A 135,791-nucleotide genomic window follows, 5' to 3' on the forward strand; every position below is an offset into this window, starting at 1 on the left:
TTATTTTTTTTAAATGTGGCTAAACAAATAAAATACACTTTTAACACAAAAAAATTATAAAAAGATATTTTTAGTATCTTCGTTTGAATGTATCTTCTTAACATCTTCATTTGAATATATATATATATATATATATATATATATATATATATATATATATATATAATTTTATAAAAAGATATTTTTAGTATCTTCGTTTAAATGTACCTTCTACTAACATGCTAACAGCAGTTTAGGTAAGCCAGGGGCTAAGGATAGATTTGATTAACTGCATTATATCTGAACTTAACACTATTGGTTCAAGCATAGTCAAAAGACTTTCTTTATTAATTTTAAATAGAGAGTGTAACATGTTAATTTTGTAAAGTCTAGAAACAGGTATCTTTATCCACGATAAAATATGTGCAAAATATGAACTAGGATACTGATTATATCCAAAGGATAAGGAATGAGGAATATTAAGAGATATCAATCTACTATTAAGCAAGTGCCCAAAGCATCTTCATTTGAATGTAGGTGCATATATATATATATATATATATATATATATATATATCTTTTAACACCTAAGCTTTTGCAATTTTTTCTTTATATATATATATATATATATATATATATATATCTTTTAACACCTAAGCTTTTGCAATTTTTTCTTATATTTTGTTGAATAATGTTAAGGAGAATCTTCTTTAGTTTCAAATGTTAACAATCGTATCTGTACCGTACGTACTACTCTAGGTTTGGTATATATTTTTTTTATTAAAATTAATAAGGACTTAAGGAGAATTATAAATGTGCATTTAAAAAATACATTTTAAAATATATAAAAAATGATACAAATATCATCTCTCTTAAATAGTTGAATGGATAATGGATCCATACTTGACTGCATCAAGGCCTAACATCTTTACTGATTTACTGGCGAAGTAGGTATGTAAAAAGATATATACAACCAGAGACGGTAACAGTTAACAAGAAAGACATAGAAAGTAAAGAAATGCAGATCAGAATACAACAAGGTATAGGATGGTCGTGCCAGCAATTACTAGCATGTAGCATTGAGCTTGGTTCTTAGAGTTAGTTACACACTAGTATATATAACATGAACTGAGCATGTAGCTTAGCTTGAACCAATGTGGTAATTAGCAGCAATAACAACTAGTCACCAGAAGTAGTGCAATAAGAAACACTTGTGAAAGGAATAACTTCATCATTCTATATAAAGATGCCACTATATACAGGACGAATCGAATGAATATTTATATTGAACCCGTGACGGTACAGTGTTTGATAATACTCACCAACTATTACAGATCTAGAGAGCTGTCAAGTAAAGCCGTTGAAGCATTCATGTGTGTAGTGATATTAGTGTAATGCTAATACATCTAAATTTTTTTATAAATCAAGTCCAACCAAATTAAAAAATAAGATTTGAAATAATGTTATTGATAACTAATTTTTGTTAATGTTAAATTAATTTAATTAATTTTGATTAATAAAAACACTTAGATGTGTAACATTATTCATAATAAAGATTGTTACCTAGTGTAATTTTAGGTAAGAGTAATGTTATATGTATAATTTTGTATATTTTTATTTTTAGTATTAAAAATGATTGATAAAAAATAAAAATAAAAATGTTTTCTATACTGTGAAAAACATACAAAAAAAATGTACATAAAAAATAGTACAAACGCGATTTCTCTTATTGGTGTTATATATATAAATCATGAACACAAATTGACAAGACCACAGGAATATTTCTTTCTTTTCTGTTGGAGAAGGGTTGTTGTTATTGGTAAATGTAAGCCAGAATTATGATTACATGATTCAAACGTATTACTGAGAATAAAACAGAAGATGAAAAATCAACAAAGTATCAATATCCCATAATGCACAAGTGAAGAATACACATTTAACATATAGAATTCGAAGGTATTATAGTGAGAACAGAATATTATAGTAAAGATATATATTCATGATGATCTGCATTGGTTGTAGGGATTGCAATGACTTGATCCCCCGGCTGGGTTTTTGGGCGAAGAGCCATAGTAGTAAAGGCCGCTCTTGGAAGCTTTAAAGGCAGCGTTCTTGGGATTGAATGTTTGCTGAGTCTTGGATTGGACTTGTGCCAGCACTCTGCGCTGGAAGTGGGTGCTTATTATGGTGCCATTATTATTATTAGCTGAGGTAGCAATGGCGGCAATACTAAGATGTGCGAGTACAAGAATAATGATGATCATCATCATCCCCACCCCACTTCTTGGTGATGATTTTCCTTGCTTCTTCATTATCACTATTTGCTACAAAAAGAAATTCAAGTAATTAATAAGATAAATACTTTTGGCTCAAAAGTTGAGTATATAGTGAACAAGATCAACATCCACCCCTGCTATATATATATATATATATATATATATATATATATATATATATATATATATATATATATATATATATAACACCGACTATGCCTTATAATGTATATATGTGTCCTGTACAAATATTATATTACTTTTGGTGGTTGCCACATTAGTTTGTATCAATTTTTGTAGCATGCTCATCACAAAACATGGTTAGAATTAGTTTATCTCTAGCTCTTGATGACCTTTTTATATATTATATTTTTTAATACTTAATTAATTATATAATGACAATTCAATGAGCTTTTATGAATAGATTGTGCCGGAAAATATTTGTTGCAGAAATTAGGGTGCGTTTGTTTTTGATAAAACATTGAGAACTAGACATAAAGAATAGAGACACAGAATTTGGTGTTTTTATATTTTGTTTGACGATAAAATAGAATAAATTATGAAAATTTGATTATTTTTATTTTTTTTATTTAAAAAATTTGAAAAAAATATAACAATAAAAAATATAATTATAAAAAATATAATTATAAAAAATTAATAAGAATAATAAAAAAAATAAAAAATATATTGTGTTCCTTGTTAGTGTTTTTATGTCCTTCTTGGATGAATACAAAATACACTAATTCAATATTTTTAGATACAATGTTTCTATTATTCATGTCTCATTTATCAAACACGATTGTGTATCTCAGTATTTTATTTTTATAAACAAACACAGCCTTAATTTTGGAAAGATGTTTTTTTTTTTAATTTCTAGTTTCCTTTTCTTTTAAGTGTTTTAGATAAAAAGAAGGATATTATGTATCAACGTTGCCACCCACCTTTTCAACTTTTCTAGATCCGTTCCTACCAAGACCACCAATCCACCATCAGCATAATAGATTATTAGTTGAGTTAGGGTTTGAGAAAGAACAATTTTTATCAAAGAAATTTGATTAATGCAATTATATATCATCGGTTTTGTTTGATTTTTGAAAATCTTTAAATAAATGTAAAGTAATTTTGCACATACATGGTGTGATAATATTAGGTAGACAAGTTACAAAATGATCTGCTTTTTATTTTTATTTTTATTTTTTTTATTGGATTACAATTTGTATTTACACCACGACATACACCCATGTATGCTTATCCATTCTCCACTGTATAACAAGTTGTTTTTCTATGTTTTCTTATAGCTCTTCGTTCCAAATAGAAGTGTTCTTTATAACTTTTTATTTACCCTTATAATTACAGTAATTACATAAAAATTTGATCTGAAAATTGGGTGTAATATTTAAACTTAAAATTATAATATAAGAGAATCCTAAACAACTAACACTTTCAGTAAAAAATAAGTGAAGAGTTAACTAGTGATGAACTGATATCTTTTATGTAATATTATTATATATAAAACCTCTTTTGGCCAGTGAAAACAAATGCTTAATCATTATCACCTTACCGGTCGTATATACGCTTCAATTGAGGGCGAAGCTAGGTTAAAGTTGAAGGAGAGGTAAAAATTAATCTTGTAATAAAAAAAAGAATGAAATAAAATTTTTAAGAGAGGCTAAAATAAAATTTATACACAATTATAAAGAAAATTTGAAGTTTAAGAAGGGCCATTGTCCCGTTTTGTTATATGTAGCTCTGCCCTGCTTCAATTATTGGATTTTTTTTTTAAAAAATGATATATTATCTTGTTTTTGTTTATCTACCCTACCTTCTATTTTAAAGAAGTTAAATAAAAAGCGAAAAGGAAAAAAAAAAAAGGTATTTTTGAATTTTGAAAAATACAAATAGAACAAAAGTGGTATAAACTTACGTCCATAATTCATTATTCACTAAAAAGAGACTTGTTTTTATAATTTCCAATTGCAAGCCAATAATTAAAAGGTAGTGAACCTTGTTGATGAATGATGAGACTCGTTAAGCTTCGCCAACAGCAAATCATAGAGATGTGAGGCGGCAACACGACAAACGCATATAGCTATTAGCTAGGAGCCTATTAAACAAGTTATTAAAAAATAATTTATATTAGTTAGATTTGAAATTTTTTATGCAAAATTCCTTTCAATTTTCATGCATGTGACCCTTTAATTATTAGTGAAGAAGTATATTTTGTAATTTGTAACCATTAATTAGTCATTAATAGTATTTTTAATGATATAAAATTATATTTAATAATATAAAATTACTCATTTTTTTTGTTGGTTAAATACTGACCAAATTTTAATAAAAGTGTTAGTTCCTAAATTTTTTCAAATATTATTATTATTATCATTATTATTATTATTATTATTATTATTATTGGATTAATGAACTAATTGGTCTAGTGAAGAAAACATCAACAACACAACGCCTACCGATGGAATAACAAGACGTCGTTAATTAATTTCATGAACAAATATTCAATATGGCAGCGAACATTCACATCCATACGACTCCAAATAAGGATGATGTTCTTCCTGCCCAACAAACTTCTTTCAATTTTCGTAAACACTGCATATGTCTCATTAAGTCATAGTCCAAAGACATACCAATTTACACAAGTAAAGTCACAACATAAAAATGTTCTAGAGCTATTTCTTCTCCTTAAGAATAGTTATTTATTGGTTTCTTCTGTCATACCCTTTGGGTGGTGGCCTTGGACCTTGGTGGAGTTGGGTGATCCCCGTTTTGTATGATTCCTTTGGGCATCTGTTACTTTTGATAGAGATTGGAAAAAAAAAAACACACACACATATAATAGGTTGTCCACATAAAAAAAAGGAAAAGTATAGGGTACTAACATATTCTCTGCCAATTTCTGCCAACTCTTATTTATATTTGTGTTTCATGAAAGTGTATTCGTAGATGTGTTTAATAATTAATATATTTTAAATACATATATAAAGAGACACATCCAGAAAATATATCTATAAAGACACTTCTATTTAAACATAGTTATAAAAAAGACATTTTTATTAAACACATCCACGAACACACTTTCATGAAACACAATTATAAATAAAAATCGGCAGAAATTGACAGATATGCTGTTGATAACATAGCGGAACCGTAAAAAAAAATACTAAGTAATCAACAAAATTTATTAGCTTTTAGTTAATACTTAATGAATACTCTAAATTTCAAATATTAAATTTTAGATTCTAAATTTTAAATTGTAAATTCTAATAGTATATAAATAAGATGTTGACTAGATATTGACTAATACTAATAAAAAATGTTGGCCTCTAATATTTTTTTTAGAGATGTTATAAATAATAAGTATCCTACATATATACTAAAATCACTCATTAAATTAATCAATAGTACAAAATTAAATATATTTAAAAATAATTGACAACATATATATTTTTATATAAATTTATAGTAATTAATTTTTGGTGTGCATATAATTTTTTTCTAAAACTAATATGTTATAATAGAAAATATAATATACATTTTTTAAATTTTGTATACATTGATATGATCACTAAAGTTTCTTATTTTTGTTTTCTTATCTAGTGTATTTACTATTTGGGCATTCATTAATTAATTTCTATACATTTAATTGGAAGTTCCTAACTACTATTAGGTCAATAAGGCTAAAGCTTCAAAAAATAATTGAAATAATTTTCATGAATTAGCGTTTACTATGCATGGTAACATTTATATATTCGCAGTAACATTTATTTATTCTCTAATCGAAAGAAAAAATTGAGCTTTTTTATTTTATTTTAAAAAAATCTACATAGATTACTTTTATGTATATTTTTGCAGCCTTTCCTTTTTTTATATTACAAATAATTGATAAAAAAATTAAAAAATTATCTTTCATTGTATAAAAAATTATAACAAAAAGTGTGATGTGAAAAAAACATAAGTTTTTAAATTATCTTCCATTTTTTTTCCTTTGATTGTGTACACCTTCATGCCTCTGTTTTACCTATTGCCAATCAATATTTTATTAAATAATAATAACTTTAATATATATTTTTAAAAATATATATTAAAGTTATTATTATTTAATAAAATATTTTAATTTTTTATTTCAATAAATATATTAAAAATTTCAATTTATATATTTTTAAAAAATTAATTGTTAAGAGCATTAATTAAACTTTTATAATAATTTTGAACTGAACAAAAGTACAATAATGCTTGTTAAATAAAAGAATAATCCCATCATCATCATTACAACAAACAAAAACTATAGTAATCTATATATGTAGACCAAAAAGAAAAGATTATAGTCATCAGACAGTTTTATTTTTAATCTTAAATTCCCTTTCATCATCAACCTGTTATTTACAAATAAAGAAAAAAAAGTCACCAACTAACGATTATTATAAGAAAGCTTTATCCCGTAGTAGCTAGAAATGAAATGAAATGAAATTTTCTCATATTGCATACAATAATACAAAGATGTCAGATATATATGGATGATATTTTAACAACTGAAAATCGTCTAAGAATTGTAAATTGAATTAATAAATATGTAGATTGTTTTGCGAGGAAATATATAAAATTCACACAAAATATTTGAGATCCATACTTTTATTAATTCAACTTAAAAAATCATATTATATACCACTACTAGTCATACAAAAAGAAACAATAATGACACAAGCATAATGTGTGGACTTATTGTGCATGGCAATTACAATTAAATACGGAGTAACAACCAAATTAATCTTTAGAAAATCCTTTACAACATGCTTTAAATTTTCAACAAAATTTTAGTTGTTACCTGATTTTTTTAAGTAAAATTTATAATTTCGAATAAAATAAAAAATAGAGACTGAATTAATAATAAAAATTTGTGGAAAGTGAAAATGTACAACACTAAATATTTCTTAGTAGGGTGATTAAATTAGCCTAAAAAAGAAAAAAAGATCAATTCTATTATTCTTTGTTAATGTTTGATCAATATTTTAAATTTTAATACTAATAATATTTAAATAAAAAATTAATTTAAAATATTAACTAATATTAATAAAAAAAACATACTTCTATTCCAAGAAAAAAAAAATTTTTGTTAGGTAGACAATGACTTATATAAGTAATATGATTAATAGATTCTAAAATTGATCCAATAAAATAAAAAAAATACTTTCTAAATCTTAACATTAAAATAATCATCTACACAATTAATGAATTAAACATCTAGCTATTATTAAAAAATAAAAATAATCATCCAATTAAAATTAATATATAAATATAATTATCTACGTACATCCTATATATATATTCATACTATTTAATATTCTCATCTATATTTTTAAAAAAGAAAAGACTTGACTTGTATGTGTCCATTAGATAGACATGAACGATTGGTTTCCCAAAAACAACAAACATCGATCATAAGTTCACAACCAAACAAGTAAAACAGATCGTGTATATGATGAGTGCATTATTAACCCAACTTAATCTTCAACCAAGCTAAGTTTTGCCATATACATGTCTAAATTCTAATACTTGGGTATACATACATGACCACCACACGGCGGCGGGTTGGTTTAAGGACCACCAGCACCCCTGATCTCTTCCTCCTTTTTACATGCCTCCCTTTTTTCGTTATCATCATAGCAGCAGACCAAATTTACAACCCTACTGATGTGTATAGCATCAGTTGTGGCTCCTCCAACAACTTCACCTTCGATGGTCGCAACTGGACTTCAGACATCAACACCAAACTCTTGCTAGAAACCCAAAACAAGACAACATCATCATCATCGTCGGTTGCTGTTAACGCACTCATACCAACCATCATTCAGGGCCCTTACACCTCAGCGCGCGTCTCGTATTCCCAGTTCACATACTCATTCCCTGTCGCCACCCCAGGCCAAAAGTTCATCCGCCTCTTCTTCAACCCAACTTCCTACCAAAACTTTGACCCTACCAAAGCCTACTTCTCAGTCAAATCAGGTGATTACACACTCCTCAAAGACTTCAATGCCTCCCTCTACGCTGATGCTGATGATGACCAAGCTTCCGATACCTTCTTCAGAGAGTACTCCGTCTATGTCCAAGACGGTGATCACACACTCAACCTGAGCTTCATTCCAAGCACACCTATCAACGCCACTACATACTATGCTTTCATCAACGGAATCGAAGTGGTTTCAATGCCGCCTTATCTCTACCACACTAACCCTAACGATGACGACAACAAAGCGTTGCGGCTTCTTGGGTCCACAACCCCGTACCGCCTAGAGAACAACTCAGCACTTGAGACCAAGTACCGGTTCAACGTCGGAGATAGGATAATATCACCTTCCGGTGACACTGGCATGTTGAGATCATGGGTGGTAGATGAAGACTACAAAACTTCGCCAGGCGAAGTTGCCTCTGAATTCGGGGAAATTACAAAGCTCAACTTCAGTTTGATCCCTAATTACACAGCACCCGACCTTGTCTACCGAACTCTACGGCACATGATGAGGGAAAACACCACAGTCAACTGGAGCTTCAATCTCACATGGGAGCTTCCAGTTGATTCTGGCTTCACCTACATGCTCAGGCTTCACTTCTGTGAGCTTGATCCCGTGATTCAAATCCCCGGTGACAGGGTATTCTACATCTATATACAGGATCAGATGGCTGATGATCACGCTGATGTTCTCATGTGGACTAATGGACAAAGAGGTGTGCCTATTGTCAAAGATTATGCAGTCATTGTTCCTTCAGATAATCAGAAAAACGCCAATATCTCACTGAAAATGCATCCTAGTCCACGTACTGGTTACGTTGATGCAGTTCTTAACGGACTCGAACTCTTCAAAATCAACGACTCGTACGGTAACCTGGCAGGACCTAACCCTGATCCACCTCCCAAAGCACCTTCCGGCAAACCAGAGGTTTTCAGCAGCAAGAATAATACCCCTACTGCAGCTGTGGCAGGTGCAGTTTCAGGTGCTGTTTTGCTGTTAGTTATAGTCGTTTCGGTTTTCTTCCTCATGAAACGCTGGAGGAGGAAAAGCGGCTAGGGTGATTATTACAATAGTTCGAAGCACAAATCAGAGGGATCTTCTCAGCTTCCCACGAATCTCTGCCGCCACTTCTCGATTGAAGAAATCAGAACCGCCACCAACAACTTCGACGAACTCTTCGTGATCGGTGCCGGAGGGTTCGGGAACGTGTACAAAGGGTACATCGACGACGGTGCAACACCCGTGGCCATCAAGAGGCTCAAACCTGGTTCTCAGCAAGGTGTAAACGAGTTCCTCAACGAGATCGAGATGCTCTCTCAGCTTCGCCATCTTCACCTGGTGTCCCTCATTGGCTACTGCTGCGAGAGAAACGAGATGATCCTGGTCTACGATTTCATGACACGTGGCACCTTGCGGGATCATCTGTACAACACCAGCGATAATCCTTCGCTTTCTTGGAAGCAGAGACTTGAGATATGCATAGGAGCTGCGCGTGGGTTGCATTACCTCCATACAGGCGCGAAGCACATGATCATTCACCGCGACGTCAAGAGTACTAACATCTTGTTGGATGAGAGGTGGGTTGCCAAGGTTTCCGATTTCGGGTTATCGAGAGTTGGTCCTACGGGTACAACCGCAACACACGTCAGCACGCTAGTCAAAGGGAGTGTGGGGTATTTAGACCCCGAGTATTATAAACGACAGCGTTTGACAGAGAAGTCTGACGTGTACTCTTTTGGCGTGGTGCTGTTAGAGGTGCTGTGTGGGAGGGCGCCGTTGCTGCGTAACGTGGAGAAGGAACAGGTGTCGCTTGTTGATTGGGCGAGGCGGTGCTATGATGCGGGCAGCCTTGGTAAGATTGTGGACCCTAAATTGAAGCGTGAGATTTCATCTGAGTGCTTGAAAAAGTTTGGTGATCTTGCCATGAGTTGTTTGCGTGATGATGGGACTCAAAGGCCTTCAATGAACGACGTCGTTGGGGTGCTTGAGTTTGTTCTGCAGCTTCAAGAGAATTCATCCATTGGAGGTGGGAGTTCTGAGGTGTTTAGTAGTAGCAGCATAAGTGATGGAGGTCATGCTTGGGATAATAATAGTAAGAATAGTGGAGTGAACATGACAACAACTACCACAATTACTAGCACTGAGAGTAGTAGGGAAACACAATGGTTAATGTCTGAGAATGTTTTCTCTGAGATTGGGAACCCTAAAGGACGGTGATTAGGATTTAAGATATTAATGCAGGTTAAAGAGAAATGTAATGTGCAGGCTTGAGCTAGATATCAATGTATTAATAAGATCTTAATAAATCGCTACACATTTATCTTCTCTTAATTTCAACTGCTTGAATGGACATTAATGTATATGTTTGAATCTCATATATATATATATATATATATATATATATATATATATATATATATATATAGCGTTATTCTATAATTAATCAAAAGTATTCAGCAAAGCCCTTTAGATTGCAGAATGATTGTATCGGTATCCAATAATTTTCTCATCATTGGTAGCCCTGCCTTAATATATATATTAACTGTGTATCTATATTCATATTAGTGCTTCCAGTTGCAATTTATGGGTCTGGGAACTCAGCTTAACACCATTATTTGTCTAAAGGTGAATTGCAAGCAATAATAATGGTTTCAAATTAATTGACTGTAAATTGACAACAATCATTGCCCTTGATTGGCATTCTGATTTCTATGATGATGAACAAGCAAAGGTGTGAAGTGGCTCTAGCCTATAACCCTTCTCCCTCACTCCACTGCATAATAACCTTATTAACCATTACTACTACTATTCTCATGCATGATGCTTGATTGATGCTATATAGTATATATAGCGCACAATAAATTTAACAAGGAAGAGATTAAATTTGACATATAGAAATCAACAGCAATAAAATTAGCCAACTATGAAAAGGACCAAAACGTTAGAAATTGAGTTCGAATCCCTCACCCCTTGGAAAAATAACCCTATTCACAGCCATCAGGTTGTGATGATTTTTATTAATATTTGTGCAAATTATAATATTTATACATATGTTTTATCAAATAATTTACTTCTACCTAATTTATTTTAAATTTAGTTATAAACTCACTTATTCTTAAATTAATTATATTTTATTTAAAAATAATTATAAATTTATTTATTTTTTTATAATTATATAATATCTATTAATATTATTTTTTAATAAATACTTGTAGTATATAATAATATAATAGATATAAACTAATTAATAAATTATTGAAATTTAAAAATAATAATTATTTTAATATAAAAACAAAATAAAAATATTTATGATAGAGTAAAAATAACAAAATACTTATTGTTTCTGGTCCATATTATTTTAGAATAGCTTGATATTCTTAAAATATTAGTAAAAATATATATTTTAAATTATAATTTTAAATTTCACTATTTTTATTTTTTATTTACATAGTATCGAGTCAACTGGTTGAACCAATAACTCACCAGTTAAACTAGTAACCCAATTATCCTTGACCGGTTCGATTATCAGTTCGATTCTGACAACTATAATACCATGTACTTATTTAAAAAAATAATCTAGCTAACAATTATATATGTTAAGCAACGACTTCCCCAAGTCTTTTCTCCATGCTTTCCATGCGCATAATACATTTTTTAAGATATGTTTTGAATATTTTTTTAACAATGCAAGTAATTATTTTACATTTTTGCACATATAAGAACCATGAATATTTTTCTTTAGCAATGTAATTTAACTTAATCTTATCATTCAACAACATATTTAATTTAAAAATATAAAAAAATTAAGAATTAATTTGAATATAATATGAATACTAAAAATTATACAAATATTTTGACTCATATTTAAGGTGTAATAACTCAACTAACTGGTGTCCAGATGGCTAATGTGGTTCCTGCTGGAGTTTTGACTCGTATCCTCAAACCGCACTCAAAGCTCTTGAAGAGATATGGGTCGCGGAAATGCAGCAATGAATTAGAGATGTTATGTTACACAGTTTGATTGACATTAGTAATTGAAAATTTTACACCCTAATTTTATACCATGGGAAATTACTCCATTGTTACAAATTAACTCTATATATTGTTAGTGTTTGGTGCTGCCCAAAAATTGTTAATACACTTCTAACTCCCACTATAAAAAATATTATAACAAGTAAACATACATCTACAATTGATTAAAAAAATAATCTAAGTAACAATTATATATGTTAGGCAAGGACTTTTCCAAGTCTTTTCCCCATACCTTTTATGTGCATAATACATTTTTTAAGATTTTTTTTGTATATTTTTTTAATAAACAGGGGCGGAGCTAGATAAAATATTAGAGGGGGGCCAAAAATATTTATCCAATAAACTAAGACTAAAATAAAATTTTAAGGGGGGGCTAAACTAAAATTTACATATAATTTACATGTAAAAAATTAAAATTAGGGGGGGTCATCGCCCCCCTTTCCCACCACCTAGCTTCGCCCATGTTAATAAGTAAATATTTTACATTTTTGCACATATATAGGAACCATGAATATTTTTCTTTAGCAATGTAATTTAACTTAATCTTATCATTCAACAACATATTTAAAATTTAAAAATATAAAAAATTAAGAATTAATTTGAATGTAATATAAATACAAAAAATTATACAAATATTTTTAATTAATTATCATACTAAAATGTCCAATTAAATTATCCATTAGCTATTGCTTTTAAAAGGTTTATAATTAAATTAAACTAACTAGAGTTATTCAAGTAATTATTTCATTCGTTTATTTAATTAATAGAAATTTTAATTTCACTTCATGTATATAATAATTTATAAAATAATAATAATTTTTTAAGTAAAATTTAAATTTTTGGTAAATTAATTTTTAATTTATCCAGTTAAAAAAATACTGTAACATAACAACTAAAAAAAGTTTTTATAACTAAAATAGTAGCTGGATAAAGGTGAAAAATTCTTTTAAACGAGTCATAAGTTATTTGAAGTAGGGTGTACATGGTCCGGCCAGTCCGGCCTGAAAATCTGGTCCGACTTCGAACATTTTAGGAGCTAATTTAGTGTGATTTTATCGGGTCTAGAGATAGGTAAATGTCTCAAAAATAAACTCAGTCATTATTTTGGGTCGGATCCGGGCCATAGCTCGAGTCACCCGAACTCGGTCCGATGATCGATCATCATACACAATTAATATTTTGTGTTATTAGTGATGGATGATGACTATTTTTATGTGAAATTTAAATATTGTAAACTTTAATATTTTATATTATTAGTCTTATAAGTTAGTGTTTTATGTTTAAAATGCATAAGACTTTAGACTAATGCAAAATATTGTGTTATTTGTATTGATTTAAATATTTGGTGTTATTAGACAATATTAGTACTGATTATGGTTATGCTTTAATTTTAGAAAAGGGTTGGTTCTTGTTATATTTTTTAAAGTGAATTTTACTATGTGAATTGTGAAATCATGATTAGAGATTAAGTGATTTTTACATGCTAAAGATCCGATTTTTATACGGTTTTCATCCGATTTTCACCCGGCCTAAAGGTGTATAGGTTTTATCGAATTTAAAATCGGATTAGGGTCTAAAAATTAGGTCCGATCTATATTTCAGATTGGGTCTAAGTTAAGCCAAACCCGATTTAACTCGACCCATGTACATTGCTAATTTGAAATATCCCGAATTATCCTGTTAAAGATGTATAATCTTCTTTTTTCCCTTCAATTTATTTGTTTGTTCCGCTCTGATCCTGAGCGTTATTTGAATTTTGAAGAGACTGTATTTAAGGTGTATAGAAAGCTATGACCGAAGTGGTACGAGACATACTTGCATTCTAACGAAATGGACCAGGGAGAGTGAAAAAAAAAAACGGTGTGGTCTTCTTTCATTTGTTTGGGTGCTTTTTGAGGTTGTACTTTTTTTAGCCTTTTCGCTCCTATGCGTTATTTGAAGATGTTAAGAATTATTAAATAATTTAATATATTTAATTAAATTATTATTTAATAATTTTTACTGATTAATTTTATATGAAAATAACCGTGCAGGAGTTTTTATCTTTTAGTATTCACAATTATTTAAAAAATAAAAAAATATGAAACAGTGAAGCACCTCATTTTTGAATCACAAAATGGAAAATCCAACACAATTCAATGAAAGTGATGTTTTGGAGCTTTACGCTTGTTTTTCTAATTTCTACGTTGAATCCTCCGGTGCTCTTATTACCCCCTCAGGTTATTCTAAGTTTTTGTCTCCCTGGAACGAAGTTGTCGTTGTTGTTTGTTAAGATAAACGACGAAACTCCTTCCTGAAACGTTAATTAATGGGCAAAATAATTTTTTTTCTCTTACTCATAAATTTAATTTGAAAAGAAAATTTCTAGTTTAACAAGGGAAACAACGATCACGTACTTTCATACATGACTTCATTTTAATAAGTAGGGCCTGTGATTAATAAGCATAACAGTTCATGATCTTCCACACAGAACTCTGAAATTTATATAAATTTGGTGATATAATACTACTCAACTTCTGTCATGCATCACCTTGGGAGACATATGGTTGGTTATATGTTACACACACTTACACTGACATTTCTTAGAAGAAAAGGTCTGGTGTGAAGTGTGAACGGTGGAAAATGTTCCATGCTTTGGAATATTATACATTGAAATAGTCGCATTAAACATACACGGCAATAATAGTAGTACAAACCAGTAACCGTTGATCGTTGGTTGATGTCACCGTTACCTTTCTTACGTGTTCTGCATGTTGTCGTCTTGCCATAAATACAATACAATGATTAAATTTTTCTGCATTTTTGTTGGTGTACTACTCAATAATCATGAACTATTTTTTCATCCATTTCCATGTTTATAAATCATCAAACATGATATTATTGTTATTCTTATTAGTTCTTCACCAACAATACTATTTCATCAAACCTATATACTCCTACTCTCGTATAGAAGATTTAGCAATCAACTGTGGCTCTTCCTCTGAATCATCAAATTTTATTGTAGCTAATAACCGATCTTGGATTGGAGACACTACCAATTCGAAACATTTTTCTGTCTTAGAATCATCACCACAGAAGAATCAATCTTCAATATCTGTTACTACTCCTCATCATGATCATCCTTATGGCACAGCAAGAATCTCTCGCTATGAATTCACATATTCATTTCATGGTGTCACTCCTGGTCACAAGTTCATTAAGCTTCACTTCAACCCTGCTTCATACCCCAATTTCCATCCTTCTAAGTCCATGTTTTCTGTGAAAGCAGGACCTTATACTCTTCTCAAGGACTTCAACGCTTCAAGTGCTGCTCAAGAACAACAAGATCATCATCATAATAGTGATCCAAACAAGATTCTGCTTATTGAGTATAAGCACTGCATAAAAGTTGAACCAGGTCAGAATCTAACCTTGACCTTCATCCCAAACACCACTCATAAAGATTCTTATGCCTTTGTTAATGGGATTGAGGTCATGTCTTTGTTCAAGTACCATGATCAATGCAACAAGCAAAAGAAATCAAGGTTCAGATTTTCTGAGGTAGTTCATGATGAAGAGTCATGCATGAATTGTTCACCATCAGCACAACCACCACCATCGCAGCCACAAAAGCCTGCAATATCTGGTGTTGTTCTTTACTGTGTCATTGCAGTTTCTGTTTTCATTTCGATGTCTTCTATTTTCCTCTTATGTATCTGGGTTTGGAGAAACTCTAGAATGAAGCACAAGGCCAAGATGGAATTGATCTATGAAGAGACAACAAATTCAAGAAAATCATCAATAACACTGGCCTCAGGGAACTCATGTCGTTGCTTCTCAATCATTGAGATAAGTGCAGCCACCATCAACTTCGATGACATCTTTGTTGTTGGTGTTGGAGGTTTTGGCAAAGTTTACAAAGGCTATATCGATGATGGCACGAAGCCTATCGCCATCAAGCGCTTCATCCCTGAAAATGGTGTGCAAGGTGTTCAAGAGTTCAAGAACGAGGTTGAAATGTTGTCTCAACTTAGCCACCCTCATTTGGTGCCTTTGATTGGTTATTGCAACGACGAAGACGACATGATAATCGTCTATGATTTCATGGCGAATGGGACCCTCCGGGATCATCTGTATGGGACCTGTAATGCACCTCTTTCATGGAAGCAAAGACTTAAGATATGCATAGGGGCAGGGCTAGGATTGGAATATCTCCACAGTGGAGCAAAATTCAAGATCATTCATCGTGATGTGAAGACATCAAATATCTTGTTGGATGAGGAATGGGTGGCTAAGGTTTCTGATTTTGGGTTGTCCAAAATTGGACCAAATGGGGAGTCAAAGTTTCATGTTAGCACAGAGGTTAAGGGTAGTCTTGGATATTTAGACCCTGAATACTCAAAGACTAAGAGGTTGACTCATAAATCTGATGTGTATTCTTTTGGTGTGGTGTTGCTTGAGGTGTTGTGTGGTAGGGCACCTTTGCTTAGAAAAGTTGAGGGACCAAAGAGGTGCCTTGTGGAATGGGCAAGGTCATGCCAAAGTGAGGGACCCCATGCCATTGACCAAATGGTTGATCCGTTTATTAGGGGCAAGATTGTCCAAGAATGTTTGGGCAAGTTTGTTGAGATGGCACTGAATTGTGTTGTTCATGAAGGAAATCAGAGACCATCAATGGGACAAGTGGTGGAGGGACTTGAACTTGCCTTGCAGCTTCAACTAAGATCAGAAGACTGATGCTTGTGTCATCTTTTGACCACATGCTAATATGTTTTGTTATATATATCAGCAAGAGTGTCCCACAGTGACATGCATTTTTGTACCTTATGGTTAATTTATTTATGTGCTTGTAAATAATTATGTTGATGACAGTGTTGACTGTTGAGGTTTTTTCACCAAGATCATAGTAGCTAGATGAAAAACTTTCAGATAACTCAGCATATCAAAACAAGTATTGGTATATACAACTTTTCTCCAAAGTTGTAGTGTGTGATCCAAATATCCAATTACAGTTGCAAGCAATAATGATTTGAAATGAATTAAATGTAAATTGACAACACTATGCACTAGCCAACAATCATTCTGCTTTCTATGTTGATGAACAAGCTTGTGAAGTTGATCCACTCTGCAAACAAAGAATCAGAATTAGTTTTACTAGCTCCATAGTAATATTTTTCTGTTTCTTATAATAAGTCAAGAAAAGCTTTACCTGACATGCATGAACATCATCACATCCACACAATAGCTTCCCATTGAGAGTGTCCACTGCTTGAAAAGAACCTCCTCCCTCACTTCTCTGCATAATAACAATATGAGATTATGAGTATTATTCTCATGATGATGATTTGATGATTTAGCTGCCAATACATTTGAAAACAAAAACCAACCTTGTAGAAATCAACAGCAACAAAATTAGCCCAACGGTTACCAGAATCACCATAACAAGTTTTTAGCATACCAATTAATGCTCCAGAGTTCTCTTTACATGTGATTAACTTAATTGGAGTAGTTTGGAAATAGTTTACCAACACCAATGATTTGCTTTTGTCATTAAGAGGAGATGACTCTGCCCTGTTTGGACAGCTTCCATTTTTCATTCCACCATCTCCATCTGCACAATTTAGATTAACATTTGTATATAATTTATATCAAGATACATTTAGTTTTGAATATAATACGTTGTCGTGTTCCCTTACACTGATTTTCAACCATGTAATTCCACTGGTATGCAATGCCTTCACTTTGTTCCTTAGACTTGATAGAAGTGAAGACTAGTAATCTTTGGTTTTTGGCAACCATGTCACTAACAAGAGGCCAATCTCCACCATTTTTTGGCATCCTACTCAGAGGGAACCAATACTTCATTAGTCCAGCATCAGTGAAAACCTTTGTCAAACCATTTGGGGTATGAACATAATCTTCCAATATAATTGTGACAATTTCTGATGGATTTGCTGAAAGAAAAGCTTCAATTTCCTTCAGTGTGTCTATAGCAGGTTCCTGCTAGTTAATTACGTATTAGAATCTTGCTGCAGATGTAGTGATTAAGAATGTTAAAAAGTTCTTCAACAAAGTAGGTAGGAAAGCATAGACCAAATGAAAAAAATGGAATTATTTACATACAAAAGCTGTGAAGTCATAGCAATTGCCTCCAAATGAATGGCATAACCAAACATCCCCCTTAAAATCATATGTATCCAGCATTAGTGCTCTAACTCCATTCTGCAAATTAATCATTATATTGATGAAACAAAATGGAGGGTTATAAACATTGCTTATAACACATATATGGTTGTGAACAATAATATCTCACATTAAGTTGTTGTGTAACATTGTCTTCTTGGTTGGTGACTGTGACACGTGGCACGCCTGTGTGAGATGGCTCCCCTTCGATTGCATATGAATTGTGTGTTGTCAAGAATGCATATTTGTTGAACGGTAGAGAATTGTTCTATATATCCATACACAAGGAAGAAAAATTAAGTATGGAATAATATCAAATTTTCTTGTCTATTTGACTAAAAGCAAATAAAATAAATTGTTTATTAATCTTTCACTGGATTTACTTTCTTTTTTCCTGGTCAAAATATTCAAGAATTTACTGTTTTGTTTCTGTGTTGCTTAGCCGGCCATGAACATAGCTACATAAGACTTTTTCTTAGACACACAAATATTATAAATTAAAAAAATAAAACCAAAACATATGACTTTTTCATAATAACCTTCCAACAGATTGGACTGATCTGATAACGATACACTAACAGATTCAGATGTTTATCATAGCTCTTCATTTCTTAATACAAAATTAAAATTGACTAAAAACTCAGCAAAACAAAAATATAAGAGAATGTAGGATAATGTAACATGAGAGAAATGGATGGTATGGTTTGTGTTTTTCTTTTTTCTTTTTTCTTTTTTCTTTTTTCTTTTTAATGTTTTCTGTTTTTAAAATTTTGTAAAAAACATAAAAAAAAAAGAAAATATAATTTCATTATTTTTACTATTTTTTTTTGTCACAAAATTAAAAAAAACAAAAATGTGAAAATAAAAACACATAAAAATAGGGTCTGGATTTCTGGGCACAAGGACAATACCCTAGTGACACAACCACCATGGTTGGCATTGATGCATGCCAACCACCTTGTATATGTTTATCATAAATAAAAGTGTGCCGGTGCTAATATTTTAATAAAAAAACAATTAAAATGAATCCAGAACAGTGAAGATATAATATAGAATAATAGATAACTTACTATGAGCTTGAATTGATTAGTGATTGATGATCTGACACACCTTGAGCCTGTGAACCCAAATGGACATGAGAAACAATACAGTCCACTTCCACAATCTTTATCAGATGAACACTCATCAAGTAGCTAATAAAATCAATACAAAGCAATAATAATTGAATAAATAACTTCATGATAGGTTTCATAAATTAAAATTAAAGCAGCATATATAGTGAGAGGGATACAAATACAAACCCTGCAAGTTCCATTAGAACAAGCAGCTGAAATATTGTAAAACAATGATGGGAGAATAACCATAAGCAAGCAGAGAAGAGAACCCATATTGTGAAAAATAACAATGATAATATCAATGATGGGGTTTTATTGAGTTGGCTGAGAAAACGAAATTCATGGGATTGTCATGTTTATAAAAATCTTATATAGGAAATTTTATTTGGACATTGGGATATTCTTCCATATACGCCTAATGTTCATTAAAGCCTTGCCACATAGGCCTATTGACATGGCAAAACTTCAAATTATTATTCTTCATCATGGGAATGGTCTTTGAACCTTTAATATTTGGAATGATGTGGATACTAATAAGAGATTATGCGAGGAAGAAATTGTTTTATCAAAATAAATATTGTTTTGTAGAAATCTACCGTGTAACATTGGCAGAATTTTGCGTGTTTCTTTGGAATATTATCAGCATAATAAAACGTAAGGGTGTTGTTTAATGGGGGTATGTCTAAAACGAGCTCAACCATTATGTGCTTATTGAATGAGCCACACTTATATAGGCCATTAGATTTTATTAGATGAAAATTAAAGGCTAATATAAAACAAGAGCATTGATGGACTCTAATAAATATAGAATATCTTAGCATATAAATAAATGCTTTAAATAGCAATACTTTAATACACAATACTCTAAACGGCAACAAAATCTTTTATTCTTTAATAATTAAATATAAAATATATAAATACAAAATATATGAGTATTTTTTATTTAATAAAATAATTATTATGCAAAACTTTTTTATAATATTAAAAAATTATATTAAAATAATATTTTAAACAGTAACATAAAAATATAAAATTATTAAAATTTATTTTATATTACTTGATAAATAATTAGATTATTATATTCAAAATTTATTAACTAATTATTTTTATTAAAGATATTATTATATAATATAATTTTTTATAAAAATATTTTTAAAAAATAATTTATTTAAAATATTATATATATTACATGAAAATATTTTTTTTATTATTTTTTTTAGAAAAAAAATAATATAATTTTAAATACATACCTAAATAAAAAGGTTAATATTTTCATGTATTATATATAACATTTAAATAAATTTTACTTTTACAAATATTTTGATAAAAAATTATATTATATAATAATATATTTAACAAAGTAATTAGTTAATAAATTTTAAATATAATAAACTAATTATTTGTCAAGTAATATAAAATAAACTTTATTTATTTTATATTTTTTGTTGTAGTTTAAAATATTTTTTTAATATTATGAAAAAAATTGTATATAATAATTAATCTTAATGAATAAAAAAACTTATATTTTTGTATTTATATTTTATATTTTTTAAAACAAAATTTTTTTATCTTTATATAATAAAATATGTGATAATATGGTAAAACGGGTTGAATTCGTCGGGCCGACCCGTCGAATTCGCTAAAAAATGTGGGTTGGGTTAGAATTTGAAACTGTCAAATTAAAAAGAATCGCTAAATTATGTATATATGTTCCAATTATGTGATTTTATTTATTTTATTTTACAATTTCGTATATATGTTCAAATTATATGACTTATTTTTTAAAACAAAGATGGTTCTATTGACAAATATTATTTTCAATAATTTTATTAAAGTTAAAAATTTAAAAAAATAATAAAAAATTATATTATAATTTGACTATTTTTTATTTGTAATTAATTATTTAATTATTATTTTTTAGTTAATTTTAATTAATTTTATTTTTCAAAAAAAAAGTCAAACGACTAGCATTTTGTACCCACTTTAGTTGGCGGGGCAGGCCAGCCCGTCCCGTTTAAGGTGCCGACCTAGGTGAGGCGGGGCGGATTAGGGCGAGCCGGCCCGCATTGCCACCCCTAATATATATATAGAGGGGTGGCAAGCGGGGAAGTCTGTCCCGCCAGAAGCCCGCCCCGCCCCACCTAGTGAGGCGGTCCCAAAATCCTAGCCCTCTCCGCCTAATGGCGGGCTGGCGGGCCGGAGGGCATAGCCCGTCAAATATCCTCTTTTTTTTTACTTTTAAATATTAAATAATATATATAAAGGCATAAAAAATCTCTCCTATTTTTTACTTTTAACTATTATAATTTCTAAAAGTATAAACAAATTATAATTTTTATATTCACAAACATTAAAGTCTTTGTAATTATAAATATCTAATAAATATAAATATAAACCAAGTTTTCATCCAAAACATAATTATAAATATTGTTCCCAAAGCAAAATAAACATAATCCAAAATATGATTATAAATATTGTTTCTAAAACAAAATAAATATAATCCAAAATACTCAATTTTTATCTTCATTCTCTTATAAGTTAGGTTGGGAGAAGTTGGGTTTTGGCAAAAAAAAATTGTAAAAATACCCATTGCTAAAAAAATACTAAGCCCGGCGGGGAAACCTGCCCCGCTCCGCCAAAGCCCGTGGTTTAAGTGGTGCAGGTTAGGCGGGCTTTTGCTATTTGGCGGTCCCAATTTTTCAACCCAACCTGCTTTTTTGGCGGGTTACGCGGGCCGGCCCGGCGGGTTTAGGCCCGTTTGCCACCCTTATATATATATACTATTTAGTAATTTTTTTATATATTAAATAATTATAATCATATAATAACATTAAAATCAGAAAACATATTAAATCTATTACAGTATAACTATTTAAAATATCATTTTAATATAATCTTTTAATATTATAAAATAATTTTGCATAAAAAATTTGTGAGTTTGGCAAATTCTTTTAATTTGACCGGTTTTAAATCCTAGTCCGACCCACTTTTTTTAGCGAGTTCGGTGGGTCGGCTCGACGGACTCGACCCGTTTTGCTACCCCTAATATATATTAAGAAGATTATCACATATTTTACTATATAAAGGTAGAAATTTTTTGTTCTAAAAAAATATAAATTAAATAAATACAAAAAAAATAAATTTTTTTATTCATTAAAATTAATTATTATGCAAATTTTTTTATAATATTAAAATGACATTTTAAACTACAATATAAAATATAAAATAATTAAAATTTATTTTATATTACTTGACAAATAATTAGATTATTATATTTAAAATTTATTAACTAATTACTTTATTAAATATATTATTATATCATATAATTTTTTATCAAAATATTTGTAAAAGTAAAATTTATTTAAAACGTTATATATAATACATGAAAATATTAATTTTTTTATTTAGGTATGTATTTAAAATTATATTATTTTTTTAAAAAAATAATAAAAAATAATATTTTCATGTAATATATATAATATTTTAAATAAATTATTTTTTAAAAATATTTTTATAAAAAATTATATTATATAATAATATCTTTAATAAAAATAATTAGTTAATAAATTTTGAATATAATAATCTAATTATTTATCAAGTAATATAAAATAAATTTTAATGATTTTATATTTTTATGTTACTGTGTAAAATATTATTTTAATATAATTTTTTAATATTATAAAAAAGTTTTGCATAATAATTAATTTTATTAAATAAAAAATACTCATATATTTTGTATTTATATATTTTATATTTAATTATTAAAGAATAAAAGATTTTGTTGCCGTTTAAAGTATTGTGTATTAAAGTATTGTCATTTAAAGCATTTATGTATATGTTAGGATATTCTATATTTATTAGAGTCCATCAATGCTCTTATTTTATATTAGCCTTTGATTTTCATCTAATAAAATCTAATGGCCTATATAAGTATGGCTCATTCAATAAGCACATAATGGTTGAGCTCGTTTTAGACATACCCGTTTAATGGTGGCAAAATTTGAATGACAAATCACAAAATCTCACGGTTCATCTTCATGGTTAAATAATACATAAATATCTGAAAACGGTTTCCTTGACTCTTATCAATGTATGGTTTAAAAAGTAGGTTATAGTCAGTCTTGACTCTTGAGTCTCCACAGGGAAAGAACAGGACTAAAAAGTTTCCTACACTCAATTTTGAAGCTTGCACACCTTAATTGGAATTTGGAACCTAAAGGTATTTATGTGTTAGAAATATAAACATACGTATCTCCTTCTATCAGCTTAAGCTTTTGGAAAAACACAGCACGAATAATGGGTTTATTTTGCTTGTGGTGTAATCCAAGGCCAAGGGGGACAAAACAACCTTCAACCACCATAACAAGAACTTTGTCACCAATTTTCATTTGCTGAGAAACAACCAGCAACATGCAACTTCAATGAGTCTTTGATAATTGGACAAAGTGTGTTTGGCAGTACTGTTTACAAAGGTTTTCTGCAGAAAAGTGGACAGAAAATTATATTCACCAGCCACCACCATGATTCCGGTCATCGGCCTCCTCTTGCAGTGCTAGTGCTAGCTCCAGTTCAACCTCTACTTCACCTATATTTGGTCTTTCATTTGCTTCTCTGCTCAAGCATCTTTTTGTGACATCTATGAATACTGCCAAACATTCTGGTGCTATCTTTCTCCTCAGAATTGGATCAATAATCTCATCAACTGAGAATCTCTCCAACATTTCAGATATATCCACAAATGGATTCATTAAATCAAATGGATCTAGAGAGAAATCTGATGAGCTCTCCAACATGATGATTTTGTCAAAGATGGTGTGCTTGTAAGTAGTGGATACAACTTCTATTAGGACCATACCAAATGAATAAACATCACATTTATCTGTGAAGATTCTGGTTAGGACATGCTCAGGTGCTATGTAATCAGCTGAACCTATAGCAATCAATGGAAGCATTAAGTTATTCATTTGATGAAGTTATTAACAAACAATTTTGAGCATAAAGTAAATATAGTTACCCATAACCTTGTCAACTTTTACTGGTTTTGGTTTTGAATTCAAAGGTGGCCCCTGCAAGGAAAATCCAAGATGTGAGATTTTAGGTACCATGTTCTTGTCCAAAAGAATGTTATGAGGCTTCATGTCACAGTGAAAGATGGGGCACTTGGTTCCTGTGTGAAAGATAGTGTAGTCCTTTTGCTGCTCCAATGCATATTTCTAACAATTTCTTCCATGACAAATCTTCTATATTCTTGGAATATATGTAATCATAGAGAGAGCCATTGGACATGTGTTCGTACACAAGAATCTTCTCATCTTTGTGGTTGCAGAATCCTATAAGAGAGACTAAATTTGGATGGTGAAGTTGGAAGTGGAACTCAATTTCCTTCTTGAACTTCCATAGGTCGGTCTCGCGATTCAACCTCTTCAATGCCACTGTGAAATCACTTGCACCATTATGTTTGATACAACATTTATATACTCTATTATATGCTGATATTTCAGTTAAATGGTTTGCATCAAAGTTGTTGGTTGATTTCCTAAGATCTTCTAGAGAAAACTGAGGGCATAGCTCTTCAATTATTGATGGATACGGCTTCTTAGATGAACTTGCATGCTCTGAATGGCAGAAACTCAAATATTTTCCAAACATTATCCCCATATCTGACTTGCATTTCTATTTCTATGCATCTATTTATCCATTTTCTTGAAGATACAAGGCATATAATTTATAATAACATGAATGAGGAAAGTCTCCAACCTAGCAAATCTGGTAGATGTGCAGGTGAAATCTTTCTCTGTGGCAAAAGAAAGTTTCATAAATTAGTATATAGATGTGAATGAATATAACAGAAATTAGTTCTTGATACCAAGGATAGAATTGGAATTGGTGCTTTCAACATTGCTTGTAGTTGATAAGGAAGAAAAGTCCAACATGGTCAACAACACAGACTTAAGTCTAAAATCATTTGGTTGGATTTAAGTCCTTAAAATAAACACTATGGAATTTCTGAGTCAGATTTATGCAGCAATTTAAGTTGACTCAGCTTGATCCAATGTTATACAAGATTTACTTTTTACAATCCAAGAGGTGACACACTTATTTGCATATGCATCTTATCATATCATAGATTTTTAAGAAATAAATAAATAAATAAAAGCTTCATTTTTCTCAGCAAAGTTGGGACCAAGAATGCAGAAACAGTTGCAAATTTGATTTTTTCTGTCTCTTGGGATGTGCAGATGAATTAAAATAGGATAGAATATAGTTTCATTGAGAATCTATAAACACCTTGCTATTTTTTCCAGACTCATCTTTCAAGTAACTTCTGAAACCATTGTTCATTAAGTGGTATATAGTCTATAGAATATTAATTTTATCTTGGCTGAATCATCTTGTTTTCTTCCTTAACAGGGAATAAGGGAAGGGGATGAAGGAACTAATTCATAAACTCTAAATTGATTATTGAGCAACACTTACACATAAATGAACTTAAATTTATGAAATATCTATATAGCTTATGAATAGAAAAGAACCAGAAGATTATTGCAGAGACAAAGCTTCATGTAGATCCTAGCTTGATGCTGCAGTCCAAGAATGCAGTGGCTCATCCAAGGTCCCTTACAAGCTTAATTCAGTTGTAAATTTATCATGGTCGGTATTGTCTTTAATATCTTGGCGTTTTCTGTGTACCTAACTTCGACTATAACTACATTTTTTCTTTTGGTCTTGGAGGTAAAAAGTTGATAATATGTGATGAAAAATATGGTTAAGTTCATAAGAATAAGGCCCAAATTATAGAAAGTGTTTGGTGTGGTGTGTTAATGATGTAATTATGCAGATTGGGAAACAGTGAGCCAAGAAAGCTGAGGCCCAAAACAAAATTGAAGAACCTGCTGGCTAGATATTTCTTTGGAGTAGAAAAGTCCAATATGACAGCCAAAGGAATAAAAAAACAATTTTATAATCATCATGACCAAAAAAATATACACAATCATTAGAGATAAAGGTAAAGATAAAGGACAACACCCAATTCTCCAAACCTTTCAATCTAATATGAGGATTATTGAGCAAGTGAATTGAGGTGGTTTTCTGACAATTCATACAGACTACAGAGGACAAAGAACAGGAATAGAAAGTTTTCTATACTCAATTTTGAAACCTGCACACCTTATTTGGAATTTGGAACCTAAAGGCTTGGTCTCTTATTAGGTAGTCTGTGCTCTCTTCTCTCTTAACTCTTGAGTCTTCACCAAAACACAGCACAAATAATGGGTTTGTTTTGTTTGTGGTGTAATCCAAGGCCAAGGGAAACAAAACAACCTTCAACCACCCTACAAGAACTTTGTCATCAATTTTCTTTTGCTGAGATACAATCAGCAACATGTAACTTCAATGAGTCTTTAGTAATTGCACAAGGTGGAATTAGCAATGTTTACAAAGGTTTTATAAAGAAAAGTTCTACCCAAGTTGCCATCAAACGCTGCAACAAGGAATCTATTAATAGTCTCTTAGAGTTTAAGCATGAGGCTGTTTTGCTTTGTCAGCTTCACCATCCTAATCTGATTCCTCTAGTTGGATTTTGCATCGAAAGGAATGAGCTCATTCTTGTGTATGAGTACATGTCCAATGGCTCCCTTTATGATCACATTCATGGTAGAAACTTTAATCCACTTTCATGGAAGAGGAGGCTTCAAATTTGCATTGGGGTGGCGCGTTCACTGCACTATCTTCAAACTGGAGCCAAATATGTTATCATTCACCGCAATGTTAAGACAAGTAACATTCTTTTGGATAGTAGTATGGAGCCTAAAGTTTCTGGTTTAACATTATCCAAAAGGGGACCTCTTAGTATCTCAAAGACATTGACAAGGGTGGAGTCCAGGGTGATGGGAACATGGGGATATGCTGATCCAGAATATGTGGCAACTGGTTTTTTGACTGAAAAATCAGATACATATTCATTTGGAGTAGTTTTGTTAGAAGTTTTGACTGCAAAGCTGGCACAAGACATTCACAAGGAACACTTGGAAAACTGCAATCAATCACTCAAGTCATATGCAGAGGAAATTGTTGATCCTTTTCTTAAGTCAAAGATTGCTCCAGATTGTTGGAAAACATTTCTTGACATCACTGAGAGATGTTTGCTCAAAGAGGGAAGGGAGAGGCCAGACATGGGGGAAGTGGAACTCCAACTTGAACATGCACTAAAATCTCAAGAGGAAGCTGATGCCAAGATTTGATAACTAAAGTTTTCTGATGATAGAATATGATCTAACAATAACTAGGATGCATTTCACGTTGGGTTTCAAATGTACTGAATATGTAATTTGATTGTAATTTGTAATTCAATTCATACTAAGTTTATAAATCCATAAAATTTCTAAGGTTCAAAAAGTTATTCCATTCCACAAGCAAGCCAAATACATAGAAGATACTCGATTAGTCAATCACTAATGACTCGTGTGTTGCAAAAGTCAAAAAGGGAAGGAAGAAATTTCTCTTCTCTTTCTGGGGAGCTCTAAGGAAATTAAAGTTGATAGTTGTAGGAGGTCGAATAAATATGTTGGATGAAGTTGCATTTAATGCAACACGATAACTATTTAGGGGATATTGGTATGAACGCAATGAATATTTACTTATAGGTTGTTATAGCTGAAGCAGAATCACAAAGTCAACTAATGTGGCTTTCGTTTGACTTTGTAGTCATACAAAGACAAAGACTTGCGTTTTAAGCTACCAAGCATATCATGCATTCATATGTTAGTCCAAGACCAATATTCAATCTTGTTCCAAAACACAGCACAAAAAATGGGTGTTCTTTCAGTTTTGTCTTGTTTCATTAAACCATCTTCTGATTCTAATTCAACACTCATGTCAGCAAAACCACCTTCATCCATTGTAAATGAACTTTGCCATCAGTTTTCTCTTGCAGAGATACAAGCAGCAATAGCAAGAAATCCCAACGAGTTTTCGAAACTAGGACAACCCCGTGGATTAAAGAATGTTTTCAAAGGTTATCTGCAGAATAGTAATATCCCAATTGCCATCAAGAGGTGCAGCATTGGATCATTTTCACAGCAGCTGTTCTCAGAGTTCAAGAATGAGATTGTCTTGCTTTGTCAGCTGCACCATCCTAATCTCATGCCTCTAACCGGATTCTGTATCGAAAGAAACGAGTTGATTATCGTGTATGAATACATGTCTAATGGCTCCCTTGTTGATCATCTTCATCATATAAACCATGATCCACTTTCATGGAAGAGGAGGCTTCAAATTTGCATAGGTGTGGCTCGTGGACTTCACTATCTTCACACTGGAGCCAAGCATGTTATCATCCACCGCCACATTAAGACAAGTAACATTCTTTTGGATGATAACTGGGAGCCTAAAGTTTCAGGTTTGTCACTGTCCAAAAGGGTTCCTCTTAGTATCTCAAAGTCATTGATTAGAGTGGAGTCAGATGTAAAAGGAACATTTGGATATCTTGATCCAGAATATGTAAGAACCGGAGTGCTTACTGAAAGATCAGATGTATTTTCATTCGGTGTAGTTTTGTTAGAGGTTGTGAGTACAAGAACAATACAAAAGGAACGTTTGTATAACCAGATTCATTCAATGAAATCATATGCAGAGGAAATTGTTGATCCATTTCTCAAGTCAAAGATTGATTCAGATTGTTGGAGAACTTTTGTTGACATCACTGAGAGATGTTTGGCTGAAGATGGAAGGGATAGGCCAGACATGGGGGAAGTGGAGTTGGAGCTTGAACATGCACTGCGATTGCAAGAGGAAGCTGATGCCAGGATCATTGGTTCAGAAATTTTTGATAGAATATGATTTTCTTTTTCTGAGTTGAATCCTGCTTTGGCTCTTTCTCCACTTCTTTGGAGTTCTATAAACAGAATTAAGAAAAAGCTAATATTATTTCAATAACTTTGTGGAAAATTAAGTTGATCCCTTCAAAGTCAAATAAGGAGGCTTCTGATTATGATTTGACAAAGGCGTGTGAACTACCTCATTAGTACAAGAAGATCAAGACTTGGTGTTTCTATGCCATAACTCCTCAATCTCCATCAAAACACAACACAGATGGGTTTTCCCTTCTTTTCAAGCTTGTCTTGTTTCGGTGACTCAAGTCAAAGGGTGACAAATCCATCTTCTTCTGATCCCACACTCATCTCAACAGAACCACCTTCATCTATCATAACTGAACTCTGCCATCAGTTTACACTTGCAGAGATACAATCAGTAACAAGAAACTTCGAGAAGTCTTTGGGAGAAAGCAGGTTTGGTATTGTTCACAGAGGCTATGTAGGAAATACTTCTAAACCGGTTGCAGTCAAGCAGTATAAGAAGGACTCAGGTTTTGGTTTCTTGGAGTTCAAGAATGAGGTTGTCTTGCTTTCGCAGCTGCACCACCCCAACCTCATCTCTTTGGTTGGGTTTTGCGTCGAAAGAAATGAGTTAATTCTTGTAAATGAGTTGCTTCCTAAGGGTAATCTTTATCATCATCTTCATGGTCGAAACATTCATCCACTTCCATGGAAGAGGAGGCTACAGATTTGCATAGGCGTGGCGCGTGGACTTCATTATCTTCACACTGGAGCCAAGTATACTATCATTCACCGCGACATTAAGACAAATAACATTCTTTTGGATGATAACTGGGAGCCTAAAATTTCAGGTTTAACACTGTCCAAAAGGGTATCTCTTAGGAGCTCAAAGTCATTGAAAAGGACTGAGTCAGATATAAAAGGAACATATGGATATAAAGATCCAGAGTATGAAAGAACTGGGGTGCTGACTGAAAAATCAGATGTATATTCTTTTGGGGTAGTTCTGTTAGAAGTTGTGAGTGCAAAGCCGCCACGGGAGATTTACAGGGAATACTTGGAAGACTGCAATCAGTCTCTCGAGTCATATGCAGAGAAAAATGTTGATCGATTTCTTAAGTCAAAGATTGATCCAGATTGTTGGAAAATATTTGTTGACATCACTGAGAGATGCTTGCTTGCAGAGGGGAGGGAGAGGCCAGACATGGGGGAAGTGGAGGTGGAGCTTCAACATGCACTGCAATTTCAGGAGGAAGCTGATAGAATATGATTTGGTTAGTTGGGTTTATTTCATGTATGCATACTTGTAGTTTTGGATGTAGTGAGACTGTTTTTATCTGAATTTTGATTGTCATTTAATCAATTCATGGTGGGTGTTAAACCTTTCTCAGTTCTTCTATTTCCAGAACCTGTTTCTCTTTGATCCATGTTGAAAGTAAATATAAACAAGGATGCACACAAAGCAGAAGCAAATTTTGCATGAAACATACATATCAGTGCAGTCTTTCTGCCAGAAGTATTGTAATACATTCCAGCAGCAAGCCACAACACATGGAGCCAATAGTAAAAAAATTATTCATCTATACAACAGTTCATCAATCATAGGATACAGATAGAATACAACGAATTTTGGTTTAAAACTTCAATTTCGGAAGCAAAGGAGCAAAGGATGACCCTCTTTCATCACTTGACTGCAAATAGAATACATAAAATTGTAAGCAGAAATGATCATGAAGATAATGTAATAGCAAATAACTCCAACTTTGCTTTTAAATTAATTTAATTAAGGAAAGGCTAAAAGAAAAGATATTTTGAGAGAGACAATCTTACATTGTATTTATTCGTTTAGAGTTCAGGCTTATAAGCTCAGTTCAAAAATACAATGGATGGCACATGCTGAACCTTATGGTAGTCCTCTCCATCAGTGGCAAGCCTAGTCTTGAATGATTTAGGCATCCACCTGATCTCTATCTCCCGGAGACCAGAAACAAATTTCAGTCCATCAGGAACAGTCTTTAACTTGTTACAGTCGGATATGCCTAATCGATGAAGATTTGGCATGGCTTGATTCTCCACTGTCCACTCCTCCAAATTAGGCAAGCCACGAAGTACTAAAGATTTCAGTTGAGGAAAACCATTTTGTGAGCATGCCATTTTCTTTCCAATGAACATTTCCCATCCATTCAGGAACTTGAGGTTAGGAAGCTTCTCCAGTGTTACCATTGGATCTTCCATAAGTCTAGAACCCCAGAGAGTTAACTTTGCAAGGTGTGGAGGAAATAGGCTTGCTTCCGGCAGCCTCTCGACACGTCCTTCTATCTTCAGTTTCCGGAGGGAAGGACATCCTAGCACCAACTTTTCAAGATTAACTGCCTTATCTGGGAACGACAGCATATCAGTCCTCAAGGACAATGATTCAAGGCATTCCAATCTGTCATTAGGGGGATTGAAAATCTCACAGAACTGCTCAAAGTACCTTGGATCATTTAGTACCAATTTTCTAAGTTTTTTCAACTTTAACAGATCTTTTACATTGCATTTGCTAGCAGGAAAATTGACTAATGTCTGTAAGTTGGTCAGATGTTCCAGCTGCAGTTGGTTATCATCATTGCCACACCAGCTGGGAAGATATAAATGTCTCAACCTCTTCAACTTCGATATAACATTTGGAATTTCTACAGTTGAATCCCAGCTCACTTTGCTGACTGTTTGCAAATTCAGGGTCTGCAAATTCTCCAAATTTCCCAACGAAGATGGCAGTATCTGTATGCGAGTTCTTTTTAGGCTCAGAAACTTCAGCCATATCAAGTTTCCCACTTCTTTAGGCAAGGACTGTCCCTTTTGCCCCTTAATACCTTCAAGGTCTAAAACTCTGAGAAATTTGAACTTAGCAAACAGAACTTTGATTATAGGCCAATCATTCAATCTACATTTCTTTTCATGAAAGTAGAGAAGAGATCTGAGGCGATAATTCACTAGCTCATCATGTGGAATCAACTGATCAACTTGCTGATCCAAGAACACTGCAAGTCTTCGAACTCCACCAGTTTTTCTTGCATCAGAAAGACTAGATGAAGAAGCAGAATTAGTGGTACTATTTTGTTGCACTCCACCAATGATGTAGAGAAATTGTTCCTTGGTGGCCTTTGACAAACACAAATCACGCATTAAATCATGTAGCCGACAGGTTTTAATTGTCCCTGTAGACCCCATCTGACCAACTTGAACCATGCAACGACTAATTAAGTTACCAAGATAGCGTTCGGCAACATCCTCCATAGTTTCACCCCTTTCAGTCTCATACTGAGATGAGACAACACCTTCTGCTACCCACAACTGAATTAGCTTGTTTGTTGGTATCTCAGAGTCTTCAGGGAATTGGCTTAAGTAGAGAAAACATGGTTTCAGGTGATAAGGTAAGTCATTGTAACTTAAATCCAACACCTCAGCTAATCTTGATTGCCTTTCAAGTTCCTCTCCTTTTATCAGGTAGGAAAATATATATTTATGTATTGTTTCCCACTCACTGACTGTGTCTTTCGTCGCCAAGAGCCCTCCAAGCACAATGATTGCCAAAGGCAGACCAGCACATTTCAAAACCATTTCCTTGCCTAATCTCTTGAAGTCATTGTAAACTGTGAACTCTGCAAAAGTCATACTCTTACACTCAATAAACATGAGGATGCTACTTAAAACATGCATACTTGATACTTCTACTTAAAAAGGTACATGTAAAGTTCCTACACATGCCATCTTTCAACATAAAATGTATGCAGAACCTACAGTGCTGAAGTATAAAATAGTTCATTGTTATGACATATTCTCAAAAGTAAAACGGGCCATACCCTTTGATACATCTAATTATGATAAAAAACAATGGTCTAATGTCAACAATTGAACAAAATAAATTCAGAAATTCTGCATAAGTTTAGTGGCAAGTGCAGATTAAGTCCTAAGTCCTGATAAAGCATGTGAGGAGTAATGAAACAAGCAAAATGGACAAGAGTAAGAGGATAAATATTATCCTATTAGGTACCTGGATCGTCGTTTCGTGGAAAAGCTTTCTTTTGAAACAATGCCCAACTTGCTTCTTCATTCAGGCACTTTGGCTCATGAAGCAAGCCTTTACTATCTACATGCAGAGCAATGGCTTTATTGCGCGATGTGAAAACTATCTTACTCCTTGTGTTTTCTAAAGGAAAGGCATGCTTCATTTTGTCCCAATCCCCGTTGCTCCATATGTCATCAAGGATGATCAAACATTTCTTATCTTGCTGAACTTTGTACAGCTTCTTTGCTAATTCCTCATCCCTCAATTTCATGATCTCATCCCTCTCCTCTTTGGTAGGAGAAGTAAGCTTAATCAAAATTCCTTCCCAAACTTCTCTTTTCTTGCATTGCTGAGATATATAGATCCATGCAAAACCATCAAAGTGGCGCCTAATGGCATTATGATAGTAAACTTTTTTGGCAAGTGTTGTTTTACCAAGACCACCCATCCCACAAATGAAAACTGTTCTAGAATGCTGATCTTGATTCAACAACCATTCAACCACCTGTGCTATGTCCTCCTCCAAGCCAACAATGAACTCTTCAACTATATGAGAATAAGACCATCTTAGTTCCTTTTGATTCTCAAACTCGATGTGCAATTTTTCTCTGTCTCTTTCCTCTAAACCATAAGTTTGCAGGCTTCTTGTGAGGTCAGATATTTTAGAGTTAATGGACATAATCTCAGACCCAACCTTGTGAAGATAGGTGCCTTTGTAGAGAGGATTCTTTGTTCCAACATTGATTGCATAATTCTCAATCACATCCTCGGCATCATAAGCTAGTCTTCTGATCTCTAATATCCGATCCTGGATTCTCTCATCTTGATCTTGCCTTCTCTCAGCATCTTTTAGGAAGCATTGCATCCTCCTCAGTTCAGTCTGCAATTTTTCGACATTGCTTTTCACACCACGCAACAAGTTGGCCTCTTCAACAAGTAGGTCGCTAAGCCTTTCAATTGCGAAGGACACAACCGCCTCAACCATTATAACAACTCTGTTTCCTTCAGTTATACCCAAATACTTCTCATTAGCCACAAATCAGATCTGAATTGGAGGCATAAAACATAATTAGGCCTTGACTGTCTGTCAATTAGATTTTGAAGAACAAATAGTTGTGATTCAATTACACAAATTTCTGGTTACCTAGAAAACATATCCTAGTTATTTACCTAACTAACATTATCGAATAAATAAATAAATAAATAACTATGCAGATGGAAATTTTCAAACTAAGAGAGCAAAAGGAAGGCTAAAAATGAAAGGGGTTTGTGAACTAGTTATTACCAGATTTACAAAGACTTATATAGTTATATGTCTAATATGTTCATCCTATCCTATGCTTGTTCCAGGAACAACAAAAATAGTGAAATAATAAATAGAGAAGCCGATTCAGAAAGCATGATATACAGTACAAGTAGATTTAGAGATGACCTTGGTTTTGTTGAGAATATGGAGCAGTGATTGTGAAGGCAGTGGTTCACCAATCACCAGTGATGGGTGTTGAGCATGTAAGTTTCCTCTTCCAAACTCTCTGAGCTGCGTGTAAGACTTGTTAATTGACTTTGGTGCATGCTCATTGATTGCTGCTTCATTAGTCTCAGTTATAAATTATTATTATTATTATTATTATATTACATACTTTTTGTTTGTATAGATTCTTATCTAGATATAAGTCTTATCAATTTATGTTTAGGAACTTCAAAATTGCTAATGAACCTGTACACTTGTTTCTCATATTGATTTATATATAATCGTATTTTGCTTTTCATCCATATTTATTTATTTTTTATTGCTATTACTATGTTGGTGATTTTTCATGTACATTTATATCTTTATTTTTTAATTAAGTAACGTAAATTTATCCACGTCAAATTACTTATTTTTATCCAATTATATTTGGAAAACAGTGTTATATATTTCTTTCTCAAATTCCGTCGCTATACTCTTTCGTACAGCAAAGTTGCAGTCGCTGTTGCAATGAAAATATCTGAACTCTTTTTACTCAATTATTGAACTTTTTTGGCTGAATTATAGAGCACTATTGAACTAAACTACTTTATTGACTCAATTATTGAAAATGTACGGGAGAAAAAAGTAAGTTTAGGCATTATTAGAAGGGCTTCTCTGAGCTGGATCGGAGTAAGAGACTACAGCATCAAGGTGTGTGAAGATTTGTTTCTGCATTTAATCTTCAGGTACTTCACTCTCCTTCTATTGCATTTATCAGATTATGTTATGAGCATTTATATATAAATTTTGTAAATTAGTATCATTTTATTTATTTTAGACTTGTTTTACATACATTACTGCCAACACAGAAATTGGCCAGTATATATCTACTTTTAGCTTAATTATATTTAGACTAGTTTTACATTCTCCTGGAGCCTTTACGACCCACACATGGTGATGATGCTTTGACAACTGCATAGGTGTATGAAATTGAAATAATGATGATATTGAAATCTTTGGGGTTTTGTGGTTGGAAGACAAATGAAAGTTCATCATCAAAGAGGGAGTATAAAACAGTAATAGAAGAGCTATGCCATCAATTTTGCATGGAAGATATTAGAAAAGCAACCAACAACTTGGACAAGAAACTTCTCCTTGTAGAAGCCACCAATAATTTTTGGTTGTACAAAGGTTGTGTCGAGTATAACGGTACAAGTGATTATACAATTGCAATAAAACGCGGGAACCCTACTAAAAAGAAAAATGAGGAGGATAGCACCCGTTCCTATATGGTGAAGGAAATTGAGGTGCTATGTCAGCTTCGTCACCCAAATATAATCTCACTTATAGGCTTCTGCGACAATGAAAATGAAATCATTGCTGTGTACGAATACATGGCCAATGGATCACTTGATGATTACTTGACAAATAGGAATAACCAACCACTTTCATGGAAGAAAAGACTAGAGATCTGCATCGGAGTAGCACGTGCTCTACACTATCTTCACTCAGGAGTCAAGCGCGTTATCATTCATCGTCTTATAAATTCAAGTTATATTCTTTTGGAGTTTTGGATAACAATATGATGCCCAAACTTGCATATTTTGGACATTCCTTGCAAGGACCACTCTCTACCTCCAAGCCAAAACCAATTATAGATGTTCTTCAGGGTAATTTAATTTATCTTTTTTATATTATTATTATTATTATTATTATTATTATTATTATTATTAGTAGTAGTAGTAGTAGTAGTAGTAGTAGTAGTAGTAGTAGTAGTTATTATGATAAAGTATCAAATTTTTATTCCAAATGTTTTGAAGTAAGTATTAATATAATTTTTAATATTTTTTTTTCATTTTTTCCCTAAGAAACTATTTTAAAAGCAACTAAATATTGTCGCCACTGTTAATTCGGTAAAAAATAACTAATAGTCTAATAGAACATATAATACAAATTAAAATAACTTAGTCTTATATAATATAAAAACATAAATGAGCGGTGGTGAGTGAACAAAAAAAACATAATATCCTCAATTTTTTTGTAATTTTTTTTTAAATTCATCAGCACAAGTCATATGAAGGATAAGGTTAAATAATTTTAAAATATTTATAACACAAATAATCAAATAGAACAAAAAAAATTGAAAAGTAATATTAATACTTATTTCAAAACGATTGACCTAATATTTTGCACTTGTGATTACTCTTATTAATTATTATAAGGTGATATTAAAGTAGATTAATATTATATAACCAATAAAATTTATTATTTTTATTAATATTATTTAACTAATATTGTAAATTTTAATTATTAAATTCTAATTATAAATTTTAATGATATAAAAATAAAGTATTCATTAAATGTTGATTAATATTGGTAAAATGTGTTGTTTTTATATCTTATATCAAAATATAAAAATATTATTTATACATTAAAATTAGCTATTAAAATCAGTCATTAATATATTTGTACATAAATATATGTGTAATTTAATCTATTTTCAATATTTATTTGTATTCTAACATATATTTTATATTAGTAGCTGATTTTAGTATACATGTAGCATGATTAATCTAAATAATTAAACTAAGAATGGTTTCTTCACTTACAGGTACAATTGGATACGTCTCCCCTGAAATTTTTTCTTGTGGCATCTACACTGATAAATGTGATGTTTACTCTTTTGGTAACGTTCTACTAGATGTGATATTCGGCAGAAAGGACAAGGATTTGTTGGTCAAGAAGGTCAATATGTTTGCAAGCCTACACTTCGGAAAGAGCACGATTGAATTTCGGGAACATCTTCCCCTTAGAGGCTTCTGGCTCTGGGTAAGGGAGCTCTTATGTAACAGGATCCCTATGGAAGAGCTTGTTGATTCAGATCTTAACGGAAAGATTTCACCCGAGTGTTGGGATGCAGTAACGAGTATTGCTCAAAGATGCATAGAATATGAAGCAGATGAGCGACCAACAATGGGTGAAGTAGAGTTGTTGCTTGAGCGTGCTTTCTCATTGCAGCAACAAGCTGATGATATTACAAACACCAATGCTGCTCATTACACCTTATCCTCCACCACCTATATTCATGGGCGACCATCAATTTGTATTGATGCCAATAACACAGAGGACATACTAAGCCATCAATTTTCCCGAGCTGATCTTGCACTAATGACCGGAAATTTCAATGAGACAAAAATAATTGGAAAAGGTAGTTTTGGGGAATTGTACCAAGGTCGTGTCAGACTTAAAGGTCTAACAGATAATTATTACTATCTTATCGCAATCAAGAAGATGCATTGGCCATCAATTTGTTATTCTGAGATGCAATTCAAGTTCAGGGAAGAAATTGAGAAAATCTGTGTGCTTCGCCATCCAAATTTGGTGTCTCTTTTAGGATTCTGCAATGATGATGGTGATGCTGTTGCTGCGGCTGCTGCTGATGATGATGATTATAATGATGATGATGCCAAGATACTTGTGTCCGAGTTCATACAGAATGGAAGTCTACTTTATAACCTGCATGAGAGTCATCGGAATAAGAAAGCTCTGACATGGAAGAAACGACTGCAAATATGCATTGGAGTAACACAAGGACTACACTACCTTCACACAGCATCCATTTTTCACCGTAACATTAAACTTACAAACATCCTTTTGGATCGCGCTATGGTGCCTAAACTCTCTGATTTTGGGTTTCCCTGGTCAAACCCAATACATGCAGGTAATTTTTCTTTGCATTTTACATTTGGCGCCTAAACGTATTGCGTGATTATGGTTAATGCATTATTTAGGTTCTACTTGTAAGAGAAACCAAATAATTCTCACCAATTCAAGGACTTACACAGGGTGTTATGCTGCTCCTGAATGGTCTGAAGGCCATGACTTCACAGATAAGTGTGATGTTTACTCTTTTGGTATAGTTCTCCTACAAGTGGTATTCACGAGCAAGCTACCGCTTATTGAGGGGGAAAGTGATCCCATTCTCAAGGGTAAGATTGCACCGCAGTGCTGGGAAGTTTTCTTAGACATCACACGACGGTGTTTGAAATTTGGACCAAATGAGCGACCAACCATCAATGAAGTTATGACTCAACTTGAGCATGCTCTGGCACTACAAGAGGAAGCAGATGCCAACACTAGTGATGAATACAACTTATTATCAATGACCTTTGATGATGATGCCTTATTAGGAAGACGCTTATGCTAGCATCATTTTTTGGATATTGTATTTTGTTGGTTCATGTATTTAGTGTTTTTATTCAAGATTCTTATATAAACTTGTTGAATAATGAAAAAAGGCATGAATACTAGCTCACATATGACCTGTTATCTTTGTTTTGAAAATAAGTAGCTGGTATGCTTGTTGAAAAAGATGTCAAACATTGAACAAACATGAGAAGTGAGATATAAGTAGGAAAGATAAAAAAATCTGGTGACCACAAAGCATATCAGTGTTCTGAGTTTCTATATAATATTATAGCATCAAAGTAGAAAGGTTTGAATAGTTGCTTCTGCATTCATCTCCACTGTCACAGGTACTTCACTTTTCCTCAATAATAATAATATTATTATTATTATTATTATTATTATTATTATTGTTATTATTATTATTCTTATTATTATTTAGACTTGTCTTACATCACTTAAAACATATAGAAAACCTACATGTGCATCAGTGCATATGAACCATGAAAAGGAGGAGATCAGCAAAATTCCTGTTCTATATAGAGATCATAGCTATATTCTATTGACATCATCATCAAAATTTTCTGTACGTATAATTCTATCAATTCCATTCTAATTAATTACTTAATATTGTTTCAATAAACTTTGTTGCTTTCTATCTGTCAGTGCAAACTAAGTTACTGCCTATACAGTACAGAAGGTATTTCAATAACATAACTGTTCGCAACAAATATTCATTGTCAAGAATTGATGATTTGTTTGATCAATTTCAAGGAGCTATATGTATTTCTGAGATTGACCTGCGTTTAGGGTACTATCATTCGAAGATAAAAGAGGAAGACATTTTAAAAATTGCCTTTCGTACTCTCTATAGATACTATAAATTTTTAGTAATGTCCTTTAGTTTGACAAATGCGCCAGCAATTTTCATGGATTTGATGAACCGAGTCTTCGAATCTTTCTTAGATCGTTTTGTTATTGTCTTCGTCGACGATATATTGGTGTATTCGAAAAGTGCTACGAAACATGGGTATCATTTGAGAATTGTGTTGCAAATTTTAAGAGACTACAAGCTCTATGCTAAATTTTCTAAATGTGAGTTTTGTCTTGATTAAGTGACATTTCTAGGACATGTCATGTCGAAAGATAGAATCATGGTAGATCCGAAGAAGGTTGAAACTATTTAGAAGTGGCCAAAGCTTACTACAGTGACGGAAATCCGTAGCTTTCTAAGGGTTGGCTGGCTATTATTGGCGATTCATCCAGAAATTCTCAAAAATTTCTACACCATTAACTAAGTTAACCCAGAAGACTGTAAAGTTTCAATGATCAGAATCTTGTAAGAAAAGTTTCCAGACGCTTAAGGCTTGTTTAATCTCATTGGTTGTTCTTGTTTTACCTTCCGGGTCTGGGAGATTCTCAGACTATTGTGATACATATCGGATAGGACTTGGTTGCGTATTTATGTAGCATGGGCAAGCTATTGCCAATGTCTCGCGACAACTTAAGAAGCATGAGCAGAATTATCCAACTCATGACTTGAAAATGGCAGCAGTCGTTTTTGCTTTGAAAATTTGGAGGCACTACCTTTATAGTGAGACCTGTGAGATCTATATCGACCACAAGAGTTTGAAGTATATATTCCAACAAAAAGATTTGAATTTGATGCAACAGAGATGGATGGAGTTGCTAAAAGATTATGATTGTACCATTTTGTATTATCCTGGAAAGACAAATGTTGTAGCGGATACCCTTAGTAGGAAATCTATGGATAACTTAGCTCATATCACTCTTGCAAAGAGACTAATTGTTGAAGAAGTCTACCAATCGATGGCTGGTAGAATCTAATTTAACCTTGGAGAATTAAGAGTTTTCTTAGTACATGTTCGAGCTCAATCTTCCCTGATAAAATAGATCAAAGATGCACAAAGTGATGGCTCGAAGTTAAGAAAGCCTATAGAAGATGTTCGTAGTGAAAAGAACTCATACTTTCTCTTGATCAAGATGTTTTGTGTTGTGGTCGCCGCTTATGTCTGCTAGATAACTACGACTTGAAGAAAGTTATTTTGGAGGAGGCTCACAATTTTAAGTACACATTAGACTCCAACAAGATATATCAAGATTTGAAATAATTGTTTTAGTGGAAAGGCATGAAGAAAGATATGGGAGTTTTTGTTTCTCATTACTTAACTTGCCAACAGGTTAAAGGTGAACATCAAAAGCCTGTTGGGTTATTACAATAAATTGAAATACCTGAATAGAAGTGAAAAAGAATTACGATAGATTTTGTAACATGTTTATCTCATAGCTTTAAGGGTTTTGATTCAATTTAGGTAATTGTGGATAGAATGACGAAACCAGTCAACTTTCTTCCCGTAAAAACAACTTTTAGTACAGCTCGATATGCTCAACTTTATGTTAATGAGATAGTTAAGCTACATGAAATTTCAGTGTCCATTATTTCAGAGAACCTTAGAAACTCGTCTGGATCTTAGCACAACTTTTTACCCTCAAACCGATGGACAATAAGAGAGAACGATTCAAATATTGGAAGACATGTTAAGACGTGTTCTAGATTTTAGTAGGAATTAGAACAACTATCTACCTTTTATTGAATTCTCTTATAGTAATAGTTATCAAGCCAGCATTCAGATAGCACCATTTGAAACTCTTTATAAAAGAAGATGTAGGTCACCTATTGGGTAGTTTAAGATTGGTGAGGTTAAACTTTTGGGGCCAAATTTGGTACGAGATACAGTTGAGAAGGTTCGCTTAATGAAAGAATGTTTATTAGCAGTTCAAAGTAGGCAGAAGGCTTATGTTAATAATGGAAGGCGTAACTTAGAGTTTTCAGTGGGTAATCAAGTATTTTTTAAGGTGTCGTCTATATGAAAGGAATGATGAGATTTGAAAAAAGAGGCAAGCTTAATCTTCATCACATTGGTTTATTTGAGATATTAGATAGAATAGGTACAGTTGTTTATCGCTTGACATTGCCGCTTAAGTTGTGCATGATCCATCCAATATTTCATATATCAATGTTGCACAAATATCTTCCTGACTCATCTTATGTGTTTGCACCACAAGTCATAGAGTTAAAGCTAAGGAGGATTTATTATTTGAAGAGAAACCATTAATTATAATTGATTGCCAAGTAAAGAAACTACGTTCTAAAAAAATAGCATCTATAAAAATTGTTTAAAAAAATCATTCTAAAAAAAATAACTTGAAAAGTTGAAGATGCCATGAGTGACAAATATTGTATTTATTTAAATTTGAAAATAATCATCACACGTATCACAATATATAAGTTCAAAATTCACGCACCAAATTTTGTAAGGAAAAGATAATGTTATAACTGAAAGAAAAAAATAAAAAAAAAAGAGAGAAAGGACATGTGAAGAACACGTAATCCCGTTAATCCTTTTTCTTTTCCTTCCTTGAGGTTCTGAATCCTGTCTCTTTTTTCCTTTCTCAGCCTCATCTCTCCCATTTCTCATCCTCCCATATTTTTCGTCTCTTTTCTCTTTTCATCTCTTTTTTTTGCAATCTCAAACACCAAACCATCAAGTTCACTTTATCTTGCTTCCTTTTGTTTTTTACTCTGTTTTTATTTATTTAAATCTCATTTTCTCATAATCCTAATCATAAAGTTCTTAACTTAATGAGCGAGAGAAGTACTCAATTTTTGAGTTCTAGTTATTATTAAGACTTTAAGGTAATTCTTTAACTCAATAATTAGTTATATTTCGAATTTTTGTCTTTTCTATATTTATGGGTATACTTAAATCCGAAATTAGGATTGTTAAGTTAGAAAATTAGGAAATTTTTATTAAATTGAGTAAGATTTTATTAATTGATAATATTAGTAGCTCACAAATATTATTATTGTCATATTTCTAGAGTTATAGAGTTATTGGTCATTTGGTTGTTCGATGATGCGTTAAGAATTGCTTTCGATTCTTTGAAACTAAGTTGTGAATGAATATTATATCTATAATTATTTTTAAGTGTATTATTATCAATATTTAATTTAATCGTTATTTTTAGCATTTGAAATCATTTAATTGTTGTGATTTTTGAACTATTGGAATGAATATTATTTTTAAAAAACTTATAATTTTATAAAAATACACACAAGACGATATTAATTTTTTTATAAAGTATACATTTTTTTATTTGACTTTGTTAAACTTTAATTAAATTTTTGGTATGCATTCTTATATATATTTTATTTATTATGATATTTAGTAATATGTTACAATTATTAGAGATTTGTTATAAGTGATTTAGTTTCGACTGGTTTGGGAGACTTTGATTAGAAAATTGTAGTTAAAGGCAATTATAATATTAACCTAGATGTATTTGACTCAGACCTTAACTAGCAGGGGCGTTGTTAGCCTAACGTATAGGCCATACGTTAGATCTGTTATACCATACGGACACACTAGAGAAAAGAGTTATCCTTAGAGGTGAAATCGTCCAAGTGTGTGAAATTCGATTTTATTTGACTTTTGCAATGAGAACTCTTATTTCAGTTCATTCGTTTAATTACTCATTTATTTATTTGCGTATTCACCTAATATGGAATTTTTGTAGCTAAAAGAAAATATAATCTTTCAAGATAAAATTGATATCGTCTAATGCGGATTATAGATATAATGTCTGTTTATTGAGTTGTAAAACTCACCCTATTATATTTTTATATTTTTTATATGCAGGTGTCATATTCTAGTCCCATTCTACCTATTTCATAGTAGATCTTAGTCATTTTGGTGAACTCTTCTTCTTTCTAAGGGTTATGTGTTTATATAATAGAATTTTTGTGTAAAAAATATAGATTTTGTCAATGTTCTATATGTTACAGGTAGGATTCTTGTGTGAATTATATTATTTTGAATCTCGAACTGTTTAGATAATAATTATGCTTTAGTTATATAAGACTTATGGATTCAATTATATACTTTAATTATCAACTTAGTATATATGATGTGACTCTTGATATATTTGATTTGCGAATATATTTAAAATATATTGTTGTTGTCGTCTTTAAAAATGGATATTTATTATTGATGCAAGAAGATAATATTCATATTAATAAAATTTTAGAAACAGATGAGATTCTATCTGTTTTTTCAAAAATTTAGTCGATTAGCTTGGTGAAAAACTTGTTCCTCGAACATCAGATATGGCTTGATTTGGACTATAACAAATAATAACAAATGTTAAAAAATATTACAGTTTTTCGGGAATAATGATAAAGAGGTTGACATATAAAATCAACGATATAAAGTATTGCATGTTATAAGATATTTAAAATAAGAGAATAAAAAAATTTATATAAAATTATTAACATAGATATACTTTTAAAAAAATATTAAAAGTAATAATTGCTAATTTAAAAGGTTAACTTTTGAACTTAATCTAGTACTTAATCTAGTAGTCTAGTAATGTTATTTTATTTTATTTTAATATTTATATTTTAATAATATCTAATAAAAATATAATCTATTTTTGTACTAATCAAAATAATTGATAATAAAATTATATGAAGTTTTAATTTTTGACATAGAAATTTATAAAAATACAATGATACTATCTACACACACAAAAATAAATTATTTACATAAAATATATATATATATATATTAAAATATAAAATATATATTAAAAATAAAATAACACAAATATTTATATGTAATAATATAAATATATAATAACTTTTTTGTGTGTATATATAATATTTTTAATAAAAATAATCTTTAATATTATATAAACTATGAATCTTAAAATCATTATAAATTTACAATGTATATTTTATGTAATTAAACTTTTAATGTTTTATAAAATAATTTTTTATTTATATTTATTTATATATTTAAAATTATTTTATAATATTTAGTAATCACTGCTATCATTTATTTTAGTTCGCAAAACCCCATGTCTCATTCTAGTTTTACTTAATTATTGAGCTTTTTTGGCTGAATTAAACTACTTTATTGACTTGACTCAATTATTGAACTTGAGCACCCTACCGGAGAAAAAAAGTAAGTTTAGAAGGGCTTCTCTGAGCTGGATCAGAGTAATAGCCTACAGCATCAAGGTGTGTGAAGATTTCAGATTTGTTTCCGCATTTAATCTTCAGGTTCTTCACCACTCTCCTTTCCTATATATTCGTTATAGAATTTGGCAACCTCCTATACTGTTGGATTTATGAGATTATTTGATGAGCATTTATATATAAATTAAATTTCCTAAATTAGTATCATTTTATTTAGACTAGTTTCACATACTCCTGGAGCATAAGCCTTTGCAGTTTGCAACTGACACATGGTCATGAATCATGATGCTTTGACAGCTTGGTAGCCAGGTGTCTGAAATTGGAATAAAGATGATATTGAAATCTTTGGGGTTTTGTGGTTGGAAGAAGAATGAAAGTTCATCATCAAAGAAAGAGTATAAATCAGTAATAGAAGAGCTATGCCATCAATTTTGCATGGAAGATATTAGAAAAGCAACCAACAACTTTGACAAAAAACTTCTTGTAGAAAAGTCCTGTGATTGTTGGGTGTACAAAGGTTGTGTCGAGTATAACGGTACAAGTGATTATACAATTGCAATAAAACGCGGGAGCCCTACTAAAAAGAAAAAGATGAAAAATGAGGAGGATAGCACTCGTTACTTTATGGTGAAGGAAATTGAGGTGCTATGTCAGCTTCGTCACCCAAATATAATCTCACTTATAGGCTTCTGCAAAGAAAATGAAATGATTGTTGTGTACGAGTACATGGCGAATGGATCACTTGGTGATTACTTGTTTAAAAGGAAGAAGGAACCGCTATCATGGAAGAAGAGACTAGAGATCTGCATCGGAGTAGCACGTGCTCTACACTACCTTCATGCTGGAGCCAAGCGTACTATCTTTCATCGCTTCATACATCCCACTAACATTCTATTGGATGAGAATATGGTACCCAAACTCTCAAATTTTGAACTTTCCTTGCAAGGAGCACTCTCTACCTCCAAGCCAAAACCAATTACAGATTATATTCGGGGTAATTTAATTTAGAGGAATACTAGTAGCCACCAGAACTTATTGTTTTTTACCATCACTTAACTATTAATTCAATTTCTTTAGTCTGATTTCTCTAGTGATGACAACAAAAAATAATAAATTCTGATGGTAGTAGTATTTCTCTTTAATTTATCTTTTTTCTATTGAGTTATCAACACTTCCTTATTAAGAGTAAAGGATTAGTTTGGATCATTTTTAAACATTTATAACACAAATAATCAAATACGCCAAGATTAACATATTACCCTTATTATTACTTTTCTGATATGCTTATTTCAAAATAAATTCTCTAAATAATTAAACACTAGTTTCACTTACAGGTACAATTGGATACATTCCCCTAGAAGTGCTAAAACTTGGCATCTATACTGATAAATGTGATGTTTACTCCTTTGGTAAAGTTCTACTAGATGTGATATTCGGCATAAAGGACGAGCATTCGATGAGCGAGATCAATATGTTAGCAAGCCTACACTTTGGGGAGAGGACGAATGAATATTTGGAAGTATTGAAACATTTACCCCTTACACTCATCAGGCCAAGAAAGCTCTTATGTTCGTGGATTCCTATGGAGGAGATGGTTGATCCAGATCTTAACGGAAAGATTGCTCCCGAGTGTTGGGATGCAGTAATGAGTATTGCTCAAAGATGCATAGAATATGAAGCAGATGAGCGACCAACAATGGGTGAAGTAGAGTTGTTGCTTGAGAGTGCTCTCTCATTGCAGCAACAATTTGATATTACACACTCTGCTGCTGCTCATTACACCTTATCCTCCACCACCTATATTCATATGCTACCATCAATTTGTATTCATGCCAATAACATAGAGGACATACTATTCCATCAGTTTCCCCTGGCTGATATTAGAGAAATGACCAATAATTTCGATGACGATTATGGAATAATGGGAAAAGGTAGTTTTGGAGAAATGTACCGAGGTCGTGTCAGACTTAATGGTGTAACAGATAATTACTACTATTGGATCGCAATAAAGAAGATGGATTGGCCATCAATTTGTGATTCTGGGATGCAATTCAACTTCAGGAAAGAAATTGAGAAAATCTGTGTGATTCGCCATCCAAATTTGGTGTCTCTTTTAGGATTCTGCGATGACGATGACGATGATCATAATGATAATGATAATGATAATGATAATGATAATGATGATGATGTTGATGATTCTGTTGGTGATGATAATGATGATGATGCCAAGATACTTGTATCCGAATTCATACAGAATGGAAGTCTACTTTATAACCTGCATGAGAGTCATCGGAATAAGAAAGCTCTGACATGGAAGAAACGACTGCAAATATGCATTGGAGTAGCACAAGGACTTCACTACCTTCACACAGCATCCATGTTTCACCGTAACATTAAACTTACTAACATCCTTTTGGATCGCGCTATGGTGCCTAAACTCTCTGATTTTGGGTTTCCCTGGTCAAACCCAATACATGCAGGTAATTATTTAGCTTGTACTTGTAAGAGAAACCAAATAATTCTTACCAATTCAAGGACTTGCAGGTTATTATGCTGCTCCTGAATGGTCTGAAGGTCATGAATTCACAGATAAGTGTGATGTTTACTCTTTTGGTATAGTTCTACTACAAGTAGTATTCACGAGCAAGCTACCGCTTATTGAGGGGGAGAGTGATCCGATTCTCAAGGGTAAGATTGCACCACAGTGCTGGGAAGTTTTCTTAGACATCACACAACGGTGTTTGAAGTTTGAATCAAATGAGAGACCAACCATGAATGAAGTTATAAGTCAACTTGAGCATGCTCTGGCACTACAAGAGGAAGCAGATGCCAACACTAGTGATGAATACAACTTATTATCAATGACCTTTGATGATGATGTTTTATTAGGAAGAGCCTTATGCTAGCATTATTTTCGGAAATTGTATTTTGTTGGTTCATGTATTTAATATGTTTATTCAAGATTTATGTGTAAACTTGTTGACCAATGAAAAAAGCATGAATACTACTAGCTCATCTGCTCATAATATTATCTGTTATCTGAGTTTTAAAAATAAGTACCTTGTATGATGGGACGCTATTTAGTGCTCCTCAGTTGTTTGGAGTATTAAAAGTTTAAAACTCCTCTTAGAAAGTTAAGAATAAGTTACCGTAAATAATGTTTTTTTTGTAACCGTTTTAAATAATATTTGGGCAAATGTTATTTTTTGGTTTTTATTTGGGCTTGTTTTACTTTTTTTTTTATTTTTAAATTGCTATTGGATCATTACAACATTATAATAGAAATAAAAATTAAAAACTTTTTAACCAAAAAGATTAAAAACTTTAAAAAGACAAAATACTTTTTTATAGTGAATTAAAAAAAAGTATAATAAGTACAAAAAAAAAGTATAATATGTTTTAATTAATTGCAAAAAGGGAAAATATTTTTTTAGGATTAGAGTTGTTTTTTTTTTTCCAAAGATAGAGATACTCAAATCCGCAACCTCTTATATGAGTATGGAGAGATTGTGCCATTTAAATTATAATTCATTGGCAAGATTAGAGTTGTTTGATTTTTAGAAAATAAAAAGAAATTATGTTTGAACGTAAAAAAAATAAAATTATCCTGTTGAAGATTTAGTTTAAACTTTTAAAATATCCATTTAAAATTTAATTAAAAAGACAAATATATTTTTAATATTAATTTTGTTTAAATATATTTAAATTTAAAAATTTGAATTTAATATTAAAAAGTTAAAATATCATGTTTAAAATAAATTTTAGAGTAAAGTATCGTTTTTGTCCCCAACGTTTGGGGTAAGTTCTAAAGTTGTTTCTAACGTTTCAATAGTCATATTTAAGTCCCTAACGTTTCAAAATTGGCTCAATGTTGTCCTGCCGTTAGGGATCTGTTAACAGAATTGACGGCGGGACAAAATTGAGATGATTTTAAAACGTTAGGGACTTAAATGAAATGAAAACGTTGGGGACAAAAATGATACATAAAAATAAATTTTAATTTTATCTTTCAATAATATTAATTTTTTACGTAACATAGTTATTCAATTATTTTTTTAATCACATTTAAGTAAATTACATTTAATCACACTACTTTCATTCTAAATAAAATTTTTTTATTTTTATATTAACTTATAACTTTAAGTGTAAAATTATAAAAAAAATAAATTTATTTACAATGAAAGTAATGTGATTAAGTGTAATTTACTTAGATGTGATTAAAAAATAATTGAATAACTATATACGGTAAAAAATTGATACTATTGAAAGATAAAATTAAAATTTATTCTATGTATTATTTTTGTTCCCAATATTTTTGTCATATTTACGTCTCTAACGTTTTAAAAACGTTTCAATTTTTTTCATCGTCAATTCTATTAACAGATTCCTAACAGCAGGACAACGTTGAGCCAATTTTAAAACGTTAAGGACTTAAATAGGACAATTTAAACGTTAGGGATAATTTTGAGACTTATCCCAAATGTTGAGGACAAAAATAATTATTTATTCTTTAAATAATTAAAGTTGTTTTATTAAATTAAAAAATAAAAATTTGAATTTGAATTTTTTTTCTTGGATAACTAAGAAACGGAAATGTGAATTTGAATTTAATTAATAGAACCAAATATATTATTTAGTATTAAGTTTAAATATTAAGATGTTCTTTTAGGATCAGATTAGACTACTTAAATGAGTTAGAAAGTAAAATTTTGAATTTTAATTTAAAACACTAAAATAGAAACAAATAGTTACTTTTTTTAAATCAAATAAATATAATTAATCATACAAGTATAATAATACGAATATGTGTATTTTTATCAAATTAAATAATTTATTAATTAAATTATATTTATTTAAATTTTAATTTAAAAATTTTATAATTTAAAATTTAAAATTATGTGAATAAAATTAGATTAAATAAAAATAAAAATAAAAATATACCAGAACGATTTAGATCGTATTGCAATGAGTTTATGAAATTCTAAAACAAAATAAATTTTAAAAGATAAAAATAAAAAAAATGTTATGGAAACAATAATTTTTTTTATTTTATTTCAGTAAAAAAATTAACATTAATAAAATACTAAAATAAAAAAACGTTAATAAGTAAAGATGAGAGATTAATATTTTATGATTATTTTATAATTTTTATTTAAAAGTATAATTTTAAGTTAATGTTAATTTTTTAAGTATTAACTTTTTTAAAAAATATAATTTTTTGACATTAATTATTTAATGATATTATTAATATACAATAAAAACTCTATTAATAAAATATCTCTTAGAATATTGTGCCAACGCACATTACAATACTAATAGTATAATGGAGTTTCAAAACTCCAAACATTAGACGAGTTAAGTTTTATAGTAGTCTTTGAAATTGCATTCAAGTCTCAAAGTGTCATTAAAATTAATAGTTACTCAATTTTATCTTCGAACTTGTACTTTGGGACTCATATTAGTCCCTAATGCACTTTCTGTTTATTGTTATGAGTTTTCTATATAACAAGAGTGAGACTCGCACAATGTAAAAATAGATAAATTAATTATATTATATAGTGTATTTTAATAAATGTTATATTATTTAAAAATTGATTAAATAATACTAAATTAAGTTAAATTTAAAGTGTTTTATATTAAAAATATTTTGTAGAATATTTATTTGACAATTTGTATATTGTTTCATATACTTATTCAATTAAAATATAATACAAATTGAAATATAATTTATTGTTTTGAGAATTTGAATTTATTTATTTTTTAAAAAAGATATAGATTTTTTATATTAGAGTTGTACAAAGTTATATTTTTATTTGTTGTTTTCATTTTTACATTTAATTTAGTTGCCATATTTTATCTTTTTTATGGTGTTTTTTGGTTTTGTAAATAATTAAAAAAGTTAAAAAAATAAATGAAAATGAAAAATACAAGAAAATGTAATATAAAATTATGAATTAATTTTATAATTATGATATATTGATATGAGAAATTAAGAAATGAAGGATAGTAAGAGTCTTAACATGTATAAGTTATAGAATTTGAATATTTGTAAATAAAATTTTTTATAATTATTATGACATTTTTAATGTACATGTTTATTGTATTTAGTTAGTACTTTATGTTTTAATTGAATAATAATAGATAAGAATTTGTTTTTTAATTTTTTACTAAAAAATAATTGGTTAATTTTTATCTTTTACTAAATCATTAGAATTACTGATGTGACATTATTAGTAAAGGAAAAATAACTTATATGTAGAGAAAATTGGTTTATATGTTATAAATAGATAAATATTGGATACCCGTTAAATTTTTATTTATTTATTTATTTATTTTTTATCTATTATCTTGAATTTTTACATGTTATAAATATCGTTTTGGTTTATATGTTATAAATAGATATGTATTGGTTTTTATGTTATAAATATAGTTTTGGAGTTAAACAAAACTCAAACCTATATGAAGCTGAATTTGCAAATTTTAGTGTGAGGGAGATGTTTAATAGAATTTGGATTCTCTAAATTTTGAATTTATATTTTAGAGAGTAAAGTGTGATCTCTCTCACCCTTATATGTACTGGTTGTGGAACACAAACATTTTAGAGAAGTTCAAATTTACTATGTGGCTTGGCTTATATGATACTCTACCAACTGAGACCTTTCGATTCAAGCGGCATTTAGCTTTTTCAGATATGTGTAAGAGATGTAACAAAGCGCAGGAGACTATGGAGCATTGCCTTAGAGACTGTGAACGATCAAAGGCAATTTGGTATATGTTGGATCCTAGTATCCTGGACTCGACGGCTGGTACTGCTCTTGAAGAGTGGTTTCGGAAGGCCTTGGCTAACAATGAGGCGTCCTTTGGTGCAGGGCTTTGGTGGGTATGGAGACATAGGTGCAATGACATATTCAATACTGACAACCTTTGGACAGACCACAAGGTTGTTGCCTTGGCCAGAATTACCGCCAAGGACTTACAGGTTTACAAGAATCGAAGCAATACCTTTATGTCTCTCCGAAATTGCCTGTGTTGAAAACCACCGGTAGGTAATAGTTTTAAAGTTAATTGTGATGCAAGCTTGTATATGGATTCAAATTTAGCGGGATTTGGGTGTATTATTAGAGATTCTAAAGGAGATTGGATCTCGGGCTGCTTTGGAAGCATTCCCCCTTGGTCTATAATCAGATGTGAATTATTTGCTGCTTGGAGGGGGCTGGTTTTAGCTTAGGATTGCGGTTTGAGGGATATTATATGTAAAACGGATTGCCTTGACATTCTGTCCATCATGCATGAGCTTACAAGTGGGTATTCATTTGAAGTAACAGATTTGGTTCACAAGATTCAGGAGCTTTTATCTTATCCTTGGCTTGTTCACATTGAATGGGTTGTCCCGAGAAGCAAATAGAGTTCCGAATTGGATTGCTAAATATGATGCCAAGAGTAACTCTAATCATGTTATTTGGTCTGAGCCTTGTGTTGATTTCCAACGAATCATCCGTTCAGATTTAGGATAGTTTTTGTTTTGTTTCTTTCTTTGTTTAGACACAAAAAAATGATTTCTTTCTCATTTTTTTTAGTCCTACCTATAAAATAAATGGTGAGAAATCATACTTTACTCTCAAATCCTGTTTAATATATTAACTGACTTTTACCAGAATATCTATATTTGCAGTACTGGAAAACGAATGCATAAATATTTGTTTGTAAAAGAGACTATTATATATATATATATATATATATATATATATATATATATATATATATATATATATATATATATATATTGGATTACTATTGGTGTTTTTGTTAATATTATGATGTTTTGGTGTAATATAATGATATAAAATAAAAAAATAGTCAATAACGATTTTAAATAAGATAAAAAATAAAAAAAAAAACATACAAAATCGTGTCACGATTTTAATTTTTAAATTTAAAAAAATTGTAATTTATAAAATCTTGAATAACGATTTTTTTTTTTGTGTTATGCAAATAGTGAGTACTAATTTGTGTTATGAATTACACTTGTGGAATACACCCAACGTATTACACAACCTCATCCATTGTATAAAAAATCATTAGTGGCTAAAAGAAATTGAAAGATTAAAGTTAACAAAATGGAGGTGGCAAACCTGCAATTGCCACTACAATTGAAACAACTTTTTGACTCAATTATTAGCACAAAGCTGAACTTTAATTTTTTTTAGCTCAATTATTCTGCACTCTTCCCGGGAAGGAAGTATAGCTAACCTTAGAAGGGCTCTGAGCTTAACATTACAGCATCAAAGTAGAAAGGTCCGAATAGTTGCTTCTGCATTCATCTTCACATATATAGAAAACCTACATCTTCACATATACTTGCTTCTACTCCTTTATATTATTATTATTTAGACTTGTCTCACATGAACAACCTACATGTGCATGTGAATCATGAAAAGGAGGAGATCAGAAAAATTCCTGTTGTATTTTGAGATCATAGCTATGTTCTATTGACATCATCATCAAATTTTCTGTGTATATAATTCTATCAACTCCATTCTAAATTTCTAATTAATTACTTAATATTTTTTCAATAAACTTTGTTACTTTCTATCTGTTAGTGTAAACTAAGTTACTGCCTATACAGTAAAGAAGGCATTTCAATATCACTCAAAACACAGCACAAATGGGTTTTCTGTCTGGTTTTTCTTGCTGCTTCCAATCTTCTTCTGGTGATAGAGGAACACGTATCTTAGAAGAACAACCATCATCCATTATAAGTGAACTCTGCCGTCAGTTTTCACTTTCAGAGATGCAATCAGCAACAAATAACTTCCACAATTCCTTGAAAATTGGAAAAGGCTCCTTTGGCAATGTCTACAAAGGTTATCTGGAAAACAGTTCTACACCAGTTGCCATCAAACGGTGCAAGAAGGATTCAGTTTTTGGTCTTTCCTGGTTGAAGAATGAGGTTGTCCTGCTTTCTCAGCTGCAACACCCCAATCTCATCTCCTTGGTTGGATTCTGCATTGAAGGAACTGAGTTGGTTCTTGTATATGATTACATGTCTAATGGTTCCATTCGTGATCATCTTCATCGTGGGAACATCGATCCACTTCCATGGAAGAGGAGGCTTCAAATTTGCATAGGAGTGGCGCGTGCACTGCACTATCTTCACACAGGAGCCAAGTACACTATTATCCACCGGAACATTAATACACGTCTAATTCTTTTGGATAGTAATTGGGAACCAAAAGTTTCAAGCCTATTATTATCCAAAAGGGGGGGCACTTAGTACTTCAAAGTCATTGACAAGGGTGGAGTCAGGTGTGAAGGGAACAATCGGGTATCTTGATCCGGAATATGCAGCAACAAATATGCTGACTGAAAAATCAGATGTATTTTCATTCGGCATAGTTCTATTAGAAGTTGTGAGTGCAATGCCGGCACACGAGATTAACAGAGAATACTTTCAAGGCTTTAATCAGTCACTGAGGTCATCTGCAAATGAAATTGTTGATCCAATTCTCAAGTCTAAGATTGATCCAGATTGTTGGAAAACATTTGTTGACATCACTAAGAGATGTCTGCTTATGGAGGGAAGGGAGAGGCCAGACATGGGAGAAGTGGAGGTGGAACTTGAACTTGCACTGAAATTGCAAGAGGAAGCTGATGCCAAGAATTAACTGCTCTAATTCTGGTAAAAAATATGATTTCCTTAGTTGAGTGGTTTGTCTGAATTTTCAGAAGATATGTTTGGCAGATGTAGTTCTAAAATCAATCACTTGTTTCAATCCCATTGTCACTGAAGTAGCTGTTCATGTAGCAGATTAAGAAACAGAAAACAAGAGTTGAAGTTTGTGCTTATGTTAGTTTTATGTAACTGTCTGTGCTCTTATCTTATCCCATAATTTAATTTTTTCCAAGTAAATCCTTGCAAATATAGACCAACGAAGATTTAAGGTGAAAGTTACTTGGGTATATATGTCTAAGGAAAACAGCAACAGTTTAAGTGGATTTTGGAAAAGTAAATAAATAAATAAAAATGTAAATACAAGAAAACTTGTAATTCGGAATGTCCTGTTCCATTCTCATTTTTTACTAGGAGAGTTCATCATGACAAGGTCAACACCCAACCCATAATAAGTGAAGAAAATGGCAGTAGCACACTTGCATTCAATCAAGGGAATCATAATGGAATTGGAAACCAAACAAAAGAACTCAACTTTTTAGCTCTTATTGAATGAGAATCTAACGAGATAAGGAACTACCTTAGAAGAACCATTGAGATGGAGTAGTAGATTACTGATTACAACAATTGAGAAAGTTCTGAAATTTTGTCTCTGCTTTCATCTTCAGCAGATCAGTACTGCTTTCATCTTCAGCAGATCAGTACTCAGGTACTTGACTTTTCTATTTAAAAACAAAAAAATTGGTAACTTTTGATATTGGTTCACAAATTTTGGTCTTTTCTTCATAATGCATTCCATAGAGGTGATTAGCTGTGAAAATTGGGATAAAATGACAGAAGAATCTTGTTTGTGTTTGATGGCCAAACAGGTATCTGAAATTGGAATCATGCTTCTCAAGTGTATAAGCTTTCCTGTTTCAAAGAAGACAAGCTCATCCAAGAAGCACTCTCCAACGGTTATAGAATTGTTATGCCATCAATTTTCCCTGGAAGATCTTAAAAGATCAACCAACAACTTCAACCAGAAATTAATAGTTGGGAAAGGAGGTTTTAGCACTGTATACAAAGGATGTCTCAAACACAATGGTGGATCAGACCATACAATTGCATTAAAGCTCAAGTGTTGCAACTCCAACCAGCATTTCCTCGAGTTCATGAAGGAAATTGAGTTGCTATGCCAGCTTATCATCCTAATTTGATCTCTCTTGTAGGATTTTGCAACCATGAAAAGAAAAAGATTATTGTGTATGAGTTCATGTGCAATGGTTCTCTTCATGATCACCTATACAATAGGGACAAGACACCACTATCTACACTTCCTTCATGCTGGAGCCAAGCGCTTTATCTTTCGTTGTGACATAAAACCTAGTAACATCCTTTTGGATAGCAATATGATGCCTACGCTCTCAGACTTTGGGCTTTCATTGCAGGGACCACTATCTACTTCCAAGCCAAAACCAATTGCAGTAGATTATGTTGCAGGTAATTAATTGATTGATTTATTCAATTTTATAAGCTTACTTCAAAGAATGTAATTAAATCATTCAAATAATAGTCTCACTTGTAGGTACATTTATGGCTGCTCTGTTTTCTTTTCTTTCCTCTGGCTCTAAAAACACAATACTTATAGATCTTCATCTAACATAGGTTTGCACTAAATGAGGCATATCTTGCTGCACTTGATTAGTGGTGATCTATGGATCAATATGTAACACATCAAGTAGATTAAGAAAAGAAAGAATACGAGGAACTTATTGCTAGTACAGCTTAACTTTAGCTTTACAACGTTACCCTATGTTTTCTTCCTGCGATCAATGTCCCAGGAATCAAAGGAAATTAAAGCTGTGTTTAGAATAAGTTTAATCAGGTCCTTATTCAATGACTTGTCCACTTTCATTTGTGAACTTATAATTGCAATTATATAGTGATTTTCACGAAAAGTACCGCACTATTAAATAAAACTCGAGAGAACATTGGAAATTAAATAAACTCGGAAGCACCTGAATAAAATAAAGTTGAAAGCCATACATAAAAATGTAAAATTTACATTGCTATAGTGATTATATCAACATGAAATGTTTAATTAGGTTCAATAAACCCAACATGAGTCCATGAAAGAAAGACCTACGAGCACATGCTCTATGAACATTGAAAAATTCAAGTGGCAAACACAAACATCCCAACTGTAGTCCCAGCAAACAAAATACTGAAATACTACAAAAGACCAAATTGAATTGACAAATTAACAATTCGTTTACATGTTAAATCTTATAATGATGTGTGATATTCTGTCTAGACATGATAACTCAACCAAGGCAATATTGAATGAAGATAAAGCAGATAATATAAGTGATTCGATTTAACTAGAGGAAACTCTATCTGCACTTTCAAATGTTCCAGTTTTTCACATTCATAGTTGGAAGGGAAATCATACTTTAAAGCAAAAGCAAAATAAAACAAAATTCTGTAGAAGCTTCTTCCAGCTGAACTTGCCAATCCTACACTTTATTTACAACATAATTAAGTGTCTCTGATGTTCAGTCATTCCCTCCTAGTTCTCTTTCCTTGTTTGACATCCCCCTTCTGATTCTGATGGCCTACAGAAAAGATAACCACTGCATTAGACGGGAAAAAAGAAATAACTTAAAAACCCTTGCCACAAGACTAGGCTATAGGAAGCAAGACAGGGAACAATGATTCCCTAAGCATTGATAAATTCAAACAATAGCCAAACCCCGCATCTGATTGCAACTTGATGCATAATGCATCTTGCTATGTACTTTTAATTAATCACAAAGCAACTAAAACTACGAGGAATAACATGGTGCAATGCATAGGAGAATAGTTACATACCATTTTTTCTTCTTCTTATCCATATCCTTATCCTTAATCTCAGTAGGGAGTGGTGCGAGACTCTCTGTGTATACAGTGTAGCTTCTGCTGGACAACCTGTGAGGATAATCAACATATTTGTGTTGGAGGAGCTCTCCTTTGGCATTATATTTTGCAAACCTTAAGCGGGTACCCAAAACTAAATCTAGTGCAACAATGTCACTACCATTGCATAAGTATAGAGGCACAGTCTTACGAGAAATCTGATAGAAAGTCCAAGAGGACTGCACTTTGTATTGTTTCATCACCCATATGTTAGTTTTATCGCATTCATAAGAATACAAGGCCAGGCACCCTCCGAGTAGGACGAGATGAATGGGATTGAGATAACCCATCACTTGTTCAGGCATAGATATGGTTGAGAAACTCCTTTCCTTCAAATCAAATATAAGAATACTATAATCTCTAACACTAAGAGTGCAAGACGACCAATGAATAGCGCCATTCAAGAAGAACCCACGAGATTCCCAGTTGCTCCTACCCAAGGGTTTGGAGAGTGCAAAATCAAGATTAGTCGATGAATTGGTTCTCAAAGACAAGCAATCAAAGTGGTCTTGGCCATTCTTATCCTGAGAAGCTACAAAAACTAAGTAGTCATCCTGTGAAGCATCGTAACCAAATCCATACAAAGAAGGACTAATGGGATTACTACGAGAAGCAATGTGAGAGTAGGATACTCTTTTGCTGGATCCAGTCACTGGATTCCATACGACAAAAAAATGCGAGGCTCGGTGTAAGAGAACAAGCCCTCTGCAGGAGCACATAACTTCAAAAGCATAATGTGTTTTCATCTTGAAAGGGAGAGATACCTCTTTTGCTGCAGTAGCACAATTGTAGTCGTGAAATGCTGCGTCAATGTCAACGGAGCAAGCCTTGGTGTAGTTACTTATGAAGAGGCATACATGGGTGGGTACAGCAGGGAGGTGAAGATGCGATTCCTCAAAGTGTGGATCGGAAATGAGAGTGTTCCAAAACTTCGAAACGCACTTAAGGCGACCGAGTTGTTTGAGCGGAACCCTAAGTAAGATTCTGTGAATCAGATCAAGACCGAGAATATCGTGAATGCTCTTGCTCTTGTGATTCTCATTCTGCTGCTGTTGCTTCTTCTTCTCCATGGTCGATTGCTGTTTTGGTTTGTTCCCTGTTGTGTGCTTCTGCTTCTTCTTATCCATGCTTGGAATGGAACGCAGTGCTTTCCGCAATTCACTCAGCCCCGGGATTTGAAATTGCGTTCAAAACAGAATACCAAGGTCCAAGGAAGGGAAGAGTCACTTTTGAATTAGATATTGGAAAAAAAATACTTATTTTTTAATTATTTTTTTAAATTATTACAAAACTTTTTCCTTGGGAGAGTATATATTTGAGAATTTGAATATAATTTATTGTTTTGAGAATTTGAATTTTTTTTTAAAAAAAGACCTAAATTTTTATATTAGAGTTAAACAAAATTATATTTTTATTTTTTGTTTTTATTTTTATATTTATTTTAGTTGTCATATTTTATCTTCTTTTATAGTGTTTTTGGTTTGCAAATAATTTAATAAAACGTTAAAAAAATAAATAAAAATAAAAACATAAAAAATATAATATAAAATTATGAATTCATAATCATGATATATTTGGTATGTGTGAGGTATTAGAACTCTTCAGAGAAGAGAATGAGAAACACCAGCGAAGAGGGAGAGAGAGAGAAAGAGAGAAAGATCTAGAAAACTCTTTTCACAGTGTGTGAATCAGAGAAAATGATTTCATTCACTAATTGTTACATTGACTCTTAGTCTTACATAGTAGCTCTTATAGTAACTACTAACAACCACTAATTGTTCTCAATATTAGCTAACTAACTCTGCCAGCTCAGCTTACTGACTCAATTGCTATTTATCCCTAACATCCCCTCTCAAACTGAGGAAGGTTGTGAAACCAATCTCAGTTTGGACCTGAGACGTATAAATGCATCATGAGATAAAGGTTTTGTAAGGACATCGGCAACTTGATCAAAGGAGGGAATATGCACAACATATGCTTGCTGTTGAACAACCCTATCCCGAACAAAATGCAGGTCAATTTCAAAGTGCTTTGACCTGCTGTGAAGTATTGGATTTCTACTCATTAGTACGGTACTCTAATTGTCACAGTACAGTGTAGGTGTTGGGCCTTGAGGAAGGTGCATTTCAGAGAGCAATTTCTGCAACCACATAGTATCCGTCATAGCATCAGCTAGCGCCCTGAACTCCGCTTCAGTGCTGGACCTGGACACTGAGACTTGTTTTCTGCTAGACCAAGAGATGATGTTCGATCCTAGGAACACACAGTAACCCGTAGTCGATTTGCGATCAACGGGATCAGCGGCCCAATCCAAGTCACAAAATGCTAAAATCCTGAAGTCCTCACTCTTATGGAACTCAAGCCCCATGTCTGTCATGCCTGCCAGATAGCGCAGGATGCGCTTCACCGCTTTCCAATGTTGTTCTAAGGGAGAGTGCAGAAACTGTGAGACTTTGTTCACAGTGTATGCAATGTCTGGCCTTGTTATGGTGGCGTATTGCAAGCCACCAACCACCGACCGATACAGAGTTGGCCTATCAAACACTGCTCCTGAAGCATCAAGCCGAAGACCACTCATCATAAGGGTAGGCATAGGGCGAGCATCAGCCATATCAGCCTTCTTGAGCAAGTCCTTCACATACTTCGTTTGTTTCAGCACTAAGGAACCAACAGCTGTTCTCTCAACCTCAATACCCAAAAAGAAGCTCATTTCTCCCAAGTCCTTGAGCGTAAAGACCTCATTCAAATCAGTAATAAGCTTGTTTACCTCACTTGCAGCAGTGTCGGTCACTAGAATATCATCGACATACGCCAAAAGATAGATAGTGGAGAGGGAACTGTGCTTGACAAACAAGCAGGGGTAAGAGGTAGTACTGATAAACCCAAAACTCTCAAGGGTACTCTTTAGTTTGAGGAACCATGCACGTGGAGCCTGCTTGAGGCCGTATAGTGCTTTCTCTAGCTTACACACTAAATTAGTGCCAAAATTGTAGCCGTCAGGTTGCACCATATAGACATTTTTAGACAAATCACCGTTGAGAAAGGCATTGTTAAAGTCAAACTGACGAATTCCCCACTGTCTTGACAAAGCAACTGCCAAGACAGCACGGACTGTTGCAAGTTTTGCCACCGGACTAAATACTTCCCTATAATCAAAGCCTTTCCTTTGATGAAAGCCTTTCGCCACCAGCCACGCCTTGTACTTCTGGATACTTCCATCTGGCTGTCTTTTAATGCGGAATATCCATCGACATCCAATTGGGTCTGCTGCTGTTGAGGGGTCTACAAGCTTCCAAGTTTTGCACTTCATTAGGGCAGCATACTCTTCATCCATAGCTGCCTTCCACTGTGGTGAGGTAAGAGCCTGAGCAACTGAAGAGGGCTCCACTTGTGTGAGATCAGGTGAGGAGGAGCAAAGCTGGGAAGAGTATGTCTTGGGCTTGAAAATACCCACCTGACTTCTGGTTATCATAGGATGAGTGCGCCCAATCTTTGCTTCAGGCGCAGGAACATCACATGATGATTGTTCAGTTAACCCTGCATTACTTAAGAAAAACTCAAAAGTAGAGTTAGAGATACAAGTGTCAGCAGTGAATGGGCAAGAATCAGTACAAATAGGACTGGCAAATGACTCAATTATGGTTGATGGAGAGGTTGAGGTAGGCTCGGATGGAACTGGAATTGGAGGAGGAGATATAACAGTGGCTGACTCTGGAACTCTCCCTTGATGAGTGGACGAATTAGATTGAAGAGGTGAGGACTCACAGGAACTTGATGAGGGTACTGCTGTGGCTGGGGAATCTGTTGAGGGTACTAATGTTGTGGGTGCTGGTGTACTAGGGGGTGACTCATGAGGAATTTCGAGAGGTACTGGTGGATGGCGCACATGAATAGGAATAGTGATAAGTTTGGTTGTATGAGGAACTGACGCCTTTAGATTTGAGTCCTTATTAAAAAATAGCAACTGATAAGGAAATTCAAATTCGTCAAAAACTACATGCCTTGCTACATAAAGTTTTTCAGATGGACAAAGGCACTTGTATCCTTTGTGGTGTGGTGAGTAACCCAAAAACAGACACTTGTGAGTCTTAAAGTCAAATTTGTGTGGTTGGTAAGGTCGGAGCTGAGGAAAGCATGAGCATTCAAAGATTTTAAGGAACCTATAGTCTGGAGCTCTATTGTTCAAAAGTTCATAGGGTGATATGTATTGTGTGGTGGCAGAGGGCAGCAAGTTAATGAGGTGAGTTGCAGTGAGGCAGGCTTCATCCCAGAATTTTAGAGGCATGGATGCTTGAGAGAGAAGGGTTAGAGCAGTTTCAATGACATGCCGATGCTTCCTCTCAGCTTTCCCATTCTGTTCATGGGTGTATGGGCAGCTAAGTCTATGTGCAATCCCATTCTCAATCAGAAATTTGGTAAAAGCTTGTGAGGTATACTCTTTGCCATTGTCAGTTTGAAGTGTTTTAATCTTATGCCAAGTTTTATTTTCAATCAACAACTTGTATTGGACAAATGCTTGCAGGGCTTGGCTTTTGTTTTGGAGAAGATACAAACAAGTATATCTGGTTTTGGCATCAATAAAAACAATGTAGTATTGAAATTCCGAAATACTGGTAATAGGAGAAGGACCCCATATATCTGAAAAGATTAACTCTAGAGGGTGGCTATAGACTGTTTGAGAATCAGAAAAAGGAAGATTATGAAGCTTTCCTTGGCAGCACGCATTACACAAGTAGTCTTTGGTTAAAAATTTGCTTTTATTCATATAGCCAACATTACAACTTTGTAATACTTTTTCAACAATTCGTGCACTTGGATGACCTAACCTCTTGTGCCACATATCAAACTCATACACTGACTTAGCATTACAAACAGTGCCTACATTATTAGTGTTACTTGCTACTGTAGAACTGGATGTAAAGGAACTGAGGTTACAGACTCTATGAGGGGATGACAGATGAGGGTTCTTAGACCCCGAATTGCCTGATTTATTGCTTGACGGTGCTGCTCGTGCAAGCACTCCAACATGCTCAAACTGGTATAACCCTCCTCTAAGAGACCCCTTTAACAGAGTTTCCTTGGTCTCCTGACATTTTACAAAACAATCAACAGGATGGAATTCAAAAAACACATGATTGTCAAGAGCAAACTTGGCGACACTTATTAGATTTTTGGTGATGGAAGGTACATGAAGCAGATTTAATAGTTTAAAGTAGTGAGGGTTGGTCTCATTGAACAGTATAGTTTTGTCAATACTATTTATACTCATACCTTGGCTATTACCTGTTAGCACTTGATCTGTTCCTGCATACTCTAAGCCTGTAATCAAGTTGTTTGCATCAAAGGTCAAATGATGTGAAGCTCCGGTGTCCAGGTACCAGGCTTTGTCAGTGAGAGGTGTTGCTGCAGGTGTAGTGGCTAAGAGAGCTTGAGCTTGCTGGTCTTGTTGTGGCTGGTGGAAGGAAGAGGGAGGTGGTGCTGGTGCATTACCAGTAGTCTGATGTGGATTCTGAAAATTGTGATTGAAGTGGTGGAAGCATTCCCACACATTGTGCCCAAATCGATTGCAGAGTTGACACTGTGGCCTGGAGTTACCATAGAAACCTGATCTACCACCTCTAAAGCCACCTCTTCCCGGAATCTTCCTCTAAAATTCTAACCTCTACCTTGAAATTGTTGTTGCTGCTGTTGAAAATTAGGTTGATACATTTGATAGCTAGGTTGCTGACTTTGTGACCTTAGATCTACATTTTGTGCTAAATTCACCTGCATTGTGCCTAAAACAGTCCTTTTAAAACGCTCTACTAGTTCTTCCTGGCCCACTAGTAGCGATTCTACTTCACTCTCAGTTATTTCATCAGCTCTAGCATTAATCATAGTTATAAACGCACTATAATCCTCATTCAAACCTTGAGTCATAGCTTCTACAAATTCCTCACTTGAAAGAGGTGCACCTAGGACAGAGAGAGCATTTGTGACCTTCTTGAGCTTAGACATGTACTCCGTTACAGAACCTTGTAGCTTGATGCCTTTGATCTGTGTTTTGAGTTGCTTCACATTTGATTTCAGCCGTTTTGCAAAGTATTCCTCTAATTTGTACCAAATCTCACATGCAAATTCACAATTCGCTACCTGACTTGTGAAGCTCGGATCTATTGAAGCAAATAGCCAAGACACCAAGAATTGATCGTCCTGCTCCCAATCGAGGAACTCCTGAGTCTCGATCTCTACTTGGCGATCTCCGTCGGTCCTGAATCGCTTTGGTATCTTCATCGGATTGAGGTGTTCCTTGAGTCTGTTGGATTTGATGAACGCCAGCGCTTGCCGTCTCCAAGGTATGAAATTATCTTCATCCAGCTTGAATGAAACTGTGTTTATTGCCCGCGCACTTGAGATTGCGGAAGCTCGAGGCTCGCTCGGAGTAGCCATGGATCAGAACCTGAATGCCCTGATACAATGGGAGGTATCAGAACTCTTCAGAGAAGAGAATGAGAAACACCAGCGGAGAGGGAGAGAGAGAGAGAGAAAGAGAGAAAGATCTAGAAAACTCTTTTCACAGTGTGTGAATCAGAGAAAATGATTTCATTTACTAATTGTTACATTGACTCTTAGTCTTATATAGTAGCTCTTATAGTAACTACTAACAACCACTAATTGTTCTCAATATTAGCTAACTAACTCTGCCAGCTCAACTTACTGACTCAATTGCTATTTATCCCTAACAGTATGAGAGATTAAGAAATGAAAGATAGTAAGAATCATAACATGTATAAGTTATAGAATTTTTGAATATTTATAAATAAAATTTTTTATAATTATTATTATGACACTTTTAATATACATGTTTATTACATTTAATTAGTACTTTATGTTTTAATTGAATAATATAGGTAAGAGCTTTTTTATTTTTTAAAAAATTTTTACTAAAAAATGATTGGTTAATTCTTATTTTTTGTCAAATTATTAAAACTACTAATGTGACATTATTAGTAAAGAAAAGATAACTCATATGTAGAAAAAATTGGTTTATATGTTATAAATAAATAGATATTGGATACTCGTTGGATTTTTTTTCTATTATCTTGAATTTTTACATGTTATGAATATAGTTTTGGTTTATATGTTATAAATAGATATGTATTGGTTTTTATGTTATAATTTATAAATATAGTTTTGGAGTTAAACAAAACTCAAACCTATATGAAACTGAATTTGCAAATTTTAGTGTGAGGGAGATGTTACTTTTACCAGAATATCTATATTTGTTGAAAACGAATGCTTAAATATTTGTCTACTAAAAGAGGTCAATTTTTTATTTTTTTAAATTGTTATTGGTGTTTTTGTTAATATTATAATATTTTAATATAATACACTGATATAAAATAAAAGGAAATTATTAGTAACGATTTTAAATAAGACAAAAAAATAAAAGAAAGTAAACAGTGAATCACGATTTCATATAAGAGAAAAAAAAAATACAAAATCGTAAGTCACGATTTTAATTTTTTTAATTTTTAAAATTGTAATTTAGAATACACCTATTTCAACTCATATCAACGTATTATACAACTCCATCTATGGCATAAAAACATGGATTTGGATTCTCTAAAGTTTGAATTTTACTTTAGAGAGTAAAGTGTGATCTTTCACCATTAATTTCATAGGTAGGACCAAAAATAAATATGAAAGAGAAACTATTCAAGGATAGAAGATCCCACTTTACTCTCTAAAATAAAATTCAAACTTTAGAGAATCCAAATTCTAAAAACATAACCAGCGGCTAAAAGAGATTGAAAGACTAAAGTTAACAAAATGCAGGTTGCAAACCTGCAATTGTCACTACAATTGACTCAATTATTAGCACAAAGCTGAACTTTAATTTTTTTAGCTCAATTATTCTGCACTCAGCCAAAGTAAAAAGGTCTGAATAGTTGCTTCTGCATTCATCTTCATATATAGAAAACCTACATCTTCACATACAGTTGCTTCTACTCCTTTATATTATTATTATTATTATTATTATTATTATTTAGACTTGTTTCACATCAGTTGAAACATACGAACAACCTACATGTATGTGCATGTGAACCATGAAAAGGAGGAGATCAGAAAAATTCCTGTTATATTTTGAGATCATAGCTATATTCTATTGACATCATCATCAAAATTTTCTGCATATATATTTCTATCAACTCCATTTTAATTAATTACTTAATATTGTTTCAATAAACTTTGTTACTTTCTATCTGTTAGTGCAAACTAAGTTACTGCCTATACAGTACGGAAGGCATTTCAATATCACTCAAAACACAGTACAAATGGGTTTTCTATATGGTTTTTCTTGCTGCTTCCAATCTTCTTCTGGTGATAGAGGAACACGTATCTTAGAAGAGCAACCATCATCCATTATAAGTCAACTCTGCCGTCAGTTTTCACTTTCAGAGATGCAATCAGCAACAAATAACTTCCATAATTCTTTGAAAGTTGGAGAAGGCTCCTTTGGCAATGTCTACAAAGGTTATCTGGAAAACAGTTCTACACCAGTTGCCATCAAACGGTGCAAGAAGGATTCAGTTTTTGGTCTTTCCAGCTTGAAGAATGAGGTTGTCCTGCTTTCTCAGCTGCAACACCCCAATCTCATCTCCTTAGTTGGATTCTGCATTGAAGGAACCGAGTTGGTTCTTGTATATGATTACATGTCTAATGGTTCCATTCGTGATCATCTTCATCGTGGGAACATCGATCCACTTCCATGGAAGAGGAGGCTTCAAATTTGCATAGGAGTGGCGCGTGCACTGCACTATCTTCACACAGGAGCCAAGTACACTATTATCCACCGGAACATTAAAACACGTCTCATCCTTTTGGATAGTAATTGGGAACCAAAAGTTTCAAGCCTATTATTGTCCAAAAGGGGAGCACTTAGTACTTCAAAGTCATTGACAAGGGTGAAGTCAGATGTGAAGGGAACATTGGGGTATCTTGATCCGGAATATTACAACACAAGTATGTTGACTGAAAAATCAGATGTATTTTCATTCGGCATAGTTCTATTAGAAGTTGTGAGTGCAAAGCGGGCAAAAGAGGTTAACGGAGAATACTTTCAAGGCTTTAATCAGTCACTGAGGTCATATGCAAATGAAATTGTTGATGCAATTCTTAAGTCTAAGATTGATTCAGATTGTTGGAAAACATTTGTTGACATCACTAAGAGATGCTTGCTTTTGGAGGGAAGGGAGAGGCCAGACATGGGAGAAGTGGAGGTGGAACTTGAACATGCACTAAAATTGCAAGAGGAAGCTGATGCCAAGAATTAACTGCTATAAACCTGGTAAAAAATATGATTTCCTTAGTTGAGTGGTTTGTCTGAATTTTCAGAAGATATGTTTGGCAGATTTAGTTCTAAAATCAATCACTTGTTTCAATCCCATTAGTGGCTGTTCATGTAGCAGATTAAGAAACAAAAAACAAGAGTTGAAGTTTGTGCTTATGTTAGTTTCATGTAACTGTCTGTGCTCTTATCTTATCCCATAATTTCATTTTTTCCAAGTAAATCCTTGCAAATATAGACCAATGAAGATTTAACGTAAAAGTTACTTGGGTATTTATGTCTAAGGAAAACAGCAACAGTTTAAGTGGATTTTGAAAAAGTAAATAAATAAATAAAAATGTAATACAAGAAACTTGTAATACAGAAGGTCCTGTTCCATTCTCATTTTTGACTAGGAGAGTTCATCATGACAAGGTCACACCCAACCCATAATAAGTGAAGAAAATGACAGTAGCACAATTGCAGTCAATCAAGGGAATCATAATGGAATTGGAAACCAAACAAAAGAACTCACCTTTTTAGCTCTCTTATTATATGAGAATCTAACGAGATAAGGAACTACCTTAAAAGAACCATTGAGATGGAGTAGTAGATTACTGATTACAACAATTGAGAAAGTTCTGAAATTTTGTCTCTGCTTTCATCTTCAGCAGATCAGTACTCAGGTACTTGACTTTTCCTATTTAAAAAAAAAAAGGGTAACTTTTGATATTGGTTCACTAATTTTGGTCTTTGCTTCATAATTCATTCCATAGAGGTGATTAGCTGTGAAAATCGGGATAAAATGTCAGTAGGATCTTTTTTTGTGTTTGATAGCCAAACAGGTATCTCAAATTGGAATCATGCTTCTCAAGTGTATAAGCTTTCCTGTTTCAAAGAAGACAAGCTCATCCAAGAATCACTCTCCAACGGTTATAGAATTGTTATGCCATCAATTTTCCCTGGAAGATCTTAAAAGATCAACCAACAACTTCAACCAGAAATTAATAGTTGGAAAAGGAGGTTTTAGCACTGTATACAAAGGATGTCTCAAACACAATGGTGGATCAGACCATACAATTGCATTAAAGCTCAAGTGTTGCAACTCCAACCAGCATTTCCTCGAGTTCATGAAGGAAATTGAGTTGCTATGCCAGCTTATCATCCTAATTTGATCTCTCTTGTAGGATTTTGCAACCATGAAAAGAAAAAGATTATTGTGTATGAGTTCATGTGCAATGGCTCTCTTCATGATCACCTATACAATAGGGACAAAAAAGCACTATCATGGCAGAAAAGGCTAGAGATATGTATAGGAATCGCGCGTGGACTACACAACCTTCATGCTGGAGCCAAGCGCTCTATCTTTCATTGTGACATAAAACCTAGTAACATCCTTTTGGATAGCAATATGGTGCCTAAGCTCTCAGACTTTGGGCTTTCATTGCAGGGACCACTATCAACTTCCAAGCCAAAACCAATTGCAGTAGACTATGTTGCAGGTAATTGATTTATTTATTCAATTTTATAAGCTTACTTAAAAGAATGTAATTAAATAATTCAAATAATAATCTCACTTTTAGGTACATTTGGATACTTAGCCCCTGAGTGTTTCCAACGCCTGACCGTTACAGATAAATGTGACGTTTACTCCTTTGGTATGGTTCTACTTGTAATGGTATGCATGAAGGAGAAGGATTTGTTTCTTAACAAGGCCAACATGTTAGGTAACCAACATTTGGAGGGGAAGAGTGAAATCAAATACTTAGAAAAGTTCATTGATGATCAAGTTCAACCATGGAATGTAATAGCCTTTACGCAGCGATTCCCAATCGAAGAGATCATTGATCCAACACTCAGGGGAAAGATTGCACCAGAGTGCTGGGAAGTATTCATGGATGTTACAAAAAGATGCTTGATGCATGAACCTGATGAACGACCAACAATGGGTGAAGTAGAGGTGTTGCTTGAGTATGCTTTGTTATTGCAGTCACAAGCAGATATCAAAAAGAACAATGGTTGTTATTCTTTATCATCCACCACCATTATAAACTTAGGTGAAGTCATTTGTATGCATGATATTCATTTAGAAGAGCTGATATTCCATCAGTTTTCTCTAGCCGATCTTAGGCGAACAACCTTCGACTTTGAACGCAGAGTCATCGGCAGAGGAAGCTTTGGTACAGCATACAGAGGTCGTATCTTACTAAATGGAGCTACTTATCATTCAATTGCAATTAAGAAGTTGGATTGGTCATCTATATGTGATAGTGATATACAGTGGAATTTAAAAGATATTGAGAATATTTCCCAACTTCGCCATCCTAATTTGGTCTCTCTTTTTGGATTCTGTGATGAACTTGATGAGAAGATTCTTGTATACATGTATGTTCCCAATGGATCACTCCATTACCACTTAAATTGGAATGAAGAAGCTCTAACATGGAAGAAAAGACTAGAAATATGCATTGGAGTAGCAGAAGGATTGAGCTACCTTCACACAGCATCTATTTTTCACCATAACATAAAACTCAGCAACATCCTTTTGGATTATGATATGGTGCCCAAACTCTCAGATTTTGGGCTCCCCTGGTCCAAGAAAATTGATGCAGGTGACTTTTTATTTTCATTTTTATCTTCTCAAAGCAAAAATACTTATTTAATCATTTGTTGTTGTTAATCACTCACCAATTCTGTGGCTTATTACAGAAGATTATGCTGCTCCGGAGTTGTTACAAGGACATGATTTCACAGATAAATGCGATGTTTATTCGTTCGGTATAGTTCTCTTAAAAGTTGTATTAACAAACAAGCTACCAATTGTTGAAGGGGTTATTTATCTCAATCTAGAGGGAAAGATTGCACCACAGTGTTTGGAAGTATTCTTGAATATCACAGAATGCTGTTTGAAGTATGAAGCAAATGAGCGACCAACAATGAATGAAGTGAAAACTCAACTTCAACAAGCTCTGGCACTGCAAGAGGAGGCAGATTCCAGCACAAGTGGTGATTACAACTTGTTATCTGTGATCTTTGATCCTCCGGTTGGTGGAAGCATATATTATTAAGAACATTGCAAGTGTGAGAAGGGATTGAGAATTGAAAAAGTAAATTTTATAAACTAAATAGTATATAATAATATGAAATTATGAATCATGTGAACCACTTATATGGTTCTATACTTTTTGGTAATTTCACCTCTCACAGAAGAACACCCTTCTTTGATATTTCTGCCACCACCTTCAGGTTATTTTCCATTTTCACATGTTATTTATTCATCAAATTAAGTTCATTTATGTTGAATCTTTTTAACCATTAATGAATTCTGAGCTTAAAAAGAAGTTCCTTCATCCCCTTTCTCTTATGCTTATTAATGAAGGTAAAAGATAATAGTAATGTTCTAGGTACCACTTTAATGATCAATGATTTGATAATATTTTATTTGTAAGATGAATAATAGAATACAAAGCAAGGTGTTTGTGGAATCTCAATGAAACTAAAGCTTTATTCCCTTATTAATTCTATAACTGATTTCACAAAGCAGAATGTATATTAGATTTTAGAAAATTGACGTGTGTGAGTCCCAATAGAACAGAAATAACCATTAGTCTAATCTATCTGTACATGATTGACAGTGTCTCAAATTGTCATAATGGTTCTGAAATGTTTATGCTTTGGTGATTGGAAGAAGGGGAATGCAAGTTGTTTATGCCATCCCTTTTCCTTTCATGATCTTAGAAAGTCAACCAACAACTTTGACCAGAAACTAATAATTGGAGGAGGAGCCCTTAGTAAGGTTTATAAAGGTTAACTCATAATAATAATAATAATAATAATAATAATAATAATAATAATAATAATAATAATAATAATAATAATAATAATAATAATAATAATGGTGCTGCTGCAACTGATTATATGGTGGCATTGAAGGTGATGACTGTTCCCCTTGAATTCAAGAAGGAAATCGAGATGCTATGTCAGCTTCGTCACCCAAATATAATCTCTCTTATAGGCTTCTGCCACCATGGAAAGGAAAAGATTGCTGTGTACGAGTACACAGACAATGGATCACTCCATGATTACTTGAGTAACAAGGACAAAGAACCACTGTCATGGAAGAAAAGACTAGACATCTGCATCGGAGTAGCACATGCTCTACACTACCTTCACTCTGGAGTTAAGCGGTCTATCTTTCATCGTGACATAAATCCAATTAATATTCTTTTGGATAAGAATATGATGCCAAAACTTGCCATAATGTGTTGAACTACTTAATTCAACATGAAGACCACATTCTTGAGGAGACACTAGATCCAATTCTGAAAGGAAAGATTGCGCCAGAATGTTGGCAAGTATTCACTAGTGTCATACAAAGTTGCTTGGAGTACGAAGCAGATGAGCGACCAACAATGGGGGAAGTAGAGGTATTGCTTGAGCATGCTCTCTCGTTGCAGCAACAAGCTGATATTATAACGAATGCTGCTCGCTATACCTTATCATCCACTACCCCTTGTTATTGTCAACAGCCATATAATGATCATGAATCACTACCCAGATAGTGCTGGATATTTTTTTACTCCAATCATTAGACTTCAACAGCTACACTCACCAAATCAATAGGTTTTATGGCTGCTCTGTTTTCTTTTCTTTATTCTCGCTCTAAAAACACAGTACTTATAGATCTAACATAGGTTTGCACTAAATGAGGCGTATCCTGTTGCACTTGATTTGTGGTGATCTATCGATCAATATGTAACATATCAAATAGATTAAGCAAAGAAAGAATACGAAGAACTTATTGCTAGTACAGGTTATTAACTTTTGCTTTGCAACGTTAACCTGCATTTTGCTTCAACGATCAATGTCCCAGAAATCAACGCAAACTAAAGCTGTGCTTAGAATAAAGTTTAATCAGGTCTTAGTTCAATGAATTAGCCACTTTCGTTTGTGAATTTATAATTGCAATTGTACAGTGATTTACATTAAAAGTACTGCAATATTAGCAATAAACTAGGAAGTACCTTAATAAAATAAAGTTGAAAGCCATACATATATATAAATGTAAAATTTACACCACTATAGCAATTATATCAACATGCTACAAGGTTTCATTACCAGATAGAACAAAAGATAAGGTGATAATAGAAAATTTAACGTGGTTCAATTAACCTACCATGAAAGAAAGACCTAGGAGCACATGCTCTATGAACAATGAAGAATTCAGGTGGCAAACACAAATATTCCGTAGTAATTTAGAAAGCAAATTCAGTGTAACAGTAATAGAGTTGGCTTTAGAGAGAAAATTAGACTAAAGAGAGCGAAGAATTTGAGAAGAAGAAAGGAGAGCAGAGGGGGAATTTCAGAAGGGAGTGAGGTTACCACTGCATAGTTACCACGCAAAGTCATCCAGGGTTCTATTAATGACCCTCCCTCTCGTGCTTCTCCTGATTTCTTGAATTGAAGGATCGTTTGACAGCTGTCCATTCCCAATAACAACCTTTTCCCTCTCACTTGTTGGTGCTGATTCTGCATGACCTTCATTCACGTACCGTTTTTCATCTTTATTCCTTACATTCTCACTAGGGACTGGCACGAGACTCTCTGTGTATACAATGTAGTTTGTGCCATACTGAGACAACCGACGAGAACGATCTTTAAAATGTTCCAGATCACTATAATCAAAACATTTGAGTTGGAGGAGCTCTCCTCTGACATTATATTTGGCAAACCTTAAGTAGAGATCTATAGATTTCAAAATAGAATCTAGTGCAACAATGTCACTACCATTGGATAAGCATAGAGGCCCAGACCGTCCCCGAGAAATCTGATAGAAAGTCCAAGATGAATGCACTTTGTATTCTTTCATCACCCATATGTTAGTTTTATCGCGATCATAAGAATACAAGGCCAGGCACCCTCCTAGTAGGACAAGATGAGTGGGATTGAGATAACCCATCACTTGTTCAGGCATAGAGATAGTTGAGAAACTCCTTTCCTTCAAATCAAATATAAGAATACTATAAACTCCAACACTAAGGGTACAGGAGGACCAATGAATAGCGCCATTCAAGAAGAACCCACGAGATTTCCAGTTGCTCCAACCCAAGGGTTTGGAGAGTGCAAAATCAACATTAATCCATGAATTGGTTCTCAAAGACAGGCAATCAAAGTGCTCATGGCCATTCTTATCCTGAGAAGCTACAACAACTAAGTAGTCATCCTGTGAGGCATCGTAACCAAATCCATACAAAATCGCACTATAGGGAAACATAAACCACTTGCGATGACTACGAGAAACAATGTGAGAGTAGGATACTCTTTTGCTGGATCCAGTCACTGGATTCCATACCACAAAAAAATGCGGGGCTCGGTGTAAGAGAACAAGCCCTCTGCAGGAGCACATAACTTCAAAATCATAACGTGTTTTCATCTTGAAAGGGAGAGATACCTCTTTTACTGCAGTAGCACAATTGTAGTCGTGAAATACTGCGTCAATGTCAACGGAGCAAGCCTTGGTGTAGTCATCTATGAAGAGGCATACATGGGTGGGTGCCGCAGAGAGGTGAACATGCGCAAAGTCGGGATCGGAAATGAGAGTGTTCCAAAACTTCGAAACGCACTTCAGGCGAGCAAGATATTTGAGCGGAACCCTCAGTAGGATTATGTGAATCAGCTCAAGAGTAAGAATGTCCTGAATGCTCTTGCTCTTGTGATTCTCATCCTGCTGTTGCTTCTTCTTCTCCATGGTCGATTGCTGTTTTAGTTTGTTCCCCGTGTGCTTCTACTGCTTCTTCTTCTTATCCATGCTTGATTGCTTGTAATGGAATGCAGTGCTTTGAAATTGCCGAGTGCTAGGGCCAGAGGTTTTGTCACTTTTGTGATTTTCTCAACTGCTTTGGAAACAGAGGACCGAAGGGAAGGGGCGCGGATTCGGTGTGCCGAAATTCTTTGGCACACCAGTGCACATGATGTTTATGTTTGGCTGATCGGTGCGCTATTTGAGGGTGGCCGTCGGATCTCTCTGTTTTTTCAATCCAATGGTAGAGATTACTCTTTCTCTCTCCTCCTATGATTGGTTAGTGGTGTAGGTGTGTCAGAGGGGTTAGTTTGCAAATTTCACTTTGTAGCGGGTTATTTTTGTTGCAATAAAAAATTAGTTGGGTTTATGTAGAATTAGTTTATCATGTTTTAAGAACTAAATTAATGGTTGTTAGTGATTCTGTTTAGCGCCAAATCAGAAATGATAGAGGAGGGCTGAGAGGGAAGGAAAAGCGCCATGGACGTCGTTTGACGCATACAAGATAAGCTGCGATGGATACGTATCCGTCACTGACCCGTCAATGGAGTAACGGAGTTGCAGGAAGCTTTCTCCCGCGGAGTCACACTGCAAAGCTGCCTGCTCTCCCAAATGCGGCCTCCGTCGCGACTCGTTGGTTCGGAGGATGAAGATCTGCATAGCGTCCTCGCCGGAGCTGGATTCGATCACCGTCGGATAACAATGAGTGATGTTTCGGCTAGATGCATGGCTTTGCCAGAGACGCCCAACAAGGAAGGATCGAAGCGGCGCGGGGATGGTGGGCGACAGGATGACGAAGGAGAAGCCCATGGTGTTATGGGTCGGGTGGGTTAGGTTAGAACACAGTTGGTTGAACTTGGGTCAATCGTGATGGGCCTCTGAATTTTTTTTCCCTGAGATGCACATTTTTTCTAAAACCAATGCTGGGCTCAAATGTTGGGCTATTAAAAGTGTTGTTAAAACTAGATAAATGGTCTAGTATGGTGGTCCTTTTCACCGCACGAGTTGGTGCGGTGTCGAAAGAGGCAAAGAAAGGAAACGGTGAAGGGGGTGCAGAGGTGCGGTCTTTGTCGCCAGACAGGGCATGATCAAGTTTCCTGCCACTTAAATCCCAACAGCAGAATGAACACACAAAAGGGTGCATCATACTTTAGTGGTGAGGGCGAAGGTGAAACTGGCACAAGGGAGGACTCGTCTGCGGAGGATGAGGCAAGACTTTGCCAACAAATTTGTTTAGTCGTCTTTTTCAATTAATGTATTGCTGTTCATCGATTCCTAGTTCATGGCTAACTGAAAGTATCGTTGTAGCTGGCATGGGACGATGCATCGGATGTTGCCTTGGACGAGGGTTATGATTCACAGGGCACAATTTGGTAACCATTCATTATTTTTAGTGCGCTCACAGCTAAATCCAGTGGGAACGTGGGTCTTCAAATTAGGCAAAGGTTTGGTGATGCAGCAGGTGTTTTAGTTTCTTAGAAGATCATGCGTGATGTTCTATGTTTGGACAAACAATAGGTAGCTATAGAAAACTGTTTTGGACTGTTATACTTCCAATTTGACCATATCCAGGCCGCTATATGACTTTATTTTGTAACGCTCTATATTTAAACTGGAAATTATTGTAGAGCATCCATGGTGCTGTATGAATTGAAATTGCAAATTAGTGTAGAGAGCATCCATGCTGCTGTGTGAATTGGAATTGTAAAGTAATCTAAGGAACACTGATATTTTGAAAAGTTCTTAGTTACACCGGTCATAAGATTGTATCATGTACAAAAAGAGTTAAGTCTAGCAGTTGCAACACATCAACAATCAGAACACAAAAAGTTGTTGCCAAATCAGAAAAGGCAATCCAAAATAACATGGTCAGCTAGTTCATCAACCCAGTTGGATTCATTCAAAATCAACAAATTGGACCAACAGCTCCACTTCTGGGTGGGTACTGGAGATCTCAAAGACGGCCAGCTTGGGCACACTTATGTTACACTTGCGCAAGAAACCCACCCACCCTTGGTTAATGGTGCCACAATTGCGCCTTCTTTTGCCCCCGTATTTGCTGTAGACGGCCCGGACGGAAATCTCCCCCGATCTGAGAGTGACCATGACACCATCGTTGACGTCGTCTCCAAAGTGCGGCACATTTGACTAGGCAAACCAAAATGGAGAAGGAGATGAAGTTAAGGACATGTGTAACATGAATGCAATGTGCATGCAGTCAAACAGAATGAAACGACAACTACTGACGATGGCATTATGAACAATTAGCATGCAATTGGGTGCTTCTTTCCCTAAACAATGGAATTTAAGTATTTAACAACAACATACATTACCAACAAATTTCTGTAATGAATTTGAAGTCAACAACCGATCCACCAGATAGCCAACCATTAATAATTAAGCAACAGCAGAGGACAGAAGATGTGGACCACGTAGAAGGGCACACATGCCAACAAAGTAAGGACCAGCGAAAGAACAACACTTTATGTAGACCAGGTAGGCCGCCACATTACTTTTAATAGAGGGAACAGCAGGGGAACAAAACAGATAATGCGGTCCCCAAAGTTAAACAACGTAACACGTGTATATATAGTGGAGAGGGAAAGCCATTACCAGGAAGTGGGTGCCCAAGAGCCTTTTTGTGATGTGCATGATGAAGAAGGGGTGCTCGGACCAAAATGTCTGCTCCACCTCAGCTGCAGCTGCGCTCCTGGGGACATTGATGCACCCCGTTCGACGTCGGGGCGCTTCAGGAGCGCGTGTACGGTTCCGTGGAACCTTCGGGGGTGTGACGTCGTCGGATTCATCACCGGACGTAGCATACGTCCTCTCCACACCCGGTGACTGAAAGATGCGAACGCTGAAGTCGTCTCTGCCCTTGTGCTTGAACAGCAGAATGTTAGATGGTTGTAGCTTGTATTCACGATAGAACCTTTGCCATCCCCTGCCGAGAGTGATCTCTTTCCACCCATTGGGTCTGCATGCAATCTTGTAGGTATGGTTTGACCCATCGGCGACCGTGACGTAGAGATGGTTGCTACCTTTGGGGAGGAGCCCATTCGGTAATGGTAGACGCTGCATATAAGGGCACATGAGGAGTCGGCGTAAGAGATAGAACAAAATGCGGAGAGGAGAGTCAGAAATAATGGAAATAATAGAAGAGCAAGCTTTAACCTACCATCGGTCGCGACGGCTCTCCTGCCGCTTTGATAACCCTAACGACGTCACCTTTCGCGTGTTCTCGTACCATTTTCTCGTCCAGGCACCAACAGAGAAGAAGGGGATATTCTTAGTTAGGAGAACACCAACAGAGTGGACAGCGTGTGAATTGAGCGGATATGAAGGGTGAATCCTATCTAATTAATTAATTTAGTCAGAGTTCCACCCCTTAGCACTGTGTGCCATCACCCTTCCATGAAGTCTTCCTCGAGAAGCCAAAAAGTTTCGTGCCTGATGGGTCAGATGGGAATGTTTTTTTTTTGTGGTTGTGTTAAGCGAGACTTTGGATTTTAAAACAATTTTGTCCTGGCTCCGTCTCCATTAGAAGGCCATAGCCCATAACCAATCGGTACGCACAAAAAAACACATGGAACCATATATTGTGGGTATAAACTTGACCATTAACTTGACCATTAACTTCAACCTCTCGGACCTGACCCCGAAGAGGTCATCCGAGATTTTCCCAAGCCTAGCCTCCCAAATTTCCTCTCTCCTGACAAGTTCGGCCTCAACGAAGTCACATTCCAAGGACTTCTAATCTGTACGGACGATGTCGATCAGCTTGGACATTGGCTGTTCTGTGAGGTAGACGGGACTAACAGCGTGGTCGGTGACGGTCTCCTTAGACATTTTCTCGGAGGTACACAGCGGAGAGAGCATTGGATGGTGGCAGGAAATAAGGAGGGGGATAAGGATAGACAGAGAGGTGAGAGAAGGAGTTACAGCAGAGAAGAACTGGGAAAGAAGAGATAACAAATTTAATGTAGTTTTAAATTTAAATTTAAAGTTATTTTTCAGCGTTCAGGTTTTAAACATACGTTTAAGATGTCTTCGATTCCTGTGCCAAACCAAAAAACGAAGCATCGGTTACAGTGGGCGTAAATGAAGGCGTGCGTGGCACGGTTCCTGACTTATCTGGTGAGCCGTTTTGCAGTATATAAGTTCACTACCCAGTTTTCCTTCATCGCGTCTGGTGATCCATACTAACGACGGTCCTCCTGTAAACTTCCCCTTCCACCACCTATTCAATAAATTTAGATCAAATAGGATGAGATCTAGTGCAACCATCGAGAAAGGCAGAATAGGAGAGAAGGCCGGATATGGGAGAAGGAAAGAGAAACGGAAAGGGAAAGGGAAAGGGGTCCCACCACGCGTCTGTCTGCTGACTCTTCTGCCTCGCGAAATATGGGAGAGAATTGCATCAAGGGTTGCGTCGTCCTCGATCCAGGATCTGTTTAACATGCAGGCAACCTGCAAGGTATTTTTGGACACAGGCCGCTCATCTGCGGTGTACAAGGTGGCCTCCATGACGGAGATACCTGTCGTGTTCGGTTATGACTTGGAGGACCGTCCTGAGGATGGGTTCCTTTATGTAAGCGCGCGCGCAGGAAATCTGGGCGCTATATTCCGTATTGGGATGAGAGAATTCTGCTGGATGGGCCGACACGTCGCTGGGGTCGACACCCTGCTTGAGGCCGCCGAAGCGGGTGATGTCCAAGCCCGCTACATGTGTGCGATGCTGCTGCTGACGCCAGGTGTTGGGGACGGGGCGGACGCTGGAAGGGGGGGTTGAAATGTATGAGAACGTGCTGGCTGCTGGAAAAATCAAAATGTGCAGAGAACTCTTCGGGCAGTTGTTCACAAATCCGCTGATTGGGGTGCACCCGTCGGATCTAGGGAAACCCGTCGTCTGCCGGTCAAGCGTCTGCCCGACCCGCGGAACCATGGGTGCCGCCAACGATTCCCCGACTGTGTCCTGCGTCCACTGCCTTGCGGAGTTCGAGGTGTTGCATTTCTTTAGTCTATTTACTTTCAGATGAAGTTTCGCTGTAACCAAAGTTGAATGTATTTCATTGTTAATGAGTCGGGTGTTTGGGTTGGGTGGCCTTGTAAATCCCCGCTTTCATGGACCAGATAAGTGACATATTCGAACCGATGCATATCACCGTGTTCAAACATTTAAATGGTCACACGCATAACCTTCGATAGAAGCACTATTTCATAACTTCATTAGCTAATAGGCCAAGCCGAATAAATAAAAAAAACGCGCCATAAAAGTTCAATATTAGCGTTGGGACTAAACAGTACAATAGTAATCCTAAACATACATTGCAGGGGAGGGGAGGGGTCGGTTTATGGTGTCTCCATTCCGTTGTTGCACTGACCCGTAAGACCTGAGACTTCACCTGTCTAGCAAAACGTCGGCCATCTGCCGTATGATTTAATTACGATAAATGCTTCTTTAATCAATATAATTATTATACTATATGAACGCATCGGTAAACGAAAACATCTAGGGAAAAACGTATGCGGTACTGAACCACGGGCAACCCCCCTCCCCCTACCCCCCAACGGTAGTATATTAAAAGCAAAATGCCACAAGGGCATCTACAAATTCGTCCATCCTCCTTTTGTAATCTCCAATAATCCATCCACGAAGTCCCTCCAAATGGCCGGAAGTTCCCAAAAGGACAAAACGAAACTGGAGGTATCCATTCAGCACGAGTGTCTGCCGAATCTTCTTCCTCTCGAAATATGGTCGAGTATTGCCACAATGGTTGCATCGAATTCGATTGAGGATCTGTTCAACATGCAGGCGAGTTGTAGGTTATTTGCATCTGCATGCAATTCCGACGCCGTGTACAGGCATGCCTTGGTGTCGGTGTTGCCGATCGCTTGCTTCCTCGACTACTCCGGGACGCCTGCAATGACATTTCTGCGTCGATGCGCCAGAGCGCGGAATCCGGCCGCTATGCTCCGCATTGGGATGTCTCATTTATTCTGGTGTGGCCACCGCAGAGGTGGTATGCGGACCCTGACCGAGGCAGCAGAATTGGGCGATGTAGAGGCCTGCTACATCTCTGCGATGCTGCTTCTGTCGCTTGGTGACAAAACAGATGATGAGGTCCGCCGTGGATTCAAATTTTTTTGCGTCGTTCGTGAGTCCGGCGCAGTCGTAAGGTGCAGGGAGGTCTTCACGCAGGTGTTCGCCGGCCCGTGGTCCAATATACCCCCGGCGGACCCAGAAGAGTCTGTGTCATGCCGTTCCGGTAGTTGCTGTACCCGTGGGACCATTGGTGATGCGAGCGATCTGTCTAGTGTGGCGTGTGTGCAATGCCTGGCCGAATACGAGGTGCGGAAGTTCTTGGGGACTTATTGCGTTTAAGTAGTTTTGTAAACCCCGACGATGGAGATGCCGATCATGCTAATTGCTATGCGTACTGATGGTGTATTTTACCTTATTTTTGAAAAAAAAATTTTGTTAAAGAACAGTCTTTTCGATCAATTATCACGTGGAGTACACAGACGACGCAATTAAGTCGTATCTTGGCCATAACTTAGTCTGAATAATTCTTTCTTCTTGACTGGGATATGATCTGGACCTTGCACTATTGGAGTGACGTTTGAATGGACATAAGACTGTAGAGTTAATCAACCTTTTCCACCATCGGAAGGATTTTTTCTGGGGCTGGGTATTGAGATCGCGACAGGAAATTTATGCAAAATTGGTAACTTGGATAGGCAATAAGGATTGACCGAAAGGGGTCATGTAAAAAAAGGGTACGGGATAAATTTTTTATGAGCAATGATGATATTTGACGATGGTGTATAAAATCTGTACAGAGGTTGAACAACGATCATGTGGGTATGCTCAACTTGAACCACGGGATTGTATTCGCATAATATAACAGGGCCAGAGATTCAACAACCGTCCTTTAATGAACAAAATTTGCTTCAACATTTTAAGGAGTTTTTTATTATGTAAACACACTAAATGTATGTTTAGGGTTTTTTAGACAACACGACAGAGAACTAATCTGAATTTTGTTTCGATCAATGGCTTCGTATTTTTTGTTCATCCAAGCAATCTATTTTAAAAGACGTATTTCGTATGATATAAAAAAAGGACACCATGTCTGTATTAATTTGTTTTTATTAGGTATTAGCGTTTGGCTTCGTCGTAACGTAAATCCCTAATTGTGTTTCAACAAGCTAAGATCACAGAGAAAAGTATGCATAATTATATTATCCGGGATTAAGTTCCACTGCAGAAGATCAAAAGGGTGACAGAACAAACATAGGAAATAAAATGATCATACAGGCCTCGGCAGAAACAAAACATTCAGATATCTTGCATGTGCAGCAGGTCAAATTACTCCGGGCCCGTCTTCATTTTTCCCGGCTGGATGACCACCCCGATGGAGCAAAAAGTTATGTTTTTTCTCCAAATCATTGATCCTGCGTTCCAGGTCATGCCACGGTAGAGCCTCCACCTGTTCCCGTTCACGGCGCTTGGCAAGTTCTGCCTTTAATTCCTTTTCTGTGGCATCCAACTGATGAAGGAGCACATCATTTTTTCGCTGCTCTATTTTCAAATCCCTTTTAAGCCGTTGCCTTTACTGTACCCCTTCCTCCAGTTCATTCTTCTTTGCCTCGAAAACGAACTTGGCGGCCATCATCTCCACCTTCGCCTGCCTCAGTTCTGCGCCGGTCGTTACGAGTGCAGCCTTCAACCTCTCCTCCCTCCTGACCAGTGCTGCTTCAACGAGGTCATCTGCGGACTTTTCATCTACGCGGATGATGTCGATAAGTGCGTCAATTGAGAGATCCGCTAGGTCGTCTGGACTAATGGCGTGGTCGGTGACGGGTTCCTCCGACATTTTCTTGGGGGAAGAGGACGACATATGGTAGTAATAACGGAGAAGGGTGGACAGAGAATTGAGAGGAGGAGTTACGGCATGGAAGAAGTGAAGAATGGTTGGTACTTAGCAGGGTTAGGGTATGTCAATAACGGCCACGTATATTTATATTTATATATTATATTATGATGTAGGAAGAAAGTTGTTTGGTTTCTTTTTTTCCGTAACTAATGTGTCCACGTGTCAATAATGGGGTTTTATTTTCAGTAAAATAAAACATTAAATTATACTACTTCGATGGATAAAATAAAGAAAGAGAAGATAACATTTATTCAGCGAGTAATTAAGGTAGGCAACTAAAGCTGACATAAATATAACACAAATTTCGAACCATTTTTTAAAAAATTAAAAAGATATAATAATAGCACAAAACGTTTCTTTAGTGGCCGTGTGTCGTTTTGGTACCATAATCCCTGGCCCAAGTTGATTGCAAAATGGCTGGAGGTGCCGTGCCCGAAGATCTTAGTTAGTTTGACTTGGTAACGCTCGATGGTGTAAATTGGTTTAGGGGTTTTCCCTTGCCTGGATGCTCAGAAGTGGAAAAGTAGAGGTGTACTGTCACGCGGACCCCACGTTCAGGATTAAGCGTGTACTTCAAGCTGAAGTAAGTTCAGAAGCAGGTGTGCAGGGATACCATAGTCAGGGGTAGGGTAGGTGTACTGCGTCCCACTTAGATAGAAAGAAAAAAGATTTGTTCTGTCAATCAACATTTTACATTGAATCCAAATATATGGAAATTAAAAATTTATCAGTTAATGCGAATGTGATCATTCACGCTTTTAATTGTTTCATCTGATGCTCCTCGATATTAACCATTATCGATGAGCTTTGTTAAAATTGCAAACAACAAAAATGTATTTCACGTTCCCCATTTTCCATTTCCCATTTCCGAATATCGAGGCAAACTGGAACATGAAAACGAGACTGCCCACCGCCGTTTGGCAGCCCAAGAAAGACACTTCTTCTTATAAGTATATATAAATATGGGTATACGTACATACATTAAATGTATTAATTATCCGGTATTATCCTTTATCCATAACGTTGGGCAACGAAACGACTGACGCGCTGAGTTGTACTAATTAATTAATGTCAGTATATAAAATAATATATTATATACATATATATTTATAGCTAAATTAACTTTTATATACATATATATTAACGTTTTGGAAAATGGTATTATCGCGATAAGTTAATAATTCCTGATAATCCTTCAACAACCACCCTCCTGCTTCTGTCGAGCCCTTGCAAATGGCTGGATCTTCCAAGAGAAACAGAAAGGAAGGGAACGTGCCCCTCGAGCATGAATGTCCGCTGAATCTTCTTCCTCGCGATATATGGGTGAGGATTGCCACGAAGGTTGCATCGAATTCGATTCATGATCTGCTCAACATGCAGGCGAGCTGTAAACTTTTTCTGGATGCAGCGAGTTCCGAAGCTGTGTACCAACACGTGACGATGCGTGTTATACCGTTAGTGTCCTTTTTGTTTAACCTTGACCGGCCGGAGAAGAGGTTCATCGATCGTTGCGTTGAGGCAGGAAATGCGGATGCTATACTCCGCCGGGGTTGACGGAGTATTTCTGGATTGCCCGCCGTGGCATTGGGATGGAACTGCTTTCTAGGGCCTGGACGGAGGGCAGCGTCGAAGCAGGTTACCTGTATGCCATGTTGCTACTGTGTGATCACGGTAAAGAAGAAGAAATGCAAAGGGGTGTTGAAATGTTAGAGTCTGTCCGTTCTTCCAGAGACGTCGAAAGCTGCAGGGAGTTCTTCGCGGACATTTTCTGGGAGCGATGGGTTGACGAGAGACCATCGGATCCGAGAGATGCCGTGGCTTGTCGGTCCATCACTTGCACTACCCGCGGCACCATGGCTTGTGTGAACGATGTGTCCCGTGTCTCGTGTGTGCACTGCTTGGCGGATTACGAGGTCAGGGTTTTCCTAGAGATGTTTAGATTTTAGTGAACGTGGTTGGTTATCAACGCTTGTCAATCTGGCAAATTGTTACGAATCTATTTCCTGGTGGAAAAAATGGCATTTTGATCCAATAAAATAACATAATTACCTCGCATTGTTGTTCACGGATTACTAATTAGCTTCACCCGAAAATAGAAAACCAAAAAAAAGGGGTAACCACAAATGCTGCGAAAATTAGATGTAATTAAGAAAGCCGAGTTTTACGCGGGGGTTACAGAACATCAATAGAACAGCTAAAGAAACAAAGCAAATTAAGATTTGCAACATAGATCCCGTAGGTCATATATCCTCGACATCGTCTCCATTCTGCCCAGCGGTTTCATGATACTTTGAGCCGTGTGCCGTTGCCAGAACTTGACCATACACTTGGCGGACCAATAACCCTAGCTTTATCTCCACAGCCTCGAGACTGCCTTCCATTTCACACCACGGTGCCATCTGTTGCTGTTCCCTTTGACGAAGATCGGCAACTTCTGCTTTCAACGCGTTTTCTTTTTGTTCGAGTTCGCGAATTGTGGTTTGATGCTGTTCCACCTCCGTGCGCAACTTCTTTTCCAATCGGCGGCATTTATCCAGTTCATGCCTCCTTATACTCGCCCTGACTTTTGCGGTGATTGCTTCCATCCTCGCCGTCCTTGCTTCGTCTTGTGTACTTTGAAGACTATCACTCAAAAACCTCATCCTCCAATGGAGGGTGTGGATCAGATCTGCGGTCGGAGGTTCCTCGAGGTCGCTTGGAGTAATGGCGTGGTCGTTGAGGGATTACTGCGACATTTTCTCGGATGAAGACGAGGAGGTCTGCTAGACGACGAAAGCCCTTCAAGCAATGATTTTACCTCCCGGCAGAGAGGTTAGAGATAAAGGTAAGGATAAGTATGAAGTGACGAATGGTTATGACTTGTGACGGACTTGTGCATTGATATACATTAATCAAAATCAAAATTTAAGTTACGAATAAATACATTAGGTAATTAATACATTTTAATGTGGTTAATTAATGTACGTCTGCCATGCATTGAAAAGTGAAGATAATAATGCCCCTGGTGGTTTTATCAATAAAGAAAGAAAAACCCTGGGGAAACGTGTGCTGCATCGCTTGCGCAGAATTTGCAATGAATGCAAATCTTGGTAATGTGACGTTAGATTAGACACGACGGGCTGAAGGGCTATGGACTGCTATGAATAACGTGGCAGACGGGACTGGCGTTGAGTATATAAAAAAAATGATTACTTGGCTAGGCAATGGGGAGTCACCGAACGGGAGGTCAGTAACGGGGAACAATTGTATTTTCCATGAAGAAAATTTTTTATACGAAACAGAGAACACATAAATACTTCTCCTAAATAAAATGATTGCAAACGAGTCAAACAGCGGAAACAATCATTACATATTACATAAAACATATATTAGATAGGATAACCAAAAAAATATTGAGAACACAATCCTATCCTATTAGTCAAAGAGGTGGACAAACAGGATCAACTCATAATCTGCCCGACAATGCACGCACGGAATATGAGCAGCACCTCCATCACCATCGTTTACGTCCCACCCTCTTCCATAGCGTTGGTGGCGGTAAATAGCACCCATGTTTCCACGGGTTGGACATTCATGCGAAGAACAGACTAAATCCCCTGCGTTTAGCATTGGCAGGCGACGCAGGTGTGTCCACATCCCCTAGATAACGCCGCGGAACACCAATTTGCAGATTGTTAAGGCACCGGCCGCCTCAAGCTCACGAAATGTTTGTAAGCCCTTGTTCTTTGACTCGAAGTCGTCGCGTATCATCTGCATCATCGACACCGTGTACTGTGCTGCGAAATGGCCCTGGGCTGCGACAACGTGCATCGTTTCCATCCCCGCAAGAGGACACCCGCCGATGAAAAGGTCAGACACAGCAGACCGAAACAGAACTTCCAGGTGCCCGCTCCGTCTGCATCGCGCTAAGAAGTTTCTTCCCGCCTGGTGCATGGGACTCATACTCCACCACCGTTGGTCCTAAATTGGAATCGAGGCGCATCGGTAAACGAAATCCTCCTCCCCTGCGTTGCGTGCAGCGGTGCACAACATCCTGAGACTGCACAAGTCCCTGACGGACTGTACCGCGGTCCTCCCGGCAATTAAGGTCCAAACATCATGGGGAAGGTTGGCGGGGCCTGTCGGACGATACATCTCCTTTCCTTGTATTGAATGCTTGAGACAATTGATGAATGGGCCGTTAGGTGTAACCGGTCAACAACACAAACGCTCCAAGCAGTTATCGCAAAGGCTGCTGTTTACGGCGCCCGTCTTTATAGTCACCTGGTGCCGTTTGCGATCGAATCCCAATCGGTTGTGTACCGTGCCTCTACACCAACTCAGCCACACTCACATCGATTAGGGAGCCTGCCGATTCATTCCCGTCGCCTCGCACATGGCCTCCTTAGCAAACACGTCCCTTGTATTTAGAGTTTTTATTGTTGATTTTTTTTAACTTTACGGTCATTCACTTTACGACTTTCGTTTTGCCCATTTCGTCGCTCGGGGTTCCCAATTTCCTTTTTTTTTCTCCATATGTTTTGTAGTTCCCGGTCAACATATCCGAGTAATTGGCTAGATAATATAAATCCGTCAAATTCTTACATCATGGATATATAAAAAACAAAGCATTCACTAAACAATCCGTCAATACTAAACCTAATATTATGCATCAATACTAAGTCGAAATATTATACGTCAATACTAAACCTAATATGCATGACAATCCTAAACCCTAGGAATGTCTACGTATCGTTCCACCTCGTAGTCGGCGCGACAGCAAATGCACCGAATATGGTCGGCGCCTCCGACACCGTGGACGGAGCCCCGCTCTGCCGCCCTCCGGCGGTAGTCATAGAGAAGACCCATATGGCCTCGGGTCATGCATCTGGTCGAGTGACAGACCGTATGTTCTTCTCCCTTTTTCGGCATATGGACTTCATCGGGCCAAGAAATTGTGAGCACCACGAAGCAACGCGAGTAACAAGCGGGGAGTAAGTAACCCGCTTCGAGCGTGCGAAATAGTTCCAAACCTTCTTTTCTGGCCTCGCTGTCGTCCATTCGGATGAGCAACTCCATTGAAAGTGCGTAGTTGGCAGCAACCACCCCATTGCTGGCTGCATTCTGCAGCATCTCCCATCCGATGGCGTGGTTACGTCATATGTAGAGCTCCCGCAGCGCCTCCCGAAACAGAAGCTCCGGGTGACCAATCTCAATGCACCTCTCGAAAAATCTTCGCCCTACAGGGTCCCGTATCCACAACCAATTCATCTGATGCGGGGGTGGTATGGCAACCGTCCTGAGCACAGTATCCTCGTCACCTACATCGCGCGCAACGCAACACGTCATACGGAACCTGCACAGGTCCGCAATGGAGTTCGTGGCGACCTTAATGGCTATGGCTAACCAAACGTCGCGGGGTAGACGCTCCATTTTAACTTCCCGTTGGACGAGGGACTGGCAGTGTATATGCTTAAGACCGTGTTATCCAGTGGTATTGAGAGTAGGCATGCTAGTATATTTATGGTCGAGGATCGCCCTTTGGAATCTAGTTCCCTCGGACTTAACCGACGCATCTTATGGTTGGCGAAATCCATTCTCGTTTTTTTTTCAAAAAAGAAAAAAAAAACTTCCATGCCCTTGCGTTGTAAACAGAAATAACACTATTAATTGAGGGCATTTATTAGATTTGTCGTTACGCGCTGGTGAGCATTTAGTCGATGGCTAAGAGAGTTAAAATAAAAACTAATTAAGATATATTTTAGCTAATCGTCATCGCATTCATTCATATGTATATATATAATTAAGGAAGATTAGTCTTGGAAACTTCAACAGGCGTCCATGCACGAAATACGAAACATGAAAGGAAAGGCCGTAAAACACACAAAGTCTTAATTTGCGAGTATGATGAACTTGAATCGGCACGCATGCCCGCAGTGAACCGAAATAAAAAACTAGACAAGGAAGCAACCTAATACTAACTTGGGCATCGGGACATTAGCGTCATAGCTGTCTGAACCATGTTTCCTACACAGTACCTTAGGTGTTTTTCTTTGATTTCATCCGCCATAGCTCTGCCTTGCTCAACACACGATCCCTGAGTCTGTTGAATGGTGAGCTGGTCAGGTTCACTGCAGTTGTCGCCCTGATCTCCTTCTTCCATAACTACAAAATGGTAGAAGATCGGATTTAATGTGTCCCTATGATATAATAGCCGTAATAAACGTTCTTATTTGAGCATACTTACAATCCCGTCCATAATCGGGTTGAACTTCTCTCCCATGTTGAGCCACCATATGACCCATATCCCGGAGTTCATGCTGAATGTTGGTCGGACAAATAGACAATAACCGTCAGTATGTATTACGGATAAAAAAAATGCTTCACTCTTACACATGCATGTTTCACTTGGTGATAACGTACCTCTGCCCACAGTTTGGTATCCCTATGGGGCTCTTTATCTGGAAATCTCCGAAGTTGCTTGGCAAGTTCATTAAGTGCTTCTCGTAAACTGCCTGTGTCACGTTGTATAAGACCCTTGCCTGCACGAACCGCGAAATATAGGTCAGAACGCTATTATGTACGTCGTGTTGCATGCTATGCCAAATTAAAGTAAAGACTACAATCAAAATGGTTGCATGGTATGCCAAACTAAAGTAAAGACAAAAATCAAAATTGTCTGGTAACCGTTTTCCGGATCCGGTCTCCCCGGTGAGGCGTCTCGAACTGGTTTGGCAATGAATCGAGGTTGTAAATTGCCCGGTCCTTGAAAGACATGAGCATCAAAAACCAATGGCCCAACGTGTCCTGCATGGGGACATAAATCTGCACAGAATAAAAACGTATAGTTAATCCACTTAAGACACTTGTTTGTGGTTTAGGTTTCGAGAAACAAATGATACTCCGTCAACAGACCAGTTCAAGGAATCGGGATGGCCTCATCCATTTCTCCATGTAACGATTGAGCATTACCTCCGTCGTCTCCCCGTTCAGAATATCATCCTACAAAGACAACATTGACGAATATAATAAGTCCTGTCCTATAAGTATCAGAGCGCGGACGACTGTGAACGAGCATTAACGGCACAATGATTGATTACGAGTACCAACAGCAGATACAGTTAAGTTACCGAGACACACGGCGGAAGGCACCAGTACGAGGGGGACGTGACAAGGATCTCAGCACCGGTCATTTTCAGGGCAACCATATGTATGATCTGGTAACGAAGACCAGCAAAAAAAAAAAGAACCCGATGAAGCATCGCGATACGTCATGCGTGTTTTTCCATCGTCAAAATAAGCGTAGTCAGGTGCCATACCTTGTCATCAACGTCATTTCCCGGTATTAAGGAGTGTAAATCAACTCTGTCCGCGGACTTGACTCCAATACGAACAAGTTCCTCGCTACAGTATTTGGAAATAGTTTTTCCAACCCGTTTTCTCGTAAGTCTCCCGACAGTTATTTTTAAAGGCAACTAATTCCGGTGCTATTGTTCTATTCAATTATTTCATTGCTCTCACCCCCCAAAATATGTCCTCGCTTCCAGCCAAATGTCCCCCCTCTGCCAGGAGTATACGAGGATATCCCAATTTCGATTACAAACGAGAGGGGCGCGTGGACCGTTCAGTATACGCGCTATGCCGGGAGGACGAGCGGATGTTTTGGAATGGGCTGGTGTGCCTTAGCAACAGCATGTCAAATAAGACATGGCCATGTGTGTGTCTTCGAGTGGCTGGCGCCGCAGGAGTACCGGCTGCATAGATATTGAATAGAACTCCTGTATCCTAAACCCCACAGCCACCGCCCCCCAACTCAATCAAAGTAACTCGATCGGTCCATGGTGTTTTCTTGCCACAGTCTGTCAAATACAATGATGCAACCTGCATGTCCATACATCCGTATCTTTAATCTACATTATATTTTCAGGCATACAATTCTACCGTGCCCTCATTAACTTATGCTTTAGATGAAAACACGATAATCGTTTCTGTCACCCATGTGCGCGTAGCATTGCAAATAGACTGATCTCCCAATATTAGAAATGTATGTCAATTAGTGCCTGTGAAGTTTGAATGTAATTTTATGATGTGAAGCTTGAATGTTATTCGATTCACTTTACCTACATTTTGTATGTTTGAATTTTGAAACTTCACACTGATTTATTAATACCCTAAAAATGAGAATTAGTAGTGGTTGCTTATTGATTCAGATTTGTTGTCGTGCTTCATTTAGTATTGATTCAGATTTGTTGCCGTGCTTCATTTAGTGCATTTTATTCATCACGTCCGGTGTTTTAAGCGTGTGTTTTAAATTACATCCAGAAGCCATGTTCCCTTACAAAGCATTTCAAAATCGCGATTGAACCACGTGCATTTTCCAACTAGCACACACGGTAGTACTAGACGTAACCAGTTCCGAATGTCTGCTGCAAAGAGGCGGACGAAGGGAGTTTTTTTAGGAGACGTCCATCTGAATATCCACTAAACGTTACAACCAAAATATCCACATAAACGTTACATATAAAATATCCACTTACCATACATACAAAATATCCACTACACATAGAATCGCTATAAAGATGCCCCTAACTAACATGTCCGGTTCAACAAAAGGATTAATAACACATCATGTTTGACAGTGGATTTGCAGCTATTCGCATGACACCACCTCACCCCTCCACTTCTTCAATCCCGATTAAAACATGTTCTATCTAGAGCACAGCCACATACCAACGAAAGCCAACATAGCAAAAACTTGTTTTTACGTCGACGACATATAGACGGTTCTGTACCTAGATGAAATGGAGACAATATTCTGTGTACGGCTACAGCCTACCGGAGAATGTGAATGGATTCGACCAACCTACCGTTGCAACACACAGTCGTGACGACTTTAGGCCGCCATTGCTCAATTGGCGAGAGACATGACAGGCCCGGACGTGTTGGTCCCAGCGAAGTCGCTGTTAGCAAACCTAGCCTGCGTGTCACTATCGGAGCATTGGAACGAAGGAATCTCGGCAGTCGCATACACATCGCCGGATTGGTTATCATAGAGCTGACACCAATGCGAAAAACAAATGATTAGAACCATTTAACAGGGCAGAAAACTTAACTAGATCATTTATAAAGCGACTAACCCACCATGTCAGTGTCCATCGAATCCATGTCATCTGCAACTGCGCTGGATGACTCCATTGTGTGGCAGACTGGACAAGTCGTCCTGTTGTGTCCCACCTCCCGGCACAAACGACATCGCTGGGTTTTCTTTCCACCATGAGCACCATTACCCTTTGTATTGCGCCTGGGTGGATTCCGCGCCGGGCCTCTGCCATCCTTAGTAGGTGGCCCCTCTGCCTCTCAGCCCACTGCCCCAAAGTCCACTGCCTCCCAGCCCATTGCCTCCAATTCCACTCCACCAAAATCCATTACCCTCAAGATAAATGTCTCCAAACCTTGCTCACATACCAAGCCTCCTAAATCTCTATCCCAACCAAATTCCATTACTTCCAAAGTCATATCTCACAAAATTCTCTCTCAACCCAACCCCCGACCAACAATGCACAAATTAGAAAATCTAGTACATCAAAGAAATAAGCCAAGCCTACTAACTTTAAATTTAGCACATCTACAAAAATTCCTAAAAGGTATATCACATAATCACAAGACTGGAGAAAACAAATAAAAAAGGACCCAGTTCACTTGAATGTTGATAGCTCATTTGATTCTTATGAGTCTACAGAGGACAGTTTATACAAACCACACATGCCACTTGGGTGTGTAGACTCAAGCAATGACAACAATGATGATGTTGGTCCTTCCAATAATAGGAAGAAAAAGAAGGCTGACAATGACAATGATAAAGACAAGAAAAAGGCTTTTGGTGATGAAGATGTTCTCCGTCTCCCTTCAATGGATGCATCTGATTATGAGAAGGAGGTAGATGATGATGAAGAAGAAAAAAACTTGTAATGTATGTAAATTATATTTTTTATTATAATTAATTCCATTTAAATATAATTACTAATTTTATTTTTTTCGATGATGTAATGCATGAATCTGTATGGCAGTATCTTTTTTTTATGATAGTTGAAAATCTGATGAACTGAAGGACTCCATCAGACTCTAAAGACGATGTAGATCCAGTTGGGAATCCCATCTTCAATGATGCTGTCAAATTTGGACATGTAAGGTTAGAGCTAGGTATGGAGTTTACCACTAGGGATGCTTTTAAGAAAGGGGTTAGAAATTATACGTTGCAAGAGAGTAGGGGTGTTAGGTACAAGAAAAATAACACTACTAGATGTAGGATGATATGCAAGAATGAAGATTGTCCTTGAATGATGTTTTGTTCTTATAACAAACAGAATGAATGTTGGCAAATTAAGACTTTTAATGATGATCATACATATGGAGAACTTTCAAGAATAGATGTGCAACTAGGTCTTGGGTAACTGGTATACTTGTTAAGAATGTTAAGAAGCTCCCCCACATTTAGACACTGTGAGATTTTTAATTACTTAAAGGCAAAAACTTGAATACAATTGTCTAGGACTACAATTACAAGAACTTTGGGTGATGCAAAGAAGATAGTAAGGGGTGATAAAGCTGCAGAATATGCTAAACTTAGAGATTATACAGAGGAGCAGTTAAGATCTAATTCGGGTTCAACTAACAAGTTAGGTATTAGTACGATGCCTAGTGGAGACGGTGTATTTAAAAGGTTTTATGTCTGTTTGGATGGATGCAAGAAAGGTTTTGTGGGTGGCTATAGACTCTTGGTAAGATTAGATGGTACTTTTTTGAAGACCTATTCTATTATGGAGGTTGGCTGTTGTGCGTCATGGGTCAAGATGTGAATAATCATGTATACCTAATTGCATGAGCTATTGTTCATGTTGTTAACAAAGACAACTGGAAGTGGTTCTTGGAGTTCTTACATGAAGATATTGGAGACCAAACAAAACATGGTTGGTATTTCATCTCTAACATGTAGAAGGTAATTTATATGGTTCAATTAGAAGCACGATATATGAATTTAAGGACCATTTTGAATTAACGAACACAATTCGAAGGACTATTTTGTAATAATAACCAAAAATTGAAGGACTATTCTGAATTAAGTTGTCTGTGTTATCGGTGAATGTAACATATATTAAATGACTATTTTGTTACCTTGTAGAGTTTGATCCCGGCATTGCATGAGGTTATGCCAGGCGCGCATCACCGCTTTTGTGTGTGGCACCTGTGACAAAACTTCCAGAAACAATGGAAGAACTCACACTTGAAGAGCTTGCTATGGAAGTGTGTTAGAGCAATGACTGTCCAGGCATTCAATGGACATATGCAGTCAGTAGAAAAGGTGAATGAAAAGGCGTGGGTGGATTTAGACAAATTTTCTAAGCAGGCATGGACCATGGGCTCACTACAAGGACTTTCCAAAGGTTGACAATGTGTGTAACAACATGTGTGAGGTGTTCAATGCTACCACCAAACCATACAGATGCAAGCCTATCTTGACTTTACTGGAGGAGGTTAGAAGGTATGCCATGACTAGTATGAAAAGGAACAAACTGAAACTCTCAAGCCATGTGGGATACTTACCTCCGATTCAACAAAGTAGACTTGCGAAGGAGAGGTATCACAGCAAGTATCATACACCAATGTGGTCTAGAGATGCAGCTGAGGTCATGTTTGAAGTGCATGGTAAACCACATAATGTGGTGGTTGATTTGGGAAACCAAATATGTAGCTGCAGGTCTTGGCAGTTATTGGGTAAGCAATATTTTGTTTTCTTGTGTGTAATTGCATGGCAGCATACCTATTCTAAACACTTAATTACGCAATTTTTTTTTTGCTAGGGTTACCTTGTCATCATGTAATGGCTACAATTTCAGTCATGAATGGTAGGCCCGAGAATTATGCCCATGCATGGCTAACAATGGGATCATACAACAAGACTTATGAGTACTATATCAACAGTAAGAGGCCAAGAGTTGTGGAAGACTTTACAATATCTCCATTGCTTACCACCCGTAAGGAGCAAACCCCATGGAAGGCCATCACATTATGCAAGAAAAAAAGATGCACGTGAGCACTTGTTTGGGGAAGTCAAGAGCGCACTACAACTAAATTGAAGAGAAAATATGGCAAATTCACTTGTGAAACATGTGGAGATGTTGGTCACACAACAAGGGATTGTAAAATAGTAAAAAAAATAAATGGCTGATGAGCTAGCAGCTACTGCAAAAGCTGTCGAAGATGCTGCAAATGAGAGTGATGCTAATGCTAAAAGTAAGGAAGGTGAGGTTGTTGGTGCAGAAGGTGAGGGTGATATTGAAGGAGGACAAACTGAAATTCAAACAGAAGTTGTTGTTGAAGGGAGTTAAAGAGTTGAACAAGAACTTGGAACTTAGGTAATAATAATAATAAAAATACTAATCAAAATTAGATTTTGAGTTAATCAATTTAGATTGACTTGTGTCCCCCTAAATAATTGTTGGGAGTTTGAATTTTCTTTTATATATGTAATAATTTATTGACTAATAACAAAATCATAAAAAAAATTTAGGTCTATGACAGATTAATCTTTATTCTACTAGACTAAAAAAATATCATAAAAGAAAAAATATTGAGTTGTTGTGGAGTAGATTAATCTTTAAAAACAAATCTATTTTCTTGTTCCTTGAGATTATATGTTTTTGGTTTCATGTTATGATTCTGAACAGTGTCCTCATCCATATAATGACACTTTATATTGTCACAAGTCTTTTATCATTATTATTATTAGCATTATGGATGTTATTGTTGTTATTACTATCACAGGCTGCAAAGACTACAAAGAATGCCAAGAAAGGACTTATGAGGACTAAAAGTGAGAGATGCAACAAACTCCCTATCAAGAGGATAATTGCATCTATTGCTGGCCTGCTACTGCTACGATTGTTCCACATCCAACTGAGATTTCAAGAGAGACTATTAAGGGAGCTAGTGCAACAACCTCTGGAAATTGGCCTCCTTCTTGAAGTTTGTTCCAACTCTAGGATTCAACCCATCGAGAAAAAATGTCTAGCTAACACAATGTGTAGTCACCTTTTGAGTTCATGCCGTTGTGGTTGAATGCTATGGTTAAACAATGTTATGTTTTTTGTAATGTAACTTTTGAAATGTGCATGCATGGCTTTTGATGTTTTTATGGCCTATGATGTTTTGGGTTGTGATAGTATATTATGCACAATGTGCTTTAGCACAAACAACACTTGTTTCATGCTCTGAAAAATATTATGTTATGTTAAATTAAATTCATATTTAGCTTCATTACATGTTTTGATTTATCTCTCTTTTTTTTGTTTAATTGATCACAATTTTAGCAGAACAAGTGCAGTATCAAGAATTGAACTCATGCAAAATTAGTATTTCATTTCATGGCATCTTCATCAAGACATTACATACCACTTAAGAAATTTAAAACTTCATAGCATAATCATCATTTATTGACTATAAAACTTAACAAGCTAAAACCTAAACACACACCAAAAGTAACTATAAAAACCAGCAGCACCATTGTATCATCTTCAAGGTCTTAACATCACTCTCCAAACTTGTCATCTTCCAATTAAACTCGTGCAAGAATTCTTGTGAAATGGGTGTTGCACAAACTGGTTCTTTACATCAATCAGCCCAACAAAAAAAATTACAATAAATTTCATACTGCAAAGTAAAAAATGCAGGTGAATCCAAACTCAAAGTGAAATCATCTTAACATTTTCTTCAGAGCCATAACCATACCTCATAGTTTGGATAACTATAAAATGGTCTACCAGGATTCTCTATCATCGTTGAGTACTTCATCACCATCCAAAGTCTACAGTTGCATAAAACGGCTTTATTACCTCCCCTGTTGCACATTCTTTTGCTTCCATAAAGTCTCCCGGTAAAGTTGTTCCTACTTGAGGTACTTTGACTTCTCTCCTCACCACCCATCATCACTCACACAGACGAGAAAACAAGATGAACTGAAAGATAGCAGAGAGGTTGAAGAAGAGAAGAAGACAGCAGAAAGGTCGAAGAAGAGAAAACAAGAATTTGGGGATTAGGATTTTATAATGGAAGATGGACTAATTTTGCTATTATTAAGCAATTCTAAATACCAATTTGAATCAAATTTAAACTTGGTACACATTAGCATAAAGTTGGAATGCTCACATAGCAGTTCACGCTTCACATCATCAACGTTTAGATGATAGTTCTCCGAAAGACTAACAGAAATGCACTTTTTCGAATTTTAAAAATTTAATTAGTCATTTATAAAAGTCAAGTATTAAATTGAGTAGCGATTTGAATTTCAGAAATCATTTTAGACATTTACTCGTTAAAGATATGTATAGGAGTGGCGCGTGGACTACACTACCTTCATGCTGGAGCCAAGCGCTCTATCTTTCGTTGTGACATAAAACCTAGTAACATCCTTTTGGATAGCAATATGATGCCTAAGCTCTCAGACTTTGGGCTTTCATTGTAGGGACCACTATCTACTTCCAAGCCAAAACCAATTGCAGTAGATTATGTTGCAGGTAATTCATTTATAGCTTACTGCAAGCAGTGTAATTAAATAACTCAACTAATACTCTTACTTATAGGTACATTTGGATACTTAGCCCCTAAGTGTTTCCAACGCCTGACCGTTACAGATAAATGTGACGTTTACTCCTTTGGTATGGTTCTACTTGTAATGGTATGCATGAAGGAGAAGGATTTGTTTCTTAACAAGGCCAACATGTTAGGTAACCAACATTTGGAGGGGAAGAGTGAAATCAAATACTTAGAGAAGTTCATTGATGATCAAGTTCAACCATGGAATGTAATAGCCTTTATGCAGCGATTCCCAATCGAAGAGATCATTGATCCAACCCTCAGGGGAAAGATTGCACCAGAGTGCTGGGAAGTGTTCATGGATGTTACACAAAGATGCTTGAAGCATGAACCTGATGAATGACCAACAATGGGGGGAAGTAGAAGTGTTGCTTGAGCATGCTTTGTTATTGCAGGTCCAAGCAGATATCAAAAAGAACAATGGTTGTTATTCCTTATCATCCACCAACATTATAAACTTAAGTGAAGTCATTTGATGCATGATATTCATTTAGAAGAGGTGATATTCCATCAGTTTTCTCTAGCCGATCTTAGGCGAACAACCTTCGACTTTGAACGCAGAGTCATCGGTAGAGGAAGCTTTGGTACAGCATACAGAGGTCGTATCTTACTAAATGGAGCTGCTTATCATTCAATTGAAATAAAGAAGTTGGATTGGTTATTTATTTCTGATAATGATATACAGTGGAATTTAAAAGATAGAATATTTCCCAACTTCACCATCCAAATTTGGTCTCTTTTTTTGGATTCTGTGATGAACTTGATGAGAAGATTCTTGTATACATGTATATTCCCAATGGATCTCTCCATTATCACTTAAATTGGAATGAATCAGCTCTAACATGGAAGAAAAGACTAGAAATATGCATTGGAGTAGCAGAAGGATTGAACTACCTTCACACAGCATCAATTTTTCACCATAACATAAAACTCAGCAACATCCTTTTGGATTATGATATGGTGCCCAAACTCTCAGATTTTGGGCTCCCCTGGTCCAAGAAAATTCATGCAGGTGACTTTCTATTTTCATTTTTATCTTCTCAAAGCAAAAATACTTATTTAATCATTTGTTGTTGTTAACCACTCACCAATTCTGTGGCTTATTACAGAAGATTATGCTGCTCCGGTGTTGTTACAAGGAGATGATTTCACAGATAAATGTGATGTTTATTCCTTTGGTATAATTCTCTTAAAAATGCTATTAACAAACAAGCTACCAATTGTTGAAGGGGTTATTTATCTCAATCTAAAGGGAAAGATTGCACCACAGTGTTGGGAAGTATTCTTGAATATCACAAAATGCTGTTTGAAGTTTGAAGCAAATGAGAGACCAACAATGAATGAAGTGATATATTATTAAGAACATTGCAAGTGTAAGAAGGGATTGAGAATTGAAAAAGTAAATTTTAAAAGTTAAATATTATATGAATAGCCTGTAATAATGTGAACTGCTTATATGGTTATATACTTTTTTGTAATTTTTTAATTAGATCTTTATGTATAACTACATGGTAAAAAATTTCTTCTTTCACCTCTCACAGAAGAACACCCTTCTTTGATATTTCAGGATTTAAGAAAAACGTTTTCGACATCCATTTTGTTTTGTTTGAAAGAACAATAAACACGAAACGTAAATATATAGAGGTGAAAGAAAAATTATGGCAAGTATTAAACTATCTTCTTAATTATTTTCTAATTTTTAAGAGATTTAAATCTTAATTATATCTTTATTTTTGAAAATACAAAACTGAAAAAGAATAATAAAAATGTTCTTTATTTAGTAGTAAGGGTTAACTGTTAAATTAGTCCCTAGAAGATAATTAAGACGTTTTTTAAATTTATCCCTAAAAAGTTTTTTTAATCAAATTGATCCTTCAAAAATTAGGAATTAATCATATTTGTCCTTCAATCACTCCATTAATAATTTTTTTTCAAAGATTGATGTTGTAAAACGTTAATTGATAATAGATATAATACATAATATGTCTAATTGGATATTGACCAAATATATTTATAAAAATTTATTAATTTAATCATTTTTCTCAATTATAAAAATCCTATTCCCAATATGACCTAGAGACTAAATTGATAAATTTTCGTAAACATATTTAGTCAACGTCTAATTGAATATGTTATATGTCATGTAAGCTATCAGTTAATATTTCTCATCATCAATTGGTGACGAAAATTGTGAATGGAGTAACTGAAGGACAAATATGAATAATTCATAATCTTTTGAAAAATCAATTTGGTTGAAAAAATCTTTCAAGACGAATTTAAAAAATGTCTTATCTTTCGAGAACTAATTTGACTATTAACCCAATACAGTAAAAGAGTTGAGGATTTTAAGCAAAAAAATCAATATCATTTAAATATTTTTATTCTTGTGGTCAAAGTTATAGACTTAGTAAACGCCTAGATCTGAAAGATAACACTAGCCATGGTAAATTTATCCGCAGCAATCAAGGTAGGAGCTGTATGGAGCTTTATTTCTGCCACCACCTTCAGGTTCTTTTCCATTTTCACAGGTTATTTATTCATCAAATGAAGTTCATTTATGTTGAATATTTTTAACCATTAATGAATTCTGAGCCTAAAAAGAAGTTCCTTCATCCCCTTTCTCTTATGCTTTATTAATGAAGGTAAAAGATAATAATAATGTTCTAGGTACCACTTTAAGGATCATTGATCAATGATTTGATAATACTTTATGTAAAAGATGAATAATAGAACACAGAGCAAGGTGTTTTTGGAATTTCAATGAAACTAAATTCAATTTTATTTTCTTTATGATAATGGCTAACTATATATAGGAAGTTCATCTGCATATTCCAAGAGACAGAAAAATTATCTGGGGATAATGCTTGGCAAATATTTGAGCTTCTGCCATTCAGAGGATGCAAGTTCATCTCAGAAATGCTATCTAACAGTGATTGAAGAGCTATGCCCCCAATTTTCTCTTGCTGATCTTAGGAAATCAACCAACAACTTCGATGAAAACCAAGTAACTAGAAGATCAGTATTTAACACAGTATACAAAGGTTGTCTCAAACATAATGGTGTGACTGATTATGCAGTGACATTGAAGAGGTTGAAAAGTAAATCTGACCAATGGAAGTTCAGGAAGGAAATTGAGTTCCACTGCCAGCTCTCTCATCCTAATTTGGACTCTCTTATAGGATTCTGTGACCACAAAGAAGAGAAGATTCTTGTGTATGAACACATGTCCAATGGCTCTCTCTATGATTGCTTGTGTTCCAAGGATTTCGAGCTACTTTCATGGAAGAAAAGGCTAGAAATATGCATCGGAGCAGCGCGTGGGCTACACTACCTTCACACAGGAGCCAAGCGCTCTATCTTTCACTGTGATATCAAACCTCAAAATATTCTTTTGGATAGCAACATGGTACCAAAACTCTCACATCTTGGATTTTCCTTACAAGGTCCATTATTAAGGTCAAAGGCAAAGCCTATAAAAGTGGACATGATGATTGGTAATTATCTTAAATCTTTTGTTCTCACAAAGATGTCTTCAAAATATGTTAGCACTTGACTAAAACTATTGCTTATTATTTGCTAGGTACACCTGGTTTCATGGCACCTGAGTATGTCCTAACCAAAACCTTCACAGATAAATGTGATGTTTATTCCTTTGGGATAGTTTTAATGGTAGTTTTATCCACTAGCCACAAGCAGAGCTTCTTTGAGAAGATGTACATGATGGCCGACTCAGATTTGTTTTTAGAAGAGCCATTGTCTTTAATGACTCCATATGTGGATATACCTAGCTTTTTGGAGAGGATTTCGGTTGGTGAGATTATTGATCCAGTGTTATTGGGAAAGATTGCACCAGAATGTTTGGGAGTATTCATAGATATCACAAAAAGATGCTTAAGTAAAGATGCAAATGAAAGACCAGATATGGGTGAAGTACAAGTTGAACTTGAGCAAGCACTAGCACTACAAGAGGATGAAGATGCATGCCCGGAACCATGATGCAGATGTCTAGTCTTTTCATGGAGACTACAAAAAAATGATGATGTTTTTGTTCTCATTCTCATACACATTCAGCTTTGGAAAGCCTCTAGTTACATCCATTTGCTGCCTCATTGTTGATATTTCAGGATTTAAGAAAACTTTTTGGATGTTTAAATTTTTATTTGTCTGAATTAGTAAATGTTATGGATAGGTGAGAAAGAATAATAGTTAAGTGATTATTTTTATTTCCACTTGATTATAAAAGGCAAACATACATAGAGGCAAAAGAAAAAAGATCCAACCTTTAAACTATCCTTTTAATTATTATCTTAATTTTTAAAAGAGTAAAATTTTAAAAATAATTTTTATTTTTGACAATATAAAATAATAAAATACAAAAAATTTAAGGAGTTATGCTGTTTTGGTCAAAGGTGTTGACTCAGTAAACGCCTAGATATGAAAGAAACACAAACCATGCGTTGGATGAGCCACTGCATTCTTGGACTGCAACAATCAAGGCTGGAGCTATATGAAGCTTCATTTCTTCCATCTCAGGTTCTTTTCCATTTCCACAAGTTATTTATTCATCAACTTAAGTTCATTTATGTAATTTTTAACCATTAATCACTTTTAAGCTTAAAAAATAGTTCTTTCATCCCCTCTTCCTTATGCTTTATTAATGAAGGTAAAAGATAATAGTAATGTTCTAGCTAATAGGTACCACTTTAATGATCAACGATTTGTTAATACTTTATTTGAAAGATGAATAATAAAATAAAAAACAAGGTGTTTGTGGAATCTGTAAGGAGGAAGAATTTGATAGAGATAGAATAAGAAATTTCCCAATTATGGGCCAATAGAGAGAAGAAAGAATAGAGAGAATCCAAATTAAATTAAGGCCAAAGAGGAAGGAACCAATCACTAAAATCATTCATTACCATTTACATTCTTTCTATATCTATTTGTAGTAGATTAATTACTAATAAAACTATCCTAATTGGGCTTTGGCAACTTTTTACTCCTTGCAGAACTCAATGAAACTAATGCTTTTGTCTCCAAGTTGATCTTCAGCCTTCAGGTCTTCGTACTTATCCATCTCTAGGGTACTTTGAAACCTTTTCTATATATTCCCTTATTATTCCATAACTGATTTCACAAAGCAGAATCTATATTAGATTTTAGAAAATTTACATGTGTGTATTGGCCACTAGAACAGAAATAATCATTAGTCTAATCTATCTGTACATGATTGACAGTGTCTCAAATTGTCATAATGGTTCTTAAATGTTTATGCTTTGGTGATTGGAAGAAGGGGAATGCAAGTTGTTCATCTAAGAAACAATATCCAACAGTAATAGAAGAGCTATGCCATCCCTTTTCCTTTCATGATCTTAGAAAGTCAACCAACAACTTTGACCAGAAACTAATAATTGGGGAAAGAGCCCTTAATAAGGTTTATAAAGGTTATCTCAACCATAATAATAATAATAATGGTGCTGCTGCAACTGATTATACGGTGGCATTGAAGGTGATGACTGTTCCCCTTGAATTCAAGAAGGAAGTCGAGATGCTATGTCAGCTTCATCACCCAAATATAATATCTCTTATAGGCTTCTGCCACCATGGAAAGGAAAAGATTGCTGTGTACGAGTACACAGACAATGGAACACTCCATGATTACTTGAATAACAAGGACAAAGAACCACTGTCATGGAAGAAAAGACTAGACATCTGCATCGGAGTAGCACGTGCTCTACACTACCTTCACTCTGGAGTTAAGCGTGCAGTCTTTCATCGTGACATAAATCCAATTAATATTCTTTTGGATAGGAATATGATGCCCAAACTTGCCAATTTTGTGATATCATTGCAGGGAGGGCTCTCTACATTGAAGCCAAAGCAAATCAAAGTAGATAAGATTGTAGGTACATCTGCATTGATGGCTCCGGAGTATGCTATACACGGTATTGTTACTGATAAATGTGATGTTTACTCCTTTGGTTTGGTTCTACTACACATGGTAGGCCATAATGTGTTGAACTACTTAATTCAACATGAAGAGTACATTCTTGAGGAGACACTAGATCCAATTCTGAAAGGAAAGATTGCGCCAGAATGTTGGCAAGTATTCACTAGTGTCATACAAAGTTGCTTGGAGTATGAAGCAGATGAGCGACCAACAATGGGGGAAGTAGAGGTATTGCTTGAGCATGCTCTCTCGTTGCAGCAACAAGCTGATATTATAAGGAATGCTGCTTGCTATACCTTATCATCCACTACCCCTTGTTATTGTCGACAGCGATATAATAATCATGAATCACTACCCAGATAGTGCTGGATCTTTTTTTACTCCAATCATTAGTCTTCAACAGCTACACTCACCTAATCAATAGGTTTTATGGCTGCTTTCTGTTCTTTATTCTCCCTCTAAAAACACAGTACTTATAGATCTAACATAGGTTTGCACTAAATGAGGCATATCCTGTTGCACTTGATTTGTGGTGATCTATCGATCACTATGTAACATATCAAATAGATTAAGAAAAGAAAGAATACGAGGAACTTATTGCTAGTACAGGTTATTAACTTTTGCTTTGCAACGTTAACCTGCATTTTGTTTCAACGATCAATGTCCCAGAAATCAAAGCAAACTAAAGCTGTGCTTAGAATAAAGTTTAATCAGGTCTTAGTTCAATGAATTATCCATTTTCGTTTGTGAATTTATAATTTATAATTGCAATTGTACAGTGATTTACATTAAAAGTACTGCAATATTAAATAAAACTCGAGAGCAATTAGAAATTAAATAAACTAGGAAGTACCTTAATAAAAGAAAGTTGAAAGCCATACATATAAATGTAAAATTTACACCACTATAACAATTATATCAACATGCTACAAGGTTTCATTACCAGATAGAACAAAAGATAAGGTGAAAATAGAAAATTTAACGTAGTTCAATTAACCTACCATGAAAGAAAGACCTAGGAGCACATGCTCTATGAACAGTGAAGAATTCAAGTGGCAAACACAAATATTCCAACTGTAATCCCAACAAACAACAACAACAACAACAACAACAAAGCCTTATCCCACTAAGTGGGGTCGGCTACATGAATCAAACGACGCCATTGTGCTCTGTCATGTATCATGTCTACAGAGAGACCGTTTACATGTAGATCTCGTTTGACCACCTCATGGATGGTCTTCTTAGGTCTTCCTCTGCCTTTCGCCCTTTGTCCATCTTCCATCTCATCCACCCTCCTGACTGGATGTTCTATCGGTCTTCTTCTCACATGTCCAAACCACCTGAGACGCGATTCAACCATCTTTTCCACAATGGGTGCTACTCCAACTCTCTCCCTTATATCTTCATTCCTTATTTTATCCAATCGCGTGTGACCACTCATCCATCTCAACATCTTCATCTCTGCCACACTCAGCTTATGTTCGTGCTCTCCTTTAGCCGCCCAACACTCCGTACCATACAGCATAGCCGGTCTTATAGCGGTGCGATAGAATTTACCTTTAAGTTTTAAAGGCACTTTTTTGTCGCATATAAAACCAGATGCACTCCGCCATTTTGACCAACCTGCTTGGATCTTATGATTTACATCATGTTCAATCTCTCCATTATCCTAATCCCAACAAACAAAATACTAAAATATTTACTACCGAACTGAATTGACAAATCAAATCTCATACTAATGTGTGATATTTTGTGTAGACATGATAACTCAACCAAGGCAATATTAAATAAAGATAAAGCAGATAATATAAGAGATTGCATTTAGCTAAAGGAAACTGTATTTGCACTTTTAAATGTTCTAGTTTTTCACATTCATATGGAAGGAAAATCATACTTTAAAGCAAAAGCAAAATAAAACAAAATTCTTTAGAAGCTTCTTCCAGCTGAACTTGCCAATCCTACACTTTATTTACAGCAGAATCAAGTGTCTCTGTTGTTCAGTCATTCGCTCCTAGTTCTCTTTCCCTGTTTGACATCCTTCTGATTCTGATGGCCTACAGAAAGGATAACCACAGCAATAGACATGAAAAAAGAAATAACTTAAAACCCCTCACCACAAGAATAGGCTTTAGGAAGCAAGACAGTGATCAATTCTTCCCTAAGCATTGACAAATTCTAACAATAGCCAAACCCTGCATCTGATTGCAACTTGATGCATAATGCATCTTGCTTGGTACTTTTAATTAATCACAAAGCAAGGAAAACTATGAGGAATAACATAGTGCAATGCATAGGAGAATAGTTACATACCGTTTTTCTTCTTCTTGTCCTTTATCCCTATCCTTATCCTTAATGTCACTAGGGAGTGACACGAGACTCTCTGTGTATACAGTGTAGTTTGTGCCGGAATTAGACAATCCATGACTACTATATTTAAAATGTTGGAGATGAGGATAATCAAAATAATTGATTCGGCGGAGCTCTCCTCTGGCATTATATTCGACAAACCTTAAGTCGGTATATGTAGATATTGGGGCAGGATCTAGTGCAACAATGTCACTACCATTGGATAAGCATAGAGGCACACACTCTCCACGAGAAATCTGATAAAAAGTCCAAGATGAATGCACTTTGTATTCTTTCATCACCCATATGTTAGTTTTACCGTATTCATATGAATACAAGGCTAGGCACCCTCCTAGTAGGGCGAGACGAGTGGGTTTGAGATAACACATTACTTGTTCAGGCATAAATATGGTTGAGAAACTCTTTTCCTTCAAATCAAATATAAGAATACTGTAATCTTTAACTCCAAGAGTGCAAGACGACCAATGAATAGCGCCATTCAAGAAGAACCCACACGATTCCCAGTTCCTCACACCCAAGGGTTTGGGGAGTGCAGAATTAAGATTAATCCATGAATTGGTTCTCAAAGACAAGCAATCAAAGTGGTCTTGGCCATTCTTATCCCGAGAAGCTACAACAACTAAGTAGTCATCCTGTGAAGCATCGTAACCAAATCCATACAAAATCGCACTACGGGGAAACAAACACCACTTGCGATGACTACGAGAAACAATGTGAGAGTAGGATACTATTTTGCTGGATCCAGTCACTGGATTCCATACGACAAAAAAATGCGGAGCTCGGTGTAAGAGAACAAAGCCTCTGCAGGAGCACATAACTTCAAAATCATAATGTTTTTTCATCTTGAAAGGGAGAGATACCTCTTTTACTGCAGTAGCATGCTTGTAGCCGTGAAATATTGTGTCAATGTCAACGGAGCAAGCCTTGGAGTAATCGTTTATGAGGAGGCATACATGGGTGGGTGCGGCAGAGAGGTGAACATGCGATTCCGCAAAGCCGGGATCGGAAATGAGAGAGTGCCAAAGCTTTGAAACGCACTTGAGGCGAACGAGATGTCTGAGCGGAACCCTCAGTAAGATTCTGTGAATCAGCTCAAGAGGGAGAGTGTCGTGAATGCTCTTGCTCTTGTGATTCTCATTTTGCTGGTGCTGCTTCTTCTTCTTCTTCTCCATGGTCGATTGCTGTTTCGGTTTGTTCCCTGTGTGCTCCTGCTTCTTCTTATCCATGCTTGGAAATTGAAATGAAATGCTGCGCTTTTCGCAATTCCTATAGCAATTCACTCAGCCCCCGAGATTTGAAATTTGAATTGGCTATTGAAGAAACAACACTTTTTTTTTTCAAAAAAAAACCCTAAACAACTCTCTCGCTATAATATCAAAAGACAATGAAATTTGTTCAGAAAAAAAAAAATTTACAATGAAAAAAATATAGGTAAACAATGAGATTTTTAAAAAAAAAAATTTTGGCCTTTATTTTTTAGTTTTATTAGATAAATTAATCTTATATTAATTTTTCTCTAGAGCTAATTGACCATAAATATGTGACACATTAAATTAATGGGATTTAAATCTTTTAAAGTTTGAATTTTATTTTAGAGAATAAAGTGTAATTTTCTATCTTTAAATAGTTTCTCTTTCATATTTATTCTTGGTCTAACCTATGAAATAAATAGTGATAGATCACACTTTACTCTTTAAAGTAAAATTCAAACTTTAGAGAATCCAAATCCAAATTAATAATGTATCAATTAAATATTAATGTGGATGAATAGATTAATGGATCATTCAATCTAATCCCTAACAATTTTACTAAAAAAAAATGTTCAACTCTGATAACACAACCCTTTTTTTACTTTCTGAAATTACAGAAAATTCTAACCTTTCCTCCCAAAAATTTGTTGACGACGCTTTACTTGGAAAAAGAAATTAGTTCTGATGGAGTTTTTGATGACGTTTTGACTGCGCCGTAATGGAAGAACTGACTGTTGAGGTAAGTTTTGTTATTCATTCTCTCTCTCTCATTGCATATGTATGATCAACTTAAATATGTTTTTATTCACACTCTCTCCTATTGAATATGCTTTAAAACTTATAATTTGGAGTATAGTTTATATTTAAATTTTGCATGATGGACTAAATTAGAGCATGACTTAGGCCATTAGAATCGAATGTAGGAACATAGAGACAAGTTATTACTGGAATTAAGTAATATGACTATAATCTAATCAATCATGTGTCAAATAATTTATTATTGTTATTATATTAAAATATTAATATAATAAAATCTTTGATCAAATTTAGAAATTTATCATTATAATAGTGATCATAGTACTAAAAGATAAATCTTTTATAATTTAATTAAAAATTTTATTATATTAACAATTTAATATAATAATAATAATAAATTATTTAACACATAATTAATTAGATTGTGAACATACTACTTATTTCTAACAATTTTCTATTTGTACGATAATCAATCATAATAAATTAGATCTTCAACGTATTATTATCACAATAACTATCACAAGAAATAGGTATCACAAGAAAGACAGCAGTATTTAAACAAATTGGTAACTCATTGTGTGACACTCTACAACAAATGTAATGTTATGTCCATTTTCATTGTTATCATTAATAATATATTTATCGATAAATTGAAGACTCAAACATTTAATGAATTAACAAAGCTTATATATAATATGATTCTCTGTGAAGATAGAGAACTTTAAATACCTTTTTCTGACTATTAGGTCTACAAGAATAGATCCCAATATATAAATAAGGAAATAATAAGATAGATTGTTAGGGAACATTACAATTTATAAGACTACGTATATTTGAAAATAATAAAACCTTTAACTACCTCTATCTCTTATCATTTTACTATTAGGAGTATAGTTTATAATTATATTTGGAGGTGAAGTTTTTTTTTTTTCAATTTAGAACATGTCCATGATATTAAAGTATTGTTATTATGTTATTAAGCTTTTATGCCTTAGTAGTATTATTATGAAACCATTTTAAAATGTATTAATTATTATTATTGCTGCTGAATTTGTCTTTTGTTAGTAGTGTTGTAGATGTCTAATTTTGTAGTTCTTGTGTTTAACTATGCTAGGAGACTTGGGAAGGATAATAATGAAGTATTGCAATATTTAAATGAAAAGGTACATAATTTTTTTTTAATAGACTTAGATTTAGTGAACTCTTTTATTTGGAAGAACTACTAAAGAGTTTAAGATATACTAATTATGCTTCAATATATTAATTAGAATCCACAGCTCAAAATTTATAATTTGAATTTCATGTGATTTAAGAAAGATTTTGAGATAAATGATTTGTGAAACAATTTATTGGCGAATGACTGTCTGGATTTTAATTTATATTTTGAACACTCAAATGGTAACCCTTACTATGTTAACGAGGATTTAGGTTAGGTTACTGATTAAGTTAATAACTCTTCTTCCTCATCCACATCTGATGAAAATGACGGGAGTTCTAAGGATGAGGTATGCAATCCTCCTTCAGATGCATACGATGAGTAGTAACACTGATAATGACAAAGACAGAGTGAAGCTATGGACGTCTACTAAAAAGAAGGCTGTTGATGAAAAAGATAATTGTGGTAATGGGAAGGCTGCTGGGGAATTTAAACACGGACAAGAAGAAAACTAATTCAAGAAAGTATGCTAGGAAGAGAAAGAAATATGTTATGCCCAACTTTAATCCTAGTAGAAGGGGTAATGTTAGAGTTGGTTTAGAGGCAATATAGGTGGACAACATACTCGGCTTAATAGTTCTACGGCCCAACCTAGTTCTAGACAAGATAAAAGTGGGTCAAGTCACACTAAAAGTGTTAAGCCCATTATAAAAGAGGTTGATTCTAAAGAAGAGAAGGAGTATGTTTATGAGAGTGAAGCATTTGTCTCTCCTGTTTTATCAGATGATAAGGGAGGTAATAAACACAATGGCCAAAGTACAAAACCGATTATGGCTATGGAGAAGTGTACTTTGAGTTGGGTATGGAGTTTGACACAATGGCTGAGTTCAAGGAATGCTTGAAGGACTACTTTATCTATGAGAGAAAGAAATGCCGATATATTAGGAACAAACCAGAAAGAATTAGGGTGATGTGTGCTGAAGAAGAATGTCTGTAGTTAATCTATACCTCATAATCTCATATAATTCTAGAGATTATTGCTATTAGATCAAAACTTTTGTAAATAACCATACGTGTGGGAGGAATTTTGGTTCTAATATGGCTGACTGCAAGTGGGTTGCAAGCAAATTGGTTAAGGAGCAAATTGGTTGCAAGTGGGTTCTAATATGGCTAACTGCATGATAAGATGATCACAATAGCCTTGATGTAGAACCTATGCACAATTACTCAAGAGGGGGGTGAATTGAGTATTGCAACAACAATGAATCTTTTTACGAAAGTTAAAGACAATATACAAAAGTGTTATTGTACTAGTATTTTTCCAAGAGCTTAACTCAATTGCTAAGCATTTATAAGGAGCTTTTACTTTCCAATAGACACCAACTCAAATAAATTGATCAAGCTTTTCACCAATCGGACTTAAGCCACTCCTTAAGTACTTACGAAGCTACTTTTCGATCTCAATTTATTTGCTCAAAGGTAAAAGACAATAATATTGAAGAGATGAGTTTGGAGAGATGAAACGCTATTTAGAGTGGTTCGGCACAATCCTTGTCCTACGTCCACTTTCTTTCTCAATCGCAATTGAGAAGTTCCACTATTGCCAAGCTTCAAGGTGCTCGCGCAAAACCTTTTACAATCCGAGTCCTTAGTTTCTAACACCTCACGGTATATGATCACCACTCGTATACTAACCCACTCCACTTAGAGATACCTTCTCTAAGATTTGCCTTGAGTACTTAGTATACCTCTTTGGTATCCTCACCGACTATAGTGTTTATAACTCTTGACTCAACCTTGGAGATCACACTCCAATTTACAACGTGTACAAGAAAACAATTCTTAAAAAATTGTTGAGATGAAATGAGTACTCTCTAGAAGAGTGTATGATTACAAGTTTAGCACTATTGAACCAATTGATATTGCTCTCTCAAATAGTGTATTATAAAAAATGTGTAGAATGAAAGAATATGAACAAGATAATTTGCAAAAATACTCAAGTAGTGAAATAAGGCTTCAATCCATCTATTTATAGATTCCCCAAACCTTAGAAACGTTGGGGAATTAATGGGATGGAGCCTTTATGTCAAAACTAGCCGTTTTTTATGTTTTTGAATTATTTGCATCGATGCATAACACTTTGCATCGATGCAAATGTGTCTTTGATGCTGAAATTTGAATTTTCAGCTAGGTTGCATCGATGCAAACATCTTTGCATCGATGCAACAAGTCGTTGCATGCTTTGCATCGATGCAAGATGAGTGTGCATCGATGCAAACCTTAAAGAATGGCTTAAATCACTTCAAAATACTTAGGATTGATCTCAAACTTGTTGGAGTCAATTCCTATGCTTTTGTACCTTTGAAAACAAGTTTTAAACCATTTGGCTAGCATCGAATTGCAAGATGTGCATCAAAACATTTTGTGAGTGTGTGTTGAGAGATTTAGCAATTGGTTCTTAACAAGAAGTTACTTAAGTCCTAAGACACTATACTTGTCTTCAAATGTTGTGGACTTGAGTTTCTTGTTGTTGTTGTGTTGCTTTCAACTCTTCATGCTTGTTCATTCAAGTTGTTTGTTGGTTTGTCTTTTCATGTCGTTTGTTGGTTTGTCATTCATCAAAACCTACAAATACAAACTTCGCATACAAGCAACATGATTTACAATTTCCCCCTTTTTGATAATGACAAACCAATTTTGAGGATATGCATTTATAAATGATTTTGAAAGCAACAATAATGCACTTTGTTTTATAGAAAGCTTTGGAGAAGACTTCACAGAAAAAATTTTGCAGGAGTTCCCTCTAAATATGTGCATTTGTTCCTTTAAGGGGCGTTTATCAAAGAAAACGATTTAGATATCAAAGTTTTGCTTAGCGGAAGTCTTTTTGAAATCATTGTTTCGCAAACTTATTTCTTCTTTTCAAATCCTCAAACTTCTTCTTTTTCAAAAGTTCAAAACTTCAAATATCCTCAAATTTTTCTTCCTATTTCAAAAGTTCAAAACTTCAAATATCCTCAAACTTTTCTTCCCCCTTTTGACATTATCAAAAAGAAGGGAGTTTGAAATGTGTCATAGAAGCATGCATAAAACAATGAATTTTTTTAAGTTCAATTTCTTTATTAATCTCAAGGATGAGATATTCCCCCTTTCAAAAAGAATTTGATTTCCTCTTTTTATATATAATAAGCATGTATAATTCCCCCTAAAGAAGTGAAATATATCAAGGCATGCATATTAACTTAAAATAGGGGTACCAAGCCTATTTTGAGTTATTCACCAAATAAGCATACAAGCAGTAATCATTAAACAAAAATATGAAGGAAATATCAAAGTATTTAGACCATAATAGAAATCCTTAGCTTACTAGGAGTTAGTTTAACAATTCATATAATCAAATAAGCATAAAGCAATAAAAAGATGATGAAAAAGTGGGGTTTTGTTGCTCAAAAATGCCAAATTCACGTGTTTTTGTGCAATTTGGTCGTGTTTGCATCGATGCAATAGGCTTTGCATCGATGCACATAGCACGTCGTGTGCTTTCCATCGATGCAAAGCTTGGTTGCATCGATGCAACATGCATCATTTTGCCCAAAATCACCAAATTTTCATTCTTTGGTGGTTCTTTCTTCAATCCTTTGAGTTCCATCATGTATATACTCACTCAAACCATTATAAACTTCAATTTGTTGATCCTCCATTGTTTATAATCTTCAAATTCTTCAATCTACCTCAAGATTAATCACTTATTCATCAACTCATAAACCTACAAAACAATGGCTAATTGGATATCTCCAATGCTTAAATTAGTAAGAGAAAAAATAGCAATATAAATACAATGAATTCAAACAAATCATATTAGAGTAGAATCCAAGATACCAAGTTCATTTCGGATGTTAAAAAAACTTTCTTTACATAAAGGTTTAGTGAAGATGTCCGCTAGTTGTTTACTAGTTTCGACAAATTCAATAACCACATCACCCTTTTGAACATGGTCTCTTATGAAGTGATGTCTAATCTCAATATGCTTGGTTCTTGAATGTTGAACCGGATTCTTGGTTAAATTTATTGCACTAGTATTATCACATTTGATAGGAATGTGATCAAGCATGAGTCCATAGTCCATAAGTTGTTGTTTCATCCATAAAATTTGGGCGCAACAACTATCGGCGGCTACATACTCGGCTTCGGCGGTAGACAAGGCTACACTTACTTGTTTCTTACTATGCCATGAAACAAGAGAGTTTCCTAGCAAGTGACAAGTGCCGCTAGTGCTTTTCCTATCCAATTTGCAACCGGCAAAATCGGAATCGGAATAACCAATCAAATCACAAGTGGATCCTTTCGGATACCACAATCCAACATTTAATGTTCCTATGAGATACTTCATAATCCTTTTTACCGCACTTAAGTGAGATTCCTTAGGATTAGCTTGGTATCTCGCACACATGCATACACTAAACATGATATCTGGCCTACTTGCCGTTAGATAAAGTAATGATCCTATCATGCCTCTATACTTCTTTACATCTATGCTTTTACCTTGTTCATCTTTGTCAAGGTAGCAAGTAGTGCTCATTGGTGTGTCCATTGCCTTAGCATTGTCCATTCCAAATCTTTTGAGCAGTTCCTTGCAATATTTGGTTTGGCTAACGAAAGTTCCTTCTTTTCCTTGTTTGATTTGCAGACCAAGGAAGAAGTTGAGTTCGCCCATCATGGACATTTCAAATTCACTTTGCATGAGGTTTGAGAAAAACTTGCAAAGTGATTCGTTAGTTAAACCAAATATTATGTCATCGACATAAACTTGTACCAAAAGGATATTTTTGTTTTCAATCAAGATAAATAAAGTTGTATCAACCTTCCCTCTTCTAAAACCCTTTTCTATTAAAAATTTGCTCAAACGTTCATACCAAGCTCTTGGAGCTTGTTTAAGACCATAAAGAGCTTTCTTGAGTTTAAAAACATGATTAGGATTTTCAGAATCCTCAAAACTGGGAGGTTATTCAACATATACTTCTTCTTTAATGAAACCATTAAGAAAGGCACTCTTAACATCCATTTGATAAAGTTTGAAATTATAAGAGGATGCAAAAGCAAGCAACATCCTAATTGCTTCTAATCTAGCTACGGGAGCATAAGTTTCGTCATAATCAATGCCTTCCTCTTGATTATAACCTTTAGCTACTAATCTAGCTTTGTTTCTAACAATTGTACCATTTTCATCGAGTTTATTTCTAAAAACCCATTTTGTTCCTACAATTGTTTGATTACTTGGTTTAGGCACCAATTTCCAAACGTCATTTCGTTTGAATTGGTTAAGCTCCTCTTGCATTGCCATAGCCCAATGTTCATCATCAATTGCGGACTCAATGGTAGATGGTTCAATTTGAGAAACAAAAGCACTATATGCAAATAAATTTCTAAAAGTGGATCGAGTTGTTACCCCTTTCGAAACATCACCAATGACGTTGTCTAGAGGATGATCCTTTGAAGTACGTCAATCCTTTGGAAGTGAATTTATTTGTGCTTGTGATGGTTCAATTTCTTCACTTTGAACACTATCCTTTGTTGAGCTTGTAGAGGCTTCATTTAACTCTTTTTCTTTGTCTTCACCATTCAAATTTAGTGAATCAAAGTTTTCTACATTTTCATCAAAATCTTTTCTAGCACAACAACGGTTAGTTTCATCAAAAGCGACATGAATACTTTCTTCCATAGTCATGATGCGTTTATTATATACTCTAAAAGCTTTGCTAGTTAAAGAGTAGCCTAAGAAGATTCCTTCATCAGCCTTAGCATCAAATTTGCCTAAGTTATCTTTTCCATTATTTAGAATAAAGCATTTACAACCAAAGACATGAAGGTGAAAAATATTTGGCTTTCTTCCTTTGTACAATTCGTACGGTGTTTTCTTAAGAATAGGTCGAATGATAATCCTATTCATAACATAACACGCGGTACTAACCGCATCCCCCCAAAAGTACTTAGGAATATTAGCCTCATTGAGCATAGTTCTCGCCATTTCTACTAAATGACGATTCTTCCTTTCAACCACACCATTTTGTTGTGGTGTCTTTAGGAGAGGAAAAATTATGCTCAATGCCATTTTCTTCACAAAAAGTTTCAAAAAGATTGTTTTCAAATTCTCCACCATGATCACTTCTAATAGATGATATATGCAAATTCTTTTCATTTTGAATAACTTTGGCTAATCTTTTGAATGCTTGAAATGCATCACTCTTGTTTGCTAGGAACAAGGTCCATGTAAATCGAGAGTAATCATCAACAATAACTAAAGCATAGTAATTGCCACCAAAGCTCATAGTCCTAGAAGGACCAAATAAATCCATGTGCAAAAGTTGTAATGGCCTTGTTGTTGAAACAATGTTTTTGGATTTAAAAGAGGCCTTTACTTGTTTTCCCTTTTGACATGCGTCGCAAAGGACGTCTTTTTCAAAACGTAGCTTTGGTAAGCCAATTACTAACTCTTTAGGGACCAACTTGTTAAGATGGTCCATGTTAGCATGAGCTACTCTACGATGCCATAACCAAGTTTCATCATTTTTACTAACAAGGCATTTCACATCATTTGAGGAAACTTCATTTAGATTAATCATGTATACATTGTCAACATAGTGCCCAATTAGCACAATTTCATTAGTGTCTTGCCTTTTTATCAAACAACATTTTGAATCAAAGGTGACTAAGTTTCCTTTGTCACAAAATTGGCTAACACTAATGAGATTATGTTTGAGACCTTTGACAAGTATAACATTATCTATGGAGGTAGAAGGATTTTTACCAACTTTTCCAACGCCGATTACTTTGCCGGTGTTGTTGTCTCCATAGATCACGTTTCCTCCGTTTGTAGGCTCTATTGCGGTGAACTTTGATTCATCGCCGGTCATGTGTTTGGAGCATCCACTATCAACATACCAATTTGTATCCTTAGCTCCAACACGTACCTACAAAATAATTAAAATTGGGATTTAGGTACCCAAGTGAATTTGGGTCCTTGATGGTTAGTATGAGCATAATGCCCATAAGGTGCCCATCTCGTATCTTGACTACGAAAGTTTATATGTTTAATTCTAGTAAAGCATACGGGTGCTATATGACCTACTTTATTACAATAATGACATATGACATTTGGATTATGCATCCTATGCATGTTTCTAAATGGTTGCCTAGGTTGTTTCCTAAATGCAACATCTTTTGATCTATATGCATTGTGATTATAATTTCTAAATGAAGCATGTTGAGGAGGATATTTAAAGGCTTCATTCCTTTTAGGCATGCTTACCTTTTGGGCTTGCGGTTGCCTAATAGGAGTTTTAGCATTTTTAAATTTTCCTTTTTCAAAACCCAAACCTTCCTTATTATGAACATGCTTTTGGTTTTTCAACATTTTATCTAAGTTCTTTGAAGATTCATTGAACTTAGCTAAAGTGTTCTTAAGATTTGTAATTTCATTTTCATGCATTTTACAAGATTTGTATGGATCACTACTTGTGCTACACTTATCTTTTCCAAGATTGATATTCTCGTTTTTCAACATCTCATTTTGTTTTAAAAGTTCCATATTCTTTTTCTTTAGGAGAGAATAATCTTGGGTAAGTTTTGTGTACACCTCAAGTAAGGCATCATATTCATCTTGTAAATTAAAAGAAGTGGAGTTGTCATCACTAACCTTTTCTTCGCTTGCCATTAAGCAAAGATTTGCAACCTTGTCGTCATCGGAGTCGGATTCATCCTCGTTCTCCCATGATATGTATGCTTTCTCCTTCTTCTTAAATTTCTTGTTTTTGTCCTCCTTTTGAAGTTTTGGACAATTGGGTTTGATGTGTCCAACTTCTCCACACTCATAGCATTTTGGTACCTTTGTTTTGCTCTTGAAGTTTTTCTTCATTGCAAACTTATTGAATCTTTTTAATAAGAGTGCAAATTCTTCATCTCCTTCTTCTTCATTATCATCACTCTCTTCTTGCAGTGATGTTGTTTTAAGGGCGAGACTTTTCTTCTTGCTTTCTTCACCTTTTTGTCTATTTAGCATAGTCATTTCATAGGTGAGAAGATTTTCTCGTAGTTGATCAAATGTAAGTTGATCATAGAGCCTTCCTTCCACAATGGCGTTCACTTTGGAGTTCCATTTTGGTGTAAGGCTTGTAAGCACCTTGGTCACAATTTGTTTATCATTGTATTTTGTGCCAAGCATGCTTAGATTGTTGAAGATCTTGGAGAGTCTTTCAAGAGCTTCTTCAATGCTCTCTTCATCTTTCATTTTAAAATTTTCCCATTCATGAACCAACATAAATACCTTTGATTCTTTAACGTGGTCGGTTCCTTCGTAAGTGATTTGGAGTTTATCCCAAATTTCTTTAGCGGTTTCACATGTAGAGATCTTCATATAATCATGCTCGTTAAGTGCACAATGAATGAAGTTGATGGCTTTATCATTCATTGCCACTTTCTTCCAATCATCGTCACTATATTCATCTTCTCCTTTCGGTACTTGCTTTGAGACGGAGACTTCTCCTTCTTTAGCGCTTGTTGTCTTTGTTGGAATGTGATTTCCATTCTCAATCACTTTCCAAATTCTCACATCTTGAGAACGGATCCAAATTCTCATCTTATTTTTCCAATAAGAGTAATTTGTTCCGCTGAAAAGAGGAGGTCTAGCGGTTGAGTTACCTTCGCTAGTGTTGTTGTTGTTAAAGCCTGTGCTTGCCATGATCTTTTCCCTTAAACGGTTAAGTCTTTCAAAGGGTTAAGCTCTGATGTCACTTGTAGAACCTATGCACAATTACTCAAGAGGGGGGTGAATTGAGTATTGCAACAACAATGAATCTTTTTACGAAAGTTAAAGACAATATACAAAAGTGTTATTGTACTAGTATTTTTCCAAGAGCTTAACTCAATTGCTAAGCATTTGTAAGGAGCTTTTACTTTCCAATAGACACCAACTCAAATAAATTGATCAAGCTTTTCACCAATTGGACTTAAGCCACTCCTTAAGTACTTACGAAGCTACTTTTCGATCTCAATTTATTTGCTCAAAGGTAAAAGACAATAATATTGAAGAGATGAGTTTGGAGAGATGCAAACGCTATTTAGAGTGGTTCGGCACAATCCTTGTCCTACGTCCACTTTCTTTCTCAATCGCAATTGAGAAGTTTCACTATTGCCAAGCTTCAAGGTGCTCGCGCAAAACCTTTTACAATCTGAGTCCTTAGTTTCTAACACCTCACGGTATATGATCACCACTCGTATACTAACCCACTCCACTTAGAGATACCTTCTCTAAGATTTGCCTTGAGTACTTAGTATACCTCTTTGGTATCCTCACCGACTATAGTGTTTATAACTCTTGACTCAACCTTGGAGATCACACTCCAATTTACAACGTGTACAAGAAAACAATTATTAAAGAATTGTTGAGATGAAATGAGTACTCTCTAGAAGAGTGTATGATTACAAGTTTAGCACTATTGAACCAATTGATATTGCTCTCTCAAATAGTGTATTATAAAAAATGTGTAGAATGAAAGAATATGAACAAGATAATTTGCAAAAATACTCAAGTAGTGAAATAAGGCTTCAATCCATCTATTTATAGATTCCCCAAACCTTAGAAACGTTGGGGAATTAATGGGATGGAGCCTTTATGTCAAAACTAGCCGTTTTTTATGTTTTTGAATTATTTGCATCGATGCATAACACTTTGCATCGATGCAAATGTGTCTTTGACGCTGAAATTTGAATTTTCAGCTAGGTTGCATCGATGCAAATATCTTTGCATCGATGCAACAAGTCGTTGCATGCTTTGCATCGATGCAAGATGAGTGTGCATCGATGCAAACCTTAAAGAATGGCTTAAAATCACTTCAAAATACTTAGGATTGATCTCAAACTTGTTGGAGTCAATTCCTATGCTTTTGTACCTTTGAAAACAAGTTTTAAACCATTTGGCTAGCATCGAATTGCAAGATGTGCATCAAAACATTTTGTGAGTGTGTGTTGAGAGATTTAGCAATTGGTTCTTAACAAGAAGTTACTTAAGTCCTAAGACACTATACTTGTCTTCAAATGTTGTGGACTTGAGTTTCTTGTTGTTGTTGTGTTGCTTTCAACTCTTCATGCTTGTTCATTCAAGTTGTTTGTTGGTTTGTCTTTTCATGTCGTTTGTTGGTTTGTCATTCATCAAAACCTACGAATACAAACTTCGCATACAAGCAACATGATTTACACTTGAAGGGTGTAAGAGAACAAATAATTGAAAAAGAAGAAGAACAATACGGTAAAATACAAGACTACTTGAGTGAGCTGTTAAGGAGCAACCCAGGTTCCACTGCAGTGATGTGGACAATATCTTAACCAAAGGGCCTGTCACTGTTTGATATGCTTTACATATCTCTCTTGAGGCTTGTAAGCTTTGGTTCAAGGCTAGTTGCAGGCGGTTGATTAGTCTTGATGGATGATTTCTGAAAGGATATTATGGTGGACAACTCCGCTATCTGCAATAGCACAAGACGTAAACAATCATTTCTTTATCATATCTTATGCAGTAGTGGACAGTGAAAACACTGAGACATGGGAGTGGTTTCTAACAAGGTTGAAAGAAGACTTGGATGATGTTTGCAATAAATAACTAAATTCTCGGACCAACAGAAAGTAAGCATTCTATAACATGCTAAAGAGTATTATTAGTGAACTTTATTAGTGAAGTTTATTTATGATACTTATGGTGTTTTTAATTCTGTTATAGTGTATTTTGTTATAAGAGTATGATTAGTGAAGTTTATTTATCATGTTTTATGGTGTTTTGAATTCTGGTATAATGTGTTTTGAATTTTGTTATCAAAGTATGATTAGTGAAGTTTATTTATGATGTTTATGGTTTTGCTTAATTTTGTTCTAAGAGTTTATTAGCGAAGTTTATTTAAATTGTGTTTATGGTGTTATAAATTCTGTTATAATGTGTTCCAAATTTTGTTATAAGAGTATGATTAGTGAAGTTTAGTTATGATGTTATGGTTTTGCTGAATTCTATTACAGGACTTTATTAGTGAAGTTTATTTATGATGTTTATGGTGTTGCTAAATTCTGTTATCGGAGTATTAGTGGAAGTTTATAAGAAAAAGATGCCAAAAGTGAGGGACTTGTCCAATGTAAATTTTGTTGAAAAGATTGATTTATCTCAATTTGCACCCCCATAATGATAGACCTGTGAGTATAGGATTGTATTTGGTGACTTTAGTTTTGTTCATTTTTTGTGCTGAAATGGTTATTTTATCTTATACAGGCTACTCAGAAAATTTTCAAACCTCTTGTTGGGTTCCGAATGAAGCAAACCATTGTGAGGCCTCTAATACCATCCACTCAAAACCATCTAGAGCTACTTGGAGCAGCTACCTCAAGGACATTTAGAAACTTGTTTACCTTCATGCCAATACCCGAAAACTTGTTTACCTTCATGCCAACACCTTAGACTTCCAAGTCACACTTGAGGAGATTCATTAATGGATTGCAAGCACCAAGTGAAGACTCATGTGTATTTTGTTGTTCTATAAGTCAAGAGTCATATGTATCTTATGAACTCAATTAATTATCTTTTGCTTCATTAATAGTTGTAAACTTATTAGCTGGTATATAAGTTAGACAACCAGCAATTTAAAAACACATTATTTTATTACTGCACAAACAATCATACTTTAGTGTTAGGTTTATTATAATAGATTATGGAACTATTTTAGATTGTGTTTATAATTCCATCTTTACTATCGTATAGTACATATGAAAATTATATTGTAGAGATTTTTTGCAGATTAATAAAATATATATTTTAGATTTAGTTTACAATTGTTGTATACCCAAATTTTTATATATTCATCCATCAAAATATGTAATTATACATTTATAGTTTATAATCTAATTTTTTTCAATACAATATCATTTCAGACTAAAATGATAGTAAATTCATTAACATAAAATATAATCTTATACAAATTTAATTACATCTTAAAAGCATAATAAAGCAACATAATTATCACAAAATACCACAACTAAGGTTATGACAATCACTTAGGACATGTCCTAAAGGTTAAAGCAATTATGATACTAATTATATCCAAAATTATAAGTCTAAAATATTTGAAGTAATATCTACTATCTTGAGATATAATTTTATTTGATTTTTTAAATTCAATTTCATCTCTAACTCTTTCATTCTATGTTCTGCCTCTTTTAATCTCCTTTCCATTAAAATAGCATTCTTAGAAATAATGTCCTCATCAATATTTTTTTGAACTAATACATCTAACCACTTGAAATACTTACAGTGTAAAATAGGTGCATGAAAATTAAAAATTTTGACGGTAAAAATATAAAAATTATTTAAATTTTTTATATTTAAAATATACAAAAAAATCAACTTCATGCAAAAATTATAAGTGAGATTTTGGAGACATAAATTTCTTGTTTTTGAGCTGTCCAACACTTCCAGAAAAAAAAAATGTAGCTCCTACTACCTTCGCCAACACTATAACCACGTAGAGTGCGACTCCTAGTTTATGAAGAATTGTCTCTATAGCTCATGGTGGTAGCACAATTAGAGTTTTACACAAGGAAGAAAGAGTAAGGGACACTTAAAGTTGCTCATGTTATGCTAATAAAACAAGAAGTTATATTTTTAAAAAATTATCAGGCTGAGTTGGGTGATTCATTAATATGCCAATCCAACCTGACACTTAACGGACACATCACCATCTTAACATGTTACGTATTCATATTTTGTTAAATCCAGAAATAGATTATTGACGTAGGAATTAATTTGTCTAAGATAAAATATCAGGGACTAAAAATGATTTTTTTTTCTAAAGATCTTATTGTCTTTCAAAAAAATTATCAGGAATCAGATTAGGTATTCATTCCTTATTTTTTTTTAAAATTAAAAATGTTTTCTAAATATCAAAAGTATTTTAAATTTTATTCAAATAAAAAATAATTTTTAATTAAATTACATAAAAAAATATCAAAAAATAAAAATTATATAATTTTTATCTTAAAAAGCTTCTAAACTATATTCATAATTTTATAAAGATATGATATTTTTATTGCAATTATGTATAACTTAAAAGAATTATTACGATTATGATGAAAATAGCAAAATAAATCAGAATTAAAATAAAACTCATAATTGACCGTAAGTAATAAAAAAATAAAGCTCTACAATTAATCGAATATATATATATATATATATATATATATATACTTGAAAAATGAGTTTTTTTATTTTAATAAATAAATTAATTATAATAATTACTGAAATAAATAATTTAAAAAATATTTACTAAAAATATTTACTAAAATATTTACTTGAAAAATGAGTTTTTTTTTTATTTTAATAAATAAATTAATTATAATAATTACTAAAAATATTTACACTGTAAATGAGATACATACAAAATTATCTCGTTTAAAGTGTAAACGAGATAAGAGAATATTTATTTTAGTAAATATTTTTTAAATTATTTATTTCAGTAATTATTATAATTAATTTATTTATTAAAATAAAAAATCCTAAAAAATGTGCTACTAGTAGAATTGAGCCTTAAAAAAAAAGTGTTTAGTCTAATTTATAATGATGCTAAGCGTAAAAAATTTTGACGGAATATATAAATATGATTTTGGATTTCAGCAAAAAAATTAGAAACATAATAAAATAAAAAAATTATTATTATTAAATTTATAATTTTTTATTATGTGAGTTCTATTATTTTAATTTAAGAATAATTAAATATTTACTTTTTTACTTTGTCAATTAAAAAACTCATAATTAACCACAAAAATTAAAAAGAAAAGTAATGCTCTGAATTTAAATACGACCAGAGAAAACAATATACTTGAAAGATGCGTTACTCCTGAAATTTAGTATTGGAAAGTGTTTTTAATATAAATGAGAATAAATATGAAAAAAAAAATTAATCAGATCTTAATGAATTATCCACTCTCATTTGTGAATTTTTAATTTATAATTGTAATTATACAGTAACTTGCATTTAAAATATTGCACTATTAAATTAAACTTGAGAGCGCATCGAAAAATTAAATAAATTAGGAAATACCTGAATAAAACAAAGTTAAAAGCCATACATGAAAATGTAAAATTTACACCACTGTAGCAACTATATATACATGCTACAAGGCTTCATTACCAGATACAACCAAAAATAAGTTGAAAATAGAAAATTTAACGGGGTTCAATTAACCTACCATGAAAGAAAGACCTAGGAGTACATGCTCTATGAATAGTGAATAATTCAAGTGGCAAGCACAAATATCCCAGCTGTAATCCCAACAAACAAAACACTGAAATACTTACTACTAATGACTAAACTGAATTGACAAATTAACAATTAGTTTACATGTTAAATCTCTCATACTGATATGTGATATTCTGTGTAGACATAAAATAACTCAACCAAGACAATATTGAATAAAGATAAAGCAGATAATATAAGGGATTGGATTTAACTAAAGGAAACTCTATTTGCAATTTCAAGTGTTCCAGTTTTTCACATTCATACTTGGAAAGGAAATCATAAGCAAAATAAAATAAAATTCTATAGAAACTTCTTCCAGCTGAACTTGACAGTCCTACGCTTTATTTACAACAGAATTATGTGTCTCTGTTGTTCAGTCATTCGCTCCTAGTTCTCTTTCCCTGTTTGACATCCTTCTGATTCTGATGGCCTACAGTAAAGATAACCATGGCATTAAATATGAAAAAAAAAAAACTTAAAACCCCTCACCACAAGACTGGCTTTAAGAAGCAAGACAGTGATCAATGATTCCCTAAGCATTGATAAATTCCCTAACCCCACATCTGAGTGCAACTTGATGCATAATTCATCTTGCTAGGTACTTCTAATTAATCACAAAGCAATGAAAATTATGAGGAATAACATGGTGCAATGCATAGGAGAATAGTTACATACCATTTTTCTTCTTCTTCTTATCCTTATCCTTATCCTTAATGTCACTAGGGAGTGGCACGAGACTCTCTGTGTATACAGTGTAGCTTGTGCCGTAATCAGAGAACCAATGATAACGATCTTTAAAATGTTCGAGATGACGATAATCAAAATACTTGTATTGGAGGAGCTCTCCTCTAGTATTATATTTGGTAAAATTTAAGAAGAGACGTGAACAAAAATCATATAATGCAACAATGTCACTTTCATTGGAAATGCAGAGAGGCTCAATGTAACTTTCATTGGAAATGCAGAGAGGCTCAGACTGTCCACGAGAAATCTCATAGAAAGTCCAAGATGAATGCACTTTGTATTCTTTCATTACCCATATGTTAGTTTTATTGCCTTTGGTTCTATAAGAATACAAGGCCAGGCACCCTCCTAGTAGGACGAGATAAGTGGGATCGAGATAACCCATCACTTGTTCAGGCATAGATATGGTTGAGAAACTTCTTTCCTTCAAATCAAATATAAGAATTCTATAATCTCTAACACTAAGAGTGCGGGACGACCAATGAATAGCGCCATTCAAGAAGAACCCACGAGATTCCCAGTTGCTCCTACCCAAGGGTTTGGAGAGTGCAGAATCAAGATTAATCCATGAATTGGTTTTAAAAGACAAACAATCAAAGTGCTCTTGGTCATGCATATCCTGAGAAGCTACAACAACTAAGTAGTCATCCTGTGAAGCATCGTAACCAAATCCATACAAAATCGCACTACCGGGAAACTTAAAGCACTTGCGATTACAACGAGAAACAATGTGAGAGTAGGATACTATTTTGCTGGATCCAGTCACTGGATTCCATACGACAAAAAAATGCGGGGCTCGGTGTAAGAGAACGAAGCCTCTGCAGGAGCACATAACTTCAAAATTATAACGTCTTTTCATCTTGAAAGGGAGAGATACCTCTTTTATTGCAGTAGCATGCTTGTAGCCGTCAAATACTGCGTCAATGTCAACAGAGAAAGCCTGGGAATACTCATTTATGAAGAGGCATACATGGGTGGGTGCGGCAGAGAGGTGAAGATGCGATTCCGCAAAGTGTGGATCGGAAATGAGAGTGTTCCAAAGCTTCGAAACGCACTTGAGGCGACCGAGATGTTTGAGCGGCACCCTAAGTAAGATGATGTGAATCAGCTCAACAGGGAGAATATCGTGAATGCTCTTGCTCTTGTAATTCTCATCCTGCTGTTGCTCCTTCTTCTCCATAAACGTCGATGGATGGAAGCAAGTAAATGGAAGAAGTAATAGTATTAATAAAGAAAAGTATGAGAAGCTAACTAATGTTTTATACTATGTGTATAATGAGATTAAATTAAAATTAAAATTAAATTAAAAGTAATTAATTAATTTTAAATAATTTTTAATTTAAAATTTGAATTAAATTATAATTTTGTTAGTTATGGTAATTAATTAATTTTATTGACCAAGTAAAATAATTGACCAAGTAAAATAATTGTTTTACGGAAAATTCTACTGTGCTGAAGGGAAAATTTTTCCTCATGTGCTGAAGAAGCGTGGCATTACAGAAGAAATGACGCGTGTTAGTGTTATTCCCATGCTTTAGACAAGTTCTGTGTTAAAGTAAAATGGTACAATATGTCAATGTCATGAATATTAATAATATTAGTTTAATTTATTTTTAATGATGATAATTTATTTATTGGGCTTTATTAATTTTCAAAAGCTTTGGCAGTTTTGGATTTTTTATGAATATTATCCAACGGATAGGATCATAGGAATTGCTCCATAAAATAGTAAATTAAAACAACAATAATAACAATAATAATATCCTTTTTAAATTAATAATAATAATTTAATTTTTATTTAAAATTATATTTTTGTTATATATATTTTCATATTTAACTTATTTAATAAATATATTTTTATCTTTAAAATAGAGACGAATCTAAAAATTTAATAAAAGATAAGTCAAAAATTAAAATATTATATAATTAAATATAATATTATATATTTAGTAATATATATAATCATAATTAATATTTTTTAATTAAAAAATACTAATAAGTGTTTGTTATATAAAAAAATTATCTTAGTTCTTATAATTTTTTTATTTTAGATTCAATAAAATATAAAAAATTATCTATTTTTTATTAGTTTATTTTGTTAAATATTATTGTAATAATAAGTTATATTTTTATGCTTTGTATCATAAATAAATATGTTATAAAATAATATAAATAAATTATTTTAATAATTTTGTTATATGCGTTTAAAATATATTTTTAAATAAAATATATAAAATATAATTGTTTTAATGAAGTTACTTAATATGTTATAATTTTAATATCATGAGAAAAATAAATAAAATTTAAAATAATTTACTTTTATACCTGTACTATAATATATAAAGATTTTTTAGTTATTATAAATATTCAAGTATTTGTATATGATCATAGGTGTGAAAATTATGAAAAAAATATTTAGAAAAAGAAAAAAAGTTTAAATTTTAAAATTTTATTTAATCAAAAAATGATTGAAAATAATGTTTATCTCAATTTAAGGATTATTACTTTCTTTTGAGTTTAATAATTTAATTATTTATCTAAGATAATTATTTATTCTATTTGTTAAATAAAATTATATAATATATAATAACTTTAAATACTTAAAATTGTTAACTTTGTTCAAAAAAATTATGCTTGTGGTTCTCTTTTAAATTCGTCCTTGCTTCAAAAGAAAAAAATTATTTAAAACTAATGAATAATGTTATTTTTACTCAATTTCCTTTTATTTTTGAGTTTATATTTTTTTATAAAATTAGATGAAAATCTATTGAACAATTAAATTTTTTTCTGGAACATTTTGGTTTTGTTAAATAATTTTTTTTAAATACATTTCATCTAATTTAACAAAACCAAAATTTTTCAGTACAAATTTTAATTATCCAATAGACTTTTATCTATTAATTTCATTAAAAAATATAAACTCAAAAATAAAAAATATAATAAAAAATATTAGTAATTAATTTTGAATATTTTTTTAAAATTAAAAACATCTTAATTTTTTATTATTATACAAGTTAAATATGAGAATATATATATATATATATATATATATATATATATATATATATATCGGCAAGAAAAAAGAAAGATTTGGGTGGAGATATTCTAACCCTTTCTTGTTATTAGGCATTATTATTATTACTATTACTATTATTATTATTTTAGAAGGATATTATTGTTGTTGTTATTATTTTAATTTATTATTTTATGGATCAATTTCTATCTGTTAGATAATATACATAAAAAATTCAAAGCTAAACCTTTTACAAAACTAATAAAGTCCAACAAATAAATTATCATTGTTAAAAGTAAATTAATCTAATGTAATTAGCATTTATGATGTTGACATATTCTTATTTACTCTGCTTTTTGACACAGAAATTGTCTGCCAATGTAAAAGTAATGTTAACACGCGTCACCTTTACTCTACTGCCACGCCTCTTCAGCACAGGAGGAAAATTTTTTCGTTCAGCATAGTAGCATTACCCTTGTTTTACAGTCTACAAATTTAACTTAACAATCGTTGACTAAATAATAATTGGAATAGAGAAAACATATTGATTTGCTATTTCAATCAATTTTGTTAAAAATAAGGAAAAGTATAGGTAAACAATGAAAATATTAAACAATGTAAACAATAAATATATTGAATGTTCATTTTACTAGTGTACGGATGATTATTTTAATATTAAAATTTAGAGATTTAATTTAGAAGTGTAGTGTATTTTTATTTAATTAGTGGTTGTTCATATTGTTCAACAAAATTATTGTCTCCTAACATTTCCCTAAAAATAATAGATTATTTTATCTATTAAATCGATTAACATGATCCAGTTATTTGACACTAATTATTACTTATTAATTCAATTGGTGGCAAATTAAACGGGATTAGATTAATCGCAAACACTTCACATTGTTTTTTCTTTTTCTCCACTTCAAAAGAATGTTTAACATTAAATCTTAGTTTTACAAAAAAAAAGTTTTAGAAATCAAATTAGTTAAAAGCTCTCATACCATATTCATATACCATAATTAAGATCATTATTAATAAATATTTTTTTATTTTTAATTATTAATGATACAATTATAAAAATATAAATGATAAATAATGCGGATTATGTATTTATATTACTCCAAGTATAAACCATGATAACTTTAAGAGATTTTATGATCACATAGTTTATTCATAAATCGTGGTAATATAGCACAGTTTTTACCTACTTTTTTTATGTATAATTTATGGTTACATACCGCGATTTATACTCATTGTTTCTCAATCATAAACTGTGCCTACCTTGTGTAAATGGTAAAATGTGGTTACTTACCACAAGACACGCAAGTAAAGAAATTGTAATTGTTGCATTTGAGTAAATAATTCTCTCAATCATTTTATTCAAGTAAAATATTCTATTTATAAATATATAAATAATTTTTAATTATTTAAAAAAATTTATATATCTCATTGACCATCTAAATGAGATAAATATATGTGATGTAAATTAATAAATATACTACAAATTATTTATTTAATAATTAAAATAATTAAATTATTTATTTAAAAAAAACCTGAAAAATGTGCTACTAGTAAAATTGAGCCTAAAACGTTTTTTTTTTTTGGTGACCAGCCTTGAAAAGCGTTTAGTCTAACTTATAATGATGCTGAGAGTAAAAAATTTTGACCGAATATATAAATATGAATTTGGATTTCTTTTGTTAAGGGAAAAAATTAGTAAAATAATAAAATATTAAATTTATAATTTTTTATTGTACGTGAATTTTATTTATTTAATTTAAGAATAATTAAATATTTATCTTTTTATTTTGTCAATTAAAAAAGCTCATAATTAACCACAAAATAAAAAAATAAAGCTCTAAATTTAAATATATATGACAAGAGAAAACAATATACTTGGAAGATGCATAATTGCATACTAGTGAAATTTAGTATTGGAAAGTATTTAATCTAAATGAGAGTAAATGTGAAGAAAAATTAAAATTTAATGAGATCTAAATGAATTATCCACTCACATTTGTCAACAGCGGTATATATAATCAATAACAAGCCAACAAACTGTCATTAATTATTTAAATTTTATTTTTTAAAAAATATATAATTAATGATTATTAATGATCTCTAGTCTTTTGACTCTAATTTATCTTTTATCATTTACTAGCATTAAACCCATATGATGCACGGACTTACATTTTAATTTAACATTGTAAATTAAAAATAATATTTTATAATCATAAATATTTTAAGTTTAGTATAACATTATCATCGTTATTATATAATAAACGTACTGAATATGTTGTTTCATATTTGTTCAAAATAAAATACAAATAGAACTGTTTGAAGTCTATAATATTCTTGAACTATAAAGAGAGACCTGAAAAAATAAGAACATATATAACTGTAATAGTAGTATGTCAATTTTATAGTAAACTTTTATATCAAAAGGCTAATGAAAATTTATCGACAACCTATTATTTTATTAACCTTATTAGAAAAACAATTAGCATATGATGTGCACCGTGTTACACACTTCATTTCAAGTCTGAAAGTAAAGTTATTGATAAATTAGATATATCTATTATAAATATTTGTGCAAAAGTATAAATCTTAATATGCTATTAAAATGAAAATACTATTTTTTATTTAAATATTATTAAAAACTTCTTTAAACATGACATTTGTTGTTAATGACTTTGGATTACCGTCTTCATCCAGAATTAGAATCTTGAGGCCACTATGACTCTTAACTCTTGACAAAGCAACGTAAAGTTCTCCATGGGTGAACGCTAATTTTAGCAAGTAAAGCCCTACATGCATATGTGATAATGATTGACATTGACTTGTATTGATGGTCATTACAAAGCACGCTGTTATTGAAGATTGTCTCCATTAGAACTTAAATGGCAATCCTGAATTCGAAGAGATCAAGTTCACTTTTGGAAAGTACATTTTGTCGTTAATATTTCTACCGGTTACTACTGTCGCTTCAATTACGTTGTTGCCAATTTCGTTATCTATTAACCTTGTCCTGTTGCATAAACCTAAAGTATGGCCTATGCTTTAGAGTGACTCCTGGCTTCAAAGTCAATTTGTGGTTAGGTAGTCCCTATGGTTTCTGAAAATCAGACCAGATCGGTCGGTCGAACCGGGAACCGGCAATGAAAACATTTCGGTCCATTGCCAATAACCCCTGGTCAAAAAGCCGTTTGGAAACTGCTAGTTGGATCGGACTGGTAATCGGATGGTTCTATAAAAACAATGTTGTTTTGTGTTAAAACAAAAACAAAACCCAAATGTGCAAGCCTCTGAAGCCATTTGGCCATTCCATTCCTGAACCCCCTCTTCCCCAATCATTCGTGAAACCCCCCTTTGGAGCAAAACCCTAGCCGCTTCTTCCTCAGGTTCCTTGCCGCCGCCGCCGCCGCCTCAGGTTCTCCTTTCTCATCACCTCCGCTTCTTCCTCTTCCCCAGCTCCAGAACCCAGGTAGCTCGGCCAGTCATCCACTTGCTTCTCTCTTCGTGGCTTGGAGGTTGGAGCAACTCGCCATTTGCTGTTGTCTCACTTGTCCCCGTTGTCCCATCTCTCGTTGGTTGCCGTCCGTGTCTCCGTCGAAGGTGGGTGGTTGTGCTTTGCTTCTTCCTTTTAATTTTGCTCTGGTTACTGAATGCTTGGTTCTTCTTCTTCCTTTTAATTTCTGAAATTTTTGCTCAAATATTGTTGCTAATGTTCTTCTTCTGCCTTGTTAATGCTCTGTTTAATTTATTGTTATTTTGAACTTTTGAATTTCTGCCTTGCTAATGCTCTGTTTAATTTCTGAAATTTCATTTAGTGTTTAATATTTAATTTAGTGTCATCACTGCCTTGCTGAATGGTGTTGCTGTTCGATAATGTACTGGTGTTGTTGTTTTAGTGTTTTATAATGTACTGTTGTTTTCAGTGTTTTGTAATTGCTGAATGGTGATTGTTGAGTTTAGATATGGTGTTGCTGATGATTAATTTAGTGTCACCTTTTAAATGTTTGTTCTTTGTTGCTAAATGCTGCTACTGTTTAGATATGGTTTAGTGCCTGTTGATAACTTATACCGTGTTATTTGTGCTGAGGTTTTATGTTGATGCATACTTGTTTTTTTCAGAGCTTCATGTTTTAGGAATGGTTTTTATTGGCCTCATTTTTTAAGTGTTTGTTTTATTTATAATAATTTGTTCCTATTTCATGGTATGAATCTAAATTAGTTTTTCACTTAGGTAGTTGTTATGTTTATCATCTAAATTCAATGAATTTGTTAATTTATATTTCATTTATGTTTATCAGCAAGCTTCCAATTTGTTTCTGTAGTACCTGCCTCTACTTTTTAATTGTTGTACAAATGAATGTGTGATATATGTTGATTGTCTCTTCTTTTTTACCTCTTGTTGACTATGGTAGAGTTGCTTGTTCACTAAAGAATTTGGAGCATTTTCCAATTGAGATTAATTGATTATGCATAGCTTCACTAAAGAATTTGGAGCATTTTTCAATTGAGATTAATTGGTTATGTATAACTTATTCATTTTCTCAATAACGTTCACATACTAAATCATGTTGCTGTTTCAACCTAGTTAATGTGTCATATAAGCCGAGTTTATTAGCTATTGTTATTTTAATTACTATCCACCTGTGTATGAGAATGCTTGTGGGATTTTAGTCTTCTTGTCTTGTATATGAATCCTGAAATCCTGAAATACCGATAAATTTGAAATTCTTGTTGTAGTATTTTAAATTTGTAAGATATTTTAAGATTTATATTATTCTATAATTATATTTTAAAATGTTTATTTATAATTTATTTATTATTTTATTCGAACGGTTTTTCCAGTTGAACCACGGTTGGACTGGTTGAACCAGTAAACCAGTGACTAGAACGATTTGATGACCAGTCTGGTTCTCAGAACCTTAGTAGTCTCAAACATTTGATGTCATTTAGGAACTCTGGTGTGAACCACTCTTGTTTTACATCTTCATTCTTATTAGCTTGATATGTGTCAGAACTTAGATACTCCTTTTTCATCCCTGGGAAGATTGTCAAGATGAAATTGTTTACCTTTTCAACACTTTCAAGCGTGGGTGCAAAAATTATCCTACTCTGAAAATACCTGTAATCTGACATGTTTTGCAACAAATTTGAATATGCAAAATCTACCAAATGAGAGAGAAGGTTATCAGTAGTTACAATCAGCAGATCATCTGGAACTTCAACTTCTGACTCATCATCAACAGCAGAACCAATATTTTTATTTTCAACATCATGTATCTAATTAGCAAATATCTTCATTTCACCATCATGTTGATATGAAGAAGCCATTAGAAGCCTCATATTCATATGAAGCTTCAGAACCTTACAGAACGACCATATATGGGATGAGTTAATAGCTGATGATAATATATTGTGTCTACTCCCTTTCAGAATCACTGGAATTATCTGTCTGAAATCACCTCTTAGTACCACAATCTTACCACCAAATAGTTGATGTATTTTATGTTGATCGGTAATTGACGTAAGATCCGTGAGTGTCTGATCAAGTGCTTTAAAGCACATTTTATTAAGCATTGGTGCTTCATCCCAAATTATTAAGGTACTTTGGATTAACAGCTCAGTCTTCAAACTGTCATGCTTGATGTTGCAAGTAGATTCACCAGTAATTGTAATGAATATTGAAAACCAAGAATGAGCCATTCTGCCACCAGGTAGGAGTAAAGACGCAATTCCACTATATGCGATATTTAAAAAAATCTTTCCTTTAGACTGAATAACAGAAGATAGTCTATTTCAAATAAATGTCTTACCACACCCACCATACCTATAAACAAAGTAAAAACTACGAGAGTCCGTAATAACAACATTGAGTGTCTCATTGAATACTAATATTTGTTTATGAGTTATCTTTTATCCCGTTATAAGTTTTGAAGGTTGTGGTAGGCTTAGAGAAGGGGATTGAATCTATGCCTTCCTTTTCAGTTGCTATTATGACATTTTAAAACAAACTTTCAATTCTAATTCTGATTGTACTCAGCAGCAGAAATTTATGAGACAATTTATTTTTATCTCATGAATATCAGAAAATAGAACACATCAGAGAAGAGAAAAGCTAACACCAGCATATATCCTGATTCGGTTGCCTTATGCTATACAACCTACATCCAGTCTCCTCCACAACAATGGAGGAATTTTTACTATAGTTAAAAGTATTACATACACCAATTTCACACTCAAGTTCTAACCTAACTTGATATTGGCTATGCTAATACCTAACTCTTCACTCTTAGTGCTAACCCAATTAAGAAAGGGATACCTTACAGGTACAAGATACAAGACATAGACATACCTAAAGAAATCAGAAAATAACTCTAGGCTTTTCTCTCAAGTGTATCACTTAGCCTTTTTCCACTCATGGCTTTTACTTGAGCTTTCTTACAATGCCTTTTCTCACAAGAAATTACAGAAAGATAAACATAGAAAAGTACATCACAATCTGTAAAACATGAAGAAGATTGACTTCATCAACAGCCTCTTAGCTATGTACAAAACCAGATTTGCAAACCTCAGATACATTTCTTCAGTATTGGCCAAATGCTTCTTTGAAAGAAAGCATTATCCAAGTAGAGGAACTTCTTTGCAGAACACAACTCTCAAACTCTGGTTTTCTCTCCTTGCTCCTGAATGAGCAGAAAGTCTTCTTTTATCTCCTTACATGTGCCTTGGTAGCTCACCCTAGGTCAACTTCTTGAGCACTGAGATTCACCAACCCAGTCGTTCACTTTTTCTCATTAAGCATCAGAGTGAAAACTTTGCTTCTGACTTCTCTATCTTGACCGAAAGCTATAATACAACAACCACAAAAATCCTCTGATGGTCAACCGAATCTGAACCATTGAGAAGCTACTTGGTCCCCAAGAATCATTTGTTACCGTCGATACATAGCAGATTAGGGCAGAAGGCAACTTTCCCTTGTATACCATTTTCGGACTTGCAGAGAGTTGGGAAGAAGAGAAGAAAGTGTGTTGCATGTAAAAGGAAATGGGTTACCTTTAACCTAAGCTTGATTTGGTTTGAAATGGTTGAATAGACTTCTGAGTTTCAAGCTATGACTTTCTCTTTCTTGCTTCTTTGATGATCACCTTAGGGAAGAAGCTTTCTCTTTCTCTTTCTCTTTCTAACTTTTCTGAGTTTGTGATTTGACATGGTCAGAGAGGAGAGGAACGTTGCTTGTGATGTGAGATCAAGTTTGAAGGGAATTGAAATCAACTCGGGCTTAGATCAGACATCCATTAAGCAACCCATTTGATTTTGGCTTTGTTTCTTTTGGGCTTTGTTTGTTTAACCAGCCCACCAGTCTTGTTTTATTTTCTATTCCATTTGGGCTATAATTCAAATTTTTGCCTACAATATTTTATAAATAATTAGTAATATGTAATTAAAATTAATCAACACTAATTATTTATTTTGTCAAAAATAATGTTTGTTATCACTAATTAATTTAGTTAATTTTTTAACTTAACAATCTCCCCCTTGATGACAAACATATTTAAGCAATAACCAAAAGGAATTAAAATTTAGTAAGGTTAGAAAACTTCCCTTTGATTAATGTTTCTTACTTTTGTGTTACTCCCCCTTTCCTTTTCAATAGTAGCTCCCCCTAGATTTATGCTTTCCTCTTTGTTCCTGATTTATATTATACTTAAAGAGAACATAATAAAGAGTTACACACATTTATCTTGTCTAAGGGATATAGAACAAACAATACCACAGAATCAGCTCTACACATTATGTCAGCAGTAAAGAAAAAGTATCAAGATTAATCAAGGGCAATTTATCAGCATATGAGAGCGAGTTCTAATGCAGCAGACAAACAGAAGTCACAAAGCAATAATAGTAGCTGCAGTAAAATTCACCCTATCCCTATTCCTATTGCTATTACTCCCCCTTTTGTCATCAAGAGGCGGATAATAAGCAAGACCAACAAAAAAACATCTGCCCAAAACCTGCAGGAAAGAGTTAGAGCACAGTTCAAAGTACTAACTAAACAACCAAAAGTGCATTAGTATCTAGAGTTATTAGTTATTACAGTCATCCAAAAAAACAGTTCAACAGTAGCAAAAAAAATAGAATTCATGAGACAAGAAGAGAGCATCAGCAACAGTTTTCATAAGACAAATTCTAGGCATCAGAACCAGTTTCCTCCGAACCAGCTTCCTCTTCATCATCAGTGGCAAGGTCTTCATCCTTTTGATGGTCATCAATGAAAGTCATGAACACAACCACTTGATCCCTTGATTTTCTTAGGAAATTCTCATGCTTGCTAGCCAGCTTCCTTTGTTCCTTACTCATGGCAATCATATGATTGGATTGGGAGACAAATTCTTGAACAACATCCTTGACCACATTCAGCAGAGCGAATTTCTTCCCAGTAGAGATGGAAGTACCCTCGGTGGAAGAAGCAGGAGATTCCTCAGGGACAAATTCATCATCTTCATCATCTAAGACCACCTTCTCAGATCGAGTAGGTCCTTTAGGCTGTTTCACTGTACCACCTCCCTTTAGATATGAATGTCTATTTTGATAATCCTCATTGGTCAAGTCAACACCAAAATACTCAGATATGCAAGTTAGAAACATGCCATAAGGAAGTGCTTTGTCTTTTTTCACTCCTAACAGAGTCAAACATGTATCTAACCATCAAATATGCAAATGAAATTTCAATTTTGGTGAGAAGGGCATATAAAACAAGAGTATCAGTGTAGAAAACCCTTTGATATAAACCACTTTGAGGAAGTATAATGTGGTTGACCATTCGGTGCAACTGAGCACGCTCATATCCCAGGGCTTTGTGAGTGGGTGTGATGCCATCAATTAAGGAAACATGTTCACAGATGTGTGCTAATGCATCATTGTAGGAAATACCGACACCCTCATCCCACTTAATTGAAGTGTAAGCACAAGGCCCAACATCAGTATACTTCAAAGCATCACTGATAGTTTCATTGTTTAAAACTATGTCTCGGCCCTTTACATATGAGTGAGCAGTGCCTTCATGATATGTCAAAGAGGTGATTCCAGTCCAGAAAAATCAAGTTATCAACAAAAAGTAAACCTTTTCTTTTCAAAGATGGCAAATCAGCTAAAAAAGATGGACACAGGGTACGATATTTAATCACTCCTTCATAAAAATCATTGTTCATGACAGATTTGAATCTATAAGGATTATAGTTCGAATGAGAGGTCAAAAAATGAGCTTTGTGATCAAAAGGCCCAATGTCAGGTTCACTAACTGTTTTAAGAGGAACTCGAGTTTTACCTCGCTGAGAACGCAGGAACAGACCTTGACCTAGGTTGTGGTGGCTCGGGAACAGGTTCTTCAGCAGCAGGGCGTTTGCCCTTGGATGATGCAGGTTTCGAGGAGCTCGGTTTGGAAGGCGTTGCCTTTGGTGGTGGCGTCGGTTTGGCAGAGGAAAGATACCTTGGTGTGGTCTTGATTCGCACCATGGGATCAGTACGAGGAGGAGAGATAGGAGGAGAAGGTGAGGGAGTGAATGTTCTGTCCTGAGAGCGAGTTGATGGTTTAGATTTCGCAGGAAGCTTGTGTATCTTTTCTCTAGGAGGTTTTTGCACAATGGTTTTCTTCCTCATTTAGTGGTTTCTGACTTAATAAAAAAAGAAGTGATGGAGGTAGTGGAGGAAATCGAAGGATTTGAGAAGGAGATATAGAGGGAAGAGAAGGATTATTGGTAACCGTACCCAAAAGAAAATTTC

At 34.3% G+C, this 135,791-nt stretch overlaps 19 protein-coding genes, 1 long non-coding RNA gene and 3 pseudogenes across 26 annotated transcripts; 15 read left to right on the plus strand and 8 right to left on the minus strand.

Moving 5' to 3' along the window:
• The first annotated feature begins 7,642 nt into the window (after positions 1 to 7,642).
• On the plus strand, positions 7,643 to 10,649 carry LOC112797891 (receptor-like protein kinase FERONIA). Its single transcript, XM_072236214.1, has one exon. The coding sequence runs from the start codon at positions 7,832 to 7,834 to the stop codon at positions 9,326 to 9,328; it is 1,497 nt and encodes a 498-aa protein (XP_072092315.1). The 5' UTR covers positions 7,643 to 7,831; the 3' UTR covers positions 9,329 to 10,649.
• On the plus strand, positions 9,647 to 10,489 carry LOC140184265 (receptor-like protein kinase FERONIA). The gene has a single exon (XM_072234591.1). The coding sequence runs from the start codon at positions 9,647 to 9,649 to the stop codon at positions 10,487 to 10,489; it is 843 nt and encodes a 280-aa protein (XP_072090692.1).
• Positions 10,650 to 15,108: 4,459 nt separating the features above from the next.
• On the plus strand, positions 15,109 to 17,216 carry LOC112797892 (receptor-like protein kinase FERONIA). Its single transcript, XM_072236215.1, has 2 exons — positions 15,109 to 15,476; positions 15,573 to 17,216. The coding sequence occupies exons 1-2, from the start codon at positions 15,131 to 15,133 to the stop codon at positions 17,018 to 17,020; spliced, it is 1,794 nt and encodes a 597-aa protein (XP_072092316.1). The 5' UTR covers positions 15,109 to 15,130; the 3' UTR covers positions 17,021 to 17,216.
• On the minus strand, positions 15,126 to 19,971 carry LOC112797893 (PI-PLC X domain-containing protein At5g67130). The gene is made up of 8 exons (XM_025841004.3): positions 19,768 to 19,971; positions 19,537 to 19,659; positions 18,597 to 18,734; positions 18,407 to 18,505; positions 17,980 to 18,283; positions 17,671 to 17,894; positions 17,493 to 17,579; positions 15,126 to 17,408 (listed from the first exon to the last, which is right to left on the minus strand). Exons 1-8 carry the CDS (start codon positions 19,852 to 19,854, stop codon positions 17,373 to 17,375), a joined length of 1,098 nt encoding a protein of 365 aa, XP_025696789.1. The 5' UTR covers positions 19,855 to 19,971; the 3' UTR covers positions 15,126 to 17,372.
• Positions 19,972 to 23,586: 3,615 nt separating this feature from the next.
• On the minus strand, positions 23,587 to 26,270 carry LOC112797898 (receptor-like protein kinase ANXUR2; annotated as a pseudogene).
• A 579-nt stretch (positions 26,271 to 26,849) lies between these two features.
• LOC112797899 (receptor-like protein kinase FERONIA) lies at positions 26,850 to 27,821 on the plus strand. Its single transcript, XM_025841011.3, has one exon. The coding sequence runs from the start codon at positions 26,850 to 26,852 to the stop codon at positions 27,819 to 27,821; it is 972 nt and encodes a 323-aa protein (XP_025696796.2).
• A 490-nt stretch (positions 27,822 to 28,311) lies between these two features.
• On the plus strand, positions 28,312 to 31,238 carry LOC112797897 (receptor-like protein kinase FERONIA). Of its 2 annotated transcripts, none has more exons than XM_025841009.3 (2): positions 28,312 to 30,688; positions 30,806 to 31,238. In XM_025841009.3, exon 1 carries the CDS (start codon positions 29,671 to 29,673, stop codon positions 30,682 to 30,684), a length of 1,014 nt encoding a protein of 337 aa, XP_025696794.1. In that variant the 5' UTR covers positions 28,312 to 29,670; the 3' UTR covers positions 30,685 to 30,688; positions 30,806 to 31,238. The 2 variants fall into 2 exon arrangements, with proteins under 2 accessions (XP_025696794.1, XP_072090038.1); XM_072233937.1 differs by having other exon boundaries at positions 30,821 to 30,927.
• Positions 28,390 to 29,418, plus strand: LOC112797896 (receptor-like protein kinase FERONIA). The gene has a single exon (XM_072234592.1). The coding sequence runs from the start codon at positions 28,390 to 28,392 to the stop codon at positions 29,416 to 29,418; it is 1,029 nt and encodes a 342-aa protein (XP_072090693.1).
• On the minus strand, positions 30,880 to 35,188 carry LOC112797894 (putative disease resistance protein At1g50180). 3 transcript variants are annotated; one of them, XM_025841005.3, is made up of 4 exons: positions 34,898 to 35,188; positions 33,451 to 34,510; positions 31,245 to 33,058; positions 30,880 to 31,105 (listed from the first exon to the last, which is right to left on the minus strand). In XM_025841005.3, exons 2-3 carry the CDS (start codon positions 34,448 to 34,450, stop codon positions 31,281 to 31,283), a joined length of 2,778 nt encoding a protein of 925 aa, XP_025696790.1. In that variant the 5' UTR covers positions 34,451 to 34,510; positions 34,898 to 35,188; the 3' UTR covers positions 30,880 to 31,105; positions 31,245 to 31,280. The 3 variants fall into 3 exon arrangements, with proteins under 3 accessions (XP_025696790.1, XP_025696792.1, XP_025696791.1); XM_025841007.3 differs by having other exon boundaries at positions 33,451 to 34,460; positions 34,898 to 35,186; XM_025841006.3 differs by having other exon boundaries at positions 33,451 to 34,467; positions 34,898 to 35,085.
• A 597-nt stretch (positions 35,189 to 35,785) lies between these two features.
• LOC112797901 (probable serine/threonine-protein kinase PBL11) lies at positions 35,786 to 39,232 on the plus strand. Its single transcript, XM_072233936.1, is given in 4 exon segments — positions 35,786 to 36,477; positions 36,480 to 36,585; positions 37,527 to 38,636; positions 38,750 to 39,232. Coding segments are annotated over 4 exon segments (1,866 nt in total). The 5' UTR covers positions 35,786 to 35,913; the 3' UTR covers positions 38,836 to 39,232.
• Positions 39,233 to 42,485: 3,253 nt separating this feature from the next.
• On the plus strand, positions 42,486 to 48,187 carry LOC112797900 (uncharacterized). Of its 2 annotated transcripts, XM_025841012.3 has the most exons (5): positions 42,486 to 42,818; positions 43,822 to 45,245; positions 45,459 to 46,155; positions 46,496 to 47,641; positions 47,706 to 48,187. In XM_025841012.3, exons 3-5 carry the CDS (start codon positions 45,492 to 45,494, stop codon positions 48,065 to 48,067), a joined length of 2,172 nt encoding a protein of 723 aa, XP_025696797.1. In that variant the 5' UTR covers positions 42,486 to 42,818; positions 43,822 to 45,245; positions 45,459 to 45,491; the 3' UTR covers positions 48,068 to 48,187. The 2 variants fall into 2 exon arrangements, with proteins under 2 accessions (XP_025696797.1, XP_029153861.1); XM_029298028.2 differs by lacking the exon at positions 42,486 to 42,818 and having other exon boundaries at positions 45,017 to 45,245; positions 45,379 to 46,155.
• A 5,121-nt stretch (positions 48,188 to 53,308) lies between these two features.
• On the plus strand, positions 53,309 to 56,688 carry LOC112797902 (uncharacterized). The gene is made up of 2 exons (XR_011881514.1): positions 53,309 to 55,540; positions 55,701 to 56,688. It is a non-coding gene; the product is annotated as an uncharacterized lncRNA (long non-coding RNA).
• A 355-nt stretch (positions 56,689 to 57,043) lies between these two features.
• LOC112797903 (F-box/kelch-repeat protein At3g23880) lies at positions 57,044 to 58,985 on the minus strand. Its single transcript, XM_025841015.3, has 2 exons — positions 57,685 to 58,985; positions 57,044 to 57,428 (listed from the first exon to the last, which is right to left on the minus strand). Exons 1-2 carry the CDS (start codon positions 58,893 to 58,895, stop codon positions 57,383 to 57,385), a joined length of 1,257 nt encoding a protein of 418 aa, XP_025696800.2. The 5' UTR covers positions 58,896 to 58,985; the 3' UTR covers positions 57,044 to 57,382.
• Positions 58,986 to 66,086: 7,101 nt separating this feature from the next.
• Positions 66,087 to 67,085, plus strand: LOC112794483 (receptor-like protein kinase FERONIA). The gene has a single exon (XM_025836488.3). It carries the CDS (start codon positions 66,087 to 66,089, stop codon positions 67,083 to 67,085), a length of 999 nt encoding a protein of 332 aa, XP_025692273.1.
• A 559-nt stretch (positions 67,086 to 67,644) lies between these two features.
• LOC112797905 (probable receptor-like protein kinase At5g38990) lies at positions 67,645 to 70,303 on the plus strand (annotated as a pseudogene).
• Positions 70,304 to 70,730: 427 nt separating this feature from the next.
• LOC112795403 (probable receptor-like protein kinase At5g38990) lies at positions 70,731 to 96,921 on the plus strand (annotated as a pseudogene).
• On the minus strand, positions 72,108 to 74,042 carry LOC114927641 (F-box/kelch-repeat protein At3g23880). The gene has a single exon (XM_029298030.2). The coding sequence runs from the start codon at positions 73,824 to 73,826 to the stop codon at positions 72,471 to 72,473; it is 1,356 nt and encodes a 451-aa protein (XP_029153863.1). The 5' UTR covers positions 73,827 to 74,042; the 3' UTR covers positions 72,108 to 72,470.
• Positions 96,922 to 97,228: 307 nt separating the features above from the next.
• Positions 97,229 to 97,805, plus strand: LOC112795404 (receptor-like protein kinase ANXUR2). The gene is made up of 2 exons (XM_025837336.1): positions 97,229 to 97,457; positions 97,555 to 97,805. The coding sequence occupies exons 1-2, from the start codon at positions 97,229 to 97,231 to the stop codon at positions 97,803 to 97,805; spliced, it is 480 nt and encodes a 159-aa protein (XP_025693121.1).
• Positions 97,806 to 98,842: 1,037 nt separating this feature from the next.
• LOC112797906 (receptor-like protein kinase ANXUR2) lies at positions 98,843 to 100,554 on the plus strand. 2 transcript variants are annotated; one of them, XM_025841017.3, is made up of 3 exons: positions 98,843 to 98,953; positions 99,259 to 99,939; positions 100,026 to 100,554. In XM_025841017.3, the coding sequence occupies exons 2-3, from the start codon at positions 99,306 to 99,308 to the stop codon at positions 100,439 to 100,441; spliced, it is 1,050 nt and encodes a 349-aa protein (XP_025696802.1). In that variant the 5' UTR covers positions 98,843 to 98,953; positions 99,259 to 99,305; the 3' UTR covers positions 100,442 to 100,554. The 2 variants fall into 2 exon arrangements, with proteins under 2 accessions (XP_025696802.1, XP_025696801.2); XM_025841016.3 differs by having other exon boundaries at positions 98,896 to 98,973.
• A 308-nt stretch (positions 100,555 to 100,862) lies between these two features.
• LOC112797907 (receptor-like protein kinase ANXUR2) lies at positions 100,863 to 102,998 on the plus strand. 2 transcript variants are annotated; one of them, XM_025841018.3, is made up of 3 exons: positions 100,863 to 100,978; positions 101,452 to 101,526; positions 101,680 to 102,998. In XM_025841018.3, the coding sequence occupies exon 3, from the start codon at positions 101,697 to 101,699 to the stop codon at positions 102,753 to 102,755; it is 1,059 nt and encodes a 352-aa protein (XP_025696803.1). In that variant the 5' UTR covers positions 100,863 to 100,978; positions 101,452 to 101,526; positions 101,680 to 101,696; the 3' UTR covers positions 102,756 to 102,998. The 2 variants fall into 2 exon arrangements, with proteins under 2 accessions (XP_025696803.1, XP_072092317.1); XM_072236216.1 differs by having other exon boundaries at positions 100,864 to 100,978; positions 101,452 to 101,501.
• Positions 102,999 to 104,212: 1,214 nt separating this feature from the next.
• Positions 104,213 to 106,177, minus strand: LOC112797908 (F-box/kelch-repeat protein At3g23880-like). Its single transcript, XM_025841019.3, has 2 exons — positions 104,703 to 106,177; positions 104,213 to 104,446 (listed from the first exon to the last, which is right to left on the minus strand). Exons 1-2 carry the CDS (start codon positions 105,983 to 105,985, stop codon positions 104,404 to 104,406), a joined length of 1,326 nt encoding a protein of 441 aa, XP_025696804.1. The 5' UTR covers positions 105,986 to 106,177; the 3' UTR covers positions 104,213 to 104,403.
• Positions 106,178 to 122,912: 16,735 nt separating this feature from the next.
• LOC112794484 (F-box/kelch-repeat protein At3g23880-like) lies at positions 122,913 to 124,169 on the minus strand. The gene has a single exon (XM_025836489.3). The coding sequence runs from the start codon at positions 124,167 to 124,169 to the stop codon at positions 122,913 to 122,915; it is 1,257 nt and encodes a 418-aa protein (XP_025692274.2).
• Positions 124,170 to 130,928: 6,759 nt separating this feature from the next.
• LOC140184266 (uncharacterized) lies at positions 130,929 to 131,717 on the minus strand. The gene is made up of 2 exons (XM_072234594.1): positions 131,379 to 131,717; positions 130,929 to 131,294 (listed from the first exon to the last, which is right to left on the minus strand). Exons 1-2 carry the CDS (start codon positions 131,715 to 131,717, stop codon positions 130,929 to 130,931), a joined length of 705 nt encoding a protein of 234 aa, XP_072090695.1.
• Between the last annotated feature and the right edge of the window lie 4,074 nt (positions 131,718 to 135,791).

The sequence above is a fragment of the Arachis hypogaea genome, chromosome 4 (assembly GCF_003086295.3).
Source record: "Arachis hypogaea cultivar Tifrunner chromosome 4, arahy.Tifrunner.gnm2.J5K5, whole genome shotgun sequence".
NCBI classification, from domain to species: Eukaryota; Viridiplantae; Streptophyta; class Magnoliopsida; order Fabales; family Fabaceae; genus Arachis; species Arachis hypogaea.

Excerpts from the sequence above, each read along its gene's own strand:
- LOC112795404 (XM_025837336.1), top strand. The coding sequence starts at position 97,229 with ATGTATATTCCCAATGGATCTCTCCATTATCACTTAAATTGGAATGAA. Across the intron at positions 97,458-97,554 it reads GTCCAAGAAAATTCATGCAG|AAGATTATGCTGCTCCGGTG; the intron begins GTGACTTTCTAT and ends GGCTTATTACAG.
- LOC112797892 (XM_072236215.1), top strand. The coding sequence starts at position 15,131 with ATGAACTATTTTTTCATCCATTTCCATGTTTATAAATCATCAAACATG. Across the intron at positions 15,477-15,572 it reads ATTCACATATTCATTTCATG|GACCTTATACTCTTCTCAAG; the intron begins GTGTCACTCCTG and ends CTGTGAAAGCAG.
- LOC112797903 (XM_025841015.3), bottom strand. The coding sequence starts at position 58,895 with ATGGATAAGAAGAAGCAGAAGCACACAACAGGGAACAAACCAAAACAG. Across the intron at positions 57,429-57,684 it reads GATAAGAAGAAGAAAAAATG|GCCATCAGAATCAGAAGGGG; the intron begins GTATGTAACTAT and ends TCTTTTCTGTAG.
- LOC114927641 (XM_029298030.2), bottom strand. The coding sequence starts at position 73,826 with ATGGAGAAGAAGAAGCAACAGCAGGATGAGAATCACAAGAGCAAGAGC.
- LOC140184266 (XM_072234594.1), bottom strand. The coding sequence starts at position 131,717 with ATGGCTCATTCTTGGTTTTCAATATTCATTACAATTACTGGTGAATCT. Across the intron at positions 131,295-131,378 it reads ATATATGGTCGTTCTGTAAG|ATACATGATGTTGAAAATAA; the intron begins GTTCTGAAGCTT and ends TTTGCTAATTAG.
- LOC112797894 (XM_025841005.3), bottom strand. The coding sequence starts at position 34,450 with ATGGTTGAGGCGGTTGTGTCCTTCGCAATTGAAAGGCTTAGCGACCTA. Across the intron at positions 33,059-33,450 it reads TCCACGAAACGACGATCCAG|AGTTCACAGTTTACAATGAC; the intron begins GTACCTAATAGG and ends TGACTTTTGCAG.
- LOC112797907 (XM_025841018.3), top strand. The coding sequence starts at position 101,697 with ATGGTTCTTAAATGTTTATGCTTTGGTGATTGGAAGAAGGGGAATGCA.
- LOC140184265 (XM_072234591.1), top strand. The coding sequence starts at position 9,647 with ATGATCCTGGTCTACGATTTCATGACACGTGGCACCTTGCGGGATCAT.
- LOC112797908 (XM_025841019.3), bottom strand. The coding sequence starts at position 105,985 with ATGGATAAGAAGAAGCAGGAGCACACAGGGAACAAACCGAAACAGCAA. Across the intron at positions 104,447-104,702 it reads GGACAAGAAGAAGAAAAACG|GCCATCAGAATCAGAAGGAT; the intron begins GTATGTAACTAT and ends TCCTTTCTGTAG.
- LOC112797896 (XM_072234592.1), top strand. The coding sequence starts at position 28,390 with ATGGGTGTTCTTTCAGTTTTGTCTTGTTTCATTAAACCATCTTCTGAT.
- LOC112794484 (XM_025836489.3), bottom strand. The coding sequence starts at position 124,169 with ATGGAGAAGAAGGAGCAACAGCAGGATGAGAATTACAAGAGCAAGAGC.
- LOC112797906 (XM_025841017.3), top strand. The coding sequence starts at position 99,306 with ATGCTTGGCAAATATTTGAGCTTCTGCCATTCAGAGGATGCAAGTTCA. Across the intron at positions 99,940-100,025 it reads AAAAGTGGACATGATGATTG|GTACACCTGGTTTCATGGCA; the intron begins GTAATTATCTTA and ends ATTATTTGCTAG.
- LOC112797900 (XM_025841012.3), top strand. The coding sequence starts at position 45,492 with ATGATATTGAAATCTTTGGGGTTTTGTGGTTGGAAGAAGAATGAAAGT. Across the intron at positions 46,156-46,495 it reads AATTACAGATTATATTCGGG|GTACAATTGGATACATTCCC; the intron begins GTAATTTAATTT and ends TTTCACTTACAG. Across the intron at positions 47,642-47,705 it reads GTCAAACCCAATACATGCAG|GTTATTATGCTGCTCCTGAA; the intron begins GTAATTATTTAG and ends AAGGACTTGCAG.
- LOC112797897 (XM_025841009.3), top strand. The coding sequence starts at position 29,671 with ATGGGTTTTCCCTTCTTTTCAAGCTTGTCTTGTTTCGGTGACTCAAGT.
- LOC112794483 (XM_025836488.3), top strand. The coding sequence starts at position 66,087 with ATGGGTTTTCTATATGGTTTTTCTTGCTGCTTCCAATCTTCTTCTGGT.
- LOC112797893 (XM_025841004.3), bottom strand. The coding sequence starts at position 19,854 with ATGGGTTCTCTTCTCTGCTTGCTTATGGTTATTCTCCCATCATTGTTT. Across the intron at positions 19,660-19,767 it reads GTTCTAATGGAACTTGCAGG|CTACTTGATGAGTGTTCATC; the intron begins GTTTGTATTTGT and ends TGATTTTATTAG. Across the intron at positions 17,580-17,670 it reads TTGCTGTTGATTTCTACAAG|AGAAGTGAGGGAGGAGGTTC; the intron begins GTTGGTTTTTGT and ends GTTATTATGCAG.
- LOC112797899 (XM_025841011.3), top strand. The coding sequence starts at position 26,850 with ATGGGTTTGTTTTGTTTGTGGTGTAATCCAAGGCCAAGGGAAACAAAA.
- LOC112797891 (XM_072236214.1), top strand. The coding sequence starts at position 7,832 with ATGACCACCACACGGCGGCGGGTTGGTTTAAGGACCACCAGCACCCCT.